This window comes from Haliotis cracherodii, unplaced genomic scaffold (genome assembly GCF_022045235.1).
Source record: "Haliotis cracherodii isolate W230 unplaced genomic scaffold, xgHalCrac1.p SCAF_10, whole genome shotgun sequence".
Classification (NCBI taxonomy): domain Eukaryota; kingdom Metazoa; phylum Mollusca; class Gastropoda; order Lepetellida; family Haliotidae; genus Haliotis; species Haliotis cracherodii.
Window position 1 is genome coordinate 44,162,873 of NW_027266265.1, and position 112,582 is coordinate 44,275,454.

General features: G+C 40.4%; 4 protein-coding genes across 4 annotated transcripts in view; 2 read left to right on the forward strand and 2 right to left on the reverse strand.

Annotated features, from left to right (window-relative positions):
- Positions 1-11,270: 11,270 nt before the first annotated feature.
- Positions 11,271-27,712, forward strand: LOC139454410 (sorting nexin-16-like). The gene is made up of 8 exons (XM_071236099.1): positions 11,271-11,343; positions 13,235-13,897; positions 15,817-15,903; positions 17,433-17,581; positions 18,557-18,626; positions 19,443-19,579; positions 24,142-24,279; positions 25,326-27,712. Exons 2-8 carry the CDS (start codon positions 13,361-13,363, stop codon positions 25,453-25,455), a joined length of 1,248 nt encoding a protein of 415 aa, XP_071092200.1. The 5' UTR covers positions 11,271-11,343; positions 13,235-13,360; the 3' UTR covers positions 25,456-27,712.
- Positions 27,713-36,183: 8,471 nt separating this feature from the next.
- Positions 36,184-51,967, reverse strand: LOC139451075 (geranylgeranyl transferase type-2 subunit alpha-like). Its single transcript, XM_071232877.1, has 13 exons — positions 51,883-51,967; positions 49,794-49,904; positions 48,571-48,695; positions 47,314-47,501; positions 46,246-46,443; positions 44,740-44,823; positions 43,722-43,804; positions 42,513-42,611; positions 40,839-40,981; positions 39,871-39,959; positions 38,565-38,693; positions 37,943-38,218; positions 36,184-36,619 (listed from the first exon to the last, which is right to left on the reverse strand). The coding sequence occupies exons 1-13, from the start codon at positions 51,883-51,885 to the stop codon at positions 36,474-36,476; spliced, it is 1,674 nt and encodes a 557-aa protein (XP_071088978.1). The 5' UTR covers positions 51,886-51,967; the 3' UTR covers positions 36,184-36,473.
- Positions 51,968-52,038: 71 nt separating this feature from the next.
- LOC139451086 (deubiquitinase OTUD6B-like) lies at positions 52,039-91,190 on the forward strand. Its single transcript, XM_071232888.1, has 10 exons — positions 52,039-52,135; positions 53,709-53,854; positions 56,874-56,993; positions 78,371-78,508; positions 79,791-79,810; positions 85,134-85,179; positions 85,706-85,814; positions 88,830-88,891; positions 89,544-89,653; positions 90,648-91,190. Exons 1-10 carry the CDS (start codon positions 52,039-52,041, stop codon positions 90,733-90,735), a joined length of 936 nt encoding a protein of 311 aa, XP_071088989.1. The 3' UTR covers positions 90,736-91,190.
- A 4,004-nt stretch (positions 91,191-95,194) lies between these two features.
- Positions 95,195-112,582, reverse strand: part of LOC139454411 (lysine--tRNA ligase-like) — a 20,298-nt gene continuing 2,910 nt past the window's right edge. Inside the window, exons 3-16 of the mRNA XM_071236100.1 lie at positions 111,006-111,141; positions 109,439-109,610; positions 108,542-108,635; positions 107,974-108,056; positions 106,821-106,924; positions 105,520-105,645; positions 104,834-104,953; positions 103,299-103,461; positions 101,380-101,553; positions 100,342-100,427; positions 98,815-98,900; positions 98,100-98,226; positions 97,424-97,567; positions 95,195-96,477 (exon numbers count right to left, since the gene is read on the reverse strand). Coding sequence (XP_071092201.1) covers positions 96,388-96,477; positions 97,424-97,567; positions 98,100-98,226; positions 98,815-98,900; positions 100,342-100,427; positions 101,380-101,553; positions 103,299-103,461; positions 104,834-104,953; positions 105,520-105,645; positions 106,821-106,924; positions 107,974-108,056; positions 108,542-108,635; positions 109,439-109,610; positions 111,006-111,141 — 1,705 coding nt within the window. The 3' untranslated portion in view covers positions 95,195-96,387. The remainder of the gene's footprint in view (positions 96,478-97,423; positions 97,568-98,099; positions 98,227-98,814; positions 98,901-100,341; positions 100,428-101,379; positions 101,554-103,298; positions 103,462-104,833; positions 104,954-105,519; positions 105,646-106,820; positions 106,925-107,973; positions 108,057-108,541; positions 108,636-109,438; positions 109,611-111,005; positions 111,142-112,582) is intronic.

Sequence of the window (112,582 nt, forward strand, 5' to 3'; positions counted from 1 at the left end):
GTGTGTGTTCATGTTTAAATAAGCAGTCTGTGAAGTTATTATTGTTCGATGTATTTATTTTTAGGAACTGATTTCGATATGTTATGTGTTTATGGAGTTATAAATGTAAAAACCGGTGCGCACACTTTGCAGATTATTTACACTTTACAGCTTTCCTTCATGAAGGAAGTGGTCAACAACGAATCGGGACCCTGTCGCCTAAGGGACTGGCCATTTAGTATGGGGGTTGGGGGTAAGATTGGTCCTAGGAATGTATCATATTTTGCCGACACCCTTTTTTATGAATCCTTTCATGCCCCAGCTCCCAATACGTGTAACAGTTTTTGAAACAAAATTATTTTCAAGTTTTTCTATGAACCTCTATGGTGGCCATCTTGAATTTCAAGATGGCCGCCAATTCGACCTGTTTTCAAAATCAAAACCTAATACATGTATAGTTATTTAACATGGTCATGTAATATATCATAAGAAAGTTTTTTCATTGTATTTTCAATGATGTACGTTATTCAATGACTCATGTGGTAAATTGATCCCTAACAATCAAACAAATCTTATTTTGAAAGAAGCTATTTTCTATAGCGAAACCAACCCACCTCCAAAGTCATATTTCAATCAAAATGGACATAGTTTCAATCAAAATTGTAGATATACTGCACCCCTCCCGTATAATAAATGACCAGTCCCTTAGGCGTCACAATTCGTTGCGCAAAGTCGCATCTCTTAGACGTCCCAATTGTGTCTACGTATGCCAGCACCATACCCGTCCATGTGGGTTTCACCAAGGTGGTAAACGTCTGAGACCTGCATCACCGGGCTTTCCTCCCACATCAAGCTGACACGCCGTGATATAACTGACATACTGCTCAACGCGCGTTAAACCAAACACTCGCCCATACGAATAGACACGGTAAACCTACTCAAACAGTACAGCCCTGAAACACGTATTGACTATAGACTCTTCATTGCTGTAATAAAAGCAATACATGACACCACCCTCGATTATCCGGCGTATTGTAACTTCATTCATTAATGATCCATTCGCCACCATAACTTCGTTTTGGAAGTGACGTCACCAGCTCCATCTCTCACTCAGTCACGAACTCTGCACCGAATTTGAGGTTCAACTCAACAACCGATAAAAATACCTCTTCTGAACGCGATTCGGCATACCATTCATCACCACTCGCATGTTTCCGTAACCTACAAGGCTTGTCCCGGAATGGGACGAGTTGGTCACGAATCTTCGGCATACCACAACAATCAAACTCTCGGCCTCATCCGAGCGATTCCTCGATGTCATTTAACAAATCACAAAAACTGTTATGAATGATTTGTAGCTAGAAAGGATGTTTCCTGAGTACTAAGACGAGGCTTTAAACTTCAAGACGTTCCTGCTGCATTTCAGACGGCACGCAAACGTCGAGACGAGTACACTGGTGTTTTCGCTGGGTAACAGTCACATGTATAACTTGATTGGACGTCTATATTTAGCGTCATGTCGTTCAAACCGGCCCCACGACGAAGCTAAGGTGGCGAATCGGTCCGTGGTATATATCTTGATTGAATGGAGAAATAATACACTGGATAATCGAGGATGGACCGCAATGCGTTACTGTCACCCATGCTCCGAGGCAGTTCCGATATCAAACTTTGCGACACTCTTCCTTCATTAGTGGTAGATCAACAGACTGGCAAAATCTTTATGACAATATAATTAGTTACTTATTCAGCTGAAGCTGACAGTGTCACTGAACGCTACATCAACACTGACATATTACGTCAACCATTGTTTGTTTGTTGTTTAACGCCACACTCAGCAGTATTCCAGCTATATTCGTTGGTGACGAATGGACCAACTCGTGTTATTCCGGGACAAACCGAAGAGCGTCTTCTTGCAGGTTACGGAAAGGGGCGAGTGGTGACGAATGCATTTTCACTATATTTGAATGAGCAGTATGTGGCCTTCAGTTAATTTTTTGTTTGTTGATAAGGTTGCCAAGACCAGAGAACGTTGTCATAAGGGATCGGGGCTGTCATGACTGCTTAATCAACCTGTGTAGATAAAGGATGGCCATCCTTGACACTGTACTTTGTTAGATATACAGAGTCTAACGTTAAATCACATTGATTTTTGGCTGCTGCGTTATGATTTTCATGTCTTTTTCGAGTATGTCCAGGGCCCACTTGCACAAAGCGATCTTAGCGCTAAGATGATAGTAACTCCCATTCTTTAACATAGATAAAGATGCGCCATTCTATTAATGCGTACGAGGGACGTTCACGTTTTTGCGTTTATTCCTTGATTTACTGAGAATAAAGTCATCAGTTTGGCGCCTTGAAGTCATGTCGAAACAATCAGATCATGCGGTTTCTTCACAGCTTCACCAATGGGGTTCTGTGAGGTACTCGGTTGTGAATCTGTGTTTGTTGTTTAACGCCGCACTCAGCGGTCTGTAAATAATTGAGTTTGGACCAGACAATCCAGTAATTAACAAACATTTTAAATAACAAACGTTATCAAAACGCCGCACAGTCGCCACAACACTGCAAACTCAAGGTCTAAAACACAACTATGATACCCGTATCAAATACATCACCATCGATTCACAATTCCTTGTTTGTGTCATATTTAGCCACCATTAAACATGGGTGTATACTTTCTTTTGCCCGGTAGTTTATTATCAGATGAGAAACAGGTTGAAATTTAGCGCCCTACAATTGTGTACAATATCACCTGTTCACCGAATTTCCATACAATGTTCTTTTTCACCTGGGGAAATGACCTATTAATATGTAAGTTAATATGTAAAACGCTACTTTACGCACGTCTTCTATGTGAAACGGATTGAATATCTTAATATTCAGTGATTTGCGTGATTTAGAAGATACATCGCCTTGGTTGCAAGATCCATTACATCCAAGATCCCGTTACAATTTATGAGGGGATGTCTGTTAGATTATTTGTTACAGTAGATGCTCTGATGACGGGGAGAAGGTACTGGATTCCGTCTAGTGAGACACGATCACTTCCTGACGACTATACACTTCCATTACCACGCGCATCTTGTCATGCGCGCCCAGCTGTTGCTTAAACTGATACAAATATTAATATTTTCATCTATTAAATCTTCTACGTTGTCAGATTTAGAATGACGCTTTTTTTCCACTTGAAACGGGATAGTGTTATCCACAAACATGTTTCATGTATTTCTGCAGTCCGTGTTAATGTATTTCGCGATACGGAGGGTAGTCTGTATCACAGTCCCGAACCATAGTATTGTCCCTTCCACCCAGCCCTTACTGTAATGTTATAACCCTAAATGAAGCAAGTCTAGATTTCCCGAAGATTCTGAATCTCACATCTCTCAGGGTCTCCTTTTTTCAATTTAAAGGTAGCTGAAGTTTATGGAGAAAAACTTCTATATTATACTGTAATAGCGTTTCGGGATAGAGCCTTATAGCGTTGTCAGCAAGGACAGTGAGTGCATGCAAGTATCTTTTTACGCCGCGTTTAGCAGATTCCAGCAACATCACGAGGGAAGACGCGGGGCAATCTCTGAAATGGTGCAGTCTTTTCACCCCGTTTATCCGTACAATATAGCTAACATTCACAGTGAAATCGTCCGGTCTAACGGATCAAGGGTGCGGTGTGATATCTTTTTGACTTAACGTATTGAATTGCTCTTCGACGGCGTCAGACACCCCACGCCCTGTGAATTCTTCTGCTTCTTCCCTATATGTCTGTGGCATTTTAGAAGCTTTAGTGTGAATGAAGACAGTTCACCTTTACTCCATCGTCCTCGCCTGTTCAAACGCAACACTATCAGAGCTTTTACAGAAGCCATCCGCACACAAAAAAATGATGCCGACCACATCAACAGAGACCAGGGTCACTTCATCCCAGACAGACATATACATTAAAGTCTCACCTCCTCACATTCTTTTAAGATCCAAAACATAAAACAACAGTGCATACATATTAAAACAGCTAAAACTGTACACAGTAAAATACGAGTATAACGATCCACCCCATTCGGAGTTACGAGAAAATGAAAATCTAAGACTTGAAGAGCACACTAAAATCCATTTAATAAAATGTTCGATCTTGTGGTAATAATGACAGGGCAGGTCTTGGCAGATAATAAAAATACATGAGCTTACCACCATCCCATCAACTGGAATCACAGTGACACTGTAACTACACAATACAAAAAATCTCCTTGTACTTCGTCCTTAGGTTTCTGCCCAATTATAAGGTAAAAATGCAATTTATTTTAAAAATACTTAATTTTTTCAAGAAATTGGAGGTAAAAAAATGGACCCTAGCTCGGGAAATACAAGAATTCCGATACTCGTTTCGTAAAATCAGTTTGACACACATGCCAGTACAAATCTCTATGTAATAATTGCTGAAGGATTCCCATGGCACTCTGAATGCATGGATCGATACTCATGATTATCAATCACTGAATTGTCTGGTCCAGACTCGATTATTAACAGATCGCTGTCAAACAGCTGGAATATTGCAGAGAGCGGCGTTAAACGAACAAACATACATGCAAACAAAACTTAGGGCTTTCTATCCACACCAAGCTGACTCGCAGTGATATAACTGGAATACTGTTAAAAGGAGCGTTAAATCAATCGCTCATATTCACCCAAAGCCAGTAACAACGATATCAGGCGTTTGGGTCCAATATACATGGGCCGGGTGACGAAGATTACTAATGTTCATGTATATAAACATATATTCCCCAAATAGCATTCGTTTTTTTGCTTCCAAAATACTTGTCCCAAAACACAGGGTTTCCGGAACTACGAGGTATCAATACGCACGCACGCACGTGTAATCTGAATGTTTCTGAACTATGGTACTTCTAACAATATAAAGGCATCAATGTTAATAGTCTTGTCAATATTTACACCCACACATCCAGTAGGCATGTGTGTTAAATAGTGGGGTACGGCTTACCGACTCCTTTAAGCGTGTGGACATTATATCGCATGTCTTGACATTCTCTCCACATTGTGTGAACACAACTTCTTCGAGGGTTATTTCGGCTGTGGCCCTTTAGCACTTATTGTCATATTTCATGTATAATTCATTTTAACATGATGTCAACACGGTTAATACTTTGAATTCAACTATCGGGGCTCAGTATTGTTTGTCTCCAGGCCACTCCAACAATGACCTTCAAACGGTGTACCCCACCCTCGATTACCCAGTGTATCATATGTCCCTTCTATCAGGGCCGCAACAAGGCGAAGTGAAAACAAAATCAATGTCACAAGGGTGCGAAGTAGCCGGTTTTGGGGGCATGCCCCCTTGAAAATTAAATAAAATAGATGCTCATAAATACTATTTTCAGCATTTTGGGACCGTTTATGTTAGATTATATTTGTGACAAATAGTAGTAATTTATTTATTATAATCTGTTGTTAGTAGCGTATATAGGTGTTTCACGAACATATTTACGACTTTCATTCAAGAAACATCTTTGATGACAAATTAAATTTAAACATTAAAACGAATCCATAATATTTCTTTTGGGTTTTTACATGTTCATTCGTAGTATGTGATGGTTATTTATAATTTCATATCTTAACGCGAGCCGACCTATGATTATAATGAAAATAATTGTGAGAGCGCGGTTTGCTTACGTCACAAACCATCTTACATTAAAATCCTACAGTGCGTAAATATTCTGATTTTCAAGTCAGATAATATATATCATGTTCGACCGTGTAGAGTTTGAATTAATAATGTATTGCAAAGATGGTAAATTGAGTTGTCTTAGATGTAAGCAATTGCTTTTCTGCTTCAATGGTTTCGTCCCTGTTTATCATGATGACTATAGTGGACCGGCTCCCCACCGTGTCTTCGTTTCGGAAGTGACGTCACCATCTCTACCAGTCTTATAATAGCATAGTGAAAACTGAACGTTATAAATACAAGCGACAAAACCCTTCCATATTCATAAGAACCATCTGCTAAAAGCAGTGTCGATTCCGACTTCATCGTGAACATGTGTTTATGAATCACTATCAAATAGTGATGATAGCAGGTGTTTGCGAAAAGGTGAGCGTATCCTGCCCCACCGTAGGCACCCGTCACAAACACATGCAAAGCAGGTCAATTGTTCACCTGACAAAACACGGTAACATATGGTACAAGTCAAGTTAGAGAATTGGATCAGACATAATTTTTTGTAACGGATGTCTCATATTTGGAAATGTCCTCCGCAAAACCTACATGCCTGGTTAACAGGTGACAGGTGTCTCATAGTTTAAACACGTTCGGATGTTTCAATACTAAGAAATAATATACCTTCGTTAGATATTCAATACGCAGTTAGTACAGCGTGACAGTGTAAATGTGTTAATGCTATGAATCATAAATATATTCAGTTATCCCATAGTGAACAGTCCACATAATGAAGAAAGTATTCCCAATATTAAAAAGAGATCTTTTAATTAAATACAATATGTCACGGACCACACACAGAGACGAGACGAACGATCGTTACGAGAGGTCCCTACGGAAGCCCGGAAGGGTCATGCTATTTCATAATCATATTGGAAATTCAAGGTACTTAGTTGAAAATTCAAGATCTTATCTTCACAATTCACGTTCTAAAGTTGAAAATTATCTTATACTATCTTGTTTCCCAGTGCTTTACTTTCTATTTTGAACTGACACTGCTGCCAGATAAGAACTTGTATTTCAAAGATGAGAAGTGGATTTTTTAAGACGACATCTTTAATTTTCAAGATAAAAATAATAATTTCGTGGTCCTAATGGGCTTCGGTAGATTCCCAATAGCATTTTACGTGTACATTTGTCGTATCTGGCAATTTTAACAATAGAACTGTGTGAATTAGATCATATTTTGGATGGTGGTGTTGAATATGTACCTACTGATGAAGATTACAAGTCAGATTAGTTTTGTCAGAAATTCTCTTGACTCTTGAAAAAATGGTAGACGTTTATTAGACTTCTGTAAACTATTTGGTTTTACATACTGTAACTGGGAGATCTGTATTGGATAGCTCTGATACCTTTACCTTTATCTCCTATACTGGTTGCAGTGTTGTTAATCAATTTCCTAATGTTTTAGATTTGTCAGTTTCTCAGCGTACAGTCAGATCACTGACCTGCATGAAATGAGAGTTTCAAGGAAATTCTTACTGTTGGACTTTACAAGGAAAATTCTGTTTCTGTTAATATATCCTATATTGCTAAAATATATCATCTCCAGAACAGTTTTCACGTTATGTTAAACATATCAGCAATGATATTTGTAAAGCGGTTGTTTGAAAAATAAATATTGATGGTAGATGAAATTGTAAATGCTGCACCATGCACGCTCATACTGTACCGTGCTTCGCCAGCTGGTGCTGTTTCTGTAGGAGCTACAGCTAGACAAAGCTAGCAGCCACCGAGGTTTGATAAGATCGGGTTTTAGAAGTCAGAGAATTACACACTTACGAATAAATATATATATAGTTGCAAGATTGATTCAAACATTAAGCAGTACACATTAGCCAAAGGTATATTAAGAAATGTTGCAACCAAAAGAAACTTAACTATGACTTTCATCTTAATGAAGACACCAATACCGCTGCTAAACACAGTGATAATCATTGGTAACAGTTAGGGAGGACAGTGAAAAGGGCCATGCAGAGACGTCCACATAGAAGTTATGTATCTCCAAGCTGGTTTTCACAGATCTACTTAATCCTTTACAAAGAACTGACATTGTGTTGTGGGGGAGTTTCTGCTCCCTTAGGAATGTGCTAACTGTAATGATTTACCCATTTCGGTGGAATTCCTGTCAGGTGAGATCACTGAAAGAGGGTTCAAGGACGTTATCAATAATCTGAGTACGGGCAAGTCTGCTGGAGAAGATGGGTACGGGCAAGTCTGCTGGAGAAGATGAGTACGGGCAAGTCTGCTGGATAAGATGAGTACGGGCAAGTCTGCTGGAGAAGATGAGTACGGGCAAGTCTGCTGAACAAGATGAGTACGGGCAAGTCTGCTGGAGAAGATGAGTACGGGCAAGTCTGCTGGAGAAGATGAGTACGGGCAAGTCTGTTGGAGAAGATGAGTACGGGCAAGTCTGTTGGAGAAGATTAGTTCGGGCAAGTCTGCTGGAAAAGATGAGTACGGGCAAGTCTGCTGGAGAAGATGGGGTACGGGCAAGTCTGCTGGAGAAGATTAGTTCGGGCAAGTCTGCTGGAGAAGATGAGTATACGGGCAAGTCTGCTGGAGAAGATGGGTACGGGCAAGTCTGCTGGAGAAGATTAGTTCGGGCAAGTCTGCTGGAGAAGATGAGTACGGGCAAGTCTGCTGGAGAAGATGAGTACGGACAAATCTGCTGGAGAAGATGGGTACGGGCAAGTCTGCTGGAGAAGATGGGATACCCCCGGAACTCTTCAACTACCATCGGAACCCTCTGCATGAAGTTATTCCTTAATAAGATTTTAGACACAGGTGTGTTTCCAGAATCTTGGAATAACATTATGATATTATGATCATTATGATTATTTCATTGCATAAATCTGGGTCAACTTGTAAACCATGTAATTATAGAGGTATTTCACTACTTAATGTTATGGGGAAAATCTTCACGTCAGTCACTGAAAATCGTTGGAGAATATGGATGGAAGTAAATGATTTACTGTCCTAGTCTCAAGCAGGGTTCCGACGGAACTACTCTACTGTTGATAATTTGTTTGTTTTACAAGCTCTTTGTTCTGAATATTTGTGCAAAACCAGAGGTCGCTTTAAATGTGCATTCGTTGACTTTTAAAATGCTTTTGACCTTGTTAATAGGAAAAATGGATGTATTTACTTATTACTAAGGGATGATCAGTTAGCGCATGTATTAAGGTAAATGATGGACGAACGGAGTGCTTTACAACATCCAATGATGTTCGACAAGGCTGTATTTTAAGTCCGTTGTTATTTATATTTTTCAGTTAATAAACTAGCTATAGAACTGTAATAAATGTTATATTTGGGATAACACTTTCTCAGTAAAGTACAGATTCTCCTACCTTTTGCCAGAGTGAGGCACCTAATCGCCAGCACACAAAGTCAGCGACCTAACCCACTCAGCCACCGAGGCTTCCACTATAATGAAAGTCCGACAACTGATAGTCTAGATCACATTCTTTGTGTACCCCTCTGACAAGTGGAAAGTGGCACGGCTCCCATGGCCGAAAGCTATGAACACACAATGACATTTAGAAAGTGGTCATATGTATACAAATGTTATATTTGGGTAAACACTTACTTAATAATGTACAGATTCTTGTACTTTTGAGGCCCGTCCGGGCATGAATAAGATCTATTCTTCGCCCGTAAGAGATGGCTCCCTACACCGTTACACAACCTTCACCGAATCTGTCGACTTCCTGTATGCAACATCCGGTATAACCATACACACGATATATACGGTATACGCACGAATCCGCTCATCTCTCCGTTAAAGAAGGAAACGGGGCGCGCCAGTAAAACAAACTTTGGGGACACCACTGCAGCTGCTGAAGTCGATTACGTTGGTGTAAAATAACGCCAAAGTACGGGCTTCGTGCTCGTATTCCGACAACTCGTAAACGGGTGCGGACAGTCTGTGCAAATATAGGACATAAACTTGGAATTTTAGAATACTAAAACCAAAACGTGAAATTCAAATTCAGCTTTATATATTGTAATCTGATCGTTGTCAAATTTAATTGGATCTTTTCAGTGGCTGTCAGTGAAAATGTAAATATATAAACTTGGAGTATATTCATCCGTTTATATATAGTTTACTCCAAGATATTTTAAAATTATACTCTATATTCTGCCCGACAGTTGTTTGTGTGCATGCGTGCTTGAAGCTCATCAATATTGTAATAATACTATAAATAAATGGAATATCAATTTTATAAAAGAATTATTTATCACACAAATTTGTGTCCTGTGTATACAACTACAAGATAAGTGACCAGAAAAACACTTTCGACTTCCGACATTCAAGTATACGCATGGATTTTGTGTCGTATTGTCATGTATTGTTTGTCCCGATAACACTGAAAATAACAATCATTTTACGGGATATCTTTAAATGACATTTAGAAACCTTTGTATCAAAGAAACACCGGATATAATCATGGAAATTACAGTTATCGTTGTAATCGAAACCCGTTTTTAAAAAAATACATTGTCCCCGAGAATGCTTGAACAAAATAATTATGTCTCAGACTGTTGAAAACATAAATTAATTGCCACAAAGAAAATATACTGTTTCAAGATGGGGTTTTTAGTTGTTGTTTTTAATGTAGGCTGGCAAGTTCTATTATAACATATTTGGTTTTGCACACATTGATGTGTGGTGGTTTAATATGACGATTTTACATGTGATTTTACTAATCTTCCGACAACTGCTCAGTTAAATCAAGTCTCTGGTGAAATCTATTCGACACACCCACTCAAGGAAATGCATGACAAATGTATTGTAAATTCAGGATACATACACCAATGTCATAATCGCGCTTGATTTCCTAGCTCATGATTTCTTTATTTTCCACAGTGGTGAAGAAGTAATATGTCTTCTGTATTGATAAATGGGTGGTGTCGTGGACCAGGGTCAACCTGACATCAACGACATACGTTGTGACGTCATTACTATTGTGATGTCATCAAACATGACGTCAGCAACGTTGTTTGTATTACGTCACCAGTGTTGCCTTTATTACGTCAACAATGGCATTTGAAATGCCAGTCAACATTGATTGTTCCATTACGGCGTCGTGTTCAAATGAAATTTCCGTACATCCATTCAGCATAACATCACGCAAATCTTACAAAACGAAATATTTATCTCCTAACTCAACAATGTTGAAGAGCGCGTGAAAATCATTAGACTTGAACCTGAACACTGGATATATCAAGGTCCGACGTTCATACAGTTTGGCCCTCACTCCATGAAGGTTCATACTCAATTAAACTCACACAAAATGACCCCCAGTCTCCCTGAGAGTATCAAAATTCCCTGGTTTCACATCAACTGGGTAACATTCATGCTTAGGTCATATCTCATATCTAACGGTATGACTTGACATTAAATTCGCTTTCACGGTGACAAAGTCTGCAAATAAAAATATATGTCATCTACACATATGCGACACGATCTTGTTACTTTTTAACCGAACGTGGTGTGTAAAGACAATACTGTGCCTGCCACGCGACCCGGTAGGTGTCGCTGTATCACTTCCGGTGAAATCACGTGAAAATATCATAACAAGTGTCTATCACCTGTTAAAGAAAAGGAAGTAAATGCTGTGTCGATTGTGGTGGGTTTTTAATTAGTTTTACTATTCCGATCAAAGGTCAAAAATGATTACCGTGGATAGCTGTTTTGTTTTAGAAACAGTGCGCATCGTCCTCGTGAAAATACGAAAAACGTTCTAAGAGTAAGTCAATTCGAAATCGGGGATAGATTCGTCATTCGTTTGCTTGAGTCGGACTCGTTCACTCAATGGTGGTGGAATTGGGAAGTGACACAACTTTCATCGATTTAATTAATTCTGCACTGAATGATGAGATCATTTCAGCAAAATCTGGTAGAATATATTTACTGCGAATCAACCAGTGACTGTCAAACTGAGTCACAAGTCACCCCTGATTATTCACGTTATTTTTGTCCGTGATAGATTAGTGAGATGATTACTGACCGGATCACGAGAGTCTAACCTATTAGTCATATAATGACCAAAAGGTCAGTTTGCAGTAATTGTAGACAAATATGCGGGGGTAGTTTCACAAATATACCTCATGTAATCTACATCATATCGAGATATGGGTTGGCAATTTATCCGAAACAAACAAGGGGAAAATATGTTGTTTATCTTGTTTATGTCTTCTTATTTTATTTTTGTTTTAAATTTGGCTGAAGAAAACTAAAATCTGTTCATATATAATTTTTGTAATGTGAGTTGCATTAAAGGTTGTGGTGCTAACTTTTGAATTATTATAGCATGTCCTTGAATTTTATTTAGAAATACCTATATTAAAAGATAAGTGAAATGAAGTATATACTCAGGTTATTTTTATGAAAGTGATGTGATCACGGGACGATCCATGTTAGAATAGGTCTTCAGCAACCCATGCTTGCTGTAAAATGCATCTCACGTAATGAGACTTTTCAAAAGGTTCCCCTACATCCCCAGTTATGAAAGGATGTTGCTGTCATGTCAGCTATCAACATTGTAAATGAATTAGGGGATAAGAGACCTTCAACTATTCATCAATGACATATAATTTATCATGCTTGTAATCATAATAAAATAATCATCAAATGGCCCAAATATAATTATATGTTAACATGTCACACACTTATACTCGATCAAAGTCAAACCATAATTGCCATGTCCGGTCCAGATTCAGATATTAAAGGCTGCAGTGGTATGGCTGGAGTATATCTGACCAGGCCGATTGTTGTGTTATTAAAGCACACTAAACAAAACAAAACCTGATGATGTATTTCCCAATTTCAACTGTCAACAACCAATGTATATATTGATATAACAGGCATGAAGCATGAGAGTAAGTCAACCATATCCTTTGTTGTTTCACTGGTATGGCAGATTGGGGATATAGCCTTGATTACTAATGGGGTGATGTTATGACAATCTGTTTCTGCGTGTCTTACTAATCTGTTACTAAAACAAAGTATTCCATCATCTTTGTGCATCTGAAAGTGTCAGTCCTGCAACAGCATCACACAAGCAGATGTCTGCTTTATCAATTAGCACTTAATTAGTCCTGTGACAATAAGGCTTGGGTCTACAGTAGCTTAACTGATTGATTAAAAAACTGTTAAGAAAGCTGGACATACTTTGTTGAAGGTACTGACAACAGGACAATATTTTTACTGTCTCAGTATTAATTAACCTGTCTGGTATATTTGCATATATTCAATGCTGAGGGTGAAATTGAGACATTAAATGGAAGGCAACTTGATGTCCACGCATGTTTCAGTACAGTTGCTCGTACGTTCTTCAGGCAAGTGGTAAGATAAGTCAGTATGAATGTTGTGTAGTCCGCTGGAAGAAACGAAATAGCATGTTGATTAATGGGTAGAATATTGCTAAAAGCGGCGAAAACCATACTTGCTCACTTGTACAAAGTTGGGATATGTTAAACATGTTGACTATGTTAACTTAATTGTTTTGTATTTTTCAGAACATGATTCAGCTGTCTAAACTTGAAGAGAAGTCATTGAGATGTATGTAACCAATCCATGCTGTTGGTCTCACAGAGGGTGCTTATTCACTAAGTTGTGATCATCGACAGAGTGACTGCATCAAGATGGATTCCTCAGATAGTCACAGTAACCTGGACAGTGGAAGTGTTGGAATCAGTGCCACTGAAAGTTTCCACAATGACGGAACTGCAGTGTTATCTGTTCAGTTTGACAGGAAGTCCTCCTTTCTGGCGCATGATCACAAGACCTCCACACCAGGACGGACTAAGTCCAAGCCGACGAGTCTCGACATGTCCATGACATCCTATGGTGCCCTTAAACCCTCTGAAGCACCGTCGGCCATATCAACCAACAGTATTCTTCGCTTGGGAGATGAAGACGATGATGTAAACACGACCTTGAGTCTGGATGGATCCAGTGAGCCTCCAGGCTCGCCCACCCTGCTGGACACGTCTGAAGGCTCGTCCCCCGCAATGTCTCCACCGCGGACCGAACATCGGGTGTTGAAGCAGATCTGTCCCGTTGACCCAGATTCTATTCCGGAGATTCGAGTTGAAGCAGAACCGGAGACACTTTACCCAGAAGACATCCGAGTGCCTATCCTGGGATATGAGGTCATGGAGGAGAGAGCCAAGTTCACTGTGAGTCATTGAAAATAAAACCAAGGGATAAGTCCAGCCTTAGAATTTGGCACTAGTCCTATGGTCCTTGCCAAACTGGCCAATAGTAAGGTATCCTAAGAACTAGTAGAAATTTCCCCTTTTGAGGGTTTTGCTATATGTTATTATTATTAGGACTGGTGGGCTAAGACCATCAGTTTCTATTGCTAATCTAATAATCTTTTGAGCAATTGAGTATTTACTTGCAAGTTATCATTTACATTTGGTAATGATAGTTTTCTTTGGGTATTCAATGTATTTTTACTTCCTTGGGTCCAGTCCATTGGTCCAGTCTATATGCTTGCACTTGATCAGGAAATAAGTATCTGTACACTATGGTAGAGAAACACAGGGTGCAAGTAAAAAAGATATTAGGTAATTATGCATAGTGTTGTTGTAATATTGGATTTTTGAACATTTCACATATTTATACACATACAACACAAAATAAATCAGGTAATGGTGAATTGTGTTGCATGTTATACAGAAATACACAACTTCTTTGGCTGCAAAGCAGTCTGTGCTGTTAAGGATTCCTGTGTCCGAGTAAAGATGGCTTCATTTTAACAGTTTCACTGTCAAAGTAGACACAATCTGTGGATAACAACTGCTTTAATCACTGTAGAGGCGATGAAATCCTTATACAGTGTCAACGTCGCCTTTATAAAGTTGTTATCCATAAATTGTATCTACTTTGTCATCTGTCAACTTCATGTTCTAAGTAATGCTTGTCAAAAATTTCAGTTTCACTGTCATGACAATATGAGTATATGTTGTAACCATGATTGTAATTGTTTGTATACATGCTGAGAAAAAACTGTGGATGTAACTATTTATGAATTTTTTTTATGTATTGGAATCTGTTGAGTTATTGAGATTCTCTCGAGTTATTGAGATTCTGTCGACATATCATTCTCTCTCTGGTTTTCTGATCATTGCACCATGCTGTTGTTTCATTGCTCTGTTACCATGGTTACCAATTCAGCAGCAGGGCTTGATTTAACAGGAACTTGATTTCTCTTGCACCAGGTGACTGTTGACAAGAAAACCTAGTTGCACCCGACAAAACCAGGTTGCACCTTAGTCTCATAAATTTGTCAAAATTGAAATCTAGGCTGGTCTGCTGTCTGTGTCACATTATTGTAAGACGTATTGTTGTAGAACGTAATAGAACATGTGTACATAATCTTGGAAGTACCCACAGTTTGATGATGTCAAGCATGAGGAAGTGTGATAAATTACATGTAACCCAGAGTTTACTGATGTAGTAGGGTAAATAAGGCTTAGATGTATTTAGTGTTCAAAGATCGATGTTGTGTTGACAAGTTAGGGTTAGTCAAAAGAAAATGTCACTGTTCGAAAATCTTTGACATGCACTTGGTGCATGTAGACATAAATAAGAGGTTGCATCTTTCAATATTTGGTAGCACTGGTGCAAGTTTTGTATAGCTAAATCTAGCCCTGAGCAGTATTAGCATTATTATACCCCCGACCCAAAAGGGTATATATGTTTTATCTATACGTTTGTGCAACCTAAAACTAGAAAACTACTACACAGATTCTTCTCAAATTTAGGGAATAGTTGCCATACTAATAGAAGAGGTGCAGTGCAAAGTTTGATTTTGACATGTGTATTTGCTGAAAAAGAAGATTTTTTTCAGGTATATTTTTCACTTCCAAAATTTGTTGCGACCTATAACCATGATAACTTAAAAACTACTTCATGGATTCTTTTCCAACTTGGGTTACAGTTTTCAGAGAAATACTGCTTATTTCATGTTTTGAACATAGAAATATGTTGGGAGTCGGAGTCAGGGATATTAGTGACTCACTTTTTGTCTTGTTATGTGTTGAAATGTTTAGTGGTTTTTTTTCAGTAAGCAAGACATTTTTCTTTGTAGGTCTACAAGATACAGGTCGATAAGTCAGATCATGAATCCTGGTTTGTCTTCCGGCGCTACACAGACTTCAGTCACCTCAATGAAAGGGTATGTCCATGCAGGACCTACTGTTGTCATTGCAGTATCCATAGTATGGGTGAATGATTATGTTAACATGGACATGAGTCATTGCTTATGTTGACAAAAATGTTTTTTGTTACTGTGTAGCTTCTTCACATTCCCTTCCTTGGGGTTCGACCCGTGAAGAGCCGAGGTAGAACAGTTCTTCAGCAACCCATGCTTGCCGTAAAAGGCAACTAACGGGATCGGGTGGTCAGGCTCACTGACTTGGTTGATGCATGTCATCGATACCAATTGCATGGATTGATGCTCATGATGTCAATCACTGGACTGTCTGGTCCAGACTCGATGATTTACAGACTGCCGTCATATAGCTGGAATATTGCTGAGTGCGGCGTTAAACAACAAACAAAACAAAACAAAATCCTACAACCAACTTACTTGCTGGGACCTGTTCTAACCCAACATCCAGATGGGGTATTTACTCGCTAACTTTTCCTTCTGCAATAGTTTGGGGGTTCGTACTGATGCTAGCAATAGCCATCGTTGAGATGATTGTCTGAGACAATAGCAATCTCACTAAAATCAGATCTTAGTTCTCGCTACCACTAAACAACGATCTGAGGACATCCCATTACTGGGCATGTCAGAATGACCTTTCATCTGACCAATCGGAGCGTTGCTTACGAGATCAGGAAAGGGATAGTGTGAATGTTTTTTTTTAAATCATTCAACCATGAAAAAGTTAACACGGGTTATCTGAACAACAGCTTTACGACTGAATCTGTCAAAATCATCGTCTGTCTCTTGCTACAATGGATAAAGATTTGAACTGAAGAGATTTTACATTGGGACGTGCTGCCACACAATCTGGCCAATCTATTAGACATTCCCAAATGTACTTTTTTCAGTATTCAAATTTCATCAAAGTATTTTTCAAAATGTGGTTGCCAGTTTGAAACTAGTGCTGTATAGCTCGAGAAAGCTGCTTTCCGATTGGCTAATGTGGACTTCATGTTAGTTATTTCATTGGTCTGTCAAACTTTGCGAAAGGTCATTTGATTTGACCTGTAATGTGATGTTCTCAAATCTTTGTTTTGCGGTAATGAGAACTAAGTTCTGATTCTATAGAGATTGAGAATATAGTAGCATAGTCTTTTCAGGATTACTTCACTGTAACGTTAGTGAGTGAGTTGGGTTCAACACCGCTTTTAACAGTATTCCAGTTATATCGCGGCGTGTCAGCTTAATGTGGGAGGAAAGCCCCAAATGATGCAGGTCTCAGGTGTTTACCACTTCAGTGAAACCCACGAGCACGGGTATGGTGCTGACAAACCTAATTGGGGCGAACCGGGATTCAAACCCACAATCATAGGTTTCTGGCGTGCCCAAGGGACGCAACTCTGCACAACGAATCGTGGCACCTAAGACGACTGGGCCACCCGTGCCCCCCACTGTAATGTTAACATCCTTGGGACATTATGCTGATGTTTTATCAGTATAAAGTAAAGGTGAGTTTCCGTGCCTGTTGTACCAATCCATGTTTTCTCTTTTAGCTGCTGAACATGTTCCCTGGCATCCGACTTTCTCTTCCGCCTAAACGCTGGTTTCGTAGCAACTATGAGCGCGACTTCCTGGAGGATCGAGTACAAGGCTTGCAGGCTTTCCTCAACAACGTCACGGGCCACAGTGACATATGCAACAGGTTGGTTCAATGTGTTATATTTATTAATCATGGTATTTTACTTTGCTAGTTTTTGTGTGATCAGCTATCATCCAGATTATATCCAAATGAGGTGACTAACGGGATCGGCCGGTCCTATTTGTGTGGATCGATGCTCATGATAATAATCACTGGATTGTCTGGTCCAGACGCGATTATTTACAGACCGCCATCATATAGCTGGAATATTGCTAAGTGCGGCATTAAACAACAAACCAACCAACCAACCATCCCTGCTGCTGAATCTCAGCCGTGTAACATCCATCTTGGATACCTGATCTGCTTATCATGGTAATTTGGCAAGCATGGCCCCAGATACCTGTTACCCTAGTTACCAATGTAAGTCATACATGTGGACCACCTCCGTGGTATAGTGGATACAAGGACTGCCTGGAAAGCGGAAGGTCAGTGGTTTAATCACCCGTCCATGTCATGCCAAAGAGATGGTACTTATTGATAAACCTTCCTAGTGCTTTGCATGAAGCGAATAAAACAAGAATTAGTTGGCTCGGAGTCGGTATACTGTCCTCTGTCAGGGCCTCGGTTGCCAAGTCGTCTAATCGCCACAATTCACTGAGTTGCGTCCCTTGGGAAACCTATGAGCATGGGTTCGAATCCAGGTTCGCCCCGATTATGTTCCGTGGGTTTCACTAAAGTGACTGAGTGAGTGAGTGAGTATGGTTTTACGCCGCTTTTAGCAATATTCCAGCAATATCACGGCGGGGGACACCAGAAATGGGCTTCACACATTGTACCCATGTCGGGAATCGAACCCGGGTCTTCGGCGTGACGAGCGAACGCTTTAACCACTAGGCTACCCGACCGCCCCTTCACTAAAGTAAATGCCTGAGACCTGCATCACTTAGAGACGACAGAAAGGGGTACTGAGGGATCACATCCTCCTCCCTCACATACTTGAATAGATGACGATAACGTTCATTCTCTCTTTTATTGCAGCAAGCCAGTTCGGGAGTTTTTCTGTTTCGATGATCCTCCAGGGCCTCATGACAGCCTGGAAGAGAGTCGGGTAAGTGTCCTGCTGCCATGGTTACTTCCGTCCTGTGTCACCTGACATTGTTTGTTTGTTTGTTGTTTAACACCACACTCGGCAATATTTCAGCTATATCATGACATTATATATACGACTGTCTGTAACCAATCAGGACCAGACAATCCAGTGATTGCCCTCATGAGCAACATCTACACAAATGGGTATACGATGACATGCATTTTTCCAGCTATATCACGACATAATATATACGACTGTCTGTAACCAATCAGGACCAGACAATCCAGTGATTGCATTTATGAGCATCAACTACACAAATGGGTATACGATGACATGCATCAGCCAAGTCAACGAGTCTGACCACCTAACCATTTAGTCAACAAGCATGGGATGTCCTTGTGGGGATCCAGGTTAGAATAGGTCCTGAACAACCCATGCAGGTCGGAATATGGTCAATATGGTCTCATATTCTTCAACCATTCATTAAATATTTTCATAATTACTTGCACATTCATTCAACAGCAGTATGCTTGAAATCTGAAAGGAATTTCTTTAACGTACTTAACAGAATTTTAAAACTTCAATCTGAAAAAAATGAATCCAGTGATAAGACTTGTCCTATTTTGCCAATACTCCTGATACATTAGACATCCCCAGCAATATTCCAGCAATATCACAGTGGGGGACACCACAAGTAGGCTTCACACATTGTACCTATGTCGGGAATCAAACCTGGGTCTTCGGCTTGACGAGCGAACGCTTTAACCACTAGGCTACCCGACCCTACATGATGTAGTGCTCCCTGATTGAGACTATATCCTGTGTATCTGTCAGGCACTGTGTGAGAACCTGGAAGAGACGACGTACCATCTCCGACAGGATGTAGATGAGAGAGACCGGGAGATCATGCTGCTGAGGGAAGAGTTGGAGTTATACAAGTCACAAGTCTCCATGCTGTCAAAACGTCTCCGGTAGGTCAAAGTCTCTGTGTCATGGTATTGTTAAACACTATCTATGGCAGTCTGTTTGGTGATATTTCTGCATAAACGCCTGCTGTAATGTTTTCATTTTGGGAAGGTTAGATTTGTTAGTGTTACCTCCTATTTTACAATACTTGTGTAAAGCAAGGCACTATTTATCATGTTTCACACATGTGTGGAAGGTCGCGTATTTCTGTGTGGGAAGTGAACACACATCTGCATCCTTGTTTATCCTGGGTCTTGTTTATCATCAATCTCGGTTTGTGCAGCTTTCCCAAGCGTCAATTTCCATGACTTTGTGTTGGAAGAGTATTTCAGATCTCTTTTTATACATTTTATGCCCTGTTTGTTATCAAAGAAGTGAAAACACACCTTAAAAAACAAATAGATATGTATGTTCATGGTAATTATGTTTATTTCACTTTACAAACAAAATACAACAGTAGATGGGAATTAGAACAGCTCTCAAAGATACGTGACACAGGGCGTGCATAATTATTTAATGTGTGTTCAGTGACTCCGCTAGGTTTGCAAAAAGCTGGGCTTTGTAGTTAGAATCTTTTTTATAATCCACATTTTCATGAGGCCCTCATCACTGTTCATATCTCCATTCTGTTTTGATAATTTAGAAAGGACCCATTTCTACTAGAGATAGGAGTGGAGGTCTACTAGATATAGGAGTGGAGGTGGTGACGTCATTGCCTTAATGAGGCTATGGTAGCACATGGGTCGAGGATATTTATCAAACTGGAATGGAGATAACAACAAGGATGGTATATCTGAGGAAACGTGTAGAAGGATAGGTGAAATATGTTCTCTCAACAGCCTGTGTGAAGATCGTCCAAATCATATGACAAAGTCTTTGAGGACAATGATGTCTGCCATGAAAATGCACAACCAAAGCCCACCACTTGTCACCATAGTTACACACTGGGAGCAATAATGGAAATTCCTACTTGTTTTAAAATGCCTGACAGGAAGTAGTATTTTGGTGGTTTTCCTTCGGGGGATATTATCTGCAACTGGCGCGATTGTTTCAGGGACCACACTTGGCTGAGACATACATCTACACGGCAGAAGTACATGAACTTGAAATGTCCTTCTGGAAGACAACAAATGTCAAAGATTAAGACCACGTCAAAGCAAACAGCAGGATTTAACAGTTTAGTTAACACAATGATGGGAATAACCCGGGCTCGGGATCTGAAGTGTCCGCAATGATGCACAGTCAAGAGTTTTGTGTGTGCAGAAGCACATGCCAGAGCCTGAACCCATGACCTTGGTGTAGTTTGATCTGCAGTGTCTGGTGAAGTTTGATCCGCAGTGTCTGGTGGAGTTTGATCTGCAGTGTCTGATGGAGTTTGATCTGCAGTGTCTGATGGAGTTTGATCTGCTGTGTCTGGTGAAGTTTGATCCGCAGTGTCTGGTGGAGTTTGATCCGCAGTGTCTGGTGGAGTTTGATCCGCAGTGTCTGATGGAGTTTGATCCACAGTGTCTGATGGAGTTTGATCCACAGTGTCTGGTGGAGTTTGATCCACAGTGTCTGGTGGAGTTTGATCCACAGTGTCTGGTGGAGTTTGATCTGCAGTGTCTGGTGGAGTTTGATCCACAGTGTCTGATGGAGTTTGATCTGCAGTGTCTGATGGAGTTTGATCCACAGTGTCCGGTGGAGTTTGATCCACAGTGTCTGTTGGAGTTTGATCCACAGCGTCTGATGGAGTTTGATCCTCAGTGTCTGGTGGAGTTTGATCCACAGTGTCTGATGGAGTTTGATCCACAGTGTCTGGTGGAGTTTGATCCACTGTGTCTGATGGAGTTTGATCTGCAGTGTCTGGTGGAGTTTGATCCACAGTGTCTGGTGGAGTTTGATCCACAGTGTCTGATGGACTTTGATCTGCAGTGTCTGGTGGAGTTTGATCCGCAATGTCTGGTGGAGTTTGATCCACGGTGTCTGGTGGAGTTTGATCCGCAGTGTCTGGTGGAGTTTGATCTGCAGTGACTGGTGGAGTTAATTACACAGTGTCTGGTGGAGTTTGATCCACAGTGACTGATGGAGTTTGATCCACAGTGTCTGGTGGAGTTTGATCCGCAGTGTCTGGTGGGGTTGGATCAACAGTGTCTGAGTTGAATCCACAGTAGCTGATGAGATTGAGCTACTGCCTCTGGTGGAGTTTCCATTCACTGTTTGAAAAGAAACATGGTGGTATAAAGAAAATATACAACCCACTGCAGCCAAGAGATGCAGTGGTATAAAGAAAATATACAACCCACTGCAGCCAAGAAACGCAGTGGTATAAAGAAAATATACAACAACCCACTGCAGCCAAGAGACGCAGTGGTATAAAGAAAATATACAACCCACTGCAGCCAAGAGACGCAGTGGTATAAAGAAAATATACAACAACCCACTGCAGCCAAGAGACGCAGTGGTATAAAGAAAATATACAACAACCCACTGCAGCCAAGAGACGCAGTGGTATAAAGAAAATATACAACCCACTGCAGCCAAGAGACGCAGTGGTATAAAGAAAATATACAACAACCCACTGCAGCCAAGAGACGCAGTGGTATAAAGAAAATATACAACAACCCACTGCAGCCAAGAGACGCAGTGGTATAAAGAAAATATACAACAACCCACTGCAGCCAAGAGACATGGTGGTATAAAGAAAATATACAACAACCCACTGCAGCCAAAAGACTTCGTGGTATAAAGAAAATATACAGCTCACTACAGCCAAGAGACATGGTGGTATAAAGAAAATATACAGCTCACTACAGCCAAGAGACATGGTGGTATAAAGAAAATATACAGCTCACTACAGCCAAGAGACATGGTGGTATAAAGAAAATATACAGCTCACTACAGCCAAGAGACATGGTGGTATAAAGAAAATATACAGCTCACTACAGCCAAGAGACATGGTGGTATAAAGAAAATATACAGCTCACTACAGCCAAGAGACATGGTGGTATAAAGAACATATACAGCTCACTACAGCCAAGAGACATGGTGGTATAAAGAAAATATACAGCTCACTACAGCCAAGAGACATGGTGGTATAAAGAAAATATACAGCCTGCTACAGCCCATAGATGTGTGTTTAAGTATATATACAGCCTATTAGAGCCAAGAGACATGTTCATATAAAGAGAATATACAGCCTACCACAGACAAGCAACATGTGCATATAAAGCAAAATATACAGCTTTCTGCAGCTGAGAGACATGATGGTATAAAGGAAATATACAGCTTTCTGCAGCTGAGAGACATATTCATATAAAGAAAATATACAGCTTTCTGCAGCTAAAAGATGGGGTATAAAGAAAATATACAGCTTTCTGCAGCTGAGAGACGTGATGGTATAAAGGAAATATACAGCTTTCTGCAGCTGAGAGACATATTCATATAAAGAAAATATACAGCTTTCTGCAGCTAAAAGATGGGGTATAAAGAAAATATACAGCTTTCTGCAGCTGAGAGACATGATGGTATAAAGAAAATATACAGCTTTCTGCAGCTGAGAGACATGATGGTATAAAGAAAATATACAGCTTTCTGCAGCTGAGAGACGTGATGGTATAAAGAAAATATACAGCATTCTGCAGCTGAGAGACGTGCATATAAAGAAAATATACAGCTTTCTGCAGCTGAGAGACATGATGGTATGAAGAAAATATACAGCTTTCTGCAGCTGAGAGACATGATGGTATGAAGAAAATATACAGCTTTCTGCAGCTGAGAGACGTGCATATAAAGAAAATATACAGCTTTCTGTAGCTGAGAGACGTGATGGTATAAAGAAAATATACAGCTTTCTGTAGCTGAGAGACGTGCATATAAAGAAAATTTACAGCTTTCTGCAGCTGAGAGACATGATGGTATGAGGAAAATATGCAGCTTTCTGCAGCTGAGAGACGTGCATATAAAGAAAATATACAGCTTTCTGTAGCTGAGAGACATGATGGTATAAAGAAAATATACAGCTTTCTGTAGCTGAGAGACGTGCATATAAAGAAAATTTACAGCTTTCTGCAGCCGAGACATGATGGTATGAAGAAAATATAACAAACAGCTTGCTGCAACCATGAGATACTGGTATGACTAAAAACCAACTACAGCCAAAAACTTGGTGGTTTTATCAAGATGCAGTCTGCTTCAGCTACAAGTACACAACGACATGCAGTCTGCTTGCTGCTGCTTATGTTTAGTGTGCAAGATCCACTCCCAACATGGATATGTTACTTTGAAATGTCTGGTGAGCTACAGTGCCTTGCTGCCCTAACAGCTTCCCTAGGCAAACGATTTAACTGCCTGTAAAAGTCCAGTTTCCACCCTTGCCGAACTAGGCCTGAATTTCGTGGTTCGATCATAGCGCCACCAGTGTCTATTACGAGTTATGTCCCTTCTTTCCCTCCTCTGGACTTTCGTAGTCAGTTACCTCCCTTTTCTCGTGAAAGTCATAATGTTACTCCATTTATGTTCAAAAGCACACACAAAAATGTTCATATGTTAGTCTACAGGTCAAATTGAGGTCAGTTTTGTTCTACAGGGAGGTGTCTGGTGGGAGAGACACATCGTCTCTGATGTCGCCAATATCAAACGAGTTTTCGGTGGCGGAGTGTGACATGGAGGTCAGCCTGGAGCCAGAAGCTGACCAGTCACATCCCTTGACGGCCAGTGACAGCAGGTATGGTCATGTACCCTTATATGGTATTAATACATCTAGAATGTAAGATTTAGACAGGTTAATAATTTTCAAAATTATGAAGTTACGGCAATGTTGGTCATCTAAAATTCTTTGTTCAAACACAGTAAGTTTGTTTACCCTGGCTGGAGGATCTAGCAAATGAAGTCTCGTAAACTTGCCCAAATTATTCTGATCTGATTTTCAAGTTTGACTGCCATTTTGGTTATTCATTTTTATGCATGTGTTCCTTTGCTGTTCCTGGTATTTTTAGCCTTATGCGTATAATTTACGAATGTTGATAAAACTTTTACTGTATCCCCTTTTGTTGGTCAAAAAGTTGAGTAAATGCCTGCTGGACTTGCGGCCTTGTATTGTTGTGGAATCAGTACTAGGCATTGGACAATTGGCAGTTATTGTTAGACACCATTCATATGTATAAGTCTACCCTACTTACACTGCGGGGCATGTGTGGCCCAATCGATGCAATTCACTTTGCAGAGTTGTGTCCCTTAGGCATGCCAGAAAGCGATGATCGTTGGCTCAAATCCTGGTTCACTCCAATTATTTTTCTAGGTTTGTCAGCATCATATCCATGGGTTTCACCAAAGCGATAAACATCAGATACTTGAATCACTTCGGACTTTCCTCCCACATGAAGCTGACACGCCATGTTATAACTGGAATGCTGTTAAAAGCAGAGTAAAACCCAATTCACTCCCTTTCTCATTTCCACAGCTGTACACTATATCTTAGAAACTGAAACCTAAATGCGCAGCATTGTCTGTTATTTTGACCCCTCGCTCCCCAGTTTCCTTTTAACATTTCAGTTCTTAAATGGGGCGGTCGGGTAGCCTAGTGGTTAAAGTGAAGACCCGGGTTTGATTCCCGACATTGCTACATTGTGTGAAGCCCATTTATGGTGTCCCCAGCCGTGATATTGCTGGAATATTGCTAAAAGCGGTGTAAAACCATACCCACTCACTCACTCACTCACTCACTCAATTCTTGAATATTTCATTTACCTCAAGACATCGGTTGTCTTGCAGACTCGAGGATGGGAACCGGGACACCTCAACACCTATTCCAGACAAGGATCATCCGCCTGCAGGAAAACGGCTAAAATCATCTCACGTCGTCCCAGTCATGGTGCACACCGCAGCTGAGGAACATACATAGCTGGAGTTACCTCCCTTGTGCTACGTCTCACCATCGCCAAAATGTGAACAAAACTATTGGATTTTGCATAGATGGTGCTTCTCAAGATTTCACCACCCTGGATCTTGAACATGAAATGAAAATCAACCACCTAAGTTCTCAAGTCACCAATTTGAAATTAAATATGACTACCCAATATTGTCATGTAAAACAGATATCTTATTTAATCACTACGTCACATATAATGTGTGACCTGCACAGTCTCACTGATGAATAACTGCTGTGTTATATCACAACACCATGCGGAATAATACAATACTTCCTGGTTGTTTCTTCACAAGACACTGGTGATATTCCTGGGTTTCACGCCCTGTTTCCTGAAGTGCTATTCTCCCCACACGGTGTGGACTACCATCTTATACACGTGCCTTTTTGAATTAATTTTGTTGTGTATGAAACGAATTGATTTGATATTCACAAGATATTTGCCACTTTCACAATTTGAATATTTATAACTCATGTAGATATACACCTGTACATATTACATGCTAATGGGATTATGCATCTAGACCCTACTTGGTTATTTCTTGTATCTTGAATCCCGCGTGCAGTATGATCATGACTGGATGAAATTGTAAATAAATACCGAATCCCAAATAAATCCCAAATTTGGTGAATATTATGTACATATATTGCATGTATAATAAATTATTTGTATGGACCCAAGTTTATCTCTGGTCTGCAGAACCCTATTACCTTCTATGATGTTTCAATTCAGCAAAAATAATTTCATTTTTGGATCATCATAGTTTAAGTAATACCGTATTCGACGTAATAAGCGCCCACTAGTGAACAATCCCCATTGCACACCTTCCGGCGCTTATTACGTCGAATACGGTATCTGATACATGAAAGCAGCTTCCAGTATGTAATATCAATGTGTAGAAGGGACATTTGGTTTGCTTATAACAGTGTACGCATGGTAGATGTACATCAATGTATGCTGTTATATTGTCAAGGAGGAGGTTATGGTGGAATTACTAGGAGTTGAATTTGTTAAAATGTTAAAGTCTGTCTTAGTCAGAACAATAATAGAAATTATGCACCTATACTTGGAGAGTTGATCCATTTCCATGTTAAGTTTCATTCATTTAGATGCAGAAATACATTTATGAAAATTATTTTTACAGCATTGAAATATTTAAAGGCTATGGGCTACAGAGCTGTGTGATAATACCTGTGGTCCCTGCTTGAGTCCAGCATTGCCAAGGGTACAGAAAATACCTTGCTTAGCTGTTATCAAGAAACCCTTGCAAGGTAGTTACAAGATAGTACAATTTAGATCTCAACCTTGCAATTGAAAATATATAGCTGAGCTATAGGTTCTATTAAAATATTGATTTGATGTCACATTTTTGTATTTCTCTGAAAACTATTACTTTATATGACTAAGTTGCTATTTGTTTATACATGTAAGTTCAAATGTGAACATTTTGATTGTTGAAAGTGGATAAGTTTGCAAAATGAATTTTATATATTTTAACTAAATCTGTGTCATTATTATAATGTTATTCTTATTTCCTGAAGATTTTATATCTTTTAGTCATTGTGTTAATTCAGGAAAGGTTTATGTTTTAGGACAAATATTTGTTGATTGTTTGAAAACAGTATTATTCCAAAGGTGTTATAAAGTTCATGGTTTCCTTTGGAAAAGGTTATTTAATCTTGTCATAAACAATATTAAACAAAAAGGGATGTATGGATAATCATTGTATTATCATAGCGGTAATTTCCTTTTGTGTTTTATCTTGAGGCATTTCTACTATTGGATTTTCTTCTTCAAATCAGTATATGTCTTAAGGTCTTCGTTTTATCATTTCGACATCTTTCGCAAACAATGAGGACGACTGTAATTTTCTCGAATACCCAGTATAACATGATATTGCTTGAACGTTGCTTGAAGCGGCGTAAAACCATACTCACTCACTGTAGTAGAAGACTTATCTGCAACCAACTTTCCATTCCTTTTGTTAATAACAAACCTCAAACTAAATCTACTTGGAATCCTTTTTTTTGATTGTTTTTATTTATTTTTGTTTTGCAGTTTTCACTTATTTTCAACCTTGGCTTTAGTCTTGTGTGTGCAATAGTTAAGGCTTTTTGTCCTGATGTGTCTGTTTGGGCACTGTATGCGTTGTTCTGAGATTGTTTATTTACACAATGTTCAGTAAGAGTTGAATACATTATCTGCGGAATCATCAGAAAGATTTATTTGGACGTCAGAGTTAAGCTCTGACGTCCAAATAAATTTTTCTGATGACATGTTAAAATTGTGTTTAAAAATTGACATATTTGATTGACTACTATTTTATAATATTTATTTTATAATCCACAGAACTAAGATGTGAAAATCAGACTTTTGTATTTCTGTTATTACAGATTACATGTGCAGACATGGCAACTATTACTGTTTTGGAATTCATTACAATAATTTGAACCAAATTCTTCCAGTACCATTAACAATAAAGAGAAATGTGATACGAATATTGTGAAACAAAATATTGTGAGTATTTTCGTCTGGTTATTGACTTTGTCACAAGCATCATCCCATGCACAAGCAATCAGCTGTCAATAGTTCAGGTTGTGATTGGAAGTTTGACACATTTCCCAGTGGTTATTGTGATAAAATGTAATGGAAAATATGATTTCTTTTCGTCAAGACCATACATTTGATAACGATATTAATGATTATTTAGTTGTCACCCCAATTATCCAAGTTAGGCTGAATGGACACAATTTGGGGTGGTTATCACTGCATTTTTCAATGTTAGGGCCAGACATAGGTAGATGCTGTATTATATATTACTCAAAAGAAGTTAAGGAACACTTGACTTTTTCATATTCCTGTAGTACATAACAGAAAAGGCAGTTCTTTAACTTCTTTAGAGTAGTATGTACATGGCTTGGGAAGTATTGAGTTTTATTCTACAGAGATATATTCCAGGGGTGGCCCAGTTGTCTAAGGCGCTGTGCAGAGTTGCGACCCTTTGGCACGCCAGAAACCTATGATTGTGGGTTCGAATCCCGGTTCGCCCCGATTATGTTTCTAGGTTTGTCAGCACCATACCTATGCTCCTGGGTTTCACCAAAGTGGTAAACGTCCGAGACCTGCATCACTTCGGGCTTTCCTCCCACATTAAGCTGACACGCCGCGATATAACTGGAATACTGTTAAAAGCGGTGTTAAACCCAACTCACTCACTCACTCACTCACTCACTCACTCACTCACTCACTGAGGTGGGGTTTATTATGATACAGTGCATGGAGCTGAATGCATTAAGTCCGTCTCTAGTCAATACTGTGTGCTTTCAGTGAACCGTTTCCCAGGCGTTTTGTTTTGATTTTGGTGATGCACCCATCCAATTTTATTTTGACATCCCTTTTATTTCGCTTGTTATATGTGATTTTTGATGTCATACCGGTAAATGCTTTGAATTTGTGTAGACTGCTTTGTCCTGTTGCTTGAGGAGCATAGCTCAGCTAATTTTGTCACAAACTTGGGACAAACTATTTTATGTTTTATTTTTCTTCAACCAGCCACTTGTGTGAGTTTCTTCAACTTACAGCACCCTCTCTTGCCAAAGCTGGAGCTTCTTTGCCAAATGGTGACAAAGAGGTGATGGGCTTGCTTCGTGGTTAAGATGTTAGCGCTCTGCACCAAAGGCCTTGGTTAGATTCTTTGACATGTGTCTTACTGTGTGAAGCAGTGTTTCTCGCTGTGATGTTGGTAAACATTGCTAAGAGTGGCGTCATAACTTATCACACACTTATCGAGTCTAAGGTACTTTGTCACACCTGGTATTACAGTAGGGATGTTTTTTCCAGCACAACGCATCTAGTAATTACTAATTGACTAAAATGAATTATTACCTATGTTACAATTTAATACATGTGTGTATTTTGAATAAGAAATAATTAATTGTAGCCATATTTTCTCACTTGTGGTTATCTGAACTGAATCATGACTTGTAATTCATTTAGCATCATCATTTAACATCTTCGTTCCATTATAGGCTAGCCTTTTGTCATCTATTGTAATTTAAACAAAATCAATCTTAATGGGTCTTTTCTTTTCAAAAGGCCAGACCAATTGACTTTCTTGTTTCATGGACAAGTCTAAAGGACAAGAGGTGTAAGGAATAAGTGTTGATGTTTTCTTAGAAATCTTTTTTGTGTGGGTTATATTGTGGGTTATATTATGTAATATATACCTCTATATGTATATGTATATATATATATATATATATATATATATATATATATATATATATATATATATATATATATATATATATATACACCTATGTATGTATATATATATCCCTGTGTATATATATATGTATATATGTATTATGGGTTATATTTTGTAATATATACCTCTTTATGTATATATATATACACCTATGTATGTATATATGTGTGTGTGTAATTATATATATATATATATATATATATATATATATATATATATATATATATATATATGATTACCTAACTATCCATGAAAAAAGAATAGGTCTTCAGCAACCCAAGCTTGCCTTAAAAAGTGACTATGCTTGTCGTAAAAGGCGACTAACATGGTCAGGCTTGCTGACTTGGGAGATGCATATCATCGATCCCAATTGCGTGGATCGATGCTCATGATATCAATCACTAGATTGTCTGGTCCAGACTCGATTATTTACAGACCGCCGTCATATAACTGGAATATTGCTGAGAATCAGGCTTTGGTAAAAATGTTTGTTTGTCTTGAATAGGGTTACAGATATGCCCCTAGTTCCATTTTGCCATACTTTCTACCTGTATATTCTGCAGATATATCTTTTGATAAATACCTAAAGAAATGGGTAATTTACAATTTGGAATGTTGAGGTGTAGCATGTATCCATGCTCTACCAAGATATGTGGCATGGACATCCCATCAGAGATTTGTACAGATTTATTGCCATGTTGCTTCCTGTGCTAAGTTGCGAATTATTTTTAAGAAAGTGAATTGATCAGGCTTTGGTAAAAATGTTTGTTTGTCTTGAATAGGGTTACAGATATGCCCCTAGTTCCATTTTGCCATACTTTCTACCTGTATATTCTGCAGATATATCTTTTGATAAATACCTAAAGAAATGGGTAATTTACAATTTGGAATGTTGAGGTGTAGCATGTATCCATGCTCTACCAAGATATGTGGCATGGACATCCCATCAGAGATTTGTACTGATTTATTGCCATGTTGCTTCCTGTGCTAAGTTGCGAATTATTTTTATACAAGATGTGTCAGTTTGTGAAGAGCACAGGCTGCTTGTTTGATCACAGAGATAGTGATCCACCTTGTGTAGTCAAACATTGGCATTCTCACTGATGTCCCAAGTCCGGTGCGGAGTAACTGGATTCCCATGAGTTAGGCTTGTATTTAGCACTTGTGAGGCTTGTACTTAGCACTAGTGAGGCCTGTATGTAGCACAGCTGAGGCTAGTACTAGCACTTGTGAGGTTAGTATTTAGCACAGCTGAGGCTAGTACTAGCACTTGTGAGGTTAGTATTGAGCACAACTGAGGCTCGTACCGGCACTAGTGAGCCTTGTATTTAGCCCTAATAAGGCTAGTACTAGCACTTGTGAGGTTAGTATTTAGCACAACTGAGGCTAGTACTAGCACTAGTGAGGTTAGTATTTAGCACAACTGAGGCTTGTATTTAGCACTAATAAGACGAGTACAAGCACCAGTAAGACTTGCATTTGGCACTAATAAGGCAGTAATGCTTGTAGTACTAGTACGGCTAGTACTACCACTAGTTAGGCAACTTGGTAATCAGCTGCATGGGAATATTATTGTCACTTCAAGGTTCGGTCATTTGTCAATGGCAACAAGACAGACCCTTCCTCCATATGTCCTTGTGCAAAATCATCCCTCAAATGCTGGTCCTATCTGTGTAGTTAGGGGACATGGGTGGCCAAGTCGTCTAAGGCACGAATTTGCTGTGAAGAGTCGCCTCCCTTAGTCATGCCAGGAGCCGAGGATCATGGTGAGAAGCCCAGATTTGTGCTGATTTTGCTCCAAGGTGTCAGCACCTGAAAGGACTAAAATAATAATGCCACTCACTTCTGTCCCTGCTTTTCCAACCATCAAAACCACCCTCAGACAGGTCATGTTTTATAAGCTTCATCGCCAGCCACAGCCCCCAGAAAGAAGTGACTGGTCCTCTTAGTTGTCAATAATGAGGCTCCACCAGTGTTGTTGAGAAGCTTACTCATGGACTGTCCTCTAACTAGACGTCCACTTTCTGATGATTTTAAGAGGAATTCTCTGATTTTTAACACTACCGATCTAATGGTGAATATTCAATGAATCAGCAATACATTGTTGCTATGGTTACCAGAAACCCAACCTTTTACTGTAGAATTGTTTTCATATATTTTCACTTGCTATACATATTTGTTTCATTATTAAAAATGCTGAAATATTTGACGTGTTAGTCTTATTTTTATATTCATTTGTTCGTTTGTTGCTTAACGCTCAACTCAGCAATATTCCAGCTATATGACGGCGGTCTGTACATAATCGAGTCTGGGCCAGACAATCCAGTGATTGACATCATGAGCCTCGATCCACGTAATTGGGATACGATGACATGCATCAACCAAGTCAGGAGCCTGACCACCCGATCCCGTTAGTTGCCTCTTGCGACAAGCTTAGTTGCCTGTTATGGCAAGCATGGGTTGATGAAGACCTATTCTGGCCTGGATCTTCACGGGTCCAAGCACAAAACTAATGTTAGACATTAGTTTATTCAGCAAGAACACATTGCATTGATGCATGGCGTTTACTAAAAGCAGTTCCCGATAGGGTTCTTTTTTGCGTATTTATCAGATCGGTACACCAAGGTTTGTTGTATCTATAAAACAATCCATTATATGATAAATTGAGATATTTGAAATACTCACAAAAGGTTTTTAAAAGGAGCCTGACCACCAGATCCCATCAGTCCCTTTTAATGGCAAGCATTGGTTGCTGAAGACCTATTCTTACTTGGATCTTCACGGGTCTTATTTTTTGTAAGAATTCACCGTGATTAAGTTTTTTCTGCCATCTATTGTTTGCCTGAACTGCCTCTGTGGAAAAGTGGACCGTGTCTGCCCAAAGAGGGAAAAGTCTGTGCTTCCATTCCCTAGCTGCGTCATGGCAAACTAAGTCAAAAGATGGTACTTATTGTTGCCCTGCCTAGCCCTCAGCATTAAGGGGATAGGAACAAGGACTATTCGGCTTGGAGTATGTTAAACTTAATCTCAGTGGGCTAGTACTTCAAAATCGACGTAAACCAGGGCCCACCTGCACAAAGCGATCTTAGCGCTAAGACTATCGTAAGCCTATGTTATAGTGTGGGTGTTATGATCACCGTAGAGATAAGATCTCTTTGTGCAAGTGGGCCCTGGACTAGTCCAAGCAGCCACATACACATACGTGCAGCATGTCGCTATATAAGAGACGTTAAACCCCATTTCACTTTATCTTATTATCAAGGAAAGACAAAGACATTTTTCTTTGTGATATATTTTAATTCACATTCAGACTTTCAGCACATATGCTTCACACAGTTCACTTTCCCTACTTGAAACAGTGGAATGTATAGACAACCAATCTCATTAAAATCAGATCTAAGTTCTCACTACAACAAAGATCTGAGGACATCCCATTACAGGTCATGTCAGAACAACCTTTCATCCGACCAATCAGTGCATGGCTTACCAGATCAGGTAAGAGACAGACAGAATGTGTTTTCGAAGCTTAGTCGCTAGTTTGAAACTAGTTCCTTAAAGCACAAGAAGATCCCTAATCTGGACTTCTTGTCAGTCATTTCATTGTTAGGTTTAATTTCGCCAAAGGGTGGTCTGACGTGACCGTAATAGGATGTCCTCAGATCCTTGGTTAGCAGTAGTGAGACAAAAGATCTGATTTTAATGAGATTGGTATTGACAATTTAAACACGGGCTGAGCAGCAACAGCATGTACACTGACTGGTGGATCAGTGGACATCAATCAGTTTTCCCCCCCTCCAACCTGACAGCATAGCGCAAATAGACTACCGGGTAACAATTACATCATGAAACAAAAACAAGGCCTATAATACTTTATTAGTTGGTTTGCAAAATTTTAACCTAAAGTTCAATGTAGGCAGTCGAAAATAAAATTCAACAATAGTTTTCAACTTCCACTGCTCCTAATGAATTAAAAATAAACTTGTCGGTCACACTGTCACAGAAGTACGATTACAAAACGATACAGAAAGATAACCAATTTGCTTTCAGAATAGAGATTTTTATTCACATCATTCCACATTCCTAATAAATAGCAGTGATAAAATTTTGTGGATTGTTTCTTTTTACCTAATTGTAAAAAAGAATCAACATCAAGAAAATTGCCCAAAATCTTATTTTTTCTAATCTAAGTTTTTTTTGGGGGGGGGTTGTCAGCTTGTAAACCAACTAAAAAGATATATACTACTCAAAAGAAGTTAAGGAAAACCTGTTTCTTTCATACTACTATAGTTAATTTGTCATGCCATGATAGGTGAACTATAGTAATATGAAATAATCGGGTGTTCCTTAACTTCTTTTGAGTAGTATATAAAGCCCTATGATACATAGCTTTCTAAACTGACATGCAGTCACAGATAATCATGATAATAATGCCCAGTCGAATAGAAATTACCCTCTCTCTTGCAACAAACAACAACAACAACATAATTCTCTGCTATATTATTTTTCTCGATTTTTTTGTTTGCGACCATCCATATCTATCATCCACTTTATATGCTCTACACTCATGTTGTTTATTTGTTTGTTGTTTAATGCTACTCTGAGCAGTCATCAGACGGTAGTCTGTAAGTAAAGTCTGGACGACAATCCAGTGTCTGACATCAAGAGCTTTGATCCACACAATTGGGATATTATGACATCAACCAAGTCACTGAGCCTGACCACCTGATCCTTTACAACATACATAGGTTGCTAGCGACCTACATCCCCACCTTGAATCCCCAAATGTGACCTCACACATTTCCTAAACATGATGGTAATAAATATTGAAAACGATGTTCGGAACATGTGATTGAAATTAACGTGAAATTCTCAATCATTCATTACACAGAGGTGTTTATTAACCGTGAACAACCGCCACCATGGTCTAGTGGTAGAATGTGTGCCTGGAGAGCGGAAGGTTCGGGGTTCCATCCCCAGCCGTGTCATACAAAAAGACCGTAAGATGGTAAGTGTTGTTAACCTGCCTGGTGCTTGACGTTAAGGGGCTAAAACAAAGACCGGTCGGCTCAGAGTGTCTGAGTGGGGTATTCACGTTACTTCTACTGAATCAATTTTTCATGACCCCGCCCCTTAATCTTGGGAAACATATTTCAACTTTCACTACAACATTTTTTCATGACCCCACCCCTTAATCTTAGGAAACATATTTCAACTTTCACTACATTTTTTCATGACCCCTTCACTTAATCTTAGGTAACATATTTTCAACTTTCACTGCAACATTTTTTCATGACCCTGCCCCTTAATCTTAGGTGACATATTTTCAACTTTCACTGCAACATTTTTTCATGACCCTGCCCCTTAATCTTAGGTGACATATTTTCAACTTTCACTGCAACATTTTTTCATGACCCCTTCACTTAATCTTAGGTAACATATTTCAACTTTCACGACAACATTTTTTCATGACCCCACCCCTTAATCTTAGGAAACATATTTCAACTTTCACTACAACATTTTTTCATGACCCCTTCACTTAATCTTAGGTAACATATTTCAACTTTCACGACAACATTTTTTCATGACCCCACCCCTTAATCTTAGGAAACATATTTCAACTTTCACTGCAACATTTTTTCATGACCCTGCCCCTTAATCTTAGGTGACATATTTTCAACTTTCACTGCAACATTTTTTCATGACCCTGCCCCTTAATCTTAGGTGACATATTTTCAACTTTCACTGCATCATGTTTTCATGACCCCCACCCCTTAATCTAAACAGAGACCATATATAATAATATATTATACCGTCTCTGATCTAAGGTAACATATTTTCAACTTTCACTGCGTCATTTTTTCATGACCCCGCCCCTTAAACTAAGGTAACCTATTTTCAACTCCATGTCATTTTTTCTTGACACTGCCCATTAAACTTGGTAACCTATTTTCAACTTTCACTGCATCATTTTTTCATGACTCCTGCCCCTTAATCTTGGTTACATATTTTAAACTTTCACTGCGTCATTTTAACTTTCACTGCGTCATTTTTTCATGACCCCCGCCCCTTAATCTTAGGTAGCATATTTTCATCTTTCGCTGCGTCATTTTTTCATGACCCCCGCCCCTTAATCTTAGGTAGCATATTTTCATCTTTCGCTGCGTCATTTTTTCATGACCCTCCCCACCCCTCGCCCCCCACGAGTTGGTAAGGATAAGGGACAGAAAGATGGTAAGTGTTGTTAACCTGCCTGGTGCTTGACGTTAAGGGGCTAAAACGCATCACAAGTTAAGAAGTGCAGATGTAATATAATGGACAAAATAGAGTGGGTAAGTCTTAATACCATCTTGCTTAAAAGACAGCAGTTTTATTCCAGTCAGCCTAACACAAGCGTTAACTCCTACGATACTCTCTTATATTTAATGATCGGTTTGTTGTTACTTCTGTGTCTGCGCAGATGTGTGTATTCTGTTTCCATTTTAATATCCTTGTGAAATTTGTAATATGGGATTCTCTGATGTAACAACAATTCCCTTCGGAGCAATAAAGTATCATTTTATCCTTTATTCCAATCAGCGTCCGCGAGCACAACACACTCGGGTACCGTACTGTCTTATCCCTCATCACATCTTCTCATGACATCCAAGCACAAATGAATCTGTTAAAGCCGGATAAATATCAGCCAAGCTGGTGAAATGTAAATGTCCATGTTTCTCTGGCACTGTTTCATGAGTGGAGTGTTGCCGAGGGAAACATGGCCCTGATGCCATCCATGGCGCCGTCGTCATGAGAGACTGGGTTCCCTGAGATGTGTATGACCTGCAGCTTGGGGCATGTCAGCAGTGCCTTCAGACCCTCCTTGGAGTCAATACCTGCGTCAGTTAAGGAGGCAATATGTCAAAAATGCTGAAACATTCCTTGAAAATTAGTTACCGTATTCGACATAATCATATATATATGTAGGTGTTTATATATACTGTATTCGACGAATTAAGCGCCCAGGGAACTCTCAAAATAAGAAATAGGGGGCTCTTATTGGAATACTATTTTGGTGAAAAAAAACAGAGTTGAAAGATCGTAAATTTGGTGGTTTATGCTGACAGCCTGAAATGTTTATAAACGACAGATATATTTTTCCAGAATTTAACTGTCCATAGTTAAGGGTGCATATAACACACGAATGCGTATTATACACGAATAAATACGTCTTGTGTACATTGATCAATCGGAATGGGGATACCAGGCAGAGCGTCTGGCCTTGACATTTGTTGACAAATCACCAACCGTGTAAATAGACAGCTGTTCTTCTTTGAGATCGTTACGCTAAAATACTTTGTCGACAAAACTGTACAAGATAAGCCAACAACAACAAATTTAGAAAAAACACACAAACAGGCTTTGACTTTCCACTCAGTGATGCACAAACATGCATAGGACAGTAATCAGTAATAACTGATTTGATTGGCAGAGACACAGAGGTCGTCCAATTTATTTTATTTACACTTCTGCTGATGGCAAGTAAAAATCATGGAAGAATAGTCAGTGAGTGAGTGAGTTGGATTTTACACCGCTTTTAGCAATATTCCAGCAATATCACGGCGGGGGACACAAGAAATGGGCTTCACACATTGTACCCATGTCGGGAATCGAACCCAGGTCTTCAGCGTGACGAGCGAACACTTTAACTACTAGGCTACCCGACTGCCCCCATGGAAGAATAGGTTCCCGAGAAAAATCAATCAAAATTTTAGTTTTGTCAGTTTATTATTGTGAAAAAAAAAGACATTAGCAATTTTATAAACTAATAACTTAAAATCAGGAAAATTAGTTCAGCAGACCCATAATCCAAAAAAAAGAAAGGTCTGGCCTACTTTGACATTGACCTTTGACAGTCAAAGTGTCAAGGCTCAGATGTTGTTTCAGCTGAAAAGAGTGAGTGAGTGAGTATGGTTTTACGCTGCTTTTAGCAATATTGCAATGGGGGACACCAAAAATGGGCTTCACACATTGTACCCATGTCGGGAATCGAACCCGGGTCTTGGGTGTGACGAGCGAACGCTTTAACCACTAGGCTACCCAACCGCCCCTGAGCTGAAAGGAGCATTAAGAAATATATATTAGAAGACGGAGACAGATTAATTGTTCATACAGTAAGATGTACGTCCATGCAGTGCACACGTCACATGAAAGGATACAGTTATTCTGAAGGTCAAGTTCAGTCAACTCTGGCAGGAAGTTGAGCCCGTCACATGACGTTACCCGGTTTCTGCTGATGTTCAACTTCTCCAGGCACTGGAAGTACTGGAAGTTGTGAAAGCTGTCGAGGGTGTTGTCGGAAAGTTTCACTTCCCGAACAAGGGGAAGCAACTCTAGATGTACTAGTGTCGTTAGGCCTTGGTTGGACAAGTCCAAAACATCATCAAGCTTGCCTTTAATAGTCTCTATGGCAATCTCGATCAGCATCTTACTCCCTGCAAAAAGAGGATATGGATTACATCATGGTGTCTGTCGAATATGGATTTGTTCAGACTTGAAAGACAAAGGGATTTTGTTTGTTGTTTAATGCCGCCCTCAGCAACATTCCAGCAGCCTGTAAATAACTGAGTTGATAATTGGACGAGACAAACCAGTGATTGATATCATGAGCATCGATCCACTTCCAGGGGATGTTGAAACACTATCAGCGCAGCCAGTGAGCCAGACCACCTGATCATATAATCGCCTTACGACCAATATAAATTACTGGGAATTAATTGTATCCAGGAACAGCATTGGGATAAAAGAGGACAATAACAACATTAATATACTGCTACTTACTGAGGTCGAGGTAGTAGTTCCGTCGCTTGTTGTCGAGGTGCTGTAGTTGCTGCAGATGCTCCAGGATCTCGTCCTTGTACAGGATGGGACACAGAGATTTCATCAGGAGAACGATGGTGAGGAGCACCCCTGCCAAACACAAGCAGTTTGTTACAGTCATGCCCCTCGGTTCCCGGACGATTTTCATTCAAAACGAAATAATACTAAATAAATTTACCCGTATATCCGGAAATTCAGTTTCCGGAACCGGACGGTCATTTTCATACGCAAAACACTGAAATGCACCCAAAATTGTCTCACTTATCCGGACAATACACTTCCGCTGGTGGTAATCCTTCCGCTGGTGGTAATCCTTTGACACTGAGTTACGTTTCCAGTTTACGTCTTCCAGTAAGAAGCTGGTTTCAGTCATACGGCAATTCATTTATACAGACTAATTGTGAAATGACGCAAGTGTCCGTATAAATGAGGCACGACTTTGCCTATCAGTGTGCATGGTCACAACATCCCTCATCAGCTGAGCGAGTGAGTGAGTGAGTGAGTGAGTGAGTGAGAGTATGGTTTTATGCCATATCCCAGCAATATCACGGCGGGGGACACCAGAAATGGGCTTCACACATTGTACCCATGTCGGGAATCGAACCTTCGGCATGACGAGCGAACCCTTTAACCACTAGACTACCCGACCGCCCCTGATCAGCTGAGGTTTCTGTCACCAACAATACAAACATAAATAGGTAGGGGATCTAATGTCTTCGGCATCATGTGCAATCCCTTTCGCAAGTAGAGCTCCCCCACAATCCTATGGCTCTTTCAGTGTGTGTACACATGCATGGGCCGAGGAGCAGTGAAAACAAACAGGATCCATCTTAGTGTCTGCCCAGAGTTCCATGTGATTCATGTTTGTTTGTTTGTTGTCGAACGCAGCACTCAGCAATATTCTAGCTATATGATGGCGGTCTGTAAATAATCCAGTCTGGACCAGACAATCTACTGACTGACATCATAAGCATCGATCCAGTGATTGGGATTCAGTGACATGCATCAACCAAGTCAGCGAGCCTGACCATCCGATCCTGTTCATCGCCTCTTAAGACAAGCATAGTTACCTTTTTCAACAAGCATGGGTTGCTGAAGACCTATTCTACCCCGGATCTTCACGACTGAATGAGTGAGGGAGTATGGTTCTTAAATGTTTTTTAGCAATATTCCAGGAATGGAACCCATGCCTTCAGCATATTAAAGTTTCAACAACTTGGTTACCCCCCACCCCAACCCCCACACCCACACACACACACACACCTACATTTATTCTCTGGTTCCAGACTGTACAGCTCCCTCACGGCATCAAGCTCTCTCTTCAACACGTCGCTTGTAGCTGAACTCAGCTCCGAGCTGTAACACGGGAAGGTGCAAACATCTGACAACATGAACTTGTATAAACAGGATTAAATAAAACATTGGGGACAAAATAATGAGAAAACGAATATCAGTTTCCTTAAACTTTAACAAGATATCAGCAACACTGTGTTGGAAGACACAACGTTCTTGAAACATTATTAAGAGGTATCAGATGACCTATAACATACCTCAAAACTTCAAAGCACAGAAGATACTCGTATACTACAATTTTCATGTTAAGGTGAGGTGAAATAGGGTTTAACACTGCGTCCAAGATTATTGCACTTGTATAGTGACGTCCATGCATGTGTATGTGTAGGTGGCTACTTGTACTAATCCAGACTGAAGCCGGTTTTATTGTGCTAGCCCACTGACATACCATGCTGCAGTTTAACATGAATACCCCACTCAGACACAGTGTACTGACTCCGAGCCAACCAGTCCTTGTTTAAGCCCCTTAATGCTGAGCTCCAGGCAGGGTAACAACAAATACCATCTTTTAACATCTTTTGGTATGACGTGGCCAGGGATCAAACCCCAGACTTTCCACTCTCCGAGCGGACGCTGTACCACTAGCCCATGTAGGCGGGCATTTTTCATGTTAAACAAAAGCTCTAGGCTTGAACCAATCAGCAGTGTCCTAGAGGGTTTGCAAGTAACTCAAAACCCATTTGTTTGCCAGCAAACTTAAGAATTGAAGATGGATGAATCTTGCAGTTAATGAGTATCCATATTGCACAATGACTAATTACAGCATCTAGACCGGAGCTGATAACGAACACGGTCCACTGCACAGTGTCAGAACATGAAAACATACTCAGTATTTAAGATATATAAAAACAGTAAGCAGTGTATACAATGCACAATACCCACCTAAAACTACTTTCTACACACTGGAAGTTCTGTCCTTGACTCATCTGACCTTCCTCAAGAACAATTTCTGCTGACAAATCAGATTCTTCCACACTGACCTTCACCTTGACCTCTCCATCAGGTATGGAAAGTTCAGAAGCTATGTGTGAAAGTTAAGGTACACAAACTTGACGTATGTTTGAACATTCTGACCAAACACTAGAGAGTATCAGTGTGAGTTCTTAAGTATGGTTTTCAGGGGTGTCCAAATATTACAATTTCCAATTTGCCCAAGGGCATCTAAGCTTAAACAATTCTACTTGACCAGCCGGATTTTCAGCTTGCCCTGATGAATAAGGGAAAAGAAGGAAACTTTATTTTTAATAACAAAACTTCATTAACTGTGATAAAAATAATAGAAGAAGAAGAAACAGAAAAAGAAGAAAGACGAGAAGGAGAATGATGGTGGGAAGAAGGAGGAGGAGGAGGAGGAGACAAGAAGAAGAAGGACAAGAAGAAGAAGGACAAGAAGCAGAAGGGTGAGAAGGAGGAGGAGGAAACTTTATTTTTAATAACAAAACTTCATTAACTGAAACAACAGCAAATGGGAGATGTGCAGAAAAGAAAAATGACTACCGGTAATCATTAGGTACTTCATCTGCAGTTGACTAACACCATTGCATCTTCTAAGTTTCAAAGTTAATATCATTTTTTTATACCTGTCTGAGGGCAACAAAATCATATCGTCCTACTTGCCCGGCACTTTTTTTTTTACGGGTTGGGAAAATCAGGCATACTATTGAACACCCCTGGTTTTATGCCGTTCTTCGCAGAAGTTCAGCAATGTCATGGCAGGGACTACCATAAAGGGGTGATTTCTGTGTTATGAGCAAACGCTTAAACCACTGGGCTACCCCACTGACCTTGTGCCGACATAGCAAGCTACTAATGTAATTATATACTGCAAACAGACAGTAAAAGATTTAGGTGTATTTGAGTCATGGCAAATAATGAATGCCTCAACAGATGCTGAGTAACATTTACTGTGTCACATGATTGTAATTACATGAAAATAGTGCCATGGCAATGTAGCTCACCTTGATGTCTAGTCAACAGTTAATCACTTCAACAGCCACTACAATCATTTAAACAAATATGTCATCACAAGGAGAAACCCGTGAAGATCCGGGGTAGAATAGGTCTTCAGCAACCCAGGCTTGCCGTAAAAGGCGACTATGCTTGTCGTAAGGGGGGACTAACGTGATCAGGTGGTCAGACTCGCTGACTTGGTTGATGCATGTCATCGTATCCCAATTGCATGGATTGATCATCATGATGTCGATCACTGGATTGTCTGGTCCAGACTCGATTATTTACAGACCTCCTGGAATATTGCTGAGTGTGGCGTTAAACAACAAACAAACAAACACAGGGACAATTACATTTGAAACGAAGTGGCTGAGTACTTGCCATGAGTAGTTTGTCAATATCGCTGCATTGGTTCAGTGGCTTCTGAGGAGAAAGTGTTAACGATGCACATTTGATGCCGGACAAACCAATGTCGAGCAAACAGACCGTGACAGGTCACTTGACTTTCAGTCAGGTGAGCTAAAAATGTTTAGGTTCAGGAGAGTGTATTGTGAGTGTTTGGTTTCCTTTTGTTTCAAACAAATATTTGAATTCTTAGAAGGATATCCAGAGAGTAGAGAATGTAGTTTTCCTCTGCTGGTTAGTCCATGTGCACTCGACTGGAGATCCATTCACCTCCAGAATGAGGTTATCTTTACCTCCAATCTAAAAGACAAAACAAACATGTACATTAATAATAATAATAATAATAATAATAATAATAATAATAATAATAATAATAATAATAATGATGATGATGATGATGATGATGATTGAAGAAGAAACAGAAGAGGCAGAAAGACGAGAAGAATGAGAAGAAGAATGAGGAGAAGAAGGAAGATGAGAAGGAGGAAAAGAAGGAGACAAGGAGAAGGACAAGGAGGAGGAGAATAAGGACAAAAAGAAGGTGAGAAGAAGAAGAAGAAGAAGAAGGAGGAGAAGAAGAAGAAGAATATCTATATGGGTATACATACTTTATTATCTATACACGTACAGAATAATTAATTCTTATTATTAATTGATATATCGTGATACTTTTGAGTTGACATATCGACACTAAAATTTCCAAACAATAACATGCCTGTTCATGATGTTTCGTCTCACTCAGGAAATAAATGCTCCTGGTACTAGATTATTTTGACCCCAGTCAATGGATCAGTGTGCACTTAAATTTCATTCTCAGCTCCCTAAGGAGTATACATTTGAAGCTGCCATATATATTGTGCCATGATATATTAACTATAACCATATGAAATTGGGTGTCCTTCAACTTCTTTTTAGCATTACACTATTGTGTCAAACTTTGATGTGTCAAACTTCCGTTTGTCTTGAAGTAAAAGCTAGGTCCATGGGTATTCCTTCTTTAGTCATCATTTCCAGTTGTGGCGAACCTCGAATAATTCAAAGTATTTACGTAGCTCCCTTCAACTTTGACACAACAGAGTTTGATTGTACATGAGTGAGTGAGTTTGGTAGTATTCCAGCAATATCACGGTACTGTGAGTTTGGTGGTATTCCATCAATATCACAGTACTGTGAGTTTGGTAGTATTCCAGCAATATCACGGTACTGTGAATGGACATATTTCATCCATGTGGGGATTCAAACCCAGACCTTAGGCATGAACAGTGAATGCTTTAACCACTAAGCTACCCAACATCCTTGTGTTTTCATATACATGACTTTATGACTGGGTAGTCTGTTCTTGTCGCTATATGTCTAAGACACTGTCAATGCGACCTCAACGTAACTCACTCACTCACAACACATGTTTACCTGTATATGTTTGGCAAGTGATACGACAACCCGTCCTGCATCCCTGGCCACATGCATCTGACGTATCTGCTGCACCGTCTCTCCTGTATACAACATACACAGCCTGTAGAGTCGCAGGCCAACATGCTACTCAACTCTTGATAAGGATATAGGGATTATTAGCTGAGGATTTCATATCGTAAATATGTATAAATTTGTTGTTTACTTGTTTGTTGTTTAACACTGCACTCAGCAATATTCCAGCTATATGATGGCGGTCTGTAAATAATCAAGTCTGGACCAGACAATCCAGTGATTAACATAATGAGCATCGACCTACACAATTGGGATACAATGACATGCTTCAACCAAGTCAGCAAGCCTGACCACCCGATCCTGCTGTCGCCTCTTACGACAAGCATAGTCGCCTTTTTTCGCAAGCATGTGTTGCTGTAGACCTATTCTACACCGGATCTTCACGGTCGCCTTGAACGGCAAGCAGGGGTTGCTGAAGACCTATTCTACCCCGGATCTTCACGGGTCCAAGCACATAACTAATGTTAGACATTAGTTTATTCAGGAAGAACACATTGCATTGATGCATGGCGTTTACTAAAAGCAGTTCCTGATAGGGTTCCTTTTTGCGTATTTATCGGATCGGTACACCAAGGTTTGTTGTATCCATAAATCAATCCATTATATGATAAATTAAGATATTTGAAATACTCTCAAAAGGTTTTTAAAAGGTCATGACTGACGCAAAACATTTGCCAAGAAAATCAAAACTTGGAATTTCCACTGTCTATTTAAAGATCGCCATTAAAAAAGCGGTAATGGCATGATTACACACCAACCAATCAGCTGCAAGTAATTCTGTCTAGCCCTTACCGAAGTCACAGTGTATTTGACAACAAACAGCAAAATTCATTGGGGTCTCAATTCATTTGAAACCATGACAACCAAAAGTAGAAAATTAACCCAAAAAATTTAGTGGTGAGCCACAAGGTAAAACTACGTAAAACCCCGCCTTTGACCTTACCTCTTCCCAGCAGCCACCTGTGGTAAAACCATGCACTCTGGTCATCAGGGTCGGTGAAGAATGCATTCTGGACTGTTTCATGTTCTGAGGAAAACATTGGTTAAATGGTTAATATGGAATATACAGTTGACAAGACTTGTCATGAAGCACAATCATACTAAACGACAAACAGCTGGGGACAATATTAAATTCATAAACTCATATCACTAGTATTCTGTGGAGTGGAGTGGAGTGGAGTGGAGTGGAGTGGAGTGGGGTGGGGTGGAGTGAAGTGGAGCAGATTGGAGGAGTGTGGGGCCGAGGGGAGTGGAGTGGTGTGGTGTGGAGTGGAGTGGGGTGGAGTGAAGTGGAGCAGATTGGAGGAGTGTGGGGCCGAGGGGAGTGGAGCGGTGTGGAGTGGAGAGGGGTGGAGTGGAGCGGAGCAGATTGGAGGAGTGTGGGGTGGAGTGAAGAGGAGTGGGGCAGAGTGGAGTGGAGTGGAGCAGAGCGGGGTGGAGTGAAGTGGAGCAGATTGGAGGAGCGAGGGGCGGAGTGGAGTAGAGTGGAGTGGAGCGGTGTGGAGTGGAATAAGGCAGAGTGGAGCGGAGTGAAGTGGAGCAGATTGGAGGATTGTGGGGCGGAGGGGAGTGGAGCGGTGTGGAGTGGAGTGGGGCAGAGCGGAGTGGAATGGAGCAGATTGGAGGAGTTTGGGGCCGTGGGGAGAGGAGCGGTGTGGAGTGGAGTGGAGTAGGGCAGAGTGGAGCGAAGCAGATTGGAGGAGTGTGGGGTGGAGTAAAGAGGAGTGGAGTGGGGCAGAGTGGAGTGGAGCAGATTGGAGGAGTGTGGGGTGGAGTGGAGTGGAGTGGAGTGGAGTGGAGTGGAGTGGAGTGGAGTATGTTTCGTTCAGATTTAATTATCATGGTTACTTAAAGACTGTTGTATCCATCTTCCCGAGGCAAGGGAGTTAACTGACTTTATAAGTCGAACAAGGCTGGAATTTGTCCCTTCTATGTCCCTCCTATTGACCAATCACATTCCACCACTCATATCACTTGCATTTACTTCAAACCAAATGGCGCCGCCCAGACAAGGTGATCTGATTGACAGTCAAGATCTTTATTGTATTAAAATGGGTCTTACCTCATGAAATGCATCAAATCACTTGAGCACCTTGATTAAAAACATGTAAAGATTAGGAAATTATCTCTCTACGCTCATTTGACGGAACACATGCTTTGCAAATCCTGCAATCTACTGAAATCTGCATAGCAGTCTCCTTGTTGATTATGAACCGAATGTCAACTTCATTACGCAATTGTGATTGGATGATGCACAGTCCAGCCAAAACTCCAAAATTCCAGCCTAGTTCGGCAAGGGTGGAAACTGGACTTTTTCAGTCAGTTAACTCCCTTGCTTCGGGAAGATGGTTGTATGTAGGTATAATGTTTTACTTACAGGCCAATGCGATCAGTCTGTAACATGACAGACATCAATGACTCACTCACTCACTCCACACATCTCTCTCACCTTGCAGCATCTGGTGTTCCTGGACCAGGCGGGGCTGGTTGGGGTCAGGGAAGATGGCGGGAAGTAACTTGCTTCGGTAATGCCAGGAGGAGTAGTTAGAAAAATTGCTGCTGATTTTGGTTGTGGTGAACTCAAACTCCGACTCCAGTGACACTTTAGACCTCGACACAACAAATCTCCGGTAGTCCCAGCAGTGAACTGTGGAGAAGGTCAGTTACCATGGTTACATGTCATCCTACATCTGATTGTTTAAAGGTGACTATGCTTGTCATAAAAGGCGACTAACAGGATCGGGTGGTCAGGCTCACTGACTTGGTTGATGCATGTCATCGTATCCCAATTGCATGGAACAATGCTCATGATGTCAATCACTGGTTTGTCTGGTCCGGAATCGATTATTTACAGACTGACGTCATATAGCAGGAATATTGCTGAGTTCGGCATTAAACAACAAACATCCAAACATCTGATTTTTTAAATTTGTTTCCATTCTAGTCATGGATGATGAACAAGTATGACAGGCACACATCAGACGTGTTCATATGATGGAGAACTAGCCTTTTCCCTTCATAACAACATTACATATTCCTGTGAAATGGGGGGGCGGTCGGGTAGCCTAGTGGTTAAAGCATTCGCATGTCATGCCGAAGACCCGGGTTCTAATCCCGACATCGGTACAATGTGTGAAGCCCATTTCTGGTGTCCCCCGCCGTGATATTGCTGGAATTTTACAAAAGCGGCGTAAAACCAAACTCACTCACTCACTCCTGTGCAATGGCTGAAATGTGTCAAAGGCTGAACTTTTCTGATATTTGAACATGCCTTTTATGGATACATTTTGCCTCACAAGAACTAATGTTGTCTCAAATGAACACTTTTCATTACAAGTTTTGCCTCAGTACAAAATTTTGTCAGTTTTAAAGTAGTCTTTGATTGATCAGAAGTCAGAAGAATATGGAGACATGGGTTTTCATGGATAACAACTTCTTGCTGTATAAATAAACATGATATGGAAGTTGTAATCCCTAAAACAAAATACAAAATTGTCAGTTGTAGTTGAGCACTCACAGTTTCTCTCATCGTACTCTAGGAACTGGTTGCACAGTTGTAGTTCCCGGTCCCAGTCCGGCTTCGGCATGTTGTCAAGGACGAAGCAGCGATGATGCCATGTGCCGTACGACTTGGGGTTTCCCTTCAGACATGCCTCGAGGAAGTACAACTCCTGCTGGAACAGCGTCTGTACCTCTTCCTCTGACCTTGGGACAATATACATATATCAGTACCTCTTCCTCTGACCTGGAGACAATACACATATATCTGTACCTCTTCCTCTGACCTGGAAGGGGCGGTCGTGTAGCCTAGTGGTTAAATTGTTTGATGGTTATGCCGAAGATCCGGGTTCGATTCCCGACATGGGTACAATGTGTGAACCCCATTTCTGGTGTCCAACGCCGTGATATTGCTGGAATATTGCTAAAAGCAGCGTGAAACCATACTCACTCACTCCTCTGACCTGGGGACAACATACATATATCTGTACCTCTTCCTCTGACCTGGGGTCAATCAACATATATCTGTACTTTTTCCTCTAATCTGGGGACAATATACATATATCTGTACCTCTACCTCTGACCTGGGGTTAATCAACATATATCTGTACTTCTTCTTCTGATCTGGGGTCAATCAACATATATCTGTACTTCTTCCTCTGATCTGGGGACAACGTACATATATCTGTACCTCTTCTTCTGACCTGGGGACAACATATATATATCTGTACCTCTTCCTCTGACCTGGGGTCAATCAACATATATCTGTACTTCTTCCTCTGATCTGGGGACAACATACATATATCTGTACCTCTTCTTCTGACCTGGGGACAACATACATATATCTGTACCTCTTCCTCTGACCTGGGGTCAATCAACATATATCTGTACCTCTTCTTCTGACCTGGGGACAACATACATATATCTGTACCTCTTCCTCTGACCTGGGGTCAATCTTTAAGTTACTGGTATATCTTGCTCCTGTCAGCCATATTTCAGCTATATCCAGATGGCCTGTCATTATAATCAAGTCTGGACCAGGCAGATAAGTGGTTGACAGTACACATTAGCAACCAACAATGTTATCAGCATGATCAGAGCTTACACCATGTCACACACTGCAACAACCATTCCAACCAGTGTTTGAAGGAACACCGGATCCTTAGGGCCTCTCTCTGTATCTACATGGGGTATTCCAGTCCTCAGGCCCTCTCTTGGTATATACATGTGGTATTCCATGCCAGAACGTGATTTGGAACAAACAATCTTTTCTTACTTCTCGGCCTTGAAATGTTTGAAGATTTCTTTCCTGTAGTTCCAGAGAGAGTAGAAATCAGAATTGGCAGTCAGAATTTCAGCAGTGATGTGTAGAGCCTCGTCATCATATTCCTGCTGTTGGCGCTACAACACAAAAGTGGAACACCCTTGTGTCAAAATGTTAAATTATTTAATCATGTCATGAAAGAAAAAGAAAAATGCGAGTAATCAGGTAATGGTGAAAAATAAAAAACGACAAGCTTTTGAACATGTTGAAGTCAATCTTTGACATAAATAATTCAATGCTGATGACAACCCAATGCGCAAACACAGCCAATTACACTCGCGTCTCTATGATCTGATTTTAATAACATCAGCATAATTAGGATGCTCTGACTTCATCAAACAATACGGGCAAGGGATGTCAAGAAAGCAATAAGTTCCATAAAACCATTTGTAGTGGATTCTGTTAGATCATTCATTACATGTTCTTCACTATATGTAGTAAAGTTCCTGTTAACTCTTCCCATGGCAAAGGGGGCACGGGTGGCACAGTTGTCTAAGCCGCCACGATTCGCTGTGGAGAATTGATCCTTGGGGCATGTCAGAAACCTATGATTGTGGGTTCGAATCCCAGTTAGCCACGATTATGTTTCTAGGTTTGTCAGCACCATACCCATGTTGGTCTCACCAAAGTGGTGAGGTGAGGTGAAATGGGGTTTAACGTAGTGTCCAAGATTATTGCACTTATATAGCGATGTGCATGTATGTGTGTGTGTTTGTGTGGCTGCTTGTACTAGTCCGGACTGATGCCGATTTATAGTGCTAGCTCACTGAGATACCATGCTGCAGTTTAACATGAATACCCCACTCAGACACAGTATACTGACTCCGAGCCGACCAGTCCTTGTTTAAGCCCCTTAATGCCGAGCGCCAGACAGGGTAACAACAAGTACCATCTTTTAACGTCTTTTGGTATGACGCAGTTGGGGATTGAACTCCGGACCTTCCGCTCTCCGGGCGGACGCTCTACCACTAGACCACGGAGGCAGTCTCTCACCAAACTGGTAAACGTATGAGACTTGCATTTCTTCGGGCTTTCCTCCCACATTAAGGAGACAGGCATGATATAACTGGAATACCCTAAAGCGCCGTTAAACCCAACTCACTCATTCTAATGGTATAATCATATGATATAAAAAACTGTGTGTATACATAGTCATCTGATCAACGATGCTTCACCTTTGCAGATATTTTTTGGACAGCTGCATTGTAAATCTTCAGCTTCTTTTCCCTTTCTTTCCTCTTGGCTTCTTGCTGCTCAGCAGTCGTCTTCACTTTGAGTCTTCCGTGCTGAAATCAAGATCAAACATTAACAAGTGTGAAACATAACCTGATCAAATGTTTCAGTGAAACAAAACAATAAAAATATACAAACGTAACCATGGTAACAGAAACATGTTAAAACTAAAAGCAGGAATTTCTACCATATACTTCAAGCAGAGTTAATTAGGCATGGTCCGGCGCCTTCATCCAAATCTATTTCAGTTTAAAAAATATTCTCCATCAATGAAATTGATCCAAAAGGGCTCTGATCAAACCTCAGGTAATTAAGTTGGTTTAACACCACTTAAATCTCATTAAAATCAGACCTTAGTTCTCGTTATCGCTAAACAAAGATCTGAAGACATCCCATTAGGGGTCAGAACGACCTTTCATCCGACCAATCAGAGCGTCGCTTACCAGATTATGAAAGTGACAGTCAGAATGTGATTTTTAATCATGCAACCTCGAAAATTTTAACACAGGGTATTCCGAACAATAGTTATGGGTGTAACGACCGAAACCTTACAATCTAGACCATCTATTAGCCATTCCAGAATGTTCGCCAACTTGAAATTAGTGCCGAAAGGAACGTGAAAGCTGCCTCCTGATTGGTCATTCCATTGGTCGGTCAAAGTTTGCGCAAGGTCGGTCTTACATGAACCGTAATGGGATGTCCTCAGATCTTTGTTTAGCGGTAGCGAGAACTAAGATCTGATTTTAATCATGTTAATGAGATTAACACCGCTTGGAACAGTATTCCAGTTAAATCATGGCATGTCAGCTTGATGTGGGAGGGAAGTTCTCAGTTCTTGCAGTTATCAGACCAGCACTTTGGTGAATCCCACGAGCACGGGTATGGTGGACAAACCTAAAAACATATTCGAGTCAAACCAGGACTCGAACCACGGTCACAAATTTCTGGTGTGCCCAAGGTATGCAACTCTGTACAGCAAACTGCAGCTGGGTTGTGCGTGCCCCCTATCAAACCTCATACTTTAATTGTTAAGATATATGCCCCAGCTTCGTATTACGAGCAAAAAAGGTTTTCATCATTCTATTCTAAAGTCTTTTAGATGTATAAACATAATCAAAGCAAATCACATGAAGCTTACTAGACCAGGGGATGAAGAGATAGGATTTGTGACTTACAATGCAATCTTCCACAGAATGTATCGAAAAGTTAAGTTATTCAGAGATCTAAAATGTCCACTTCCTGCATAATGTCTGAATATTACAGTAAACTTGAATTTACAAGTAGGATCAATAATTGACTTATAACTTGTACAGTACATACCAGGGTATACATGCTGTAATTGTATAAAACTTGTATATGTTGTACTGATAGTTGGTGCTAACAAATCAAAGATCATAATTGACGTGAATCTGTGATACAAGCCCACAACTAATGGATCCTAATGAAAAGTAAGAACTCTGTAGAGAGAGTTGTGGGTTCTAAACCCGGTTCCCCCCAATTATGTTTCTTGATTTTCAGCACCATCCCCATGCTTGTGGGTTTCTTCAAAGTGGTAAATGTCTAAAAATTGCCTCACTTGAGGCAATACGTCTTTACTTGAGGCTATTCTCCCTAATCAAGCTGACATGCCATGATATAAATGGAATACTGTTCAAAGTGGCATTAAACCGAACACTCACTCACTTACTCACATAAGCATGATAAATGAAGTAAATATATATATGAGTCAAACGAACCAAAAGAGATATATACTGCATGCTGTATACCCGATGCGTATGATTATACAGTGACTTTATATCTAATGGAGACAAACAACATTTAACAGTGGTTGCTGATCAATGAAGCAGATGAATTTACAAATCTAATTCATAGTCCACAAACGTAGATCTAGCCTTCTAGGCCTTAGCATAGATTATCAGTGAACTCAAAGGATTTAGCGCACAGATGTACCCTGCCAAATTACTAAGACACTTTCCAACAAAACATTACATAAATGAGAACTATGTTTACAATATATATACACATGCATACCATTTTCAGTCGCCACAAGATCGGCAACTCTTGAAACTGCTAATGGATTGGGGAACACCTCCAAGAATCTATATTTACATCACAACATCACTTCCGCATTTAGTCCAAACGTGTTTTTCTTAGCAGAAGAGTTCCAGTCAACGTGCTTCCTGTGTCATGGCCACTCACGGCAGTTCGACTGTGGATGGTGGGGTAGAAGTGTCAGAGGATGCCATTATACAACGACAAAAGAAGGAGAGAAAAGAGTTATTAGGTACACTCAAACTTGTTTTATATGTTTCTTTATCTGTCATTATTTGGGATTTCTGTTTGTATGTATGAATATATTTTTGATGACCGTGCATTTCGTGCATCTTTTACTGACGCTTCGTTCAATCAATACGACAGCCTTGTTTACACTGTATTCACGCTGTATTCTATGTTTTTTATACATTTCTTATCTTGTTTATGATTTTCATAATGTCATAATATTCATGTCAAAAGTATTCTGAGTCTTTTTGTATTCTGAATCTGCAGTATTCTGACAACTGACAATCAAATCATTAATGAAGATATAGAATTCAAGGATCATGCATCTTTAAAATTTGTTGTGAACAATATGCCCAGATTACTTTTACACACTGTAACAGTGAAACAATATGCATGCTACAACAGCTGTCACTTATAAAATCTATGTTCATCAGGGACATATTTTTTCACTCGTCCACACTAATTTGTTTATGATGTGTTCTGGGACATAGTTTCTAACTCTTGAGAGGATCAAGGTGTACTTCTGTGTAAATAAGTATAATCAGATAACCATGTGAACGGTCAACTGTTTTCGATGATGATTAGTTACAACAGAATGCATCAATGATGATTTTAACAAATATGACGGCACATTCTCCCCCATGTTCTGTATCATGACCAAATTTTAATCATATCCGTATCAAATTTTGGCTTTGTATAGATGTTGTATTCCACTGATCACAGGACCAATATGGTTGAAGAGTATTTTTTTGCTTTGTTCAACATTATTGCATTGAATGCAGTGTTAAAATACAGTGTTAAAATACCTCTGAATTTATGAAAATAACAACATAAACAAATCTGAAATTTGAACAAAATACAGAAGGTTTATAAATTCTCAGTACAAGTGAGCAAATAATTCAGACCAGCATATCTAATTTCCATATCTCAAAAATGAAGTTAAAAGGCCTGTTGTGCATGTTAAAATACCGTGTTAAAATACCTCTGAATTTATGAAAACAACAACATAAACAAATCTGAAATTTGAACAAAATACAGAATTTTTCCAAAATTGCCTGCCAAGGGCATGTGGTTCAGAATTGTAGATAAATCACTGTTACTGATAAGTAAGGGTGAAAGTAAGTATACTTTTAAAAAAAAAGGAATTTTCATGTAAAGTGAATAAGGTAAGCTAATGATGATGATGATTTATAATTAAATACTTTAATTAATGTGTATAATAACTGTATCAGTATATAAGTGTGTGTGTTATGAGAAACATTTGATGGCCATGTGATGTTAATGTTAAATAATTGGAAAGTTGTGTATTTGAATGTTGAATGTGGATTCTGAGCCAGTAACCATGGTAACATATGAACTCATTGAATATGTGACTACAGGAAAATTAGAATCACATCCATTTCAAGAGTGAAATTGTGAATTTAAAACATCACTGCCATCACTATTGACATGTTACGATCATTATCAAGAATATATGAAATGGATTTCTTTGGCAGCCTTTGATGCTGGTCTCAGCCTATCATCTAATACAGATTTAGATCATCTATTTTTTTAGACGTTTTTTCTTAAATTTTCAGCTCAGATTCAGAAATTGAAGCATGCTGTACCGAAAGGTGACAAGAAGAAGAAAAAGGAGATGGCAGAACAGGTTGCGGCACTGGAGGCAGAAATAACACAAAGACATGAAACGGAACTGGAGGAGTTTAAGGAACATGGTGCCAAGGTAATGTATTCCTACTCACACTCATTAAAATCAGATCTTTTACTCTGATACGATACCTCTCTGTGTGAAAATCAGCCAATCAGCATCAAGGTTTATAAATTCTCAGTACGGGTGAGCAAATAATTCAGACCAGCATATCTAATTTCTATATCTCAAAAATGAAGTTAAAAGGCCAGTTCTGCATGTAAATAATATATACTGCACCCTTATCATGCTTATGTTGTATGGGATATCTTATTCACTCTTGTCATTTCTCATCACCATGGCACCAACATCCAAAAGGGAGTACCATTGAGAGAATATTCATGTTCAGTGTCGGTTTTGTTTTCTTAACATTCAAATTTCCAAATTTAGGTGTTACAAAATTTAAGCTAAATCATTTTACATATCTAGCATCTGATTGGCACAAGAGCCCATGCATCCTTTATTTAGATTGGACTGTTTAGAGTTCACCAGGCACGACCAATGGAGGTCTTGTCAGATTCACATGCAGAGAGGTATCAAAAGATTTGATTTTAAGGCCTTTTTTTTGTTGGTTGATTTACAAACATTTTGGTCTAAATTCAATGGAAGTGGTCAAAAAAAATATTTTTTTTAATTTTCAAATTCCAGATTAGTAATGCTACTAATGAATGAAAGACAAACACATTTAACATGGCAAGATACTGAAAGATAATTGATAGGAATTTGTTTTAAATAAAGATTTTTATATGTATTTTTCACCATTTCTTGCAAACAGCAATGATAAGATGTGTGTATTTTTTCATTTTCCCATGCAAAAAGTTGTTTCTCAAAAGTCATTTCTTTCTACTTTCATTTTTTTATGTCGGTTGGTCTTGTAAAGGAACAAAACAGTTACATACAAGGCCTAATGAGGATGTGTTAATGTGGTCCATGACTTACAGTGTGATAGCTATACACATGGAGCAATGGCGTCATGTCCATGCTAGATATGACTAGACGTGAATGGCCCACTTGAGTGCCGTGAAAAGGTTAAAAACAGTTCTCATCATCATACAGATCATGTGGGCGATGTAACTCCCATCAGTATTCCCATCCTCTATAATCCAGGCATTATATCCCAATTGCGTGGATCGATGCTCATGTCAATCACTGGATTGTCTGGTCCAGACTTGATTATTCACAGACAGCAGTAATATAGCTTGAATATTGCCGAGTGCAGTGTTAAACAACAACAAACAAACAGTACATTATATCTCCGTTCTATTTTATTAAGACCATGGACAAAATTCACTGAGTGAGTGAGTGTGTTGGGTTTTATGCCACTCTTAGCAATATTCCAGCAGAATCACGATTGGGGAAACCATGACAACAGAATGGCGATACAGTACAATGGTTTATCAAAGGATGGGGGATTTGTTGATAATGCATCAAACGCTGATGTAGAATGTTACTCATGCTATCTACCACTGGTTTGTACGATTCTAAATTACTTTTGGGGGCGCAGGTGGCCCAGTCGTCTAAGGCATTGCAATTTGCTGTGCAGAGTTGCCTCCCTTGGGCATGCCAGAAACCAATGACCGAATCCCGTTCCCTGATTATGTTCCTAGGTTTTTCATCACCATATGATCTGATTTTAATAAGATTAGCATGATTACAATACTCTGACCTCATCAAATATGTCAAACAATACGAGCAAGGGATGTCAAGAAAGCAATAAGTTCCATAAAACCATTTCTAGTGGATTCTGTCAAATCATTCATTACATATTCCTCGCTAAATTCATCCAAGTTCCTGTTAATTCTTCCTATGGCAAAGAACACGCATGGCCCAATCATCTAAGCTCCACGTTTCGTTGCGGAGAATTGATCCCTTGGGCATGTCAGAAACCTATGATTGTGGGTTCGATTCCCAGTCCACCACAATTATGTTTCTAGGTTTGTCAGGACCATACCCGTGCTCGTTGGTTTCACCAAAGTGGTAAACGTCTGAGACCTGCATCACTTCAGCGTTTCCTCCCACATTAAGCTAATGCACAGTGATCTAACCGGAATACTAACTCTCTTACTTGATTCTATACAGGCCGACCACAGCTTGAATATTGTTTATTGTGGCGTTAAACAACTAACAAATATGGCAGGAACCTTTATCATAAGGAAAATAAGGAGCATATATGGATCATTAGAAGCACGGTGTGGCTTTGAGTAAACTCTGAATTTAAATAATTTTTGTCTCCAGAAACATGTCACTGATACTTTTTTCCTTTGTTAATTCATGTTTCTTGTGATAAAAATACACTCGCACAGAGATACTCCCCAACTCGTATAATAGAAGATTAGTGAATTCCTTTCGTAAAATTGTATCATGTGCCAACTATCATGGATTGTATGTGTTTTCACTAGGTCTGCAACAAATACACTATGAGGCGAATACGATTCGTATCACAAATATAGGGTAATGAATACGAATATTAATTCACGAATACAGTAATAAGTCAGCAGTTGATGTATTTTATGTTATATTCAGTGAAACATTAACAACATAAATTATTTGACATGGTTTGTTAATTATCTATATTATACATTTATATACTGCACTTATCCAGGTATCCACTTATCCACTTATCAAATGCTACAATGTCCAGTGACCAAATTCCTGTCAAATTTAATATTATAAGAGTGTTGTCTTTAAAGAAATCTATGCATATCATATGTTCTTATGGATGTTTTAGGTACAAGGTATGTAAATGCACATGATTGCATATTCATAAATATTCCATTCTAGTGGCCACGAATAACGAATTCAATTCATGAATGGATACGGTTCGAGTCACCGAATACGCGAGTGAATGGTAACGGCCCTAATTTTCACTCTTTAATTTGTTTTTGATTATATCGATGAAGTTGTTTATAATTTTCAACAAACTTATGTTTTCCCAGTTTGTCTGCCAACTTTGTCAGGTACTTTGTTGAATGTTCTTGATATATTCCAGGGTTTAGATCTGTGAAGGCTGTTACATGTTTGAGTTATTCCCAACACTTGGTGTGTCTGTATGCAGGTAGAAGAGGTCATTGACAAGCTTGGGCAGCTGGGATTGGGTGATCAGGGGGAGACAACTCTTGCCCAGACTGATTTGGAAGTAAAACAAAAGAAGGCCTCCAAGGCTCAGAAGAGAAGGGTGAGTTATGCTCGAAGTGATTACCGTATTCAACGTAATAAGCGCCCAGGGCGCTCTCAAAATTAGAAATAGGAGACTCTTATTCGAATATTATTTGGTGGAAAAAAAACAGAGTTGAAAGATAAATTTCGTGGTTTATGCTGACAGATATATTTTTTTGCTGACAGAATTTAATTGCCATTAATTATGGGTGCATATAACACACGAGTGCATATTATACGCGCATATATAAGTCTTGTGTACATTCATCAATCATAAGGGGTGCTAACTGGGATTGTTCATTAGCCAATATATTAGCGAATATCGCCGTGGGCTCTTATTAGAGCGGGGGCGCTTATTATGTCGAATACCGTATTGAATTATGAATAGGCATCTGACCTACATTTGACCATTTGTAGGCGTTTTTAATTGAGGCATTTTGTGTAAAATTTCATTGATACAACCAGTTGATGCTGCATGATGTTTTCATGTGTTTGTGTTTGAATTATCTGTGGGAAACATATATGAGTTAGTAACATTCCTTAATGGCATGTGTCATAATGATTTCACATGCCTTACATCACTGGATAAGAATAGTTCTTCATCAACCCATGCTTGCTGTAAAAGACTCGCTGACTTGGTTGATACATGCCATTGTATCCAACTGTGTGGATCAATGCCCATGATGTCAATCACTGGATTGTCTGGTCCAGACTCGATTATTTACAGACCGCCTTCATATAGCTGGAATATTGCTGAGAGTGGCGTTAAACAACAAACAAACAAATCAACGCAGACACCATGTTGCCGCCAGACAGACATCAGTGTTCAACAGTGTGTGCATCACAGTAGTTGATGACATCACAGCCTTATAGTGATGACTTCGTTAAAGACACCGCTTCATCGCTACAGCTGATTAGAAGGAAGAGTTTTTAGTGTGTATCTTACAGATTGATTTTGATAATTTGATCTTTTGCAGCTATGTGCTTGCTCAAACCATTTTGTAAAGTCTTTGATATAATACTACTTAGATTGTACTCACAGACTTGACAATGCTATTTGCAGTAATAATGATGAACACAATGTTAAACCACTTACAAGGCAATAAAGGGGGAAAAAAATGATTGTAATTTTGTTTCGCGTATCAATTTTCCTAAATAAATTTGACCGCCCCCATGGTCTAATGGTAGAGCGTCCGCCTGGAGAGTGGAAGGTCCGGGGTTCGATCCCCAGCCTCGTCATACCAAAAGACATTAAAAGATGGTACTTGTTGTTACCCTGTCTGGCATTAAGGGGCTAAAACAAGGACTGTTCGGCTCGGAGTCAGTATACTGTGTCTGAGAGGGGTATTCATGTTAAACTGCTGCATGGTATCTCAGTGTGCTAGCACTATAAATCGGCATCAGTCCGGACTAGTACAGGCAGCCACACACACACACATATAAAAATAAAATACACGTCAATATATATATAAGTGCAATAATCTTGGTGGCGACGTTCATCCCCATTTCACCACCTCACCTAAATAAAATTAGTTATTTTTTTAGATAGTAAATTTATGACATTTGTATAGAGTATCTAAGGCCTTTCAAAAAATAGGTTTGGTTCCTATTACGTGGAAAAATAAAAGAGGGTAGGTATTTTGTTTTTTCAAATTTTTACCTGGCATATCTATAACTTCCAGTCTCTTGTTGCATGGATGACAATAAAAACTTTTTTTCACAACATGTCACATATACAATCAATCTTTAAACAGGGAAAAAAGAATTTAATGAAAGTTGAAAACATATTGTCAGCACTGAACAAAATGAAGAAAAATATTAAGATAGGGTTGGGCGATTGTATTTTTTAATAAATCTGAGTAAAATTAGGAGGAGGTAGGATCGGGAGTAAATGTAGGTAGGGTCGGGAGTTAATGGCGGTAGGACCGAGAGTAAATGTAGGTAGGGTTGGGAGTAAATGTAGGTAGGGTCGGGAGTACATGTAGGTAGGGTCGGGAGTAAATGTAGGTAGGGTCGGGAGTACATGTAGGTAGGGTCGGGAGTAAATGTATGTAGGGTAGGGAGTACATGTAGGTAGGGTCGGGAGTACATGTAGGTAGGGTAGGGAGTACATGTAGGTAGGGTTGGGAGTACATGTAGGTAGGGTCGGGAGTAAATGTAGGTAGGGTAGGGAGTACATGTAGGTAGGGTAGGGAGTATATGTAGGTAGGGTAGGGAGTAAATGGAGGTAGGGTCAGGAGTAAATAGAGGTAGGGTAGGGAGTACATGTAGGTAGGGTCGGGAGTACATGTAGGTAGGGTAGGGAGTACATGTAGGTAGGGTAGGGAGTAAATGGAGGTAGGGTAGGGAGTAAATGTAGGTAGGGTTGGGAGTAAATGTAGGTAGGGTTGGGAGTAAATGTAGGTAGGGTCAGGAGTAAATGTAGGTAGGGTTGGGAGTAAATGTAGGTAGGGTCAGGAGTAAATGGAGGTAGGACCGGGAGTAAATGGAGGTAGGACCGGAAGTAAATGTAGGTAGGACCGGGAGTAAATGTAGGTAGGACCGGGAGTAAATGGAGGTAGGGTCGGGAGTAAATGTAGGTAGGACCGGAAGTAAATGGAGGTAGGGTCGGGAGTAAATGTAGGTAGGGTTGGGAGTAAATGTAGGTAGGGTTGGGAGTAAATGTAGGTAGGGTTGGGAGTAAATGGAGGTAGGGTCAGGAGTAAATGGAGGTAGGACCGGGAGTAAATGGAGGTAGGACCGGAAGTAAATGTAGGTAGGACCGGGAGTAAATGTAGGTAGGACCGGGAGTAAATGGAGGTAGGACCGGAAGTAAATGTAGGTAGGACCGGGAGTAAATGGAGGTAGGGTCGGGAGTAAATGTAGGTAGGGTTGGGAGTAAATGTAGGTAGGGTCAGGAGTAAATGGAGGTAGGGTCAGGAGTAAATGGAGGTAGGACCGGGAGTAAATGGAGGTAGGACCGGGAGTAAATGGAGGTAGGACCGGAAGTAAATGTAGGTATGTAGGTAGGGTCAAGAGTCAGTGGAGGTAGGATCAGGAGTAAAATTAGGTAGGGTCGGGTTACTGTAACCAAGCATATTTTTTTTATATGCCTAAATGACCAAGATACTGGTGCTGCGGTGCAGGACAAATGTTTTCTTTGGCTAAAATACTTAGCGGCAACATCTATCTGCTGGGAAGGTATACTTTTCAGCCAAGAAGTGGTCAGTCATGAGAAAACCTAAAATGATGCTATTTCTGTTAATAGCCTTATTCTATACAAACAGTGGGGCGGTCGGTAGCCCTAGTGGTTAAAGCGTTTGCTCATCACGCCGAAGACCCGGGTTCGATTCCCGACATGGATACAATGTGTGAAGCCCATTTCTGGTGTCCCCGTCGTAATGTTGCTGGAATATTGCTAAAAGCGGCATAAAACCATACACGCTCACTATACAAACAGCATTGCATACATTGTAGAATGTGTGAAACGACCTTTGATCTAGGACATTATGTATGATTAAAATAACAATATCTGTAACAAGCTTTTAATGATTAACATCCTGTTTGGGTACCATAAATCACCTGCTGCCGTTGGCCCTATTCCATAGAATGAATGCTTGGTCGGCCGGATTAATCCCCTGCGTAGACAAAAGAAGATCTCTTTTATGTTGTTATCTATTCTTGGCATAAGTTGTGGACACAATAATCCAACGAATGAGCAGACAGAAAAGCCCCATGTGATTTAGAAATTCAAAGCAGAAGCAGGGAGACTGGGTACCGACCCAATCACTGGAACTGCTCACAGCAATAAACAACAGGAGCCCGTTTTGAGCCAAGTGGCAGATTGTTTTATTTGGCTGACTTTTTAGTCTGTTGTCTGTTTCATGCTGTTTCCATTTTCAAGCTTGATTTTGGTCAAGCGTTTGTGATTAAGAATGCCCTTAAGAATTTATATCTGCAAAGATGGTATGTTGAGTTTACTTCCCCTAAAAGATTGGTGAGCAACCTCAGCAGCGAAGTTAGGTTAGTCTTGTGTGTAGGGTTCTCCAGCCATGTCAGTGGGGACATACCAAAAGTGGGATTCATTCCTGAAAATGACTGTAGCTTCACTATTTATTTAAAGGCTGGTAATGGACATATATTAATTGGACCTTTCAGGAGGCTGATATTTATCACCAACTCCACAGCAAATGACACTACAAATTAACAATTCATGTTGATATTGTAGTAACCAAGGTTACTGTTGAGGTGACAGCATTTCACTGATAACAGGACCCAGAAAGATATTAAGGCTTTTAGGGACTGACCATTTGATATTTGGGGTGTGGCTTTGATATATATCAAGATATTTTTTCAGCTACAGCTACAAGACCAGTTATGATACTCCATGTCAGAATTATGAAATCTGATTGGTCCACGTGATCTTGATATAAAGTACTTTATCATACCTCCATGTCAGAATGATGAAATCTGATTGGTCCACGTGATCTTGATATAAAGTACATTATCATACCTCCATGTCAGAATGATGAAATCTGATTGGTCCACGTGATCTTGATATAAAGTACTTTATCATACCTCCATGTCAGAATGATGAAATCTGATTGGTCCACGTGATCTTGATATAAAGTACTTTATCATACCTCCATGTCAGAATGATGAAATCTGATTGGTCCACGTGATCTTGATATAAAGTACTTTATCATACCTCCATGTCAGAATGATGAAATCTGATTGGTCCACGTGATCTTGATATAAAGTACTTTATCATACCTCCATATCAGAATGATGAAATCTGATTGGTCCACGTGATCTTGATATAAAATACTTTATCATACCTCCATGTCAGAATGATGAGATCTGATTGATCCACGTGATCTTGATAAAATACTTTATCATACCTGCATGTCAGAATGATAAGATCTGATTGGTCCACGTAATCTTGATAAAATACCTTATCGTACCTCCTTGTCAGAATGATGAGATCTGATTGGTCCACATGATCTTGATATAAAGTACTTTATCATACCTCCATGTCAGAATGATGAGATCTGATTGGTCCACGTGATCTTGATATAAAGTACTTTATCATACCTCCATGTCAGAATGATGAGATCTGATTGGTCCACGTGATCTTGATAAAATACTTTATCATACCTCCATGTCAGAATGATGAAATCTGATTGGTCCACGTGATCTTGATAAAATACTTTATCATACCTCTATGTCAGAATGATGAGATCTGATTGGTCCATGTGATCTTGATATAAAGTACTTTATTATACCTCCTTGTCAGAATGATGAGATCTGATTGGTCCACGTGATCTTGACAAAATACTTTATCATACCTCCATGTCAGAATGATGAGATCTGATTGATCCACGTGATCTTGATAAAATACTTTATCATACCTCCTTGTCAAAATGATAAGATCTGATTGGTCCATATGATCTTGGTAAAATACTTTATCGTACCTCCATGGCAGAATGCTGAGATCTGATTGATCCACATGATCTTGATATTAAGTACTTTATCATACCTCCTTGTCAGAATGCTGATATCTGATTGATCCACATAATCTTGATAAAAAGTACTTTATCATACCTCCTTGTCAGATTGCTGAGATCTGATTGATCCACATGATCTTGATAAAATACTTTATCATACCTCCTTGTCAGAATGCTGATATCTGATTGGTCCACATGATCTTGATATAAAGTACTTTATCATACCTCCATGTCAGAATGCTGAGATCTGATTGATCCACATGATCTTGATATGAAATACTTTAACATACCTCCATGTCAGACTGATGAGATCTGATTGGTCCACATGATCTTGATATAAAGTACATTATCATACCTCCATGTCAGAATGATGAGATCTGATTGGTCCACATGATCTTGATATAAAGTACTTTATCATACCTCTATGTCAGAATGATGAAATCTGATTGGTCCACATGATCTTGATATAAAGTACTTTATCATACCTCAATGTCAGAATGATGAAATCTGATTGATCCACATGATCTTAATATAAAGTACTTTATCATACCTCCTTTTCAGAATGATGAGATCTGATTGGTCCACATGATCTTGATTTAAAGTACTTTATCATACCTCCATGTCAAAATGATGAGATCTGATTGGTCCACATGATCTTAATATAAAATACTTTATCATACCTCAATGTCAGAATGATGAGATCTGATTGGTCCACATGATCTTGATATAAAGTACTTTATCATACCTCCATGTCAGAATGATGAGATCTGATTGGTCCACATGATCTTAATCTCAACTATGGTGTACCCAGCCTTGGAGGGGAATACAATTCTCAGCCGGGGAATAAATCTCTTATACCCCACCATGAACAATGCAGGCTTCCCTTGGATATCTGAGAGACCCAGTAAATCCCTTATCCCTTATACCACCTCACGCTTTTTCAAAGTCAATGGAAGTCACATGACATAGCACAAGTTAACCACAGCTCAATCAAACAGCTGTTTTCTATCAATTTTGAATTTGTGTTACCGTATTCGACGTAATAAGCGTCCTGCTCTAATAAGCGCCCATGGCGATATTTGCCAATATATTGGCTAGTGAACAATCCCAGTTAGCACCCCTTCGGATTGATCAATGTACACAAGACTTATTTATTCACATATAATACGCACTCGTGTGTTTTATGCGCCCTTAATTATAGGCACTTAAATTCTGGAAAAATATATATGTCGTATATATATACATTTCAGGCCCTCAGGATAAACCCCGAAATTTACCTTACAACTCTGTTTTTTCCACCAAAAAAAATTTCTAATAAGAGCCTCCTATTTCTAATTTTGAGAGCGCCCTGGGCGCTTATTATGTCAAATATGGTAATTCTTTTTCAATGTCACATTAAAACATGTCGGTAAGACAAATTTGTTGTAGCAGGATCACTGGGGTTTCATGCATCCCTCGATAAGGACGGACTCGATTATTTACATACCGTCGTCATATAGCTGGAATATTGCGGCATTTAACAACGAACAAAACAAACAAACATTAGATGAACCATCAAGTACCATCAAGTACCATCAAGTACCAATGCTGGATGTTAATGATAGAATCTTGACACTATGATACTGATCACACAAGCTTTACATGTTGTATGTTGTGATTACACTGTTATGTTTAACTGATGGTATTAAATATACATGGAGTTCAACCATACTCAGAATAACTGTTGAAATTTAGCTTCAAGAATTGATATTTTTGTTTATTATACCCAGTACACATACCAGTATTTGTGAGGATAATAATGGTAGTTCAGTAATCGTTTATATTGTTACATTTATTGAACCTTTTAATAACCTTTCAATAATGTCATAATTAGAGGACTTAATCTTGAATTAAAATTGTGATTGATGCTCTTTAACTTGAAAATGACTTCATGCTATTGAAATATTTATTTTAATTGTCAGATTTGTCATTTCAGTGATGAGATTGCTGTTAAGGTTATCTGTGTCATTAGTACATCTACCCAGTGTTCTTAGGCATTGTGGGGGAGCACGGGTGGCCCAGTCATCTAAGGCGCCATGATTTGCTGTGCAGAGTTGCATCCCTTGGGCATGCCAGAAACCTATGATTGTGGGTTCGAATCCTGGTTCGCCCCGATTATGTTTCTAGGTTTGTCAGCACCAAACCCATGCTCGTGGGTTTCACCGAAGCAGTAAACGGCTGAGACCTGCATCACTTCGGGCTTTCCTCCCACATTATACTGACACGCTGTGATATAACAGGAATAATGTTAAAAGCGGCGTTAAACACAACTCACTCACTCACTCACTCACTCTTAGGCATTGACATTTTGAAGGAGAAAATTTTCAGCATCCTTTGCGGCTTGTAGGAGATGAAACATACACCAGGGATTGCATTAGAATCATTTGTGTCCACATTAGGGCTAGGACGAGTTCAAACCTGGGTACCAACCCACCTATTACTCGATCCTACCCAGGTACCCGCTGTAGGTCTCAAGAGATGGGTACAAAATGTCTTTCACAGGGAGTGCCCTTGTAGATGATCATGTTTCTCACAGAATCAGTCCTAATCAAGTCTGGACCAGACAGTCCAATGATTGACATCATGAGCATCGATCCACGCAATTGAGATACAATGACATGCATCAACCAAGCCTGCAAGCCTGGCCACCAGATCCAGTTAGTTGCCTCTTACGACAAGCATAGTTGCCTTTTACGGCAAGCATGGGTTACTGAAGACCTACTCTACACAAGATCTTCACAGGTCTAAATACCTTTGAGGTTTACGAACAAAATGAAGGCCCCTTGAAAACAATAGGATGATAACACTATAGGATGTTAATTTGAGATAAATACCTGCTGTCACATCAGACAGCCTGGTGAAGTGGTGGTGAATCATGTGTAAAACATGCTGTCAGTCACTACCATCGATCACACTTATTTCACTTCGCAGAAAGCAAGATGTAAACATTGATATACCTCAACATGTTATAAATGAAACCTTTCAGGTATAAGTAGATCATGATATATTTATTATTCATATTGTTCATTTAAGTGGGTTAATAAAAATCAATATGAAGCATGTGTGTAGTAATGGCTTGGGTATAGTAATACAGCAACCTTTGTTCACATGCCCTAGGCTTCGATGTTGACGGGAGACTTGGTGACACGACAGTGATGATGACGATTATGATGATCATTTAAACTTTTATTGTAATTAAATGTCACCATACACATTCATAGCATTTTACATCAACAGATGTCTTTAAACAATCCAAAAATGAGTTGGATTGTAGAAGGAAAATCAGATTTTAATTAATGCATGTGTTTAATTTAAATTAGCAATATTATGATTATTTTGATATGAACATTTGCACCGATGAAGTTAAACTTAATGCTGAAAGAAAATCCTGCATGTGGATCTAGGACACAATCACAAAACTATCTGGGAAACCTTAAGTTTCAGCTAGACTTTACAACAGATAAGTTGTACCTCATGGTGTTGATGTTGTTGATGTTGTTGATGTTGCTGCAGTGACTGTTGATGCTGACACCGTGCCTTTTCCCATTCCTCATACTCCTGGTCCAAACTTTTGGCAATTTTTCGTATTATGAACTGGAGATCAGTAAACTCCATCTCCGTGGATGTAGTGCTGGAATGTCATCAACTAGTCCGATACGTCCCCCTATTCATTGCCAGGTCACTGTATATTCACAAGCATTAAATCTCTTGTTAAATCCACTGTGTGTATTACACAACATGGGATCAATTGTGTGGTACCTCCTGCCCACACCCGCTGAGGCTACGCTTCCCCGCTGCCCCCATTATAACACCCGTTGTCTAAAACACAATGCCTTAGTGTCAAGTTTTATTCATACTGACAGTCTGGGAGCAGTACTCTGGCTGGTGAGAGACGTGCATACGTATCACTGTGTTCATATCCACACAGGAATCAATACAGCAGATCGTATGTCACGCTTTGTTTTAATATTTGAAAATGTCTAGGGTCATAATTGGGAATGATTCAAATATTTTGTGTTTGTGTACTTCCATTGTGAATGTGGTATGTGGGACGTTTTTATGTATGTAAACAGATTGTATACAATAACATTAGGATCTATGCAGGGATAGAAATTCTCACCAGCAAACTAGCCATGTCCGTTCATCGAATGTTAAACGTATCCCAAGTCTTTAAGTTGAAAATCAGGCTTTTTGAAATTTAAGTGTGTCCATTTGTTGTCGCCACGTTACCCTCATTAAGAACTTAGCACATTGTATCAGTGATGCTGTCAATCTCCGATATTCACATGCTTCAGGACTCAATGTTCAAATAATACTTGTTATCAATTGTACCTGGGCCTGATACTTTATTGCCACAATAAACTGATGACGACGATCAGTGTGGTAATGGCTTTGGTAAGGTAATGCAGACACCATTGTTCATATGCAGCAGATGTAATTGTTGATGGGAGACAGATGATGATGATGATGATGATGATGATGATGATGATGACGACGACAAAGAAAATGATGATGATGATGATGACGATGATGACGATGACGAAGATAATGATTATGATGATGACAAAGATGATGATGATGATGATAATGATGATGATGATGATGATGACGATGACGAAGATGATTGCAGTGATGGTGGTGATGATACTGCAATCACATTAGTAATTATGGCATGGGCCCATTATCCCTCCAACCATCCAAGTCCTGCTCCAGCCAAATGTCTGTCCCAGAATGCAACATTAACACCTGCTGACATGCAAGGAAGGAGTGGGCAGCCATGACAAACACTGGCTGGCCCTCTGCAGATTCTATTGTAATATTTAATGATCTAATGGTGGGAAATAAAGTATTCGCTGTTATAATGACTACTGCTGCCCTGTGCATTGCGTCAACAGTGTCAGCCAATGGACTCTGCCACAGGAATTTGCTCATTACTCTACATTCATTGTTTGTTATTGAAGTTACTGGTGTGATGCATTGCATTATTTTTTATATAATGGATACTTGCACGTTATGTTGTATTCTGAACATTGAAACCAATATTCCTTAATTTCAACACATGCTATGCTGAAAGATGAAAAAATCAGGATTGGTTCTGTGTCATATTTCATGAAACTAGGTGAGGGTGGGTGACCGTATTTTTTTAAATATTTTCTGTCATGTTGCCATAGTAACAAGATCAACAGATTTATGTGTTCATAAAATTTGCATGGTTTGAAGATGAGCTGGAGGTTTTTTTCTGGTTAGTTAGGTGTTACATGTGTCGTTGAGGTGAAAGTCAGACCTGTTTCTGTGAATGTATTTGGAAGTTTGTACATGTGTATTTGTTGGCGATTGCTTCCATTATCTTAGCGGTCAACGAAGTCAGATATCATCATTTTTATAAGTTTCTTTCTTCGTTTCTTTGTATGGATTATTTTTCTTTAGAGACAAAAGACAATTTGTTTTCTCTGCAAGGAAGCGCCACAACACAGAACTTCCCATTGAGAACATCCAGTATGTGCTGCAAACATTTTATTTGTTTTTTAATGAGTGAATATGGTTTTACATCGCTTTTAGCAATAGTCCAGCAATGTCACGGGAGGTGGACACCAGAAATGGTCTTCACACATTGTACCCATGTGGGGATCGAACCCGGGCCTTCAACGTGTGAAGCAAACGCTTTAACCATTAGGCTACCCGACCGCCCCTTTTTCTGTAAAACTTGAAGGCAAATTATTTTGTTCCATCCCTTTTAGGAACAGATTATTTTTTTGTCAAAAACATCTGGTACCATGGCAGCTGTGTTTGTTTGTTTTTTGTTTGTTTTGATCATGTTGAGACTGCTGCATTTGCAACACTACATTAAATGGAATGACAGATATATCATGTCGTAGGTAATTTGTGCCATTCCATTTGTTTATGAACATGATGAAAGCTTCTCTTACATATTTAGAAAATTATGACCCTACTGAGGGGCAGTGGGGTAGCCCAGTGGTTAAAGCGTTCGCCCATCACGCCAAAGGCCCATGTTCGATTCTCCTCATGGCTACAATGTGTGAAGCCTATTTCTGGCTAAAAGCAGCTCACTCACTCACTCACTCACTCACTCACTCACTCACTCTTAGGCATTGACATTTTGAAGGAGAAAATTTTCAGCATCCTTAGCGGCTTGTAGGAGATGAAACATACACCAGGGATTGCATTAGAATCATTTGTGTCCACATTAGGGCTAGGACGAGATCAAACCTGGGTGTTAAACACAACTCACTCACTCACTCACTCACTCACTCACTCACTCACTCACTGTCAGCCAAGCATTTCAACTATGAAATTATCATAGAACACAACAAAAAGGGAAATTTGACTTACGGCATTTTGTCTTAATACAATGAAGGGAATTTGGAATTACAGTACAAATTAACACAATACATTACAAAATGTATCACAGTATAAACCCAATTAATTGCACCCACCCACTCACCCACTCACTCATATCTTAAAGAATTATTTTTTTTTGAAGAGAAAGGAAAATGTCTATTGAAAACCTGATAGAATCTTAACAGTATCATCTTGATCAACATCTTCAAAGGTCAAGGTCAAGGTCAAGGTCATGCACTTTGGTTAACCAATCGTGAGGTGAGGGTAAAGAAACCCATTATTTCTAGTCACCGGTAACAACTAAGAAAACTGTCAGCTTACAATAGTTCTATTAACTTGTTCAACATTCCGAGCACCTTTGAAACTCTGCCTAGCGATTGTCTAGCAGTTTAGCTAACACTGGGTAGTCCTACATTGTACCTGGACATTGATCATGGTGTCTCCAGCTGTGCTGTTCCCATGTATTGAAATAAGGTAATGCTATTTCTCACCACAGTAATGTGATGGCCACATTGTCGAAATATATGCACATCTGTAAATAAATATTGATTGATTGGAATAAAGGATGATTGTTAATAGTTCGGCAAACTTTCACTCATGTCTGATAATGTGTTTCTAACATTTCAAAAATGTGGTTGGATGAAAATAAATAAATCCATACTGTGATGTTAAACTGAAGAGCCGGTATATTTTAGCGTGGCTGTTTTGGGGACACTACCAGAGATGCCAACCTCTACGATTTTGGCGGAATTCCGACGAAAACTGCCATGAATTATGCCATTACAAATGCACTAAAATAATATTTAATTATTTTTTTTAAAATTTTAAGCCATATTATCGCATAAATCTTTGCTGTTTTTCATTGTAAATGACATTTGTTCTGTAATACTTGCTGGGTCCTGTGTTTGGTGAAGACATGTGGCATGTCAAAAAATTAAGCAATATGAAAACTCTACAGTATCACAACTAATTTGGGGGTAAAATTACTAATTTTGAAATAAGCACCAATTTCGGGTTGGCATGTTTGTATTACATTTTACAGGTGCTAAAACTTACACAATATGTCCACACTAAGGATAAGACTCAGGAAGTAGTCCCTGGTTCCAATATGAATTTATTAGATATAATAAAAATGTTGAGATATATTTTTCGACCCTGATGTGTTCTGAATGTATAAAGACCTGAGGAATTTGGCATGAAGGGATTCATCTTGAAAAAAATGTAATTTGGTCAACCTTATCTTGAATTCATATTTTCTTAAATTCTTAAATATTTTAGCAATGTAAGTACTTATTCAGTGCAGTAATGTAAAATGAAACATTTAGGCTTCTTCCTCTGTATTGGTCTTGTTATCAGTGAGACCCGTGAAGATAAATTATGTCTTCAGCAACCCATGCTTGCCGTAAAAGACGACTATGCTTGTCGTAAGAGGTGACTAAAGGGATCGGGTGGTCAGGCTCGCTGACTTGGTTGATGCATGTCATTGTATCCCAATTGCGAAGATCGATGCTCATGATATCAATCTCTGGATTGTCTGGTCCAGACTCAATTATTTACAGACCGCCGTCATATAGCTGGAATATTGCTGAGTGCGGCGTTAAAAAAAGGGCAAGGCATGTTATCATTGAATTACAAATCACTCCTGCAAGGCTCTACCACTTCAAAAATATGAATTAGAAATATCATACACCAATTCGGGAATTTTACTGATATTTACTGCAGACTTGGGCTGAATAATGGCCAATGAGCAAGTCTAGATAAATCCATGCCCAGTCTCTCATATAGACCCGGAAACAAATATATCCAATAAACCCCATGCAAGTCTATGATAGTCTAGATTATCGCAGTTTCTGAAAGTGAAGATAGTGATGAGGCTACTTTTTCATTATATTTTAAGAAGATATTTTAACAACTGTGTTTTCTGCAAAAAATTTAGCTTCAGAGACAAGATGGTTTTCCACTGATTTCTCTCCATGTATTCTTATTAACTTCATTTAAACAGAAAGAAGATCGGTTTTCAGACCATATGTTACTGTAAGAAGAGCTCACTACAGGACAATGTCGTACATTGTCAGCCTTGCCTGTCAGGTGTTTTCCTTTTATTTACACGAAGGTTTGATACTTTTACATCATTCCAACAACAAAGCTACGTATGTGTGCCATTGCTAAAATAATATGTATATATTTCGTCCCACTATAAAACATGATAAGACTCAGAGCGTCTCAACGTACCAACCCAACGTTTTATGTTAACATGTTATTGTCATACATGTATATGTGACCCGTGGAGATTCATGGGTAGAATAGGTCTTCAGCAACCCATGCTTGCCCTAAAAGGCGACTATGTTTGTCGTAAAAGGCGACTAAATGGATCGGGTGGTCAGGCTTGCTGACTTAGTTGATACATGTCATCGATCCCAATTGCGTGGATCGATGCTCATGATGTCAATCACCGGATTGTCTGGTCCAGACTCGATTATTTTACAGACCGCCGTCATATAGCTGGAATATTGCTGAGTGTGGTGTTAAACAACAAACAAACAAACAAACATGTATATGTAAAGGATTGATGGTAGGCATTTGGGTAAGGGTAATTTTCAGGAACAATTAGTGAAATTTAATATGTAAACTTCACACTGATTGACTAAACTGTGTCTGTTGTCTGGTAATGTTATTGCCTCAAGGAACATGACACCGACACTAAGTGCTTCTTACTGAAGCCTGGAATAGAACGTTACATCCATTGTCGATGACTCAGTAGATTGTGTGTGTAAGGTCACAAGAATAATGCCCTTCTCTCATTCATGTCCCATTGAAGACTTGTAGTTTGCTGTTGGGCCTTGTGAAGATCCGGGGTAGAATTGGTCTTCAGCAACCCATGCTTGTCGTTAAGAGGCGACTAAGCTTGTCTTAAGAGGCGACTAACGGGATCGGGTGGTCAGACTCACTGCCTTGATCGATGCATGTCATCGTATCCCAATTGCATAGATCGATGCTCATGATGTCAGTCACTAGATTGTCGGTTACAAATTCAATTACTTACAACCTGCTGGAATACAGCTTAGTGCTGTGTTAAACAATAAACAAACCGTTGACAAGGCTCACATTCCTGAAAATGCCTTGCTGCATGAAGGAACTTTTGTTTTTGTCCATTAAATGTGTAAAATTGTCAGATTGGTCATTTTTGTGATGAGATTGCTGTCAGGGTTATTTGTGTCATATACTCCAAAAGAAAAACCAGAAACAATTTTGCTTCTGCTGAACTAAAGGAGAGCGGAAGGTCCAGGGTTCGATCTCTGGCCGCGTCATACCAAAAGACATTAAAAGATGGTACTTGCTGCTACCCTGTCTGGCGCTCGGCATTAAGGGGCTAAAACAAGGACTGTTCAGCTTGGAGTCAGTATACTGTGTCTTAGTGGGTAATTCATGTTAAAGTGCGACATGGTATCTCAATGGGCTAGCACTATAAATCGTCATCCGTCTGGACTAGTACAAGCAGCTACACACACGCACGTTGCTATAAGTGCAATAATCTTGGACGCGACGTTAAACCCCATTTCACCTCACCTCACCTCACCTCACCTCACATATTAAGCAGACGATGTTCCTCCGATTTATCTAGACTTGCTCAAAGGCTGATACACAGCCCCAAGTCTGCAACAAATGGCAGTAAAATTCCAAAATTGGAATTAATAATTTCCTAATTCATGTTATAGCTGTATAGTGAGTGAGTGAGTATGGTTTTATGCTGCATTTAGAATTATTCCATCAACATCATGGCGGGTGATACCAGAAATGGGCTTCATACATTGTACCCATGTGGGGAATCGAACCCGGGTTTTGTGCGTGACAAGCGAACACTTTAACCACTAGGCTACCCGACCGCCCTATGGTTTTATAGAGATGACTTGTATTTCACTAATTACCGCACCAATAGGAATAGGCTTTGTTTTACACTAGTGCACTGAATGCAGTGTCAATATACACATGATTTTTTTTAACTTTAAACAATCCCAGTTTTGAATAGAATAATTTTCACAATTTGCCTGACAGGGGCACTTAGATTGGAATCCTACATAAATCCCTTGGTGCTTCATCAGATCGACTTGTGATCCCATGACGTTTGTATATAGTATGGTCATTATCAAGGAATGTTTGCCTGGCCTGGTCTTTGTATGACAAGGACTCCATTTTGGGAGATGTGTTGACTCAGAGCCATGGCATTCTGTGATAACAGGACATCTAATACTTGGACCATAACAAAAGAAGGAGAGTAGAGTTATCATGTGACAATGGGCAGATGGATTCTATCGAACAGTCATTATCAATCCTGAAAGAAGATTGGAAATGGTCCATCTGCTAGTGGGAGCAATCATTATTTGTGATTCCATATATTTACAGTCATTTTATTCACCTTATCTCCAGGCCTGAATGCATTGCCTCAAAATGTTATGGGGATTTCGAAATGGTAGAAGGTGGATCAAGTTTCATGATTTGGAGCTGTGGTATTTCAAGTAGGTCAGGGAATTAACTGACTGTAAGAGTCCAGTTTCCACCCTTGTCGAACTAGCTTGAATTTCATGGCTTGATTGCAGTGTCATCAGGGGCTATTATGAATTATGTCCCTTCTATATCCCTCCTATTGACCAAACAGATTCCATCTCTCATATCACTTGCATTTGCTTCAAATAAAATGGCAGTGCCCAGTCAAGACGATCTCCTTGATAATCAGGATCTTTGTTGTCACAAAATGGGACTTACCTCATAGAGTACATCAAATCACTAGAGCACTCTGATTAAAACAAGAAAACATTTTGAAAATATCTGTCAATGCCCAGTTGATGGTACACATGCTTTGCAAATCCTGCAATTTAACATGAAAACATTTTGAAAATATCTGTCAATGCCCAGTTGATGGTACACATGCTTTGCAAATCCTGCAATTGACCGAAATCTGCACGTCAGTCGCCGTGTTCTTTACAAACCAGATGTCGATTTCGTTATGCGATTTTGATTGGCCTGTGCATGGGCTCATAAGCCCGGCCGAAATATAACTCTGAAGGTTCAACAAGGGTGGAAACTGGACTTTTACAGACTGTTAACTCCCTTGCCTCAGGAAGATGATGTTGGTCTTGCATTAAGGCTTGAGAAGGATTGTCATTGTGTGACAGGAAAGGCCTTCATGTTAGTGACTTAAGATCCACCATGGATACCATGCTAAATATCTGTGTCTTGCCATGGATATGGATCCATCCATGCATCAAGTCCTTCCATGAATCTGGGTCCTACCATGGATCTGGGTACGTCCATGGATGTGGATCCGTCCATGCATCAAGTCCTTCCATGAATCTGGGTCCTACCATGGATCTGGGTACGTCCATGGATATGGATCCGTCCATGCATCAAGTCCTTCCATGAATCTGGGTCCTACCATGGATCTGGGTACGTCCATGGATGTGGATCCGTCCATGCATCAAGTCCTTCCATGAATCTGGGTCCTACCATGGATCTGGGTACGTCCATGGATCTGGGTCTGTCCATGGATGTGGATCCGTCCATGTATCAAGTCCTACCATGGATCTATGTCCTACCTATTACCTTAGGCTAGCATCTATCTAAAAAACTTTAACTGAAACTACTTCTATTTTGTATATGCATTTGACCTTGATTATATGTATTACTTGCTATTCTATAATTATATGAAATTTTGTATAAATGTCACACCATGATAACTCTTAAAAGCTCTTGCTGTGGATCTAATTATTATATGAAAACTTAGTATAAATGTTATATCATGATACCTTGTTAAATCCTCCATCCTTCTCAAATCATTTTTCAGGTTTTTAAAAATATTTTCCAACTTCTTTTTTTCAAAGTAAAGTCTTACGCAGACAAGAGGGAGAAGATTCTATACACAGTGTCATTATTGAAGGGTCACCTAAGTATGTAGGGGGTCAGGAACATACACGCCAACACGCATCAATATGTCTGAGTACGTTGACAGTGTAATTAACAGTTGAAGAACATGTTGTTTTTGCCCATGTCACACTAAGTACATGCTTTTTTGAAACGGGAAACATGGCCAATAACTATTAAACACAATGACAAGTGCAAGAAGGTGATGGGAACATGTACCCTCAAGGGGCGGTCGGGTAGCCTGGTGGTTAAGGCGTTTGCTGTTATGCTGAAGACCCGGGTTCGATTCCCAACATGGGTACAATGTGTGAAGCCTATTTCTGGTGTCCCCAGCCGTGATATTGCTGGAATATCACTCACTCACTCACTCACTCACTCACTCACTCACTCACTCACTCACACTCACTCACTCACTCACTCACTCACTCACTCTACCCTCAAGACACTCCTGAACGCCAGTGGTTCAGCCAGTGCACCTGCAATACATGACACGTAACAGTCAATGAGGGTATAAAATGGTTCATTCCAGCTGCAACTCAACTGCACTCTTAAAAGTTGAAAATGCAATGTTTTGTCTTTTAGGGACGTTACGTATAATTGGCTTGCCTCCTTATACATTAATGCATTCATGTGCGGGACAGTGATTATTTATGACCATGCATAAAGAGACCATCTTCTGATGTTGTCAATTAAACAACTGCTTCCGGTAGTACCGATCCACTATTGAGTCCTATCTTTTTGCTTAATAATGTGCTAACTAATTGCTTATGAAGTCATTCCTTTGCTATGATACTCTACGCAAAAGAAGTTAAGGAAGACCCAAATTATTTCATGGTATTGCAACACACAGCCTTCCAAGTTCGTGGGTGTTCTTTAACGTGTTTTGAGTAGTATAGTTGCCTGAGATGTGTATCATGGTGACTGCTAATTGTTTGGCTAATCACACAGGTAATTACACGGGTATGACTAAGGTGTGCAAGCATAGGTGTGGTGGGGGATTAATTCTGGGTAACAGCTGTCCTGCACTCAATGCTTGAATAACTAATGAAGTAGTTCTGACAATCCCAGGAAATTAGTGTCCTATCCGTCTTATAGCTTCCAAGTAAAAGTAATTTTGTGCCCAATTAACACCATCAGAAGCACTCGTGAAATAGTCAAAAGGAAAAGTAGCTATCCTCTTGGATTCTTAGAGGTTAAAATGTTAGCATTGTTAGGTAGAACATGAAATTCCAGAATACCATGAAAGACACCAAATCTCTGTCCATATTTACATCACAGCCCAAAACATATACCGTATTCGACGTAAAAAGCGCCCAAGGCGCTCTCAAAATGAGAAATAGGGGGCTGTTATTAGAATATTACTTTGGTTGGAAAAAAACAGAGTTGAAAGATAAATTTCGTGGTTTATGCTGACAGCCTGAAATGTTTATGTACCTCAGATATATTTTCCCTGAATTTAGTTGCCAATAATTAAGGGTGCATATAGCACACGAGTGCATATTATACGCGAAAAAATAGGTCTTGTGTAGATTGAAGGGGTGCCAATTGGGACTGTTCACTAGCCAATATATTAGCAAATATCGCCCTGGGCGCTTATTAGAGCGGGGCGCTTACTACGTCGAATACGGTATGTTTAATGTTTGTTACAGATAGATATTACCTGTATGGGAGGTGCTATTAGGAAATCCCATGCCAGCGTTAGAAATTGGCACTAGTCCTATAGTCCTTGCCAAAATGCCAAATGGTTAAGGTGTCATAAGGACTAGTAAACATTTGCCATTTTTAAGGGTTTTGCTATATGTTATTGTAAGGACCAATGGACTGAAACTGTTAGTTTCTATTGCTGCATGCAGTCGGCCTTGGCAGCTCAATGTGCACTCTAGCAAACTGACTATGAATTAGGGATGGGACAAGTCCAAATGTACCATACTACCCCCGTCCTTCTCAGTTCCCACCTGACCCGAGTATCGGAGTTACCCGTCCCAGCCCTACTATGAATCAGTATAAATACCCTTTTTTGTATGCACTTTGAGAATACTCTACGGAGTGAAGGAAGTAATGATCCTATATAGTAATGATCCTATGATTGTTATTGTGTGGTCAGGGGCGGTCGGGTAGCCTAGTGGTTAAAGCGTTCGCTCGTCACGCCGAATACCCGGGTTCGATTCCCGACATGGGTACAATGTGTGAAGCCCATTTCTGGTGTCCCCCGCTGTGATATTGCTGGAATATTGCTAAAAGCGGCGTAAAACCATACTCACTCACTCACTCACTCACTCACTCACTCACTCACTCACTCACTCACTCACTATATTTTGTGGTCAAACACATAATGACAGTTTATGGGGTTTCTTGTTATGTAGTTCAGATAAGGCAGACCTAAACAAAACTGTCAAATACTATAAAAAATTTTACAAGATTGGTTTTGTTTTGTTTAACATGACTGCTATGTAATCTACATGCCCGGGCAGAAATGGTGATTGTTTATTTTATGAGGTTTTGTGAAGAGAACAATGGCGGATACAATGTACCATATAGCACATAACAACAACCACAGGCAAATGCCTCAAACTGTACTTTGGTTTTAACAATGGCAGACTGAAAAGATTGATGATATAAATATTTGGTGACAGAATCAATCTTTATTGCACCAAGACAGCCATTTTATTGCCTCCAGCAGCAATTATATTGATATGCGGTCTGAGACAAGAATGCCATGACGAGGACCATCTTTGTGGCACTAGATCTGCATTTTTTAGAAATAAGCAAAATCTTTTGAAATCATTAAGAAAATTATCCAATATTTTTGTATGAAAGCGTAAGACTTGCATGTTTTGCATGTTTTGGATTACAACGACATTAAATGAAGATGTTAGACTAGGATGTGTCGAAAATGTTGATTTTTAGTGGTTTTCAGAAAGAGTTTATTCTAAGTTTGAACACAAGCAAGTCCTTGACACAAGCTGATTTTCTTTGTTCAGTAGGACATGGATATAACCAACTACAAGGACCAGGAAACTCAGTTTGTTAAATACGTTTTTTTGTTACTTTCAGAAATGTCTGCCATCTTGAAAAAAACCAAAATGCAATAATTGCAGCATTGACTTTTTTGTTGAGAAGTCATCTTTCAGCATGCTCAGATTTGACTACGATCCCTCCACTAATTGTGTTGATTCGCTGATGATTGAGTATAGCCAATTGTCAGTGACACTAATTTCTCAGTTCCCTCTACACGTCAGTATGTAGTGGCATTTGTAAATGTCGGGATCAGATATCTGTATGGGTTAATTCATTGTAGAGAGTTTGTTATTTACATATATTAAAACATATAGGAGATAAACCAGGGACTTTGTTAAAGTTAAAGTTTGTTTTTTCCCTCTATCCATGTTTGTTCCTTCTGTCTCCTATTGAAATCAATTAATTGGAGCATCAATCAATCCATCCACCATCCATCCATCCACCCCCCCACCCACCATCCATCCATCCATCCATCCATACCCACCATCCATCCGGAGCCCAATGGTTCAGTATTGCATCATTTGTAGTCACTCGATGTCTCCACCTGATGTTGGTATAGCTTGTGTATCTATTTCAGGAGAAGAAGGCGAACCAGTCTCGAGAACGTGAAGAACGCATCAAGGAACAGGCGACAGAGAGCCTGACGGGCGCCCGGCACACGGAGACACGCACCATCAAGTCCCTGCTGCAGAAGAGGGGCCTGCAGATACATGAGGTGGGCCATCACTTATTTACACAACAACTACTACAGATGTGCTAGGTTGTTTCTTTGTTTGTTTGTTGTTTAACGGCACACTCAGCAATATTCCACCTATATGACGGCAGTCTGTAAATAATCAAGTCTGGACCAGACAATCTAGGGATTGACATAATGTACATTGATATACGTAATTGGGATATGATGACATGCATCAACCAAGTAAGCGAACTTGACCTCGCAAGTTTGTTTGTTGCCTCTTACGACAAGGGACAAGCGACGAGCATAGTCCCCTCTTATGACAAGCATAGTCCCCTCTTATGACAAGCATAGTCCCCTCTTATGATGAGCATAGTCACCTCTTATGACAAGCATAGTCCCCTCTCACGACATGCATGGGCTGCTAATGACCTATTCAAAGTTGTGCTGGGTATACGCCCTGGGTATACGCCTTGGGGATATATACGCCCTGGGTATGCACCCTGGGTATACGCCCTGGGAAGAATAGGACCCTAAAGGGCAGGGGTTTCCAGTTGTCGCAGGTGCCCCAATTTGAGTTGTGTCCCTCAGGTGTAACAAAATCTGATGATTCTGGGTTTGAATCCCAGATTTGTCCTGATTATGGTTCTTGGTTTGTCAGTACCTAACTCCATGCTTGTGGGAATCTCTAAAGTGGTAAGTGTCTATTACATACCCAGCAGGAGCGTCACATAGTTTGGTGGAGGTTAAAGTATCCCATGCTTGTCATAAGTGCCCACAATCAGTTGGTGCCGTTGTACCACAGCGTCCTATGCTCATGCTCTCAATCACTGGTTTGCCTGATCCAGACTTAATTGTTCACATGCCTTTGTGATATAGATGGCATGTTGCTGACTGTGGAGTCAAACAACATACACTAATTCACTTATTAAATTATTGCTCACAGCTTTCTTTGTGTCCCCGGGTGGCCCTGTCGTCTAAGGCGCCGCGATTCTCTGTGCAGAGTTGCGTCCCTTGGGCACGCCAGAAACCTATGGTTGTGGGTTCGAATCCCGGTTTGCCCCAATTATGTTTCTAGGTTTCTAGGTTTGTCAGCACCAAACCCGTGCTCGTGGGTTTCACCGAAGTGGTAAACGTCTGAGACCTGCATCACTTCGGGCTTTCCTCCCACATGAAGCTGACACGCCGTGATATAACTGGAATACTGTTAAAAACGACGTAAAACCCAACTCACTCACTCACTTTGTGTCCCCGTGTTCCCTGGTACTGAATGTATGAATGCCCTGACTCTAGGTTAATACGTTTTCCTTATATTCCCCAGATCTACTCCGATGGAAACTGGTAAGTTATTCTCATTATATATAATGCTCAAAAGATGTTAAAGAACACACAATACCATATTTGACGTAATAAGTGCCCCGCTCTAATAAGCACCCAAGCAATATTTGCTAATACATTGGCTAGTGAACAATCCATATTAGCACCCTTTCTGATTGATCAATGTACACAAGACTTATTTATTCGTGTATAATACGTGTAGTATGAATCCTTAATCATGGGAAATTAAATTCTGGAAAAATATATCTGTCGTATATACACATTTCCGGCTGTCAGCATAAACCACAAAATTTATGAATTTTGAACTCCTGTTTTTCACCAAAATAATATTCTACTAAGAGCCCCCTATTTCTAATTTGGAAAGCGCCATGGGCGCTTATTATGTCAAATAAGGTATTTCAAATTCCTACAGTTAATCTGTTATACCATGACATGCCAATATGTATACTAAGGATGTGCTGTATTACCGATATATCAGAAAATTGAGGTTCATTCTTCACCCAATACGTATCACAATATCATTTTCTTGTGCTCAGTATATTGGTTGATTTCACTTTGCAATTTTTGTCACATGTTTAATGTTTATATGCTTCCCAAATACCTGGATCATGCATCATGAGCGTGCATACGTGCATATTATTGAATGAGTAAATGTTACACTGGTGTTTTAAATTGCTTCCGAATTCAAAATTTATAATTTAAGGTTTTTTGACATCATACGTTTTTGGACGCCATGTTTATTGCGATTATCCACGCCATAACGAGAGGTGTAGCATCACACAGACATTGTAAATACTCAGATGATGACTCGTTTTAAGGAGAAAGTTGTCTTTTAAAAGTGAATGAGTGTTTTAACAGTTGTTCAAGTGATCAGAGAGAAAACTACAAATATTTTGTAAGCGTCAAAAAACACATAACACAGGGACATATGAAGGAATCTGGTGTCACTTGGTCAAATAACCAAAGTGATATGAAAGACTCTGGTGGCCCTTAATATTTTTTGAGTAGTATACATCCAAGTCATTGTTCAGGGTACTTAGATGAAACTAATACAAAGTCAAGTCCAATGTTTAGCCACTTAGAAACTGATTACAAACTGTATGACAGCTTTCAGATCAATGAACGGTCTTTCTGACTTTCACCTAGCATTGATATTGGCTACAAATATTGACAATGCTGTTGTCAGATGCCATGGCCTTTTCAATAAAATATTAATGCATGTAGCTTTCCTCGAAAGGCCAAAATACACTAAACCTTGTTAAGAAAATATGACATAAATGAAAACATGCAATTATTGTTATTTAATTGTTCTTAAAAACAAGAAAATTGATTGGTCTTGCCTATGAATATCATGAGAAACGCATGCGTTAAATGGAACACTCAAATGTATAAAAACAGCATGCGTAAATATCCAATGAAGCTTTTTCAGCATGCGTGCAATGAAGCTAATTCCTGAAACACAATCACGGGCTAATATACTTTCTGAGTCAAGCCTATAGATAGAACCATCTAAAACATTATTTTGTTTAGAAAAAAATTAAATCTCAAAATGTTTACTCGTTTTGGGAAAAAATATTGGTTACCCAATGAAAAATCTAATAACCCAATAAAAATACAAACCTTCGAGTAAAATCTCAATTGCTCAAAAAGTTATCTGGAGCTCTGGATGTAGGTTCTAGACTTTTACCACTTTGGTGAAACCCACAAGCATGGTATGGTGCTGACAAACCTAGAAACTTAATCAGGATAAGACGGAATTCGAAGACAAGACTATGATCATTATCACTACTCCCAATCCCACGCTTAAAGTTGTAGGACATTATTATAAGTTGTTTTCATTCCTTTATCATGATTCTATTCTTTCAGCATGTTTATATCTATCTACTCTCAAAATACATTGATCTTTTTCTCACTGACCAGCACAATTTAACAAAACTAAATGACTAAACTTTTTGATAGGCAACAAGCAATGATCCTGAAAAATACCGGTACTGAACTCGATTTGGCGTTGGGCTCTATAACTGAAGCTCTCTCTTCCATCAGGATGTACAGGAAATCTAAAGACATTGTTTTCTAAATGTCCCAAATTTATTAAATGTGGTTTTGTTGGGCTTCTATTTGGTTCCTTTACTATCTGGACGTGTGTCAAGTGTTCTACCTCACATTGAGTCACCCTATACATTGTTACAGACCCACAAAGCTTCACTATACCATTTACTAGGTGAGTTTGTGAGTATGTTTTTTACGTCGATCTTAGCAATATTCCAGCAATATCTGGGCAGTGCCCAAGTGTGATACCCAGATATTAAGATGAACATTTAGGCTTTGAAAAAGCCAATGTTTCTTAGGCATTAGTGTATCACCTGATCTGTGCGGCAGATATTTTTATTGCCAATAAAATGAATATTTTATGAATTTCCTGCGTCATATGAAGCAAACTCTGTCATCCATAAAATATCCATCTTGACGACTGACAAGACTGACTGACTAGACTGTGGAGGAGGCCAGGAGATCAAACCTACCGACCTTCCCCTCTCTGGGCAGATGCACTATCCACTAGACTGCGGAGGAGGCCAGGAGATCGAACCTACCGACCTTCCCCTCTCTGGGCAGACGCACTATCCACTAGACTGCAGAGGAGGCCAGACTGCAGAGGAGGCCAGGAGATCGAACCTACCGACCTTCCCCTCCCTGGGCAGACGGACTATCCACTAGACTGCAGAGGAGGCCAGGGATTTGAACCTACTGACCTTCCCCACTCTGGGCAGACGCACTATCCACTAGACTGCAGAGGAGGCCAGGAGATCGAACCTACCGACCTTCCCCTCCCTGGGCAGACGCACTATCCACTAGACAGCAGAGGAGGCCAGAGGATCGAACCTACCGACCTTCCCCTCCCTGGGCAGACGGACTATCCACTAGACTGCAGAGGAGGCCAGGAGATCGAACCTACCGACCTTCCCCTCTCTGGGCAGACGCACTATCCACTTGACAGCAGAGGAGGCCAGAGGATCGAACCTACCGACCTTCCCCTCTCTGGGCAGACGCACTATCCACTAGACTGCGGAGGAGGCCAGAGGATCGAACCTACCGACCTTCCCCTCTCTGGGCAGACGCACTATCCACTAGACAGCGGAGGAGGCGAGAGGATCGAACCTACCGACCTTCCCCTCTGGGCAGAAGCACTATCCACTAGACAGCGGAGGAGGCGAGAGGATCGAACCTACCGACCTTCCCCTCTGGGCAGAAGCACTATCCACTAGACTGCGGAGGAGGCGAGAGGATCGAACCTACCGACCTTCCCCTCCCTGGGCAGACGCACTATCCACTAGACTGCGGAGGAGGCCAGAGGATCGAACCTACCGACCTTCCCCTCTCTGGGCAGACGCTTTATCCACTAGACCACAGAGTTGGCCAAGTTATTGTACCCCCAACCTTCTGGTCTCCAAGCAGACACTCTATCAACTAGCCCACGGAGACGGTCAGGGATTAAACCACTAACCTTCCACTCTCCGGGCAGACGCTCTATCCACTACACCACACAAGCTTAACTTAAGGTTGAACTCCAGCATCATTACCAGACCTGTTGTTTTGCATAGCACTCAGTAGTCGGGAGCTACACAATGGACAGCAAGCTGTCACGATTCTTCAGTTGAATACTACCTACTTATTGGTGGTCATCACCTGTGCCCAGTCAATGTAAGTCCCTGGACTACACACAAGACATCGGGACAAGCTGTCACATGTGGCCATACATTTGGACTTATTAATATGGTGCTGAATGTATTCAGTTACAATACAGTTGAATAGGACTCATTCATGATGTATCAAAACAATTTTCTATTTGACACAGCTTGGATTATAAGGGATGTTGTGTATCAGTTTAGAATCACGAAAAAAAATTAGTTGTTAAAAACTTTAACATTTTTAGGATTCAGCAGGCTATTCTCTGTTCTGTGATAATATACACAGTCATATTAGCCAAAGCAAAAGTACTGCTAACAAATTTTGTAAATTAGGTACATTGTAAATATTGTCATTTTTTTATACTTTACTAAATCCCCATTTACAGCAACATTTTGAAGCAAGTTTTGAAATCTCTATATTGGTTTAATTCTTTACTCAGGTCGGGTAGCCTAGTGGTTAAAGTGTTCGCTTGTCACGCCGAAGACCCGGGTTCGATTCCTGACATGGGTACAATGTGTGAAGCCCCTTTCTGGTGTCCCCCGCCATGATATTGCTGGAATATTGCTAAAAGTGTTGTAAAACCAAACTCACTCGTGCACTTTTGGTTTTTCCTTTAGTCAGCTTATTCAATTACGAAAATGTCAAGTTTGTGATAACAAATGTGAGCTTTATGAAGACACCAATAATAATTCTGAAATGTCACCAATAAACCCAGAATCGTTTTGTATATTTTGGAACAAAAAAACAAAGACGCCATCTACTTCACATATATTTACATTCTCAATTGCAAATGTAAACAAATCAAGATTCAGAGTTTTCACTGTGATGCAGTTACTCCTATTTTGAGAGATCTATTGGTCGATTTGTTGCATACATTGGTTCACATTATTGAGAGTTTATTGCAGCAAGATTTTGTAATAGATACAGTAAAATGATTTGGTAAATTCAAAAGAAATGGTCAGTGTTTTAGTTCTGTGAGATGCCCTAACTAACTGAACATGTCTAAAGGTTACAATGGAATACACATAAACAAATACAAATAAGCATCTGGATGTGGCATTAGAAAATGTTGTAAATATACTGGCAGTGGTTGTCAGTGGGTATTTAAAAACTTGAATTCCTGACAGCTTCCAACTCTATTCTAGAGATAGGCCTTTTTAGTATTTTTACAGTTATCACTATTTGAAATGTTTCAGGGTTCACTGTACTAAGAAAAGAAAACAACTAACTGAAGCGTCTGGAAAATCTTAGTTTTGTCAGATTTATATAACATTTTATATAATCCCACCACTGTCAGTATGCTAACTGTTTCTATATTTATATTGAGGTTTATTAGCTAATAGAGCGCATCCAAAATATATTGTAACTATGGGTCATGTGGCCTTCTTTACTGAATAAAATTCTGTCTGTCTGTCTGTCTGTCTGTCTGATAGGCCTTTTTCAAACTTTTGATAAGGAAATAATTCTGGACATTTGTAAGTGAACTATGAATAATAACAGGGCCTGTTACTATTTGCTGCTGCCATTTATTTGACAGCTATTGTCACTCACTCACTCACTCACTCACTCACTCGCTCACTCACTCTCTCGCACACTCACTCACTCACTCACTCATGTCCATCCTGTTGTTCAATTTCAGCCTGTACAATGCCATCACTCATCAGCTGGTTCCCAGGGGAGTGCAGGTAGGTCCACAAATAACTCTTAAGAGTCACGCTGGGTGTTTAATGCTTGTCGTAAGAGGGGACTAACGGGATCGGCTGGTCAGGCTCGCTGACTTGCTTGATGCATGTCATCGTATCCCAATTGCGTGGATCGATGCTCATGAGGTCAATCACTGGATTGTCTGGTCCAGACTCAATTATTAACAGACCTCCGACATATGGAATGTTGCTGATCGCTCCGTTAATAACAAACAAACAAAAATATTCCTGGAATATTGCCAAAAGTGGCTTAAAGCAAATCTCACTCACTGTTATGGTGACAGGAAATTATATTGTCTGTTCTTAATGAAACAGACAGGTATACTATAGTATGGTTATTTTTCTGCTAAAATGTTGATTCTATTCATTTTCAAATGATTGATAAAAGTGAGGTCGGGGTGAATTCCTCAGTAATCATTAGAAACTCAAGCAACAAATGACGAGAGGGATGTTGCCCTGGTCAGCAGACATCATCAAGTGACTCATTATTGAAATGTTTGTTCGGCAGTCCTCCAATGAAATCCTACGGAAGCAAACAGCTGACTTCATGCGCGGTCATGAAGATGACTTTCTACCCTTTCTAACCAAGCTGGACACAGGGGACCCCTACTCACCAGGTAGGTCATGTGAAATGGGTTGTCATGGCGATGCATGGCATGCGTAACATCACACTCAGCAGTATTCCTGCTGTGACAGCGGCTTGTAAGTAATCAAGTCTGGAACTCTGGACAGTCCGAAGATGTTGTGAGCAATGATGACACGCTATCAACCTAGTTAACGAGCCTGACCATCCAGTCCATTATGTTGCCATTGTGACTAGCAAGGTTGTGGGGACCTATCCTAACCCGGAATCTCCATTGGGTAGATTAGCATAGGTTGTGGGGACCTATCCTAACCCGGAATCTCCATAGGGTAGATCAGCATAGATTGTGGGGACCTATCCTAACCCGGAATCTCCATAGGGTAGATTAGCATAGGTTGTCTGGACCTATCCTAACAGGGAATCTCCATAGGGTAGATTAGCATAGGTTGTGGGGACCTATTCTAACCTGGAATCTCCATAGGGTAGATCAGCATAGGTTGTGGAGACCTATCCTAACCCGGAATCTCCATTGGGTAGATCAGCATAGGTTGTTGGGACCTATTCTAACCCGGAATTTCCAAAGGGAAGATCAGCATAGATTGTGGGGACCTATCCTAACCTGGAATCTCCATAGGGTAGATCAGCATAGGTTGTGGAGACCTATCCTAACCCGGAATCTCCATAGAGAAGATCAGCATAGGTTGTGGGGACCTATCCTAACCCGGAATCTCCATAGAGAAGATCAGCATAGATTGTGGAGACCTATTCTAACCCGGAATCTCCATAGGGTAGATCAGCATAGGTTGTGGGGACCTATTCTAACCCGGAATTTCCATAGGGTAGATCAGCATAGGTTGTGGGGACCTATTCTAACCTGGAATCTCCATTTGGTAGATTTGCACAGGTTGTGGGGACCTATTCTAACCTGGAATCTCCATAGAGAAGATCAGCATAGGTTGTGGGGACCTATTCTAACCCTGAATCTCCATAGGGTAGATCAGCATAGGTTGTAGAGACCTATCCTAACCTGGAATCTCCATAGAGAAGATCAGCATAGGTTGTGGGGGACCTATTCTAACCTGGAATCTCCATAGGGTAGATCAGCACAGGTTGTGGGGACCTATCTCCTAACCCTGAATCTCCATTGGGAAGATCAGCATAGGTTGTGGGGACCTATTCTAACCCGGAATCTCCATAGGGTAGATCAGCATAGATTGTGGGGACCTATCCTGACACAGATCTTCACATGGTAATGATGTCAACAGGCCTACCAATGGAAACAAGCAGAGAGCAACCAAACTGTGGGATATGTTCATTCTTTAAATAGAAACAGACGCACTAATTACAAACAAGACACAATCCCCATAAAGTATGCATCTTAATGATTAAAAGCCGTCACATGTTGAATGGAGACCTCAACAAAACGAATGCACTCGTATTCAGTTTGTTGTGGTCTGCATGATTTTCTTTGTTTGGTTCCATTGAAATTGGGGCGCATTATCCCTTACGGTGCACACTTTAGGGGATTGTGTCTTGTTTGTAATTTCTGTTACTGTTTCTTTTTAAAGTGTGTACCATGAAGATCTGGGTAAGAATAGGTCTTCAGCAACCCATGCTTGTTGTAAAAGGCGACTAACGGGATCAGGTGGTCAGGCTAGCAGACTTGGTTGATGCATGTCATTGTATTCCAATTGCGTGGATCGATGCTCATGATGTCAATCACTGGATTGTCTTGTCCAGACTCGATTATTTACAGGCCGCTGTCATACAGCAGGAATATTGCTGAGTGCGGCGTTAAAAAAGTGTTTACATTTTTCCATTGTTTGGATGCTCTCAGTCAGTTTTCTTTAATAGTTCAAGTAAAATCAATAAATCCACAGCAATGTCAGTTTTGAGAGGAACACATTACACTATAGGGTAACCATATACCGTATTCGACGTAATAAGCACCCAGGGCGCTCTCAAAATTAGAATATTATTTTGGTGGAAAAAAAGTTGAGTTGAAAGATAAATTTCGTGGTTTATGCTGACAGCCTGAAATGTTTATGTACGACAGATATATTTTTCCAGAATGTAATTGCCCATAATTAAGTGTGCATATAATGCACGAGTGCGTATTATACGTTGTTAAATAACCCATTGGTACATTAATCAATCAGAACGGGTGCTAATTGGGATTGTTCACTAGCCAATATATTATCAAATATCGCCCTGGGCGTTTATTAGAGCGGGGCGCTTATTACGTCGAATACGGTAACAATTTACAGCAAGAAGACATTTATGTGATTTATTCATAAGCCTGTGCTGCCTTTGTAACTAAAGCTCTGATGATGACGGAAGATAACCTTTTCCTTAAGACATTTAATGGTTGTGTTTGTTTATGTTGAATAAGTAATCAGGAAAAGACTTGATTTTATCTGTAGTTTTTAGTTTTATCGAGTGGATGTCTGAATAATTTATGTCAGTTGTGCAAAGTGAAATCAGGTTTGGGAAAGCATGGTGCTGTGTGATATTTGCACTCAGGAATCACATTGAATATATTGTGGCTCCCATGAAGGCAGAGAAAGTTTGTCTTGTTCATACCGTTTAAAGAGGTTCAGTGAGTGAATGAGTTTGGCTTGACAGTGATTGACAGTGTCTTCATGGCGTCTCAGCTTTATGTTGGAGGAAAGCCAGCAGATTTGAGTTGTGTGCAACTTTAGTGAAACCCATTAGCACGGGTATGGTGCAGACAAACCTTAAAACACAATGAGAAAAATATGGGATTCAAACCCACGAATTTAGGTTCTGTAACGCAAAAGCAAATTTTGGCACATTAGATGAATGGGCCACCATGCCCCCGTTCAGAGGTTTAGTCTCATTAGAATCAGATCTTCGTTCTCACTACCGCTAAACCAAAATCTGAGGACATCCCATTACGGATCACATCAGAATGACCATTTGCAAACTTTAAATGACCAATGAAATGACTAACAAGAAATCAACACAAGCCAATCAGAAAGCAGCTTTCTCAAACTATACATATATATATGTGACATTTTTCTTTCAGATGAGTTTCAGAACTACTGCAATGATATAGCATCAACATCTGCATGGGGCGGCCATCTTGAGGTGAGGCTCACGATCAGAATACATAGTTAATAGCATGATCATAAAATGTGTATTCGTAATAAAAGTCGGAGGAGACTTGAAATGTTACTAAAATATTACTGGCCACTGAAACATTCACTGGTCTGTAAATAATCTAGACCAGACAAATTGGTGATTGATATTATGTGCATCGTCCCATGCTATCGGGGTACAATGACCTGCAGTTAACCCATGTTAACCAAATCACTGAGCGAGACCACCTTATCTGGTTAGTGACTTCGTACAAAACCCATGAAGATTCAGGGGAACAATAGGTCTTCAGCAACCCATGCTTGCCGTAAAAGTCGACTGTGCTTGTCGTAAGAGGCAACCAACAGGATCGGGTGGTCAGACTCGCTAACTTGGTTGATGCATGTCATCGTATCCCAATTGCGTGGATCGATGATCATTATGTTAATCACTGTATTGTCTGGTCCAGACTCGATTATTTACAGACCGCCGTCATATAGCTGGAGTAAACAAACAAACACTTCATACGGCCATTATTAATCCTACTTTAACCTGGAATCCCCACTGGGCTGTAACTATTGATAAAAAATTATATATATACATAAACGAGGACATATATTGTATATAAAAAAAATTTATTCAGAACATAAATGAAATGTTTCAGCTGCGAGCCCTGTCACACGTGTTGCGTCTCCCCCTGGAGGTGATCCAGGCCGAGGGGCCAGCCATCTTGGTCGGGGAGGAGTACTCCGACAACAGCCCAGTCATCCTCACGTGAGTACTGTCTCTATCAGTTGTCAGGTTTCTTGTACTCAGGGGGCAGTAGGGTCATGCTGAAGACCCGGGTTTGATTCCCCACATGGGTACAAAGTTTGAAGCCCATGTCTGGTGTCTCCCGTCGAGATATTGCTGGAATACATCTAAAAGCTGCATAAAACCTCACTCACTCAATCACCCGTTCCAGGTTTTCGGTTGTGCCTGTAGATTTTCACAAATATTATCCTAGGTCTGTCATCACCGTAGTCTGTTTTGGGTTTCATCAAAGTGGTAAACATTTATGACATGTGTGAACATCCATGACACATACTGAACAAAAATGGTTAGGGACAGAATATTTTGGGTATATTTTATTATAGTGAAGACTGAGCACACAATTTCATACAAATATTTGTGATCCCTAACTTTTTTTTGTTCTGTTTATAAAAATAAAAGGTGCCAGGACATTTATTTTAAAATGTGCATGAAAATCTAATATTGTGGTCTTATGGACGACAATAATCTGTTCCCAGAAAATGCTGGGAAAATAGTAGGGATGGGATGGAAAGGGAAACTCAGGTACTTGGGTCGGGTGGGTTCTGAGTAGGACCTGGGTACCCACAGGACTACCCAGACCCGTGGTTAGTCACATCATATATTGTATAATGACAAAAACTCAGTGGTTTTACTACAAGTTGCTAATGTTAGCATTTTTTTCTGACGATGCACACATTCCTTCTGAATTCTGTATATGTTTGAGTAAAGATAAAGCTTCTGTCAACTTCAGAGTACGCATGATCTGATTTTTTAATACATGTATCTAAATAGTTTTTGCCAGGGTTGCCGTAAACAATTCCCAATCAGACATTTTGTTTCCATCCCTTGAGACCTACAGTGGGTACCTGGGTAGGGTCGGGTAATTGGTGGTGGGTACCCAGGACTGGTACCAGCCCAAGAAAATAGTGAACTGACTTCCATTTTTACGATATAATATGTATAGTTGGTCTTTCAGGTATCACCGCCACGCATTTGGCCTCGGGGAGCATTACAACTCCGTGAAGGAGAAGCAGCCAGACACTCAGGAAGATGGCTTCAGCTAACCCTGATGAAACATAGGAACAACATCTCCACGGTCACATGACAAGACAAACAGGGTCAAGGTCACCAGATCAGCCAATAGGAATGTCTCATAGGCCAATCAGTATCATATCATTGTCGTATTGTGAAGGGTTCGATTCTCACAACAGTTGCATGATGGTGTTGGATTGTTTGTTTATTACACTGATGAATGTCCTGATGCTCGGCCGTGTAATAAATCCTATATATCATGTGTAGGCTAGAAAAAGTCCAGGTATATTCCCCAATGACATTACCAGACCAGAGCTAGGTAGCCATTTTGTTTACTATATTTACTTTATACAGTGAATATGGTTTGTTTTCTTGCTCAAGTCAGGACCGTTATGATATATGGTTGAACAATTGTTCTAAAAGCAAACTTTAGTTGATTTTGCTGTAAAATCATTTTTAATTGTTTGTGGTTCTGAAGTTCTCTGAAGGCGTTGTTTTTCTGAAAGATCTTTAGTACGTTTACATTAGGATTCAGACTTTCATTCTCAACCTCAAACACTAAAATCATATGAACAAACAAAATACTTTCCAACAAGGTGACAATTCAACATTTTGACACTTGTAATGGTGTCATGCTTTGTTTAATGACATGACATTTTGCTTGATTTTGTAAATCAACAATGCAACAGTGCAATGATGTCCCAGCTAGGACTCCATAGTTGGGAGGATCCATCTGGTCCACCTCAATAATCTACAGGCCATCGTTATGTAGCTGGAATATTGCTGAGTTTGGCATTAATTTAAATAACAAACAAACATGACCTTTTTCAATAGACTCCATGCACTTACTCTCATGTAACATATTTATCACACATATCCAGGACTACTTTGCTCAGAATGTCTCTAGTCTCTATAGTCCCATAGCCAGATTTAGTCCTAGAGAACTCAGCAGCCACCATGGTGCTCCAGACTTTACTGTTATCAGGGATGTATGATCAACAAGCTTCACTAGAATGCAAGGAACTTTAATCTCAGTGATTGTAGGCTGAAAAGTCTATACCTTTCCCCAGTCTACTCAGATGTATATCATGCGCTTTTAGCTTGTATTGCACACCATGGTATATATTGTATACAAGCTGACCCCCCTCCCTTATTGCACACCATGGTATATATTGTATACAAGCTGACCACCTCCCTCATTGCACACCATGGTATAAATTGTATACAAGCTGACCCCCCTCCCTTATTGCACACCATGGTATATATTGTATACAAGCTGACCCCCCTCCCTTATTGCACACCATGGTATATATTGTATACAAGCTGACCCCCCAACCTTATTGCACACCATGGTATTTATTGTATACAAGCTGACCCCCCACCCTTATTGCACACCATGGTATATATTGTATACAAAGCTGATCCCCCACCCTTATTGCACATCATGGTATGTCTTGTATACAAGCTGACCCCCCTCCCTTATTGCACATCATGGTATGTCTTGTATACAAGCTGACCCCCCTCCCTTATTGCACATCATGGTATATATTGTATACAAGCTGACCCCTCTTCCCAAAATGAAGACCACAGGTGGCCCAGTCGTCCAAGGTGCAACAAATTTGTTCTGAAGAGTTGCGTCCCTTGGGCACGCCAGAAACCTATGGTCGTGGGTTCAAATCCCAGATTCGCCCTGATTTTTTTTAGGTTTGTCAGCACCATACCTGTGCTCGTGGGTTTCACTGAAGTGGTCAACATCTGAGACCTGCATCACTTCAGGCTTTCCTCTGACATTAAGCTGGCACACTGTGATATAACTGGAATACTGTTAAAAGCGGCGTTAAACACAACTCACTCACTCACTGATGACCATGGTGTTTAAGAGTTGAACAAATGCTCCCTAGCGTGGTCACGTTCAGGAACCCACGTCACATGTGATACTGCAATACCAAATACTCCAGGTACATTCAATACAACTTTTGGTATTGGAGCATTGTACATGATAGTTAGCCAAGTTTTCATGTTGTATTCATCCAAGGCCTGCTGTTTGATGATGATAGTAATAATGACATGAAGACCACAAGGAATAGCAGCCATTGGTAGACACAGATGTGTGAAATGTGGACGCCACTCATGCAGGGAAAGAAAGAAATCATCAATATACACAACTGACAGTCCTGACACGGATACAGACGGAAAATTCACCCTCAAAACACCAAAAATGTGAACAATGCCACCGTTGATATTCATAGATGTACCTACAACACAGGTCTCATTTGTTCTCTGAATGCCAGTATGCATCCTCCTGAGGCAAGGGAGTTAACAGACTCCAAAAGTCCTGTTTCCACCCTTGCCAAACTCGGCTGGAATTTCTGGTCTCGTTCATAGCACCAACAGTGGCTACTACGAGTCATGTTCCTTCTATGCCCTCCTTTTGACCAATCAGATTTCACCTCTCATATCACTTGCATTTGCTTCAAACAAAATGGCGACGCTCAGTCAAGACAATCTGATTGATGATAAGGATACATAGTGTAATAACTTCGTGATGTGCATCAAATCACATGAGGACCTTGATTAAAACATGAAAACATTTGGAAAATATCTGTTGATGCCCAGTTGACGGTACACATTCTTTGCAAATCCTAGTCAACCGAACACTGCACATAGAAATCCATGTTGTTTAAGGACCGGATGTCGACTTTGTTGCGCAATTTTGATTGGACTATGCATAGACTCGTTAGTCCAGCCAAAACATAACTCCATACTTGCAGCCTAGTTTGACAAGGGTGGAAACTGGACTTTATGGTCAGTTAACTCCCTTGTCCCGGGTTGATGACCAGTACTGTGCTCGACGTCCAAGGTGTGATGTTTATTTGTGTATGTCCCTCCATGCTGTTACCACACTACCAGTATGCCCAATGCATGCCACCTCAATAAACAATATTACGATATGAATTATGTCTCTTGTCTTATCAGTTTACAGTGCCATGTGTGAGCCTTCAAGGTGAGGTAAAATCGGGTTTAGTATTTTGCTCAAGATTAATGCACTTTTTTTGTGACGTGTGTGTGGCTGCTTGTACTAGTCTCAACTAATGCCTGATTTATTAGTGCCAACTGAGATACCATGCAACAGTTTTGAGACAACTAATTCCACCTTTTAATGTCTTAAAAGCTGCACACACCTGGGGATCGAACTCTCGACCTTCTGCTCCCAATGCAGATGCTCTATCCACTGTAACATGGAGGCAGTCTGATCCTTCAAATGGACAGTGTGATGTTGTATCAGGTTTGTGATATTGTTCCTTTATCTCGGCAGCACAAATATTTCACATACACCTAGCAGGTCCATAACCATAGATAGGATTACGGGACAAACAAGTGACTGATATCATGAGCAACGTCCCACACCAGGGTACAATGACAAGCCATCAATCAAGTCTACAAGTCTGACCATACAATCTAGATTGCTTGGGATCAATGCCAATCGGGACTCCACACAGGGGAGGTCACTCTATGGTCACCTACACTAGCATACCACTAAATCAATAGCCTGCAACAATGTGAGTTTGGCCTCTATGCTGGCTGTAAGTGGCGACAGAGGGTCAGGTCGGGTCAGGTCGGGTCAGGTCAGGTCAGATAGGCGACTTGATTGATAGTGTGTCCTTGTATCCCAACAGCATGGATCAGAGTTGAAATATCACTGGATTGTCTGGTCCAGACTCATATTTACAGCTGTCATATAGCTGGAATATTATGGAGTGCAAAACAATGAACAAAATACAGTATTCCTCCTCCGATAAGGTGACGCAGAGAAATGTAACAGAAACACTGTTGATAAATGGCCCACCTCTCTCTCTTTCCCAGACTGAATAGGTGAGGTAAATCGGGTTTTACTTCACGTCCAACATTATTGCACATATATAGCGACGTGCATGTGTTTCTACTTGAACTAGTCCGAACTGATGCTGATTCATAGTGCTAGCTCACTGATATACAATTCTGCAGTTTAACATGAATACCCCACCTAGACACAGTATACTGATTCCAAGCCAACCAGTCCTTGTTTTAGCCCCTAAATGCTGAGCGCCAGACAAGGTAACAACAAGTACCATCTTTGTTTCCAAGCCGACCAGTCCTTGTTTTAGCCCCTAAATGCCAAGCGCCAGACAAGGTATCAACAAGTACCATCTTTAAACATCTGTTGGTATGACATGAGGCTGAATAAGCAATACAACAACATTGGTCAAAGAGTTTATATTCCTAATAAATTATTCACAATTTATTTTACAGTCCACTTCCAGAAATACTTTTTCATTGACAACTGTACAGAAACACATGACATGTTGATCTTCACGAGTCTGTACCAATACGCTGGCAATGCAAATACAACTTACATTGACCAGTATCTATTATCTGTGGTCTTGAAAGTAAAAAAATCCTACATCTGTAACATGTGTAATACAGTTAACACATATTAATGAATAAATCAAATTATTGACACAATATATACTACTCAAAAGAAATAAGAAATCAGTTTTTCTCATGACAAGTTAATCTGTCATGGTTGGTGGGTATTGCAACACAGACTTCCAATTAGCAATGTTCCTTAACTTGTTTTGAGTAGTATAGTACAGGTATGTCATGATGGTGATGTAAGTAGTTGTATGGAATATATTACAATTAACAGGAAACTTCAACAACTGATAATGAAAAGAGTGTCAGTAGTGTCGACATCAGATCATAGTTTCGATATTAGACCCATTGTCAATATTCAACCGTAGTGTCAACATTTGACTTCAGTGTCAATATAAGACCATGGCGGAAATATGGATTCCTCTTGGATCACAAACTTACATCGTCTTAACAATATTTCAAAGTCAACAAGGTCTTACTGTATATTATTACTACATGTATCAGGGTTCATAATAATCATATGTGCCCTAGGGTCATATGACGTCATGGTACAACAGTGTTATATTTCCTTCATATGGACGTCATTGTTGATGTCATTCGATTCTTACAGTGACGTGAGGTCGGATGACGTCACACTGGAAACGACATCATAGCTGAAGATTGTTGACGGCAATCGACAGATTGTGGTTCCGCTGCTGTTGCGACTTGCTGTCCTTAGGTAAACACTAAAATTCTCTGTATGTAGACATCTTCGGTAATAAAAAGAGCATTATATGAGTCTTCATGTCATACTATGTTTACAACACTCGCGCCTAAGTACCGGAATTTAGACACTTGTGTCGTAAACACAGTATGACATAAACACGAATATAATATCCTCTATTTATTTTTTGTCAATTGGAAGAAAGGATAAGGGACTTAAGGTCACAGGAAATCATTCAACCCCCTTTCCCAGAGATACAATATTGCACATAGACTCAAAATGAAATATCGCGATAGAATTGACACACATCTATACAATCCATTAAGAATTTCATAATTCCTGAGCACCTTAACCCTGGAATCTACAAGCCTTGATTCTTCTGATAAGTGACATGGGAACTTCCACCCTACCCTGGAATCTAGAAGTCTTGTATCTATTGATGCTATATAAGTGGACATGAGGACTGAAACTGAGCCGCAACAATGAAGAATAACAATGGCTGCAACAATTGTTTCTGGAGGAGGTATGTAGACACACAGACACATGTACACGATGTGTGGAGCTGATGTTAAGATGTTTCCTTCGGGGCGGCGTCTGCTGCGTCTTCCGGCTTCGGGTTGTTGTCTTCTGGTTTCATTGCTGGGAACAGGAGCACTTCCTGTGGGCAAACACATCATGGCTAGTTTAAAGACGGAGATGTACCTTGATATGTGTACTACATCACTGAAGAAATAGCTTTGAATTCACAGAATGGACACACACATGCAGTATCCAGTATTTGAAAAAGTTTTCAATATTGGAGGAAAACTGGATTGACAAATATTACCATATGTCCTCTATTGTTAAACTGGACAGAAGGCTGACTTTTCTTTGCAAGTTCCACGTATCATATATTCATACATATTTATTTTTCATGAAATGGCATTGAGTAACCCATAGAAGAATCACGGAATCACGAATTGTAATTTTTTTTTTTGCTTGTTGTTTAACGCCACACTCAGCAATATTCCAGCTATATGATGGCAGTCTGTAAATAATCGAGTCTGGACAAGACAATCCAGTAATTTACATCATGAACATCGATCCACTCAAATGGAATATAATGACATGCATCAACCAATTCAGCGAGCCTGACCACCCGATCATGTTACTCGCCTCTTACAGCAAGAATGGATTGCTGAAGACAAATTCTAACCCAGATCTTCATGGATCCCTGGCAAATGACTGGTGCAACCATTACAACATACAGTCTTGATTATGTGGGAGAGTTTGGGTTAAGGCTATTTTGAAAAATATTTCACTTAAGTCACAATTTGAGGACTTAATATGGAGTGAAAGTGATGCAGGTCTTAGATATAATGAATATGGTGCAGATAAACCAAGAATCTTAATCAGGGGAAATTTGGGATTCAAACCCATAATCATCAGCCTGGCACGACCCTAATCTATGAGTGAGGTGTTAACTTGCTTCTAGCACTACTGTAGCCATACCATATCAGGTGACACAAAGAATAGGTATGGATTTGGGGATTTGAACTCAGAACCCCACTGCCCCAAATAGTCCCGACTCCTCGCAGGTCCCTGTTTGACCTTGAACTGTTTACCTTGATGTTGTTGGAGTCTGTGAGGAACATGGCGAGTCGGTCTATCCCCATGCCCCATCCTGCTGTCGGGGGGAGGCCGTACTCTAATGCTGTACAGAAGTTCTCGTCCACAAACATGGCTTCATCGTCCCCGGCTGCTTTGTCCTAGAAGAGAAACATGAATTAATAAAGTGGTGAGGTGACATGGGGTTTAAAACTGCGTTCTAGATTATTTCATTCACATAGCCATGATAGCAACAGTGTTTGTTTCTTGTTTAACGACACAGATCATCAAACAACTTGCGGGCTCCTGCAGACACAACACGCAAACATAAAATGAATGTGTCATAATACACCCAAAACTTCCTAAAAAGAACATTCCTTGTTAGTTTCGTTCTTGTTAGTTGCTTAAAGTCGCACTCAGCAGTATTCCAGCTATATGATGGCAGTCTGTAAATAATCGAGTCGGGACCAGTCAATCAAGTGATTGACATCATGAGCATCGATACAATCAATTGGGATACGATGATATGCATCAACCAAGTCAGCGGGCCTGACCATCTGATCCCGTGAGTTGCCTCTTACAACAATCACAGACGCCTTTTATGGCAAGCATGGGTTGCTGAAGACCTATTCTACCCCGGATCTTCACGGGTCCACACACTCATGAAATATTCTCTGCTCTTATGTTACATACCTTGGCCTGCTGCTGAAACCTATCTCTCTGGACTACAGGGTCGTTCAACTCAGTGTAGGCATTAGCAACCTCCTTCTTCATGACAAACAGCTCAAACCGTTCCGTCAAACCTGGCTTGGATCGATGCCTGCAACAAGATGCACTAGTTACCACGGTGACACAAGTCATAAGCTGGATGACAATGAGTGGGATGGTCTACACAAACTGAACAGAAGTTAGCAACACAAAATCAGAAATACGATAGGATGATAATAATAATAATGGGCTATTTATATTGAGTATATTTCCACATTACTCAGGGGCATTCTCAAAGAGCTATTATTACCCCAGTCGCGGGACCATTGTGCACTCAAGAATCATTCTCAGCTCCCTGGGGAGTATAAAACCCAAGCTGCCTGTTAGGCGATAGGTTAACAACTACATTGCCATCTCATCCCACTGGGTGAACAGAGGCACATTTCGGACAAAGTAGCTTGCCCAAGGACACGCCACACGTTACACATGCTTCAGTGTGGGGCAGGATAGAAGGTGCCGAAACGTGGCCACCCATCTATGAACCCTCCAAGACCGACGATGCTTAAGTTCACCTGATTTGTGACATGTGCTCTGTGCACAAGACTACATAACTTCAAATAAAAAATAACTTCAAACAAATTTTTTTTCCCCAATTTGTTCAGAATCCCAGATAAATTCCTATCTCCGGACAAGAACTCACCATTTAGCCAGCGGGCTCATGACCTGAGGGTGTTCGGTGATGAATGCTGGGTTGATGATGTTCTCCTCTAAATATTCACCCACCAGCTGAAACAAAAAAAGAGAATATAGCAGAGCTGAGCCGGAAATCTGAGATTAGATTAGAAGAAACAGCAATTCTATTTAATGCAATATTACGATCAGGATTAGAAATTAACGCTTGTTCAGTAGCACAGGCTGGTAAATCTTCCAAAGAGCTAGTTGTGACATGCACGGTCTGACTGAGTGAGCTGGGTTTAATTGGTTTGGTTGGTTGGTTTGTTGTTTAACGCAGCACTCAGCAATATTCCAGCTATATGATGGGGTCTGTAAATAATCGAGTCTGGACCAGACCATCCAGTGATTAATTTCATGAGCATGGATCCACGCAATTGGGATCGATGACATGCATCAACCAAGTCAGCGGGCCTGACCACCTGATCCCGTTAGTGGCCTATTACAACAAGCATAGTCATCTTTTACGGCAAGCATGGGTTCCTGAAGAACTATTGGATTTAAAACAGCCTTGATCAGCTTTTCCTTCAAATCACGACATGTCAGCTTAATGTTGGAGGGAAGTCAAATGTGATGTTTACCATAAAATTAGTGAGTGAGTTGGATTTAATGCCGCTTATAACAGAACTCGAGTTATATAACGGTGTGTCAGGTTAATGTGAGAGGAGTGAGTGAGTTGGGTTTAACGCCGTTTTTAACAGTATCCCAGGTATGTCTCACGGCGTGTCAGCTTATTGTAGGAGGAAAGTGATGCAGGCCTCAAAATGTTGAGCATTTCGGTGAAACCCACGAGCACGGGTATGATACTGACAAACCTAGAAACACAATCGGGGCGAACCGGGATTTAAACTCACAATCATAGGTGTCTGGCGTGCCCAAGGAACGCAACTCTGCACAGCGAATCACAGTGTCTTAGACGACTGGGTCACCCGTGCCCCGGAATGTGAGAGGAAAGTGTGAAGTGAGGCGGCTCTTAGATGTTTGACAGAAGAGCATCCCAAGCCATAGGGGTTGGGTGACATGCTATAAACCACGCCACCTGTACCCCATACTGATTAGTGGTGAGGTGAGGTGAGGTGAGGTGAGGTGAGGTGAGGTGAGGTGAGGTGAGGTGAAATTGGGTTTAACGTCGCGTCCAAGATTATTGCACTTATATAGCAACGTGCATGCACGTGTGTGTGTTTGTGTGGCTGCTTGTACTAGTCCGGACTGATGCTGATTTATAGTGCTAGCCCACTGAGATACCATGCTGCAGTTTAACATGAATACCCCAGACACAGTATACTGACTCCGAGCCGACCTGTCCTTGTTTTAGCCCCTTAATGCCGAGCGCCAGACAGGGTAACAACAAGTACCATCTTTATATGTCTTTTGGTATGACGCGGCCGGTGATCGAACCCCGGACCTTCCGCTCCCCAGGCAGACGCTCTACCACTAGACCACGGAGGTGGTATACTGATTAGTGATGCCTGTGAAGTAACCATGGTGACCATACCTTGTCCAGCAGTCGACTGAGTGTCCGGGGAGAGGCACATTCTACCTCTAGCTTACGACACAGATCATCAAAGAACTTGCGGGCTCCTGCAGACACAACACGCAAACATAAAATGAATGTGTCATAATACACCCCAAACTTCCTAAAAAGAACATTCCTTGTTAGTTTCATTCTTGTTTGTTGCTTAAAGTCGCACTCAGCAATATTCCAGCTATATGAAGGCGGTCTGTAAATAATCAAGTCTGGACCAGACAATCCATTGATTGACATCATGAGCATCAATCAACGCAGTTGGAATATGATGATATGCATCAACCAAGTCAGCAAGCCTGATCACCCGATCCTGTTAGTCGCCTCTTACGACAAGCATAGTCGCCTTTTTACGGCAAGCATGTTTTGCTGAAGACTAACACAGATCTTCATGGGGTCATTGCTAGTAATAATAACACTAACTAGAAATACCCCTTATAAAATAAAGCCCAAATATCCTGCAAAAGTTTCACATTAAACAATAAAATCAACTTGTTTTTCACATGTATTTCAAAAAGAGAAATCTCCACTGTGGGCAGATAGACAAATGGCCCAACTTTGTTTCCTTATTACTTGACACAACCAAATCCAGTGTTTGGGCCAGACAATCCAGTGTTTGACATGTGACATGGACGATGACATCCAATCAACAAGTCACATCTTCCTGAGGCAAGTTAGTTAACTGACTTTAAAAGTCCAGTTTTACCCTTGCTTAACTAGGCTCGAATTTCTGAGGAAGATGACCAAGTCAAGAGAATAACTAAACAATTCATTAGTCGTCTCTTGTGACAAGCATATGTTACTGGGGTCCTCCTACTGTAACCAGAAAAGAAGACAATAAATAAAATGTTACCATGGTTACACTAGCGATCCCTGTCACGAGTGTTGTGGCTCCCTCGTGGGGGGGGGGAGGAGGAGAGAGAGAGGGAGAGAGAATACTTTGTTTGTTGTAAGCTACTAATATTACCGACACTGCAATAGCTATATCGCTCCTATAGACCTCCTTACCCTCTGTGGCGAACGTTGTTGGGTCTGGGAACTTCACCTTCAGGATCTTCTCTAGCTCCTCGCACAGACTGATACGTCGGAACGGCGGCGTGAAATCTATCTCGACCCCCTCTCCGTCTGGTCCATCAGGGTGGAACGTCACCTTGTAACCCCCGTACAGGTACTTCACCATACCTGGACACACAGGTAAACAGGTAAGTATGTGATTGACAGGTAAGTGAGTAGGTGTAACAACAATACAGGTACATCTTCACACCTGGACACACAGGTAAACAGTTAAGTATGTGATTGACAGGTAAGTGAGTAGGTGTAACAACAATACAGGTACATCTTCACACCTGGACACACAGGTAAACAGGTAAGTATGTGATTGACAGGTAAGTGAGTAGGTGTAACAACAATACAGGTACATCTTCACACCTGGACACACAGGTAAACAGGTAAGTATGTGATTGACAGGTAAGTGAGTAGGTGCAACAACAATACAGGTACATCTTCACACCTGGACACACAGGTAAACAGGTAAGTATGTGATTGACAGGTAAGTGAGTAGGTGTAACAACAATACAGGTACATCTTCACACCTGGACACACAGGTAAACAGGTAAGTATGTGATTGACAGGTAAGTGAGTAGGTGTAACAACTATACAGGTACATTTTCACACCTGGACACACAGGTAAACAGGTAAGTATGTGATTGACAGGTAAGTGAGTAGTTGTAACAACAATACAGGTACATTTTCACACCTGGACACACAGGTAAACAGGTAAGTATGTGATTCACAGGTAAGTGAGTAGGCGAGTGTCTTGTTTTACACTGCAGTGAGCAATACTACAGATATTAAACTACTATAAATAGAGGTTATCAAGGGAGTGTGTTTGGGGTTGTAAATAACCAATAGCCAAGGCTCGCTAATGCTTACCGTATTCGACGTAATAAGCGCCCAGGGCGTTCTCAAAATTAGAAATAGGGGGCTCTTATTAGAATGGTATTTTGGTGAAAAAAAAACAGAGTTGAAAGATAATTTTCGTGGTTTATGCTGACAGCCTGAAATGTTTATATTCGACAGATATATTTTTCCAGAATTTAATTGCCCATAATTAAGGGTGCATATAACACACGAGTGCGTATTATACATGAATAAATAAGTCTTGTGTACATTGATCAATCGGAAGGGGTGCTAATTGGGATTGTTCACAAGCCAATATATTAATAAATATCGCCGAATTATCGCTTATTACGTCGAATACGGTATTCCTTATACAGGATATTTACGATCCCAAAACACACAAGCATGATAACCTTTTGATGACATTCTTAAATTCCATCATCGGAAATAAATTCTCTCACAAACAGTCCCTAGAAATCTTCCTGGAATGAGAACATTAATATACTAAGTCACAAGGTCAGTGATTAGTCAGTCAGACAGTAATTACAAATGATCAAGTTCCAAATGAAACCTGTTTTCTAAACAGTGGTTTGACTACTATGAAGGCAAAATCTTAAACATATTTTTTTAAAGCACAAAATTAACTTTTTCTGCAATTCACGGGTTCACCCATTTGAGTAATCATACTCATACCTAAGAGAAGCTTCACCAGACTATGAGACATCACGTTTATAAAAATCTGCCTGGTCATATTACATTATCATGAGTCAGAAGTCTCACACAATGAGAAATTGAAACAACGAAAAATTGAAACAGTAAAATTTCAGACTTATTATGGCCAAATCCACATATAACTTCGGGAAAAGATCCCAAGCTGCAGAGGTCAATAAGCACAGGTATGGAAATTGATATGTCAACCATCCTAAGGAAGGCTCGATGCTGATTTTCGGTATTTCAGATTAATTATTTTGAGCATCATTCACCAACACAGCAAAGAACATATCTACAGCCCTGGAGACAGCACTGACCTGAGACCATGGACTCGGTGAGCTTCATGAGATCCTGGTAGTCAGCGTACGCCATGTAGAACTCACACGTGGTGAACTCAGGGTTGTGCGTCATGTCAATACCCTCGTTACGGAACTGCTTGCCGATCTCGTACACACGGTCAAGGCCTCCCACAACCAACATCTGGAGAAAACACATTAGTGGATACTCACTCAAGTTTCACTTAATAATATTTCTCATGATTCCATGATGACTTTAATCTAGCAGATCCTTATGAGCAAGCAATGGCAATGTTTCAGTAAAATAGCAAAGAGACCAACCCTTATGATTTTATTATTTCTGTAAATTCCATGATCATAAATTAAAAAACTATAACTTATGACTTGTATGACATACAGACAAGTTTTGTCTTATCAAACTCCATGTAATCTGAGTGAGTTGGGTCCATGTAATCTGAGTGAGTTGGGTTCAAGTCTGCTTTGATTAGTATTCCAGTTTCACCACGGCATGTCAGCTTAATGTGGGAGGAAAGCCAAAAGTGATGCAGGACTCAGACGTTTACCACCTCGGTGAAACCCACGAGCACGGGTATGGTGCTGACAAACCTAGAAACATAATCAGGGTGAACTGGGATTCGAACCCACAATCATAGGTTTCTGGCGTGCCCAAGGGCGGAACTCTGCCTTAGACAACTGGGCCACCCGTGCCCCCACCCACCCCGAGCAATGAGAAGACCAAGGGGCAGGACCCCCAATCATCAGCCGCCATGTCATGCCGGAAGTTGTGACTGATGACTGGGGTTCCTGCTTCCTGAATGGAATAACCTCTTTTCTTCTCATCTGCTGGACCAATCACAGCTTCGTTTCCGTCAAAAGTAAGCAGTGAATGCATTGAGGGATTATGCAGGATAAGTTAACAACTAAGCATGTTACTAGGGACGGTTCACCCCTAGAATGCCCCAGGGATGTTTCGCCCCCAGAATGCCCCAGGGATGTTTCGCCCCCAGAATGCCCCAGGGTTGTTTTGCCCCCAGAATGCCCCAGGGATGTTTCGCCCCCAGAATGCCCCAGGGATGTTTCGCCCCCAGAATGCCCCAGGGATGTTTCGCCCCCAGAATGCCCCAGGGATGTTTCGCCCCCAGAATGCCCCAGGGATGTTTCGCCCCAAGAATGCCCCAGGGATGTTTCGCCCCCAGAATGCCCCAGGGATGTTTTGCCCCCAGAATGCCCCAGGGATGTTTCGCCCCCAGAATGCCCCAGGGATGTTTCGCCCCCAGAATGCCCCAGGGATGTTTTGCCCCCAGAATGCCCCAGGGATGTTACGCCCCCAGAATGCCCCAGGGATGTTTCGCCCCCAGAATGCCCCAGGGATGTTTCGCCCCCAGAATGCCCCAGGGATGTTTCGCCCCCAGAATGCCCCAGGGATGTTTCGCCCCCAGAATGCCCCAGGGTTGTTTTGCCCCCAGAATGCCCCAGGGATGTTTCGCCCCCAGAATGCCCCAGGGATGTTTCGCCCCCAGAATGCCCCAGGGATGAGGAGAGCGTTGTTTGCCTACCTTGAGGTACAACTCCGGCGCCACCCTCATGTACAGGTCCAGTTTCAGATCATTGTGGTGGGTGATGAAAGGCTTGGCAGTGGCGCCCCCTGGGATCATATTCATCATAGGCGTCTCCACCTACAAACACACGGAAAGACAAACAATCAGAAAACCAGAGTCGCTAGTGTGTGTGACTTTATTTTTTAGGTATATAAAAATATAAACGCAAATATAATTTCTTGGTTAGCAAGCCAAAAGCCAGGGAATCATTGTATTGTATTATACAACAACAAAATTATTTTGAGTGAGTGAGTGAGTGAGAGTGAGTGAGTGAGGTTTTACGCCGCTTTAGCAATATTCCAGCAATATCACGGAGGGGGACACCAGAAACGAGCTTCACACATTGTACCCATGTTGGGAATCAAACCCGGGTCTTCGGCATGTCGAGCGAACACTTTAACCACTAGGCTACCCGACCGCCCCCTGCATTTAGAAGCCCCTAAACCAGAATTACTTTGGTTGATATTTAAATTATTCGTTGTAAATGTTCAAAATAGGTTGAATTCCATTTCCATTGAATGAATAACTCTTGTATTTATCAGTAGATCTTGGGAAAAGGTTACCTTTGAGGTCTATAGTCTATCATGCTCCCTCAGTAAACAATTCACCTGATACAAAGATCAACAGTTTGAAAACCAACTCACCTCAAGAAATCCTAATTCATCCAGGAATTTGCGTACATAGTTGATAATCTTGGCTCGAGTGACAAACTTTCTTCTGACGGGCTCATTAATAATCAAGTCAAGATATCGCTGTCTAAATCTTGTTTCCTGTGAAAGAAATACTATCAATAGATTCTGCAAGTGAGTGAGTAATGTTGTTTTATTGTAATATTTGTAATAGTACTGATATAACTGGGAACATTGTGACAGTAGAATCATGAAAACAGGGGAAAGGGATTTTTAAGTTCAGGGATGTGAGCAGGTTTTCCCCCCAAAAAGAGGAAAAGTCTAGGGGGGTATTTTAAGCAATTTTGTGCACTTCACACCAAGAAATGTAATAAGTCAATGGCAAAAGTCAATTAGTCAAATAAACAATGATGGCAGATGCAGTAAAATTTCGAAATTAAAACAGTACTTTTAAAAAAAACGTCATAGCTTCCACTCACCCGGCTACCCGCCAGGTCTGGGAGCAATACTGCCATAAACTTTAACCCCATCCCCCAGACACTAGGAAAACTGTCACAAGCGTGCAATGTCTGACCCTTTCCCCATGTTGAGGGAGTAAACTGACCATAAAAGTCCAGATTCCACCCTTGCCAAACTAGGCTGGTATTATGGAGTTACATTTGGGCTGGACTAACGAGTCTATGCATAGTCCAATCAAAATCACGTAACAAAATCAACATCCAGTATAGAAACTGCCGAGCAGTTTTCCGTCAATTACAGGATTTGTAAAGCATGTGTACCGTCAACTTTGCGTCAACAGATATGTCCAAAATCTTTTCATGTTTTTAATCAAGGTGCTCATGTGATTGCACCTCGCGAAGAAAGAACCGATTTACTATGATATAGATCTTTATCATCGATCAGATCGTCTAGACTGGGTGCTGCCATGTATTTTTAAGCAAATGCAAGCGTAATCAGAGGAGGAATCTGATTGGTCAATAGGAGGGACATAACTCATGATAGCCTCTGGTGGCGCTACGACAGAACCAAGAAGTTTTGGTCGAGTTCGGCAAGGGAGGAAACTGGACTTTTACCGTCACTTAACTCCCTTGCCTCGGGAAGATGCCCATACAGTGATCAACAGTAGGGGTGAAACATATAACAGGTCACGATACCATACATATCACGATACATAGGTCACGATATGAGGCACATTTTCTCCAAATCACATGAAAACGTCTTGACTGTAAATTTTTCAGAGCCGATTCCAAAGGAAAAGCTAGCTGCAGACACATGTTAGTAGCAGCTATATTTAGACATGAACTTGAAAAGCTCACCTTATCCTTGACCCCGTAGTAGAGATGAGGCAGTTGGTGTAGACAGGGGGACAGTAAGGTGATCTCTGAGGGCACGATGCTCAGCTCACCCTTCTTCGTCTTCCCTAGAGGAATAATTCCCACAGTGTATTAGAGAGAATGGTGTTTAATGTTGCAGTGAGCAATCTTCCTCAATTATCCAATCCAATTAATGACCTGGGCCCACTTGCACAAAGCAATCTTAGCGCTAAGATGATTGTAACTCCCATACTTTAGGCTTACGATAGTCTTAGTGCTAAGATCGCTTTGTGCAAGTGGGCCCTGGGGTTAATTCTCTACCATTGTTTCGAGTCTGGTTCCTTAATCCCAGATCATTAATTACATTGGATAATTGAGGAAGGACAGTTAAATATTACAGCTCTCCTGAGTGATCAGAGGTGTTTAATCCCGGTTCCAATGGCCATGTATGGGTCTGTATCATATACAACATACTTGAGTTAAAGCAGGCCACGATTTAAGGAACTTCTTTCAGATTGCACCAGGTTCATGTTGGCATGAAAACCTGGTTGCACCATACAAAAAAGGTTGCACTCTTGTCCCACGAAATATCAAAGAGTGAGTGAGTGAGTTAGGTTTAACACAGTTTTTAGAAATATTCCAGCAATATCATGGCGGGGGACACCAGAAACGGGCTTCACACATTGTACCCATGTCAGGAATCGAACCCGGGTCTTTGGCATGACGAGCGGACACTTTAACCACTAGGCTACCGGACCATCCCAAAATATTAAAGATAAAACATTGATGCATAAATAAGCATATCTCAGATCTCTGATGACTCGGTTATGATTTTACACAAATACTGCTGTTAAACGTAATAGGATGTGCACATAATCTTGAAGTACCCACAGTTTGATGACGTCCAAGAAAGGATGACAAATTACATATAACATGTTAATGATGTAGTATGGTACATAACGCTTAGAGGCATTCGCTGTGTTCAATGATTGTGTGGAAGGCAAGGGTCAGTCAGACACAAATTTGAATGTGACAGTCAGACACAAATTAACATGCACTTAGCGCATGGAGAAATAAATAATAGGTTGCACTAGTGCATGTTTTATATAGCTAAATTGAGTCGTATTCTCTAAGACAACTGATGTCTGTAGCTCACCTGGTCTGCCGCGGACACCGATGATGTCCCCTCTCTTTATCTTGTCCATGACTGACTCGAAGGCTTCCTCGGGTCTGTAGTGCCTTTAGAAGTAAAAAAGAACATTTCTACAACCAACACCATGTACGATGTAAACAACCTTAATCCTCAGACAATTTTACCAAAAATTTAACAGTGAGTGAGTGAGTAAGGTTTAACTTTGGTTTTAGCAGTGGGCTTTACACATAGTACCCTTGTGGGAAATCAAACTCTGGCCTTCAGCATGACAAGAAAATGCATTTAACAGTCTCAATGGGAAGAAAAAAGCACTCATTTGGGGTGGGCAAACCAATTAACCTTATAAAAGACATACATACAAGGCGGAATCCTGCCCTTTTATTGACAGGCCTTAACAGATAAGTCTGCTTAGTGTTATTCTTTTTAAGCAATATTCTTTCCATATGTACCAAGGGACACAAAGAATGGCCTTTACATATTGTATGCATGAAGAGAATTGAACCTGGGTCTTAAGCGTGATGAGCCAATGCTTTAACCACTGGGCTTCATGAAGTATAAATGTCTGACTCACTTGGCATTTGCCATGACCTGGATCTTGACATCTTCACCTCGCAGATCATAGAAGATCAACTTGGCCCCTGACAACCTCTTCGCATGTATACGACCTGAAACGTAAACATATGTGAAATTATGTAACCTGCAGCTCGGTTTTAGGTTAATGCCTGCACCATGGTCCCTTCAACACTAAGTGGTCTGACATGGCCAGGTGACGGAACCACCGTCCTTCCACTCACTGAGCAGACACTCTATCCACTAGACCACGGAGGCGGTCAAGCAATTTTAGACATATTGGAGCAACCACTGTCATAACTGCCATACTTAACACAGACTTACAACTATCGAGCGGCAAGATCACTTAGTAGTGATTGGCCTGGGATGAAAACACAGATGTATTTATAACCATACCAGCATCACAACCATCATCAAGTATGTACTTCACTGAACTTCAAAATTGGAAGTAAATTGATAATTGATTAACGCAGCACTCAGCAATATTCCAGCTATATGACAGCGGTCTGTAAATAACCAGGCCAGGACCAGACAATCCAGTGATTGACATCAGGAGCATCCATCCAAGCAATTGGGATAGATGACATGCATGAACCAAGTCAGCGAGCCTGACCCCCCGATCCCGTTAGTTGCATCTTACGACAAGCATAGGTCTTCATAGGCCGCCTAACAATTTGAGGGCTGATTGATTTGAATGAATGCCTATTATTTTCAATTGTGAATAGTTTCTTTTTAGAATCACAGTTAGAGGTTATGTGAGAAACTATTCACAATTGAAAATAACAGGCATTCATGCAAATCAATCAACCCAATGAGATTCCCCACAAAAGTCCATCTCTTAGTGTAACCATACTGGATCATTATACCAGTAATCCAGGCTAACACACAACAATCTTACCTGCAACTGAGACGACGTCATCAAGGATCTCTCCATCAGCCACGTCATTGTACCGAGCGATGAACTCGGTCAGGGAGATCTCCACGTGGTACTTGTGGGGGTAGGGCTGCTCCTTCGGGTCCTTGTGCTCCTTCAACTGAGCTATTGCCCGGGACCGCAGACGGAAGTACTCCTGGGGGGAAACATTATCACGTGAATGGACACCAATGTCAGCAGTTGTCTCCTCATAGTCCCTTCCCCTGTGCATCCTAATAATGAGAACTAGTGTCTAAACAACAAATAAATCGGACAAACAACTGTTGTTTCCACGCATACAAACTGTTCACATTCACCCGCTAACCGCACAGGCCGCGGACACCAATACGAGCCTCCTGGTGGTAATGAAGGCCGGGAATCAACCAAGCGCCAACGGTGAAGTGACACCAATACACAGGATATTCAAAGTCCTTTTACACGCGATTCAGTGACTTTGCCCACGCAGCGAAAAACCGGGTCCAGCAGTAGGAATTGAAAATCCAGATCCCAAAGAGGCCACCCTGACTGCTGTTGTCAGTGAATATAATTTCTCAATAACCTGACGTCTGAGCAAATGACTTGTGACACAAATCACTTCAAGTGAACAAGTGCTACACGCTACATGCACTAAAATATAGAAACATTTAAGATTTCACAAGATGATGCAATTTGAATCAATCCTGTATAAGGACTCCTCAGCAATGATGTGTGGACTATGCAACACTGATAAGAAGTGGGCCGAAGGGTATGGGGACAGTCCAGCTCTTGTCTTGTAAGAGTAACAATCCTAGTCTGATGCAATCTTCATGTAACAGTGCTAAATCACCTGTCCTAGTTTTCAACAAACTACTGTCAGAAGTACAGATCATGAAAAGTAAAATGGAAATGATGCCTGTTTATGTAGATCAGCTTCTTTTTTATTTGGCCATGTTGATTTTACTTGATAGCTGACACTCAGGGGAGATAACTGGCACCCATACGTGAACAGACAGGTATACAGACATCTTGGTACTTATTTAATTTTGTGAAGTTGTTTTTTTTATCAACAATCCATGCTGAAACTGGATCGGTTGTTATGCATCTATTATCTGTCTGAGGTACCATTTCTTCAGAATATTGTGAACTCTGAGAAAATCAACCAACTCACGGAAGACTCACGGTGATTCGGTGTCATAACTGTCGTAACTTGTTTGTAAACATAACGGTCAGTCGGTTGCATGTTCAATTCCAAGCATGGTTGTGGTCATCTATCACTATGAGGAGTTTTGACTGGAGGCAGCGATAGTATAGAGTGCTCCGCAAATCGGATATGGCTATGAGGAGCTTGAGTGGGGGACAAAGATGGGACAAAACTCTTAATAGCCACTGGTGGCGCTACAATCCACCCTAGAAATTCCAGCCTGGTATGGCAAGAGGTGGAAACAGGACTTTAAGGTCAGTTTACACCCTTGCTCAGGAAGATGACGCAAGAAAGGTATGGGCAAGGTACAATGTTAAAAGATTTGCTAACTATTAGGCATCAGAGATTTCCGACATTCAACATCAAACTCACATTTGGGTCAATGTCTTCATCATCCTGTTTCTTATCAGCAGTCGGTTTCTGGACTGATTCCGCTGCCGACACCGCGGCCTGTTTTTCTGCTTTCTCTGCAGCCTTCTTCTCTGCCTTCAACCGCCTCTTCAGCTCACTGAAACACACACAGCTCACTGAAACATACACATCTAACTGAAACACACACAACCAACTGCACACACACACACACACACACACACACACAGTTCACCGAAACACACACATCCAACTGAAACACGCAGAGTTCACCGAAACACACACAGTTCACCGAAACACACACAGCTCACTAAAACACAACAGCTCACTAAAACACAACAGCTCACAAACACACACAGCTCACAAACTACACTAAAACACAAAGTTCACTGAAGCACAACAGCTCACAAAACACACGCAGCTCACTCAAACACACACAGCTCACAAACACACAGCACACTGAAACACACACAGCTCACTGAAACACAACAGCTTACAAACACACACAGCTCACTAAAACACAACAGCTCACTAAGACACAAGAGCTCACAAACACACAGCACACTGAAACACAACAGCTCACAAAAACACAACAGCTCACTAAAACACAACAGCTCACTAAAACACAACAGCTCACTAAGACACAACAGCTCACAAACACACAGCACACTGAAACACAACAGCTCACAAAAACACAACAGCTCACAAACACACAGCTCACTAAAACACAACTGCTCACTGAAACACACATGCAGCTACCTGACAACCACTGCTCCCCTCATAGTGGCAGAATCTTGTAGGAGTTACTAGAATCGTGACAGATATTCAGGCAAATAGCAGAGGTGGGTTTTTGTGTTAAAGGACGTGATAGAAAACTATCACAGCCTGGATACAAAAGGTAAACTACATCAGTTCTCTAATCAGTGCAACCCTTTTGTTTGTGTCAGATTTTTATATACATGTAATCATATCTAAATGTATGACCCTAAATAAAAATGTTTATACTTTTGGATATATTTTTTAAGATTTTGCAAACATGAAACTACATTTAAAGCCTCAAATAACAGGTTGGTAAACTGTCCCTGTGCGTTAGGTAGGGAGAATTCCGTTTCAAGGTTTAACATTTGAAATGAAAGGATTTTCCCCCGTAGACAACTACACAAAAAGTATATAATAAATAGGATATTCCATGAGTCTCATGAAATATCCTGTTTCTTTCTTCAAGTGACAGGGGGAAAAGGAGATATTTGAAAATATCTCCTTTGCGCCCCATCACTCAATGAGAGAAACAGGATATTTCACAAGACACATGAAATATCCTCTCTATACATGATATATGCAGCCTATTCACTGAGACATGGAGTAGCAGACAAAACAATCCTGAATAGAACAATAACCAGCTGGACATTGTTGAACATGCAGAATGTGGTCAGGAAAAGATTTATTCTTCACTGTTCATTGCATTAGCATCGCATTAGCATCACTGCCAACTTTCCCAAATTACAATGAGCATTTTGATACGATCTTTTGGTTGCATTACCAAAGCCCTGCGGTATAAACAGGGTTAGAACTTAACACTA

Excerpts from the sequence above, each read along its gene's own strand:
- LOC139454410 (XM_071236099.1), top strand. The coding sequence starts at position 13,361 with ATGGATTCCTCAGATAGTCACAGTAACCTGGACAGTGGAAGTGTTGGA. Across the intron at positions 15,904-17,432 it reads TCAGTCACCTCAATGAAAGG|CTGCTGAACATGTTCCCTGG; the intron begins GTATGTCCATGC and ends TTTCTCTTTTAG. Across the intron at positions 19,580-24,141 it reads ATGCTGTCAAAACGTCTCCG|GGAGGTGTCTGGTGGGAGAG; the intron begins GTAGGTCAAAGT and ends TTTGTTCTACAG.
- LOC139451075 (XM_071232877.1), bottom strand. Across the intron at positions 46,444-47,313 it reads AGAGTACGATGAGAGAAACT|TTCACTGCTGGGACTACCGG; the intron begins GTGAGTGCTCAA and ends CCTTCTCCACAG. Across the intron at positions 36,620-37,942 it reads ACTTGACCTTCAGAATAACT|GTATTGACTCCAAGGAGGGT; the intron begins GTATCCTTTCAT and ends TAACTGACGCAG.
- LOC139451086 (XM_071232888.1), top strand. The coding sequence starts at position 52,039 with ATGGCCACTCACGGCAGTTCGACTGTGGATGGTGGGGTAGAAGTGTCA. Across the intron at positions 56,994-78,370 it reads CCAAGGCTCAGAAGAGAAGG|GAGAAGAAGGCGAACCAGTC; the intron begins GTGAGTTATGCT and ends TATCTATTTCAG. Across the intron at positions 85,815-88,829 it reads AGGGGACCCCTACTCACCAG|ATGAGTTTCAGAACTACTGC; the intron begins GTAGGTCATGTG and ends TTTTTCTTTCAG.